At 43.1% G+C, this 134,515-nt stretch overlaps 5 protein-coding genes across 9 annotated transcripts; 2 read left to right on the top strand and 3 right to left on the bottom strand.

The window, feature by feature from the left end:
• Positions 1–42,388: 42,388 nt before the first annotated feature.
• Positions 42,389–79,271, top strand: LOC121619255 (hippocalcin-like protein 1). Its single transcript, XM_041954817.1, has 5 exons — positions 42,389–42,750; positions 71,126–71,294; positions 74,553–74,834; positions 78,053–78,158; positions 78,694–79,271. The coding sequence occupies exons 2-5, from the start codon at positions 71,199–71,201 to the stop codon at positions 78,789–78,791; spliced, it is 582 nt and encodes a 193-aa protein (XP_041810751.1). The 5' UTR covers positions 42,389–42,750; positions 71,126–71,198; the 3' UTR covers positions 78,792–79,271.
• Positions 79,272–84,415: 5,144 nt separating this feature from the next.
• Positions 84,416–90,755, bottom strand: LOC121619346 (gap junction beta-3 protein-like). The gene is made up of 2 exons (XM_041954989.1): positions 90,103–90,755; positions 84,416–85,343 (listed from the first exon to the last, which is right to left on the bottom strand). Exons 1-2 carry the CDS (start codon positions 90,753–90,755, stop codon positions 85,253–85,255), a joined length of 744 nt encoding a protein of 247 aa, XP_041810923.1. The 3' UTR covers positions 84,416–85,252.
• Positions 90,756–92,878: 2,123 nt separating this feature from the next.
• LOC121619519 (gap junction beta-4 protein-like) lies at positions 92,879–93,860 on the bottom strand. The gene is made up of 2 exons (XM_041955277.1): positions 93,304–93,860; positions 92,879–93,173 (listed from the first exon to the last, which is right to left on the bottom strand). Exons 1-2 carry the CDS (start codon positions 93,837–93,839, stop codon positions 92,879–92,881), a joined length of 831 nt encoding a protein of 276 aa, XP_041811211.1. The 5' UTR covers positions 93,840–93,860.
• Positions 93,861–95,997: 2,137 nt separating this feature from the next.
• Positions 95,998–109,392, top strand: zgc:91944 (uncharacterized protein LOC436941 homolog). Of its 5 annotated transcripts, none has more exons than XM_041955050.1 (11): positions 95,998–96,215; positions 97,206–97,317; positions 98,643–99,072; positions 99,384–99,469; positions 100,967–101,077; positions 102,330–102,542; positions 103,474–103,630; positions 105,328–105,410; positions 105,875–105,970; positions 106,263–106,378; positions 107,444–109,392. In XM_041955050.1, exons 2-11 carry the CDS (start codon positions 97,236–97,238, stop codon positions 107,588–107,590), a joined length of 1,521 nt encoding a protein of 506 aa, XP_041810984.1. In that variant the 5' UTR covers positions 95,998–96,215; positions 97,206–97,235; the 3' UTR covers positions 107,591–109,392. The 5 variants fall into 5 exon arrangements, with proteins under 5 accessions (XP_041810984.1, XP_041810982.1, XP_041810986.1 ...); XM_041955048.1 differs by having other exon boundaries at positions 106,260–106,378; XM_041955052.1 differs by lacking the exon at positions 102,330–102,542.
• A 3,243-nt stretch (positions 109,393–112,635) lies between these two features.
• Positions 112,636–115,130, bottom strand: LOC121620060 (serine/threonine-protein kinase pim-2-like). Its single transcript, XM_041955998.1, has 7 exons — positions 114,965–115,130; positions 114,747–114,844; positions 114,334–114,381; positions 114,010–114,231; positions 113,183–113,360; positions 112,884–113,057; positions 112,636–112,784 (listed from the first exon to the last, which is right to left on the bottom strand). The coding sequence occupies exons 1-7, from the start codon at positions 115,128–115,130 to the stop codon at positions 112,636–112,638; spliced, it is 1,035 nt and encodes a 344-aa protein (XP_041811932.1).
• Between the last annotated feature and the right edge of the window lie 19,385 nt (positions 115,131–134,515).

The raw sequence follows: 134,515 nt of genomic DNA, 5'->3' as shown, positions 1-134,515 counted from the left end.
TCTGAGAGAAATGTGAAACCATTTTACCGTCCTGGTGACAGAACTTATTTCAGGAATTTCAATCAAAATCTCACTGAGACAACACCTGGTCCAAGAGGATAAAAAGCAACTATAAACCCTGTTTTCTGCATACTTTCTGTCCCATTTTTAAGACTCACAGCTAACCACTGGGTACCAAACAACACCTATCTCCAAATATAATACTTACGTGCAGTAACCTCTGGCTGGAAATGTGTATTGACCTTTTCACATTCAGCTCTGTCAGGCTGGAAGTGCTTTTGATATGATTGCCGCTGCCGTGCCCTCGGCTCCGTACAGTAACCTCAGAAGATCTACAGCATGTTATCTAAAATACGTTTGGTCAGTGCGGCAGTGTCTCTGAGCTGTGAGTGTAGTATGTTGTTGAACAGCGGGACGAGCACGAACCTGCAGCACAGCTGACAGGAGTCGCTTCTCACTATTAATACAGCTAATACTGAGTCCGAGTGTTATCAGTGAATGGGGACGAAAAGCCGACCAGCACGACAATCTCCTTAAAACGCTCATTCTTTCATGCTTATGTCTTAGGTGCTTCAAAGTTTCTCCTGGAGGGATTCATCCCCCAATGCTGGTATCCATAGCAACAGATTAAGGCTATCCCTTGAGGGAGATGAAAGGAGAGAAAGTTTGAGTGTGTGTGTGTGTGTGTGTGTGTAAGGTAGGTAAGTAATCCATGGATTGGCCTTTACAAAATTGTTTTTGTCGGCAACAAAGTTCGACTGTGTTTCCATGGCGACCTTATCCAGGATGATGATGGGGGGAAAGGAAGAAAAAAAGGGAATTGATGGATGAATGTGTGTATGGAAGGAAAACAGAAAAAAAACAGGGAGAAAGTAAGAAAAGAAGAGAGGATGTAAAAGCCAGAAAACAGCTCTTGGATTTGGATAAGACGGCAGACAGGAAGTAAAAAGTGGAAATTAAGAAGAAGCGTACATTTACTGTATGGTGCATGTGCATTTCCTAAAATTACATATTCAGATTCAGGCAGAGCATGCACGTGAACACAAAGTGATATGGCATTTGCAGGACTGCCTGCACACACCTGAGGCAATTGAAACATACAACACAGGGCTTCCAGCAGGAGTGTCACATGAAGTGTGTGCGCACACACACGCGTATCCAGCAGGAAACACTTCAGTGAAAGCGTGGTGAGGCATGGTGCTAAGCACTGACAGATCTTCAGAGATAAAGGGGATAGAAGTGTGGGCAAAAAAGAGCGGCTGAGGGGATGAAGGGAGGGAGGGAGAGATAGCAAGCGGGAGGCTTGCAGAGACGTTTTACCTCACAGGGCTTCATGTCATGGATGGAGCTTTTCCTCACGCAACATATGAGCAGAGCTTAGCCAAGCCTGCCTCAACCACACCCAGCTCCGCTAAATCAGCTCTGTGAACTGGACTAGATAAAACGTGTCAGATGTCCATTTTAATCTTTCATGAAAGTCCAATTTCTCAACAAAAATTAAGAGCACAAATACTACAAATGATGAAAAAAATAAAGATTAATTGATACGACCTTCATGTCTGTGCGTTAACTTTGAAACTAGCTCTGGTAGCTTATTAGCTTAGTTTAGCATCGGACTGGAAGCAAGGGCGCACAGCTAGTCTGGCTCTGTTCAAAGATTAAAATATCACCTATCAGCACCTCCAGAGCTCGCTTATTAACATGCTGTGTTTGTTTCTTTCAAGAAGGAGTTCCAGCACACAACTCCCCATAAAACTTGTTGTTTTCACATTTTGGTGTACGAATTATACAAACAAGATGTAAGGCATGATTACCTGAGCTTTAGAGGTGCTGTCAGACATGTTTTGTTACCTATAGATGGAGCTAGGCTAGCTGTTTCTATGTGTTTCCAGGCTTTACGCTAGGCTAAGCTAACCAGCTGCTGGTAGTAGCATCATATTTGAGAGTGGTGGGTGTTGCTGGTAGTGGATTAGCTTAGCCCGGCATGCAGACTGGGCCAGGCCAAGAAATATTTCCAGTATGTAACACACCATAAACCTCAAAGTTCGATGATGATTTGTGAAATTTGAACTTTGGAGTGAGCGAAGCTAGCTGTTTCCCTCTTTTTCCCGTCCTTATGCTAGCTAAGCTAACTGACTCCCTGCTCTACCCTCATAGTTAACACACACAAACATTAGCGTGAATGTTGTTCTAACTCTCAGTAATAATTAAAAAAAAATGTATTTCCCAAAATGTGAAACTATTTCTTTAAGCTACAAATGGGCTGCATGCCAAAGAGGACAGCATAACGTTTACTGTGCATTAATTACAAGACTAATTAATAAAGCAGATGTCATGGAAACAAATCATGTCAGGCATATTGATTTAATGTTAGTTATCGTTCCTCTTTCATGCACATGGAGCAAATGAAATGTGACCACCCGGGGGTGAAAAAAAATAATTTGTATTTGTTCTATAATTATCGCATGAATTATGCATGTCAGACTTTAAAAAGAATCTGTCTTCTAATTAGTGTGTGCACACAGAGTACAGCTGAGCCACAGAGGTGTTCCCAACAGCAGGAAAACAAGTCCACTGACAGAAAAGAGCAGCGAGCTGCATGTACGGTGTCAGAACTGTAATTTCTTCAGTTACATTTTGTCTTTCATTTTGCACATTTCACACACGGGTGAGTCTGACAAAAGTAGACGTAAAAAACACGCTGTTCACTTGCTCAGATGCCACTTTCGCTATTACCATGCTGACTCTGACAGTGCACGACTTTATATGGCTGTCAGATTGCACGCGATGTCGTGTCAGGAAACTCTGACACAAGTTTGATGGAGAAAAAGTGACAGAGAATTTATAAAATGTGTGTTTATATACCTGTATATATTTCAGGTATACATCATATACTTCCAGGTGTTTCTACCTGGTGCTTCAAAGACAAGCATTTAACATTCCTTACCTGTGCAGGTTTTGCCCCATGTTTTCTTTTAGCCACATTCATTGAAAATATGAGCAGCTGGAAGAAGTTGATTCGGTGAAGATGAGCTGTATGTCCAGAACCACTTTGCAGGCTGCAGGGTGTGATGATGTGACCCCAGATGCAGTATTATTGTCTTTCTTGTCAGGTTTTTCCATCAGAGCCTGCACTGAGACTCAGAGTAACAGTAACAGCTGGGGTACGAGGCCGAAGGGGGATCCAGGCAGACAGGAAATGTGACAGTTTATCTTCAAACACTTGTCCACCAAAGCAGCAGCCAAAGCCATGACTAACAGTAGAATATTTATTGAAGTTTAGGGAAGAAATGGCTCTGACTGTGCTCAATGCAAGGTACCAAAGTGCATCACACTTTCAGCTGTATGTTTCAAATTTCAGTAAATCAGTGCCAAGTGCAGAGCTACCCCACTGCTTTTTTCATGCGAAGGTGACAAAGCCTCTGATGCAGCATCCAGCAGCTACAGCAATTAGACAGACAGACACAGGGTCGCTAATTGAAGCTGAAAGCAGCTCACGACAGTCAGCAGGTTAGTTGACCGGAAGCAAAACTTTCTTTGGAGGCTCACTTTGCATATTTATTTCTTCATTCATATATTTCTTTATTTGCTTAATCTTTTATTCACACTGTTATATCTGTTTCTAGTGTTACTTAAAATAAGCTTCATCCATCAAAAGTCAAAAGGCGGACTCTGCCATGCGAGTGGTTGTTGAACTTGAATATCATGTTCTGTGTGGCCTGAAAATTGAAACCTGTATCCGAGCGTAACAGACGAATGGAGCAGCGTGGCATCTTGCGTATCACAGTTGGGGACCAGCAATCTAACGTGCAACATCAGCTATCAGAAAGCCAGGTTTCTGAAATATTTAACATAGTAAAGAATTAATGCAATTAATGCATTATTGTCTTACAATGGCTACACCAGACTCAGTCTTAAAGCTGGAGTGAACACACGGTTCTGTTCTCTAAGAAACTAGATGAGCTAAGACGCTAGCTGGCCCTAACCTTGTCATGCTAACTAGAAGGGAACTAACTATGACTCGAAAGTTTACCAATCAGGATTGTTTCTTCGTCGTTCTTGGACTGTTGTGGACTAAATTCAACCAGCATTTGAACATAGAACACATTTATTGTTGTTAATTATCATTTATATTAGTGCATGTAAGAAGTTATTGTCTGATATCTTCACCAACCTTAATGGTTTTGAAATCAACTGGCACTTTAACACATAGGCCCAGGTTTTGTTATTATATCTGTTAGTTCATAAAAGAAATATGCCTTTGAAGCTGACGGTCAATAGCCTTGATGGTGTTATATGCCTTGATGTTGCTATAATGCAACACTACCAGCTGCTGGTCAATAAATATTAAATATTAAAATTTAAATGTAAATATTTAATGTCCTTCTTTATTTATGGTGGCACATTAAATGACATTTTTTTGAAAAATAAAGATGTATATTTATTCATTTATTCAAGCACTTAATGATATAACTATTTATGGTTTTATATCTTTAGCTTCAGCTCTGAAGATCCTCCATATTATAGAGGTGGACTGGAAAAGATTAACTTCAAGACAACTTTGATGCTTGCAGGATCTCGAGGATTTATATTTTGATGTTGACAAGCAAAAACTTCGCACCAATAGCACACTGATGTTTAAGTTTCACTCCAACATTTGAACCGGTCAGAGAGAGAGAGAGAGAGAGCAGGTCCTTCCAGTTGCCGTAGCAACACCACAGATTAATCTGGTTAAATAGGATGAACCTTGAGTGCCTCAGGTAAGGGGAATGCTTGTTAACTGCACCCATACAGAATTAGTCAATTAAACTACAAAACCAGAATCTAACAATTTGATCTCAGAAGCTGTCACAATGCAGAAGGCCCTCAGTGTTGATAATCCTTTGGAGAAATGAGTAGGATAAGACAGTATGGAGTCAATCAACACCTCCCTTAACCGTGAAAAAAAAAGAGAAATATACCATCTGGTGTTCTCAGCTGAAACGTTGGCATATAATTCAGGCTAATTAGGCTTAAGTGCTTTTTACTCTCTGCTGTGGGTTTTACAGAGCAGTGAATTTCTTTGCTCATTCGATGTCTTGTCAATAAAACCTCGAGTTTAGTATCTAATGGTGCAGGAAGAGGTTGGCTGCCCTCAGATGATCTAAAGCACTCTGAATTTGCAAAAGGCTTCATCACTGCTCTGGTATATGGCTTCTATAATCACAGATCGCAGAGATAATGTTTTGTACTAATGGCCCTAATGTGCACAGATTAGCTAGAGTCATCTGTGTGTGTGTGTGTGTGTGTGCATGTGTTTGTGTGTGTGTGTGACTTCTACGTCCATTTGTGTGATTTTATGAGCATGTGTACTATGTGCGTGTGTGTGTGTGTGTGAGAGAGAGTGTGTGGCCTGACAATTAGGGAGGAGACTGACAGAATGGATTTCCTGTTTGAGCAGTAAGAAGACACAGTCATTCAGCACTGTGTGACACATGTACACACTCAAACACACACATTTGGTTTTCTGTCCTTGCGAGGACCCACACTTTCAGGGAAATCCAGCTCCAAGTGTATAAAATAAACGTGCCATTTTTACATTACTGTTGCTCGCTTGAGGGGACCAACAGGGGGGCAAGCAACTGCACCAGGGTGGCCACGACTACTCCTGGCCCCCCCTTGGAGGCGCTCCTGGTCATAGCTGATGACGCTTGGCTATGACTCATAGGCTAGCCACAGCCTTGACGACGACATGCGGATTGATTGACACACATACAGATGAATCAGCGTCAGAGTTGAATTCAGAGACTCAAGACACCCAGTCTGAAACCTGGACAACCCTGCTCGAACTGGTGCACCTGATCACCATAAGGCGGGTGCAGTGACTTCCTGGAATATTGTCTTCACCACGAGGTTACCAGGCAACAAATGGAAAGAACTGTGTCCAGCATGCAACTCACAGTGAAACCGAAATTGTCTTGTCTCTAAATGTTGGTTTGTTTATGAAGTTAAAGGTATAAAATGTTACATTTCTGCATTCGAATCTCGAAAAACAACTAGACCTATGTTGTGTCAAAACCCAGAGAAATTCTATTCAAGGGGTGCATTTCATTTGCTCACCTGTCAGTGGTGACATGAGACAATGTGTTATTTAGTGAGCTTGAAGTTGCTGGTTAGCATATTTTTGAGCTTTGTTGTGAGCAAAGTAAAAGTGCCCACATGTCTGAACTGAACTGACTGTACTGAATCATCGCTGTCACTGCTACATCAGTAGCTTTCAGCCCTGGAGCTCCTCACCGGTGACTGAGAGCACTGCTGTCAGCTCAGCTGTGTTACACAGTATGCTATTTTCAGGTTGAGCATTAATAAAAGACTGCAAAAGTAAAGTGGCAGTGTTCGCTTGGTAATGTGCGCAGTTTAGAAAAAAAAGTGAACAAATCTTTGAATTTGGATGAAACAATTCAAAACAGCCAGTGCTCTGTAACCCCCTCCCCTCGTTTCCAGTCTGCTATGCTAAGATAGTCATCTTATATTTAGAGAACAGGCTCGTGACTGAGAGTGGTATTAATCTTCTCATCTAACTCTCTGCAAGAAAGCAAATCAGCGTATTTGCCAAAATGTTGAACTATTCCTTTAAACTTTAGTACACAAGCTGAAGCCCAGACTCAAAAGACAACAAATACTGGGTTTAACTTGAGACCTCATCCCTATCCTAGAAATAGACGAGATCAAGTGAGGACCGACACATGCATTCTGAGTTTAAGATGGAAATAGACTAGATCTAGATACTGTAAATCTGCAGAAAAGAGTGGAGGTTTAGAGATTTGAAGATGCAGTCAAAGATAAAAAAAAAAGAGAGGTGAGGAGAGAAAGGGAGCAGAGACGGTGGATTATCAAAGCTAGCGGTGGGGGTGTGTTTCCTCTGTCCTGTAGAACTGGGAGGTGTTTATCCCAACCAGCAGATGAAGCAGCCAGCTGTCACTCCAGCAACAACCAGCACAGCCCACCAGCTACGCACGTTCATTCATTTCCACTCACACACATAGTGTACACAGAACCCCCCCACCCCCCGAGGGGCGACCGTTCTCACCCGCCGCAGTACAGGGATCCAATCATGACTGATGGCCTGTCACACACATGACAACACACACAGCAAACAAGCAGATGCACTGCTGGGCTGTAAGCGCACACACGCAAACACGGCCATTCGCTACCTTATTGAGGTCAGCGGGGTCTCGGCACAATGCGCGTTTGTCGAGCTGGAAATGGCCTTCCGCTGTGAACTGGCTCTCAGGTTTCATTCTGCCGCTTCCAACAAACACTCCATTGTTGTCCACAGGAGTCAATAACACTCTGTGCTGCATCCTTTTTCTCACTTGTCTGGTTGTAGAAAGATCGTCGTACTGTACATAAAGGCCGGAGTCTCAGGCTTTTCTATTTTCTGTTCTCAACACTGTGACTTCAGAAAGCCTACAAGTGCATATGATGTAATGTGTTTTAGTTTGCAGCTTATTTAGATTACAAAATACATCTGCAGAAGATTTCTTGTCAGTGTCTTGGATTAGTTTGCCTATAATATCTGTTCATCATGGCAACTAAAGCATTAATAACTGCAAGCAGCAAGTCCAAGAGCTGGATGCAATACGATGGTCAAACACTTTAAAACTCGATGCTGACTGTAAGAAGGTGATATGATTTGTGGACAACATTTAGGCAAGAAGAAGGGATTTAGGGATTTATTAATTGAGTTATAAAACCTGAGAAATGTCTTCGCTAGTAAAGCCTTAAGTTATGTTTGATCGTTTCCTAGGAAACATTTAGCACCATCCAATCAAAAGCAAGAAAGCGGAAAGCTAACGTAGCATCAGAAGCAAGTTATGAAACTTCCAGTTTTAGGAGATAGAATTTTATATTCAATTTAACAGCCAGTCCTTCGTAAAGCGAGGATTTGTATCTATATATTCATACATGGAGAAATATCAAGTATTAGTATTGATTCACTTTAGAAAGAGAAGGAAATATCCAGCTACGCTAACCTAACCAATGTTATGTGGTCACTTTGTCATGGTTACACGTGACAGTTACAGTACTAGGCTTGAACTTCATGGCGGTCACATCCCCCGCTGGATGTCTCCTTTGCAACATCCATTCAGCTGTCAGAGTCATGCAACAGTAAATGACAAAGAACAACATGATGACTCCAGTCTTTAATGTGTGTGTGTGTGTGTGTGTGTGTGCAAAAATCACATTTCAGATAAAACTGTCCTTTTATTAATGTGTCTAACCTTCATAGCTCTTCAGCAGGAAATGTGAGCAGGGATGAGAAAAATTGATTTTTACTTTGTAATTTGGGGTCAGAGTGTAGCTCCTCTAGCCTCCTCCTAACCACGGCTGGAACACATGAAGTCAAACAGCACGCGGCAGTGATGCACGGCAGTGCCCTCCGCACCTCTTGCTGCATGGGCGTTTAGTATTGAACGCCCCCTGTGACATTATGTAGCCAGCCCTGCTGCTCATTCTACCTGGGTAGTTCAACACACACTGTAGCACATCTTGATAATCACTAGCACGCGCTCAGGGCCCATCGATGGGGTGTTCAATATGTGGCGAGTGCAGTGCACAGGCTTGTAGAATCACAGTTCTATCTCGAGGCTGGGGTGGAGATAAGAGGAGAGGAGGAGGGGAGGCTTGGTGTTCTGTTAGTGAGAGGAGGTGATGAAGCATTGTTAACTGAACTTTGACTCACATTAGAAAACTGGTGACGGTGAACAGCAGACTGCAGCAGGTTTCATTTCAAATTTGCACAAACCTTGAGTTTCTTGATATTGAGGTCAATTCTGCAGAGAAGTGTTGTGATTGATTGATTTGGTGTTCAACAGCACAGTAAGACTGTGGACTGTGTTTCCTGTATCATCACTGATTTCATATAAATCTCTGTTTGTGCCTGTCTGTCAGTCTGTGCAGTACAGGAATTGTAAACCTATGTTTAGATCACCAAATACAAAAGCTGCATACTGTGGTAGTAATCACATATGTACTATGCTGCAAGTATAGTTGTGTTGCATGTACTAGTCACTACTAGTAGCCCAGATATTTCACTGTATCATATCTTGTCTTGCATCAGAATAGTTAAACACTTGTTTCATTTTTTTGCAATTTATCTAAAAAGAGCAGCTTGTAGCTTGAGTTTCTTACCAAAATTCATACTTAAGGTATATACTTTTTTAGGTGCAGCATGCCATATTAGCAGAAATTCAGGTCAAAAACTTTGCAACAAGCATTTTGAGTTTATTTTTTTTTCACATCCTGGCGGATTACATCACAGAAGGATCAGTTTACCCTCAGCAGACAGTAGTAGCAGGTGGTAATGAATGTGGGCGGTTGTTCTCCTCATTCTAGCCTGATCCTGTTGTCGTGGATGCCTCGCAGTCTTAAAATCATAAGAATGTGATCTGTCATGTGCACATGAATATATATTCCAAACTTTAGTGTCAAAAGATTCCACTGTCATGTCTGATGCACGCTTAAGAAGCCACAGCTTGCAGCTATCTTGCTTAACTGAGCACAGAGGCTGTGTGGAGAAAGAGGGAAGCAGCTAGCCTGGCTCTGTCCAAAGATAAAACGACCCGTTAGCATCTCTGAAGCTCGCTGAGCTAAGATAACTGGCTCCCTGCAGTACTGGCATATTTAGCTTCAAGACAGCATGTGCATCTCCCAAAGTGTCAAGCTTCTTCTTTCAACTTTCCATTATGTGACGGCCCAGTTTCTCCGGATATTCACACATAACACCAGGCCACACACAGTCTCAAAGCAGAGGATTATTGATGCAACACTGCAAAACAGAAATTGCTGCCAACTGGTCACTGAGGTCATTATGTGTTTCGGACTTGTTTCAAGCTCTGACTCTCATTTCTTGAAAAGTCATAAAATTAGTCAAACTGCTTTTGCAAAGTGGAGCGTGGGCGATAAAGCATTTCCACCCCTGGCAGCGGATGTTAGTGACTTGGATAACCTCTTATTTTCAGTGGCGGTTACTTTTGCATTTACCATCCGAGCTCTGGTTCAGACAGAAAAATAGTGCAGCAGCTTCTGTTCTCCACCTCACTGCCAAAAACCTGTGTGAACATGCACATTACAATGTTTTACAAGGGCACGAATGCTTCCAAGTGTGCTGAGCGAACTCAAAAAAGGAAAATAACTGAACTGACCCTACGCTGACCCCCTCACTGCTAATGCTATGCCTGAAAAAAACTTCCATTCCAGCACAGATGCAGTTCACAGTGATAACTGCGGCATATTTACCACTCAAAATATGTACTTATTTTTGAATGGGCTCTTGATTGCAGAAAGATATAAGTAGGTACAATTCCTGGCCAGCAATAATCTATTTTTGTCAGATGATATACATGTAACAACTGTCACTGGCAGATTTTATCAGCTCTAGCTAAGTAGCTATAACTTAACCACAGCTAAGTAGCTATAACTTAACCACAGCTAAGTAGCTATAACTTAACCACACAAAAGGATGTCGTAAACACATGATATGCTCCTTACCCCCGGATATAATGGTTAGCTAACCTTTGCAGCTGAAGTTACAAAAGGTAGAGCGTTTATATAATTCCTTTGAATTTCACTCTTATGTTTTTGGTTTTGGAAAGGCTAAATAAAAAAAAAAACCCTCCCTGTACACCACTTCAACAAGTGGAGAAATAAAAAACTTGACAGACTGCCTGAGGCAACTGTTTTGGAGATGCAATCAGTCCACAAAGCACAGCAACAGATTTATATACAGTAATAACATCTGCAGATTTATGTTAATGTCCTCCTGTAAGCATGGTTTCTATTTCAGTGTGAGTGAAAAGGTTTACACGCTTGCACAATCTCTACAGTATAGCTGCAATAATTGCTCATAAATTCTACCCACCTAATCATGTGTGTGTGTGTGAATTATGGCTCCATTAACAGTGTGTAATGTTTGTGTATAATGATAATAAAAGGCTGAAGAGAGAGCGAAGGAGAGACCAAAACAGATTTTATGGCCTGTGATGATGATTGTGTAGACCAGATTAAACAGGGGTTAGTTGATAAAGGCGTGAGTGGGCTTTAGCACCTGAACGCTGGGATATTTGTGAAAACATACCAGACATGTTAATCAAACCTACCTGGCAACAGCCCAGGATCATTTGGCCCCTTCTGCTCCCAGCTGCACCCACTCGCAAAGGATTACACAAACCTTGGTGGAAACCTCACTCGTCCCACTGCCTGTGGGAACGATTCTCTCAATGGCCCTTCAAACTGAGAGAAGTGCTGCACTCGACTGCATACCACAGCTTATTTTGCTGGAGCTGTATTGTCAGGTATTGAAGAGAAATGTCGGTGTCAGTTGTATCTGTACGCAGTAAGCGGAATGTCACCCTACTTATCAGTACTTAAAATCTGCATTTGTTACACACTCTTCAAAATACTCCTGTTGGCAGTAGACTATGTTTTATAGGCAGTTTAGCCTTTGAGAACACCCCGGCTCTTCACCGTGAGCCATGTGCACGCTAAATACTGCAATATTGTGTTCAGGTTGGTTGGGATGGTTAAAGGCCTAGCATATTAAAACAGTCTAGTGACTTGTTACGCCCCCGTTGAGGAGTGTCAGAGTACAACACAAGAGATTTATTATCCCACACAGCTGTTCATTTACAATTGTTGAAGACTGACTTCAGGGTGAACCGAACAAAACCAACCCAAATGTTCTACCTAAACCCTGAACAAAAGAAAGAAAACAAAGATTCACAAATGGCAGTTCAGCGCTAAAAACTGTAGTCTAAAGGTGAAAGGTAGCCGGAGCTAACTGTAGACTGGCACAAACATACCATATCTTGCTCACTGGTCATTCATTCATTCTTTTTGCTCTAATAACAAGGATCTCTATTTTGTCTTGATTTATCTGTAAGAAGTTCTGAGTCATCCACAAGCTGATGTCTGAGATACATGCAATTAAACTGTTGATAGAACTGTAGACATTGGAGTTTACAGACATATATAGCTGCGTATCATCTGCATAATTATGGAAAGTGATGATAAGAATTTTAATAATATTACCAAGTGGTAACACATAGCGACTGAAGAGAACTGGGCCCAAGACAGAGCCCTGTGGGACACGTCAGGTCTATTTTATTAGAGGAGAGATCTTCCACATAGAACCAGTTAGATAAGACCTGAACCATTATAGAACTGCGTCAGAGAGACCAACCCAGTGCTCAAGTCAGCAGCACTGAGACCTAACAGGACCAGACTAGACCTGTATCTGTACTGTCCTGGGCCCTAAAACCAGACTGGAATCTTTCAAACACACTGTTGTCGCAGAGGAACCCATTCAGCCGTTTAAAAACATTTTATCTAAAAGGCAGGTTGGTAGTTAGAGATGACAGAATCTAAATCGTCGTTTTTAATTGCGGCAGTTTTAAAAGCTGGAGGAAAGGTTCCTGTGAACAGTGAGTGATTCATTATTGCTAAAAGCTCCTCTGCGTAACAGTTAAAAACCCGTTTTTAAAAAAGTAGTGGGAATGGGATCAAGAGCACAGGTAGAGGGTTTTAACTCACAGACTTTCTTGATCATTTCCATGTTCACTGCTGTAAAGCAGCTCATGGCGTATTTGTATTTTAAGGTAACATTGTGTGGTTTGTTGTCCATCCATTTCTGAGTAATGGTTTTCAGATGCTCTGATGATGATTATCTCTATAACAGGCAGAAAATGCAGTGCAGAGGCAGGATTCATGAGACTATCAGTTGAAAAAAGAATTCTTGGGTTGTTACAGTTTTTATTCACAAGTTCAGAGAAATAAGATCGTCAGTCATTTCTGACTGCTGTAATGTATTCTGCCAGGAGTTCTTTTACATATTTTTATATCCCAGTGGACCTGAAGTTTTGTCCCTCTCCATCTCCACTCTGGGTCCTCCTCGTGAAGCGATAGTGTTTCTTTTATGCTGCCACCATTTCCTCATTCCTCTCCATTATCTCAGCAGCTTCAGCATATGACAAACATTTTTCTGCTCTGGTCTTATTCATGTTTACTTCCTCTCTGTTTTTCTGGACACTTTGCTGACTCATGATGACATCCCTCACAGTGCAGGCGCCGTTCTTGCTCTTCATCTTATTCACACTCCCCGTAACGATTGTCTTTCCCACGTCTCCCACATATTCTGCGTCCTCTGCAAACTGCAGCAATGTGTTCATACTCCTGGCAACAGAAACATCTGAGAGCAGCTCTCTCATACAGCCTCATCCTGTAGCACACGAAGTCAAGATACACGCTCTCTGGCAACTCCCTTCAAAAGTCAAACACATTGAAGTGGTGTCCTCCGTCTCTCCTCAGAATCTTCTTACTTCACAAACACCTAAGATGTCCTGAAATGACTCTGTCTTCACGGACAGAGGCACACCACATACCACTGTGCTCCGAGTGGAAAATACTCCACACTTACAGTCTTGACTGATCAAACATCTCCAGGTTTCCCTCCAACAAACTTCCTGACCTCGAGCAGATACTTAAAAATCATGTCCATCTGTATCACTGCTAACATCCCCACCAGAAAAACTGACCGGATTCATTCCAACTAAACTAAACTCCTTCCTCCTCTTTTTATTTTCAAATCCTCTTGTTTATTCATTTCCAAATTTGCTGACCGCCTCCTGCTCCGACGCCATTTCCACCATCTTTTCCTTTGCTGATGTTCAATTCGTATTGTTCTTTTTGTGTCTGGTGGACCACCGGCAAGTTAAACAGGCCCAGCCCACGGATCAGCCAATCTGCAGCGGCCACGTCCTTGGAGTTCAGCCAATCCGCATTGAACCCTGATGACAGAAACAAGCTTCTGGACACTGAATGTATCAGTATACCGTCACAACACAAGAAAGAGAGGATGTGGGCTACACCTTCACCAAACGTGCACCGATGACTCACGGCTCACCGTTGGTTTCAGTTCATGAGGACAACACAAACTAAGACAAAATAATTATGGGGTGAAGGTTGTATTCATTGTCCATTGTGGTTCTAATGTAAGGCATCTTCCACTATGTCACAACCAGGCAGGTGTTCCCTTCCTCCTTCCTTCTTGCAGGCTTATATTAGAGCCACCTCAGCCACAAAGGCAACCAATCAATAGGACAATGACAACCATGTGACTATGACAATACTGTGGTCCTAATATCCTAAAATGTATGCTGTATCACTAATATTAGCAGAATAAAAGGTTTAATTTGCAGCTCGGTGCATGCAGACAGTGAAGAAAGTGACAAAATGCTAATCGGATTTGCTCGCAGCATGAATAAAGTTCAAATCAAACTTCAGGCCAGCTGGAGCATCTGCAATCAGCACTGAGTTAATGTATGTGGCTGTGCGAATGTAAGCACAGCGTTGTCTGCATACATGCTAAAAAGCTGCTGCTAAATGAATGATGACCGCATGCCTTCATCACCATCCTCCCGGCAGCACGGCCCTTCCCCAGTGCAACGGAGCTTCTATATTTAGATCAAGGACCCAGAATACAGTAGCCAAGTAATCACCCCCATCCTGTGTGAGTGATGAACTGCTCCCAGCCTCCCTCCCGGGCTCCACGGGGGCCTGAGGAGCCTCTGCCAAACATCACTGTGGTCTGTATCAGCTGACATGTTTGTGAGACGGACCATCACTTCCGTGTCTGCAATCAGACGCACACACACACACACACACACACACACGCTCACGGGTCCACTGAGCCGTGAATGTGATAATCTGAAACCTGCACGAAGGTGAGCATGTAAACACACACTCTCTCACATATGCATATTCATCCACACACACTCCCTTTAATATTCCCTGTGATTGAGTTCACATGCTTCTGCCACATATAGTCTGTATAATTAAGTGGAAAATCAAGCTTGATGTTATAACAGCCTATGCTGAGAATAAGCATTAATTCAAAAACATTCACTTTGATGAGTAAATGACAAGGACAATAAAGCCAAATGAAGCCGATATCTCAGCGCAAGGCTCTGGGAAAAGAGCTGCAGTGGTGTCAAACAGTAAGGGAATGTAGAAAATACTGTACAGCCCTCTCCCCCTTTAAGATGACTCAAGGTCTCAATCTACCCAAACTTGGTTCCCATGGCAACAGTCCCCTCCTCTTTCCCTCCATCTCCAATCTATTTTAATTAAAGCGTGAGAGATGCCAAAGGCCAGTCAGCCAGTCTAGCTGTTGCTTCCCTGACTGTCCTCTCATGTTTGCTTTGATTCTCACGGGCATTTCCCATCCATCACTCCATCCCCACCTCCCGTCTGGAGTAGGTACAGCGTTTCCCTCTGTTTGCTTTTTCTCTGACTACCTCTAAATCATTCATTTTTCAGCGGTAGCCGCCTGTACTGTACACAGAACACTTCAGGCTTATGTTTTGGCAGCATCTTGCAGATAACAAGCTGGTCGCTCATTGCACAATCACCATTACGCTGAATGATGGAAATGAAGCTGGATAAGAAAAGTTGCTTTTTCCCAACTTGTACCTCCTTCTACACTTACTTTAATTCAGTGCTCAAACTTAATGTTGAATAATTTGCTCTTCTCCCATTGACGAAGCAATAAAAAAAGACAGCTCCTTCCTTCCTTCCAGCTTACATTTTGGTGTCTTGGGAAGAAAAAACTGCCAAGCTGCTAACTGGCAATGATTATTAGGCCTATGTATTTTTAAACCAATTACTTAATCATTGAGTCTATAAAATAAAATGTCAGAAAAATAATGAAAAAAAATCTCCATGACAATTTCAAAGAGCCCAAAAAGGGGACATCTTCTAGAACACATATTCTCATTTGATTATATGTTGTGTTTCTTAATAAATTAAATATTGGTTTGTGCAGCTTAGCATAGTATCTTGGATTTCTGTCAATTCAACTAATCAAGTGTTCATTTAATCTATTTAGACATATGTTTGGCTGTAGATTTTCCCCTTAACAATTTACATAGTGTGGGCTCTTAAGCAATCCTGGTATTTTCCTTCTTTACTTCCCTCAGCAGTGTTCACTTGACTCTTCAAGTCAGTCTTATTCGCCATATAATAATAAAAACAAAGCGTCATTGAAAGAAAGAAAGAGCTTAACCTAAACCCTGAGCATGAACATGAGATGATTACGATGAGCATGAACATGAGATGATTACGATGGCTGCATGTTCCAAACAAGCTGTGTTTTGCTTTCTAACAATGTTCCTTCCCTCCCCCACATCCCTCGAGGTAAAATCAGAGGAATTAGATATCAGACCGCTCATGTGTCACATCACATTCCTCATGCAAGCGAATTCAAGCTAATTAATGTGCAGAGAGAACAAATCGGAAACATTTGACCTCCTCTAGCTTAAAAATAAGTCCCACAATCCTTTGGGTTATCAGAACTGCGCAATGGGATGTCCCGATTTCCAGCGCATAAATGTGTGCGTGCTTGTGATAATTACTGCAGTGCAGAGGCTAATTGGGCCAGTGCATATTAATTCATTAAAATGTCTCCCTGCTGGTATCCACTTCGAATCTGGGCCTCATCTGCTAGAAGGGTAGGTGTCCTCGCAGGTTCCTGAGAGAAATACAGAGGAAATATTCTCAGGTTATATCCAGAGGAAGCAAGATGTCTGTCAGAGCCAAGCATAGATATTTAAAGCTGCCTTTTACTGCACAACTTACTCTTTTTTATTGCCAGTGTGCTGGAAATAGAAATACTTGTATCCTGTTTTCAAAATCATCTCATCTTTATTATAGCAGTTATTCTAGTTCGAATTTTTTTTTTTTAATTTGATAATCGACGTCCAGATGATTAAAGGTTCCTAAGCTTTGTCGTGATGGTTGTATGTGTGCGTACATGTGCGGAAGACACAACTAAAGGCTATTAGGGCTCATAGGGGCTATTGCAGGGGCCTGGATAGCGAATGGTTACCATAGCAAACTGCTTAGTATTGACTTCTGGCAAAGACTGAGATCCTCTGGTTTTTGTCTGATCCCAACCCTGTGTGTGTGTGTGTGTGTGTGCGTGTGTGTGTGTGTGTGCGTGTGTGTGTATTTTTCAGCTGTTCATCTGAGACAGCCTTTTATTACATGTTAAATGAACCAAATGAGCAGATAGCAATCAGCTAAAGGGCAAAATGAGCTTCTGCACAGCACCATTGAATATAATAGAGGCAGGCTATGACCTCAAGCCATGGTGCTTATGTGTGTGTGTGTATATGTTTGTGTGTGTGTGTGTGTTCAGCCAACCTTAGGCCATATTATGCATATGCACCAAGAGATAGATACAGAGAAACATCAACGTATCATCCATACATCCATAGACTGCACCAACTATCAAAGCAGAACATTATGAGTCACAATACGTCTTGTCCATTTTTTCTTCGTGAAAATCTTTGTTATTCACTTGAAGAATACATAACCTGTGGGTGAAAAGGCTATTTGCTAGAATGGAGAGAGAGGGTGGAAAAAAAATCAAATTATGGCTAATCAATGGCCTCATATCAAAAGGAGTTGAAAAGACGCAGAGCAAATAAAGATAAATGGGAAAATAGCAAAAGCAAAAGGGTGAGGGAGAGACATATGATGGAGTCGAGACAGCAAAGCGGGGGGGAAACGTCTGGCCGAGTGGTTTATGACAGTGCGAGGACGGGATGATGATGAGGGGAAGAGACAAACCAAGTTGGAGAGAGGGAGGAGGGAGAGGAAGGAGCACTGGGTGCCTCAGCAGGGGCAGGAGAGGGAGAGGAGCTGATGAGCTAAAAAAACAAAACACCGCCTCACCCTATTATTACAGCATCTGTGGAGAGGAACAGAGAAGAGACGAACACACTCAAACTGCTTTTATTCTTGTAATCCAGGAACATTGCAAGATGCTGAATTGCTTGTGTTTGTGGTTGAGCCACTGTACATCCACTTTTTTCCCTTTTTTTCACTTTATGTTGCTCTAATCAATGTTTAGACTTAGTGTCAAACCCACAGAGAATAATTACAAACTTCACATTTACCCTCAGCTCTATGGAGCATTTTAGTGTCTTTCAGCTAACTTTGATTAACACAACCTGCTCAGCACCAAACAGCAGACGGACATAGTTAAGAACTATGTAGTAAACATAGCGAAGCGTTTAGCAGCTAAAAGCCACATATTTCATTCAGGAGCAGTGAAGAGGCAAACAGACCTAAAACGACGGTGAACATTGAACTTAAACACTCGAGTGCAGGTTGTCCATTGGCGGTTCGATCCCCATCGCCTCCTGCCCACATACCCAACTGAACCCTAAAATGGTCCAGATGCACCCTGTGTGGTTGCTCGCTACCATCAGTGTGTTTGGATAAAAATGTGATATAAATTTCCTAGTATAAAGACAGATGACACGCAGCACAGGCAGGAATCAAACCACTGTGGTGAAAGAAGATAATTATATAAAAAGAATATACTAACTTTGAAAAATCTATAAAACCAAAAATATGTGTTCAAACAACAATTTATTTTGAACTAGTTTTTTTATTGCCATCTTAAAAGACTTAAAAGTCTGTAAATAAGAAACAAACAACAGAGTAATGTAGCCGTTAATAATTCAGTAGTAGGAGAGAGATGTGACACAGATTTCTGGCATTATCATACTGCCATCGAGCCTGAGGGCAGCCAACTCAACAAACTGGATGGATGTTTTTTGGTCTGATGTGGATTTGATTTCTTTGTTCAGGTAGAAAAAAGTTCTCAAAAAGTGAAAATCTGACTGTAGCTCAACAATAACTGACTTTTAGAGCACAGTTAGTGTCTCCAGGCATGATGGAAGTATAACTCTGGGTGTCAGTGGGATAAAAAATAAAAAAAAGAGGGAAACTTTACTTCCACTTCATGTAGGATATTGCACATTGGGAGCCTGCACAATAAAATAACAAGTGTCCCAAAACATGGCCTTGGGGTTCCCTACAGGAGAAGACGTGACGATCAGACTGAGTTGTTGTGAGGAAGCAACAAGCTGGTATGTGTGGAAACTTTGGGACTGCCGCTGTAATTTCAAATAAATTTCTTTGGATCCACACAGATGAGGGTGCTACGCCTCAGGCTGCAGAGGAGCCAGCGTGCACCTCCCACATCTCAACAACGGGCCGTGTGGCACGTAGCTTTCTGTCAGGAGGTGGGTTTAAAACAGGAAAGAAACAATGCAAATTTCTCCAAACGAAACCAATGCACCTTTGCTCTTATTTTCTACTTGATGTGAAAAAAAATCTGAACTGTCCCTTTAATTTTGACCCACGGTGTGAATTCAGCATCAGACGAGACAAATGTACAAACATGACAACAGCTATAATGCAGGGGTGAGGAAAACAATGTGTACATAAAAGATGATCAGATTAGCTGCAGGTCAAGCAGACGAGCACTCTGCTCAGACACTTCCCTCAGCGTGAAGTCGGCAGAGGAATCAGTAATGAGATAACTCTCTCCAGCATCCAACAGCCCTCATGCTCACGATAACATATATTCTGGGCAGCGTCGGCTAATGGCACTCCTCATTACCCTCCGAAAAACTCGCTGGAAGAGACTGAAACTTTGAGGAGAGGTATCCAGAATTTAAGGGAACGCCACAGTAATTAATTGATGTTGCAGTGAGCGCTGCCAAGAATATTCTCATCTTTAATGGTGCCACTCGGGAACGCACTCAGGCAAAGTGTGCATTACTGCCTATCTATAATTGATGTGTCACGTTCACTGCGCTGGGACGACTGTGTAAAGGGATATGCCACACACTCCGGGTTGCAACGAAGGCATGCAGTAGCACGGGCACGCAGACACACACACACACACACAAAACACCCATAAGGGGCACATGTTCTATTAGACACACAACTATTTCTTGTTTTCAATAAATGTGGTGGAAATCCACAAACATACGTATTAAAAGTATTTTCAGATTTCATTAAAAACATGTTTGGATGTTGTTACATGTATCTATGAACTTGGTGGATTTGCATTTCCACACTGCCGGTCATGTGTCTTCTGAACTCACTAGATTTTGGTCCCTGTGGCCACACAAAACACATTTTTGACCACAACTCGAGAATTCATATCCTAACATTTCACACAAATGTCTCGTACCATGAAATGATGAAGTGATGACGGCGTATATCCAAAAGGTCGAAGGTCAGCTTCACTGTAGCATCATGATGTTCTGCAGAAACACTTTTCTGGTCATTATTCAGGAACAGAAGGCAGATTGTGGCCATATTTCACATTTGGTCAGATACTGAATTGGTGACTAAGATCTTGGGTGTCCACCTTCAAACGGTGCTGATTGTTTAGATCTTCTGTGCTGCAGAGTTGTGTGTGATGCAGCCATGTGTGTAGCTTCTTTGCAACAGCATCCGTATTTGAGTCATTGTAGTCCAGCACAGGCCTTTTGGTTCTGCTGATACTGAGCTTCAGGTGGTTGTTGTTGCATCATGTGATGAAGCTCTCCATCAGTCCTATGTGCTCCTCTGGAGAAACAGTATCTAACAGGCAAGTGATAAGTCTCTTGTCGTCCATCGCTTGCAAGTTAGATATACAGTATAATGCTGATTGACAGCCTAGCATCATCCACTGGCAAACTAGCTTAGGAAGCATTCATAAAACATATAATGATGCAGAAGAGTTTTCACTTAGCAGCTGCCAGACTCAAGTTGAGGTTGACCTGCGAAGTGAGCCACATTCAGGCTTGTGAGTCTGCAGTCACCAGCTTGCAGAGGTGTTCTGAGCACTTCAGCTGGTAGAAAATGTCAGACCCTGTTCTGTTTTTTGATTTTCTAACAAAAGAAATGCAAAAAGTAAGCAACAGTATTGTACAACAGGGAATAACTGTTAGGAACTGGGTAAAGACCTGGACACCAAAAGCAGGATGTCAGGTGGACATGATTAAAGAAGGATTTATTGTAATAAGAAGTATATAGCTGACAGGGGAGACGATCCGTGCAGATATGGGAATGAGCGAGCAGGCAGTGGAGGTGGAGGTGAGTCAGCAGGAGGACAGGTGGAGGACTGGAACTGTGATATCCTGGCAGGCAGACCAACGAGGGAGATGATCCTGAGACACGAGGAAAAACACAAGGAGAGATAATTCTGAACTGAGCAACAAACTAAGCAGTAGGTGGATCCAATGGCCCTGACCTGTTACCAAACTGGTGAGTCCAGCGATGTGGCGAAGGCTGGTGAGGAGAGCCAGGTATTCGTCTTGTGATTGACGGTGAGTGGATTGGCTGCAGCTGTGACAGCTGATTGGCAACAGAGATCAGGTGGGAGGGCTAACCAAAGGGGAGGAGGCAGAGGCATCCTAACAATAACGTTCCACAGCTGAGAGGTTGTTTTGTATTGAATATGGATGCAAAACTACAGGATTATATGAAATGATACCCTCGAAACTATGCTTATGTGATTGGCTGAAGGAGAAGAAGCCATCTGATTGGCTACAGATCATTCGCTTTCAAATAATTTGTGAATGGAGCCTTATCAGGGGAGCCTCAACAAACCTACACACAAATGCAGTAAAGCTGACATGACAGGCAGTATGTAAATGCAGGTTCAACAGTCTGTATAGAAATGCAACAGCATCCACATATATGTTCATGTGGAGAGAGTCATTTATATATAAATCACAAAATACATTACTGCTAGACTGATCCAACTCATATCTAATGACCATATTCAGCAATGACTCACCTTTTACTACAGATTCTTGCTTTCAAAAGTCACTTTCAGGCGCAGACTGCTGGGCTGAACTGAAAGGAACGACATAAAAGAAGAATGGTTGAAATGTGAAAGGTGCCAGACTGCATTTGAACTTGAAGATATTGAGTTCAAAGACTGTGTTTGTCCAATTTGTCTATTGTGTACTCCTCTCTCATCACATTTCCCTCAGCCGGTCTGTGACATTTCCCAACTGTAATTCTGTTTGCCTTCATAAAAAAACTAGGATTTGATTGTTTTGGAGTAGTTTTGCCCTGAATGCCCGTTCACAGGGTTGGATAAGAGGTTTTCCATTGGATGATTTAATGTCCAGTTCACACACATATGTATAGAGCTTCATTCATTTCATTTAAAAGCAAAAGCCAAATTCAACTGGAGCCTCTGTTTAAATCTAAAGTAAATCCAGTTACCTTTGGCGCCTCCATCTATCCAGCTTGTGAATTTCAAATAAAATATGGATCACAGAACGTAGAACTCTAGAACTTGATTTTTGTACTTTCACACACATTTCCATAATGTGCTGCTCATTTTGAAGACAGAAAAGAGTGTTTTTTTTTTTTTTTAAATGGGTCAATCACACATCTGGAGACTGATACTCAAGGTTCAGCTCCTGATGACGTATGACCGATTCGGCCCTTGTCGTCGTTGTTCCAACATTTGCCTTTTCTAAAAATAAAGGTACAAGACCATGCACGCACAGTCACCCAAAATTTCTAGGAACCGCTAATCCAGCAGGATCCCAGAGAGTGTGAGTAATGCCATTACTACTCTCTGGGCCGGCGGCCGCAACTCATGAATATTTCGGCAGGGGCTTATGGGTGAGGCCAAATGTTGCTAAGGCAACAGACAACCGCATCCACCCAACAACACGCATGCACTTTCTAAATGAGGGAAACTCATCAAGGGATGCATGTTTGTCTTGTGCACACACACACACACACACACACATACACAACAACAACACTAAGTAATCCCTTCATCCACACACACTCATAAATGCACACACATGCTAGCATCACTTAGGCCTCTGATGTGTGATCAACTGTCCGCAGCGCAGCTAATGAGTTGCTATTGTAAGAAGCATCTGAGCGACCCGCCCCTGACTCTGTGCGACACAGCTACAGGCAGATTATGCTAATGGACGCACTTAAAACAAGACATCGGTGAATTACTTTAGTGTGCATTATAGGAAGCATTTATCAAAGGGAGAAATGTATTGCTCTTTGCCTGCATTGCCTTCGTCTTTTATCATCTTTACAGTACCCGGAGCCAACGTTGCTTGATGTGTTTGTTGCTGATATGGGCATTGCTTTATTGAGATGGTAAAAGCATGAAATTAAGATAGAGAAAGGCAGGAAAACAACAGCAAAGAGATATTGCGTCATGACACAGGCTTATCTGTTTGTGTGCAGGAGAGTGTGTGTGTTTGTAGTTCACGATCCTGAAGTCCTCTCAAGGGTAGAAAGAGAACATTGGTTTGGGTAAAGGGATGGGATTAGAATTACTTCTGTCTTATTTTAGAGTTAGGGTTAAGGTTCAGTGTATAGGCTATATAGGGGGGTTGTAATAATGTGGTCAGTATGCGGTTGTGTTTACGAGTGTGTATACATTCCCAAATTCACTTTGCGAGAACTGATCTGTTCTGCCTATATTCTGTTTCTTCCAGCCTAAACTCAAGGGTTTATTACTCACTCAAGGTTGAATTAAACACTGATACAAAAAAAAACTGAAGCCCTCCATTCATTTTAATGAAAAATGAGGCGAGCTGTATTTTTTGGTGCTGTACTGGATTACACAGGGCTTTCATCATGCTTTTTTCTTATTTCCATTACAGTTAGGCTGGCCAGTAAATGACTTGCGGGAGCTCAATTTCAGCCCAGAAGCAGCACCAGAGTAATCAACCTTGCCCGAAGTCAAAATCAATTTTTGGCAGAAGCATAGCTCTGCCACTAGCATCAAAAAATAAACCTTTCTCTATTAAGCGCAACGAGCAAATAGTAAGTCTCTTTGTGTTGTGTCTGCAGGAGAGATGGGGATGGCTCTGAGGCCTGCAGAAAATTGTAAACAAACACTGAAATATCACAAAACAGTTTCCATGCCTGACTGGGGGAGAAGGTGGTGCATCGAGCAAAGCAAAATGTGACAAAGTCCAGTAGAAACTGAATAAATCATGACTTATATGAGTGCATGTGACATCTCCATCATGGTTCCCACATTGTTCTCCAAGGTCTTTTAACTATGTCATCTTATCACACCATCTTCTTCTGCAGTGATTTAAAGGTACAACGTGTAAGAATTGGCGACTCCAAACAAACAGAGGGCAGCCTGTCACCAGAGTAGCTGCTAACTGCTGCTCATTACACTCTTTGGCTGTAGCCATTAGCTGCTGTTAGCCAGTTAGCTCAGGTAGCTGTTCAGCTAGCGGCCCTATTCGCAGACTGGAGTCTGCCTCGGCTGAGAGTGCAGAGGGATTATTGTAGTCTCCACCGCGGGCGGTCGAACCAGGCTCAGTAACCTCCCAGAGAAAACATCCAGACTGGGACTGAACTAAGCCTTCAAGACCAACAGATGCCAGTTTGAAATGTGCATTCATTCGTATTATTATTATAGATTTTCTGGAAAATTAGTCAAAATCTGCCCTGTTTGATGTTTTATATACTAGATTTTGGAAGATCAGTTTTTAATATTTTTCTTTTTGAGGCTCAAGATATCTAAATAGTGAGTTTTATCCATCAAGTCCTCCAGATTAGAAAGCAGTATCTATCATTGCCTTTTAAAGGACCCATCTAAGATCCGACACCTGTATTGACAGGATAGTGTCATTTATCAGTGCCTATCAAAACATCATCATTTTGTGATTGGACATATATGGCTAAAGTTTTGTTATGTTTAGAAGAGATTCGGTCGGGGCTCTGAAGAGCTCATTATTTGGGTTTAAATAACTACTTTGCAATCATGATTAAAAATAAATGTTGACTCTCGGTAGCAAAGAGGAAGCAAACAGCAGGCTCCCGTGTCAAAATCCAGCACTTCCATCATCGGTTTCTATAACAACTGCAACGCTAGCTCCTCTTCTGCTCCTGAAACAAAAGAGTCATAATCCACATGACTGCTGATGTGGTCCTCTGTCGTGGGAGGACAGTTAGTTTTGAGGTTTGAATCATGCGGCGCACAGCATTGGACAAATTGACCATTATCCTCTCTGTGTGAAGGAGGGTCTCTCAAATATACAAAAGAGGGCATGGTGTGATTTCCATGCATAATAATGTGTTAGGATCGTCCACCTCAGGACTTTAATAATATCGATACAGCGCTGCCAATAACTTATTTGCACTCGTGCTGACAGCACTTACACCAGCCTTCAAGTGTATGTGGGTGTTTCAAGTATGAACCTAATGTTCTGCAGAAAAGTAATGCATCAGCTCCAGAGACAAGCCTGAACCGTAACATCAGAATTGTTGATAATTACCATCAGGTATCCAGTTTATCAACATCCATTTATCTTGTGTCACTTCCCGTTGGTTTCCATGGCGCACCGATGTCCCGGAGCAGGCTGCAAAATGGCCGCTGCAGTGCTGCATGCTAATGGCCTGAGAATCCAATATTTCAGGATCCATAGCGGAGGCCTCCAGAGGTTGCGGCTCGTTAACTTGGATTGTGAAAATAAAACCAGGTGTGTGTGTGTGTGTGTGTATACGTGTGTGTGGAATGACTGAATATGAGGACTGCAGGAGGCAAGCACACAAATTCATCAATCAGCACTACAGGTCCAAGGACTGATAGATCAGCAGATTCTCCTGTATTTTTAATGACGTAAACATTAGGAAAACTGCGAATCAGTCGATGATCACTTGTCAGAGAGGTCGTCTTTTTTTACTTCTGTCATATATCACTTCTTTTACATATATCACTTTGTTTATAGCCCACAACTTGGGTTTTATTGTCGTACTTCTTCCGATCTGTTCTATTGGTTATGATAATAATGCACGCTCCAAAGAAATCACTGACGTCTTAGAGTGGTAAAAATAATTCAAACAGGGGCGATCAGACAGGTGTGACCTGACAAATGAGGTTTAGATCATCCGGTAAAACTGTTTGAACTGTTTCGAGTGAGACACAGAGGTGTCTGCCGTTGCTTTGTTTAGCACATTGTCATAACAAATGGAACAGATGGTCCAAGCTGTAATAAACAACAGTTTTCCCTGAATTGATTTCATGTCCTGAAAAACAGACCACAAACTGGGTCTCTAAAGAAAAGCACCCCTTCTAAAAGTCACAGTTTTGTGCACAGTGAGGAGAAGTGTGGAAATGCTGCAACACATCAAATAACTGGATGGACTTTGTCAAGTTTGGGGAAACTGGCTTTGTGTAGATGACATCTCTTTTATGTTGCCAGCATCTTGTCTACACATCAACAGTCATGGAACAATGTTATCATTCATCTGGAGTCATGAGTCTACCTAACTGGCAAATTGAAATCCAATATTCACTCTCCTTTTAGCTCTGTTTTGGTCTCTACCAACTCCAGAGGGTCATATCTGGCTCATTAGCTGCTAGATGCTCCATTAAGTTCACCAGCTACTTGTTAACAGTGTCTGTCTGCTGTTTGGGGCTAAGGAGGGAGTGTTCAGTGGGTTCATCAGTGAATCACGCCAGCCGAGTGCCGGGCTGGCCAGCTAAAAGCTGAGCTGAGGGTTGTTGTAAACCTCATTAAGAACAAGTGAGCTGCAGGTAATTCTTTACAGGTTTGTTACAAGGATTTCACACTGTCACATTGTTTTCATTTGATATATTGTTAACATAACAATATTGATTATAGCTGCTTTGATCATCATTCCGTAGCCTCAGCAAAGTGTTTTAGTTTGCACGAGCCTGTTGTGTTCTAAGGAAAGATCCATCCTGGTGAATGTAATTCAGAAAGAAATGAAGTGTCTTCCAATCTTGCAAAGCAAGCAAGAAATAAGTGGTTCTCGAAAAAAAAAAAAAAGGACACAGTGCAGGAGTCAATAACTTTTTGCCTCCTTATACCTCCATGCTCACTTGCCAATAAATCATAACGATGAAAATATTTATTGAAATTCTGGGGCAGTCTGCCTCCATTTCCTCCAACATGTAGGAGAGGCCATAGCCTAGTAACAGCTGAAAACACTAGACTTAGTGTAGAAATAGAGCTGAGATGAGGCAGCTACGTCGGAGCAGATAATGCCCATTATCTGGCGGTCATAGTGGGGACCAAAACCACGCCATTGTGAATTTCTGACAATGAGGCTGCAGCATGATAATAACATAAAGCGTACATTAAAACATAATGAACAGCTCTGTTGTTTCCCCCCATTAACTTTTATGATGGATACAGTTAAACTCAGAGTGAGTAGGAGAGTCTGTCTGTCAGCAGGAAACACTTTTACATCATTTATTGTCATTCCCATTCAGTCATATGTGAGTCTGATAATTCCTGAGCGTCAGGTTTCATATGAGTTACATCATTTCAATTTCCCATGAACCATTTCACCTCATAAATGGTTTCCAGTGTTCACCATAATTATACTCTGGGTTATTAAATAATGAATTCACAATCAGAATATCAATAAATACAGATGCAAATGATGAATAAATAATACCAACACATTCTGCCAGTAGAAATGGCTCCTGTGTGAGCAGGACTCGCAGCAGACAGAGGACGCAGTAGAAGCACAGAGTGCAGGCTGCTGTTCATGTGCAGGTGTTTGTTAAACACACATTCATCAAAAGTCTCTACGGCTGACGGCTGATCCAGCTCTGATCAGCTGCCGCCATCACTTCACATGGTTCCTATGAGTCTCTCTCTGCATCCTCAGCAGAGGGACTGAGAGGGAGAAGTGAGGAAAATGTGGACGCAATTTACAAGACTGAAGATGTGCTCATTGTCTAAGAATGCGCTCAAAATCTGCATAGTCGTCATCAGTTGAGCTTTCGATATTGGTCCTATTTCTGGCTATTAAAGCAGGCCTGCAGCTGCTGGACAAAGAATGTCAATATAATGATTTTGAAGTCACAAGTTTTTCCATTAAGTCTCCTAATTTCTGCAGAGGATAAACTACCGCCAGAGGCTTTCACCTGAGAGTCATGAAGAATCAACTCCATGCTTCTAATTGCATTTTATATCATTTTGCACATGTGGGTTATATTGGGCATAAGAGATATTTGTATAAATCTGTGTAGTTTTGAATGTGTATGGCCATGTCAGTGTATAGCCTTGGCAGCTTTTTGTGAACTGTTTAGAGGCAAATGGAGGCCAGTTAATTTTCAAGCATGTAGGGGCAGCAAGAGCTCCTTTCTTCTGCCAAGGAAAATGCCCAACAGATGCTGTTTCCACAGATATGTCCAAAAATTGTGTTATCCTCTTCTAAAAAAATTAAAAAATACACATTGCACTATTGTTTTAATTTTCTTAAAACGTGAGAAGAATTCAAATTTCAGTTCAGCTGTGACACTGTGTTTGGAATAGTTTCCAACATAAAGAGGGGGGGGATTATTGGAAAGCTTGTTGTCTGTTTGGTCTGTGCTATGATTTGGAGATTCGGGGGTTAAAAAACCGAGACATGACTTGCTCTGTAGGCTTTATGCTCTCGTTCCTCATCTCCAGCTCCGGATGAGTCATTCCCCCTGCACTCAACTCATCAATATTACAAAAACCCTCCCTCTTCATGCCAGCGGGCCGGGCAGCATTACTAATTTAACTTTTATTTTTCTGTTTTCGCCTTCCGCTCACCTCCGCCTGCTGAGCCGAGCAGGTTGGACGGAGCATCGTGATGAGCTGCGAGCTGTAGGAGAGCTAAACCTTGCTGTCGAGCCATTGATTTAGTGCGCCGATCACACTGCCTGTTGGAAAAAAGCGAGTTCAGATGTGAGACGGCCATGTGGGGTATTTTCTAGCAGGGAGGAGCTGAGCATGATCGCTGCTAATGTGTGCTTTGAGCTAGTTTGCAGAATTACAGCTGAATTTTTGTAGATTTCGGGCATTTTTCAACACTTGCCCACAGGCCTGTGTTGTTAATTAGCATTCTCATCAATGAGGGATTTATCACTCCAACAACCACAAAGGTCACTCTCGGCCTCACCTCATTGGTCTCCTCTGGTTTTGACTGTTACAGTGTTATTGGACATTGATCGTGCATTGTGCATCCTTGAATTGCTGAGAGGTCAAGCAGCAGGCTGGGCTTGTTTTTCAAGGCTGCTCTTTGAGAAAACAAACATTATCCACACTAAGAGACCAGAGGGACAATATTCACATGTATTACTTCGACTTGTTTGTTTTAATTGCATAGTTTGCAGGATTTTTTGCATTGAATAGCCAGCAAATGCAAAACTTCTGAAGTTCTTGATTTATCTGCTTTGTCTGATGTAAAGCATAACAGTGGAACACAATTCATTAAATTGCACAACAATTATAATATTTGTAATTTATCCATAGCTGGTTGAGGAACTGCATCTATATAAAAGCAGGACAGATATACTTTTTAAGTTATTTATATATTTCATCCTGCAAAATTGTACATAAGTGCAGTACTTGAGTACATGTAGTTCATTATTTTCCACCACTGGAGATTGCAAACAAGATTCGAAAGGGTAAAGGAGGGTTCAACAAGCTGAATATCCAGCAGTATCACCAGACAGACACGCATACATTCATGTATCCATGTCTGAAGACACTAAGACCCAGCCAGGCTAAACCCTACACGTGCTTTACGTGGTGAAGCAGCTCTGTTTCTGCATTTCCTCAATTTTATTTAGTCCTCCACATTAAAAATTCATAACTAGAGCAACTGGAAAGTTAAAAGCTGAGCCAAGTGTTGTCATCTACAATATGGGGAGAGAGCTTTCAAAGCCAGAATGCCAGAGACATTCACAGTGAAAAGCCTCGTTATAACAGGAAACTTTCATCGGGACGGGGGCGAGGGGCGACGCGCTCGCAAATGAACCCTCTTGCAATCCTGTTTGCAGCTTTATGCACAGTCACTCGCCTTCATCTGAAAGATGACACTCTTCATCTCGGCACCAAAGCCTCTGCTTCTCTGCTTCTTTCGCGGGAAGAAAAACACAGAAGTTTCACCTTGGTGTAAAAGACCTTGGACCATCTGCCAATTTCATGATTAGGTTATGATGCACAGACTGTTGTGGGGATGGAAAGCACTCTTGTATAGAACGGCTGCTTTCCATGAGAATGTTTCTCCCTGAGCAGGGAAAGCTTGAAGAATGCAGAATATGCACGGTTTTATTGAGCACAGGGCACATTTACTTGTATTCAACAGCCACAATCACTTTTTCAATTGAGAGAATCTTGCCTGTAATTACTTGAGGTCAAATATCTCAAAAATGGTTTATTAGAAGTGGAGCTATCTCATCTCTCTGTGTTTTTAAGCACAAATTCCATATCTGTGTAGCTGAGGAGCTGATTAGGGACAGTAATTCATCATCATCAGTTCAGTCACAGCTCCCTGCCCTCTCCTACACATTCATCAAGTCCTCCTGTGTTGATCTTACAGGTGAGAACATCCTCTCCTCACAGCCAAAGAAGATTAAGTGGAAGCATTACAGTGTGCAGTCAAAGCATTAGCGAGAGTTGCTAGGTGCATTAAAACCAGCCGTCTCAGTCTGGCTGGACGTGAGTGTTTCAAGCCTGTGAAACTGAGCCCAGAAGAATCATGCATCACTGAAATAGGAACTGCTGTGGCCATTTTCCATTCTGACTCATTCCGCCGGGCATTATGTATTCACTGCTCCTCTTGATTGCCTGTAACATTTCGACTGGGATCTGTTTTTAAAGCACTATTGTGTTTCACGCAGTCACGACTCACTTCGGGAAGTGCTCGCACACTGTATTTAAAACAAACTGTGTGAAATAGCTTCCAGGGATGATTTTCATTGGGATAACAAAGAGAAAGTGCCCCTTCCTTTGTCAGAACTGGCTCTGATATAATCCCTGTGAACACAGGTGATCTCAGTGGCTGCAGGATTAACTGTCACACAGTGGACAGGTGCTGAGGGAAACCTGGTTTCCCCCTCTCAGCTCATCTGATCAGTCAATTTTCAAGATCATTCTTTCTTGAGAATACCAAACTGACATACCTTAATACTTACACATTAAAAGACAGAATTCAACACTACTTAAGCTTCACATATGCATACTATTGTATATGCTTGGAATGCAGTATTTACTTGTACTAGAACTCCATATATAGTCAATACATTTTGCATAAGGATATATTAACATACATTTTTAAGTATATTGTGCAATATATTGAATAATGTAACTGGGAATTATTGCAGAATGTTAGTCCTTAGTGCTGCTGATCAGACCATGAAGAGTACGTTTTTGTCTTTACCTATTATCTATCTATATATCCGTATTTTGTAGTAGCTGCAGAATATGCACTAAGTAGTTGACAATATCAAGGGTATTATGAGCCCTTCAGGAGCTTTCAGTCATATCACATTATCTTCATTAGCAGATAATATTTGCTCATTGTGTTTATCTGCACCTTGTTGTAACGCCTTGTTCACAACTGTCACATCTGCTGTGTGTGTCCTCGATGTGTGGAAGCTGGTCCTGGATGCTATTGACTGTATGCTGCCTCACCCAATGGCCTGAAATCACCTTTGAGGACATTTTTAATTACTTTGTAGTGTTCATGGCTCCGATCTACAAAAATCCTGCAGCATATCAGTGCCTCCACAGTGGTAAGTCCTACACCAGGAAAATGGAAATGGAATGGTTTCTGAAAGGTGCCGGGTCAATCAAGCACTTCAAGCCACACAGCATGGGTCCTGGTCAGTAACCTCGAAACAGCTGGCTGACCCTGCGTCACTGGCCGGGGGTGCCATCACACAGCTTTACATCCAGCCTGTTGCTACTGAATTGAGCAGTTTTTAACATGTCATATCAACAAAACCGATGCAGTGGGAAAAATGGAAAAACTGAAATCTCATCTAATCTCATGCTGGGGAAGCTTAACCAAACGTTAATAATGTTTCTAATCAGTGCACATAATTACTGCATAATAATAAGTATTGAAGTAAGTGGAAGCTGCCAATTATACATGGTTGGGAACTGTTTATCGCTGTTCATCAAATAAAGGGAAGTGGATGAGTTGTTCCAGTATTAATATACGGAAGCACACAAAAACCACTTGCACTGGGTGGAGACTGCAGTTAATAGATGAGGGACCAGAGAGATGAAATGTATAAATAGCTGTCACTGCAGGCCACAACTGTTCAAACCGAAGCACCTGTTATCCTACTGAAACCCTAAATCATTCATAAAATGTCTTATCACACCAGCTTGTTGCCAGGTGTGCACATAAATATATGCCACCAATTACGTTCCCTCGGTTGCCTAAATCGTATAGCCTCAAAGTCTCTTTTAGTTCATCTGGAGCAGTCTGGCGCCAGAGGACACCAATTTGGTTTTCATGTGTGGTCATTTTTTCCAGATTTTAAAAGGCAGCATGTTTGTTCAAAGACTACCATGAGATGATGTGCTTATTTACTCTAAAAATCTGAATCAACTGTGGCCTGATAGTACCGCCTGTTATTTCTAAGAATAGCAGTATGCTGAAGTCACGTAGTCTCGCCTCACTATTAAACCTTACAATCCAAACACAAGCAGTCTGAGGCCTCAGTCAGTTATTCCTGCGAAACAAAGGGACTAAACCAGCGACATGGCGACAGTCACAGCAGTACCGTGGACAGCACTTCACAAGACTACCACAGCATGCAGCTCAGGGGACCTTTTATTCTACTCTCTCACATATCTGTTATTTAATACTGGCAAAAGATTTTTTCAAGTGCTTAAAAGCTGGAAGACGGTGGTGGCCTACTTCCTAGACTTTGGTGGCTCGGGCCAGGCCAAATAAAGCTGCAGCCGGCGTTTCCCAGCTGGATAAAATGAGCTTGTGATGGGCTTCTTCGGTGCTCGGCGAACACGTTTTTCAACGTGGGAGAAGAGTCATCCTGTTCTGAGGTAGCTGCTGGTAAAACGGCGACCCAGGGCCTGATGGTGGTGGTGGTGATGGTGGAGGAGAAAAGGTGGTGGCTGCACTGTCCTTGCTGCGGTTGCTAGCTTGGTGGTAACATCAACGCTAGTTCCAACGTTGGTTACCAACCTCATTAAGTGAGAACCACTTTCCCATGTATGTTGCTAAAAGCTGATCCGAGCCATTTTTCAAGCTATCATTAGCTTAATATGCTAGCTACAGAGGAAATAATCTGCCTGGGAAAACAGTCAAAAATTGAAGGTTGCCAGCTAGAAAGAGGCAGAGGATTTTTGTTTTTGTCTCCGTCTGTCTGAAATTAAAGAAACAGGTTTTTCATATAATATTATGATGTAATTTTCATGATAAAATTGCCACGAAAGAATGGGAAGATGAAGCTAGCAACAGTGAGTAGCTTAGCAGACGGTTTCCTGAGCACTTTAAGGACTCCTCATCCGTTATTGGCTGATTGGCTGAAAAGGTGAGTTGATTTATTGTCATGAAGTCGTTTTTGTTCAATAATTTTGAAACTACGTAGCCGTGCTGTCAGTCTGGACACCCTCCTTTGCACATTTCCGCCGACAACCAGACTGCCCCATGCAGACTTATCTCTGCAGCAGCTTCAGACAGCAAGCCAGCGCCGGGCCAGATTTATACCTCTAAATTAACACTGCAGCCATAACAAGTTGTCCTTTGACAGAAACCGTGTATTGCATCATTAGCTGAATATGAATATGATTAGGAGATCATTCGTGACCTAGATGAGAAAATCTTTCAACGATGTATGTGCGAATGAGTCTGACATAGTGGTGTTCTGTCACACATTTGTTCCAGTGAAGCGCTTTTAGCCAGTGTGTGATGCGTGTGTCAGGGTTGAGGTTCAGGTCAGTCGGCAGGGTGAGCACACATACACATGCAGCAAGTATGGCTGTTTGTGAATAACCATGTCTCTCTCTGTCTCTGTCTTGAAAGCATATCTGCTCTTTATTGAGCGCTCCATTCTCAGAGGCGGAGCGCCCCTGCAGAGCTCGTATCTGCATGCGCCGGACATGCAGGTGAGGTTCAAAGCGATGCTGCTGCCATTGTATTTCTTGAAAAGACAAATATCCAGTTACATGTCCAGCTCATTCATGGATTTTCCACATGTCATGGAGCTTGGGTCAAATGAAGCAGCGGAAAATGCTCTGACAGGATCCATTCAAGATTTTTACTATCGCCATCTCTTAGTGCCAATTAATTTAGTGGAATAATTTGTACTATAAAGAAACTAGATTAGTGTAACTTCATTTCCGATTGTTGTGTTTTTCAGTATCAATAGCTGGCCGGAATAAGCATGAACCCAAGCTGTTTCCTAGCAACACAACTGCAGTGAAACGGTCTATAAACTGGATGCAGGTCCTTGAATGCACCATAGCGTGGTGTTTGCTTGGCTTATTGCTGAGTGCAGCAGCGCACTGGGACGTGAAAAACAGACCCCGGGCACCTCAGCGTGGTAATAAAAGTTTTCTCTGATAGTGATGCCTACAGGGCAGAGCAGGTGAAGAAGCTATACAAAACAAATATCTGATTTTGATTATATGCAGAGCAAACCTGCAACTTGAGGTGCTGTTGCGGTGTGTGGATAGAGGAGGGAGTTGTAGAAAGCTGAATTTACAACATTGGTTCAGTTCTCTCCTCCAAAAAAACTGATTTAGCTCTTGAATCGGCACAGTGAGATGTATGCAACTCATAAAAAAATTAAAGGGCCAAGATATTTGGATTGGCAAAGTTTAAAGAATAAACATGTACTTGCTTGCTAGTGGTTGTTTGGATTGTTTTTGTTGTGTTGCCTGTGCTTTAGCTTTTGGCCTTTAACAGGTCTCAGCATCTACTGTATCTAAAGTATGTTGTTCCACTGCCGGTCAGTTATCTCCTGTCCTTGAACTAACTGCTTTTCTCATCAGGTAATTGCAAGATTAAGCTTTAGATTATCATTATTTAATCATTATTTACTGTCTTTATCCAGAAATGTGTTATGTTTTGATTTTGAATATTGTAAAACAACAAAAAAACAATAATACAAAAATCTGCTTGAAAAACACATTTAAAAAATCTAATCTGCAACACAAACTGAACGAAGTCCTGCTGTTTACGTGCTTTACGTTCTAATAAGGACTGTGCTGCACACTAAGGATCTTATTTGACATTTCAGAAGATTTTCTGAGCTGTGCTCCTCGCCACAGGGCTGTAAACTACAGTGATCTGTGTCTCCTTGCAGCAGGAATGACTTTGTTTGTGATTAAAGTTTTATTGCTTTTACTACATTTTTTAAACGTACACACTGTTCAGTGTGGCAAGACTCCTTTGCAAATCACACCATGCAGCGTGCCCTGTGCCCACTGCCTTCACCACACCACACCATAATAACAAAAAGAATATCTGTAGCAATAGAGAAAAAAGATGAACAGTTTGTTTGAGTTTGATAATTAGGCCTGCTATGACATGTTTGTGAGGTTGTTCATCTTGTTCATGTCAAGTTAAATAAGAAAGACTTCTCAAACAGTGTCAATTTCCATTAGAAATGACATAATTGACCAAATGACTCTTGACAGCCCTCATAAACATGCATTCAGACTCCGTCATGTTCTTCACAGGTGTTGTGGTTATGACAGTTACTATTGTCGTGTTACGATCTGTTCTGTTATCCTGTGCTCACTCTCTCTCCCTCTCCCTCTGCCCACAGGTGCATGAGCAGGGGCGGGGCCGATCTTCCTCAGGAGCGAAGCTGACTACCACACCTGACAGTAATCAGCCCAATCAGCGCTGGATAATTAAGCCCAGTCCAAGCACTCCTCCAGTGCCAGATTATTCCTGCATGTTGCACGTATTGTCTCCTCCTAAGGAAGAGTCCCACGTACCAGCTCTTTGTACGTTTCGCATATTAGTTATTCGAGTATTTTTCTGTATTGATTTTTTGTTGTTACTTTGTTTAGTATATTATTCCCCTTCGGGCGTTTTGTGTTTTGTAACTCGATACTTGATACTTTGATCATTGACCCGTTTTTGGCATCCTTAGTTGTACTTCGTTTTTGAATAAACCTTGTTGCTTTTCCACTCTGCATCAGGGTCCTAGTTCTCATTGCCTGAGCCGCAACAACTACCAAATTTTAGGTTTTGTTTCATTCTAGTTGTTCAGGCTGAGACCTGAAGTCAATTGCGTGGATTAGCTAATTGACATCAGTCGTTTTGTTCATGATTCACTGTCACAGGGTCATTAACAGTTGAGTGGCAATCACGTGACCAACAACATCCAATCACTTTCATGCAGGTGTGCAGTGTGGCCATTATAACCTGACACTTATCACGCTGACTCTCACTGCTGCTATTATGCTCCTGCTTCACCATCCCAACCTCCTTACATGCTGTATTCTTGGTCTCATCTATTTAACTATGATCTAAGGTTTGTGTATGTGTTCTTAACCCCTTGACGCCTGAATTTATTGAGAATTATATTAAAAAATTAATTCTTTGTGTTTTTGTTTCAAATTGATCCCAAATTAAGAGGAGTTTGTTATTTTTTGTGTAGCACATACAATAGATATAAATTTAGGCAGGTTCACCGACTAGAATAGTGCTTGCAAAAGATTCCTAGGTGTGTGTTGAATATGCACAAACCGGCATTAGAGGAATGCATGCGCGATTCGGCTGCAATGTGGATTAAAGCGGTATGATGCAAATTCTCGACAATAGGCATGGATTTGTTCTCCCGGCAGAATCCTTGTTGCTGCTCTGATTCAAGGAGGGTTCACAAAAGAAGTCTAGTCACCTCACTGTCTAACTCCACACCTCCAGATTCATTTCATTCTCAGACTTCAATTTATCAGTCCCCGCCCCAAGACTTGTAAACAGACTGTGATGTGTAAAATCTGAGGAGTTCCCCTTTAAAACATAAAAACGTACAGGGCGGAGCTGCAGGGCTGGCACCTTGGGTGCTCTGCAGGCATGAATGGTGAATTCAGTCTCATATAATTCCTGTATTTTATTTGACATTCGAAACCTAACATCAGTCCAACAATCTAAAAAGCAGCGTCTCTGTCTTCAGTGAGTGTGTATAAAGAATAATTGTGTGGATAAGTGAGTCTGTCAAAGCCAGGTTTGTCCACAAAGTGAGTGTTGTTATGTTATTGATGAGTGAAAAGCATTTTATTTACATTCTTATTGGCTTTGTTTCTCAGACTGGGCTGTTTTTACTGAGTTGGCTTTAATTGCAGAGGATCACTGCATTCTTACCTTCCTGTGACTTCCTGTATTTAAACACCTGTGCGTCCCTCCGTGGTGAATGACATTGAGGACGGCAGAAAGCTGAAACACTCCCATAAATAAATAATGAAATAAACTGATTGTGGCTGCTATAAGAGCGCGTGCCTCTGTCTAAAGCAGGTCCCAGTGCTTTATCCTACTTCAACAAAGGTCGAACAGGTCTAATGATGCTGTCCTTTGGGGAGTCGAGCACCGCATGCAGCGAGGGAAGTCTTTCTAGAATACTGAAATGAAGGTCAGTTTTCTGGGCCGCTGTTTCCCACAGTGACCATCCCGCCTGGGGAAGAAGAGATGGAGGATGCAACGCAACACGACCGCTGCACGGTTACGCAAGACCAGAGAAAGTGCAACAACAGCATTGAACCCCGGCTCAGGGGAGGGAAAGTGCCAACAGTACACAAAACACAAAGGAGAGAGAGGGAAAAGAGAGGGATTGAGAGGAGGAGGGGGTAATTCAATCACATCAGCGTCCTCATTCACAGGACAGAGAGACAGAGAGCCAGAGTTATGAACAACTAATGAAATAAGCAAAAGCTGAGTCAGATATTTGTCCCCGTCTCGCTCTCAGTGAAACAAGAGAGGTGAGACAAGGAGAGGGATGAAGGTGTGGGCGGAGAAAACACCAGGAGCAGAGCTCGTTCGTCACAGTATCTCCTCCATTCCCTCGGGTCAAAAGGTTGTGAGTATAAACGAGAGGAAAACTCTGCCATGCAACTTCCTGTCCACCCTGATCCCTCCGAGCTGAGGAGTGCGTGCATGATCACACACACATACACTCTATCAGGACTTGAACACACAACTCTCAAAGCCTCAACCTCCCAGGCTGTGCGCTCTATCATCCTGTCTTCTATGATCACCACCCCCCCTCCCCCAGGTTTGTAGTATGGTCTCCAGCCTGGGGCCATTTATGTCCTGCAGATACAGCATCACTGATGGACACCCAGTGACCACTGACAGCTCAGATCATTGCCACCTCTTTGTACAAGATCTTCACAGTAACTACACACAGTAACTATGGTATGGTTGGGGTTAGGCCGCTGAACCACTTATGGGGTGTTATGAAAAGATGGTGGTTATGGTTAAAACTAAGTACAGTTGTTAGACTGTACTTAGTCAGAGTGGTGCCTCAAGCTACATGCTAATGTCAGCATGCTAACATGTTCACAATGACAATGCTACCATAGAGATATTGTGAAGATGCTAACATTTGTAAGTTGGCTCTAACCACAAAGTACTTCCAGCTGAGGTCGGTGTTGGGAAGACTACTGTGGAAATGTAATAGGTTACTAGTTATCCTGTTGAAATTATTTTTTTTCAATACTTCATAAAAGTAATGGAATTTATTAGATCTGATTACTTTTTGAAGTGTTTTAAAGTGGGCAAACTACATCTTGAACACACATAAATAACATGTTGGAGTGGGAGAGACTTTTGTTTTTGTTTATTTCTGACTGCAGTTACATTGACTTTCCTGGAGAGGTTTCGTCAGATTTGACATTGAGCGTTTCAATGTTAACAGCATTTTCACTGCTCAATAATGTTATAGCAAGTTTCTGACTTCATGAGGAAAATATTGGACTGAAAGGAGCCCTCGTCCAACTTACATGGCCGCTCGCCTAAAGTTGGTGGGCTGGTTGCAGGCATGGCAGACTCAGGTTGCCTAGAGCAATGTGCATTGATTTGATTGGCAGATGAGGGGCAGTGCGAATTGAAACAATGCTCAGGAGCTGAGTAGCTGTTGACAGTGAATGACGCCTGTCCAGACGTAGAAGAGCATCTTACCCTTGATGGTGTTGCGGTCAAATTTGTCCCAAAGGCTTGGCTTACCTGTGTTGCCCAGAAAAAAGGTAATCCTGCACATAAAAAAGATGCAAAGTGACAACACATGCAAGCTTTTTAAGGTGACTGTCTCGAAAAAATTTCATGGAACTCGTGGAGGTGGTTGTTTGTCTGGACCACAGCAGTGCACTGACAGACAGACGCACCACCACTGGTGCGGTTAAAAAACTGAACATACGTAAATTGCAGGTCTGTGGGAGGATATGCATCGGTTGCATTACTTCCACATCATTACTTTCCACTTTGCAACATAATGGAACCACTATTTCCTGCAGCTACACTGAACTCTGGAACTGGGTGTAAATCACTGGACATGTAATATATTCATATTTGTCAAATATGAACATAATTTCTTTGGCTCTGGCCTACTTCAGATAAACAAAGCAGAAATCCACTAGAAAGATGTCACCAAGACGCCAAACCTACGATAAGTAAGCCATTGATGTACTGAGGATCCCAACTGGTTGTATTATATCAGAGATTAAGAGCAGGATGCGCCACCCTGAATAAGCCTGTGAATCTAATACATTTCATCATTTCTTTTGGGAAATGTCTGGCGGTTTTCTCCCATACAAGCCCATAAAAAAAATATTCCAACTTAATTTTGGAAAGTCATGAAATCATTTATACTCAGCTTCATAGAGAGCTCAACATAATCTCTCACTGAGGGCTTCTTTCATCTGTCCTTCTAATAAAGTTGAATGTGTCTTTGGGTTTACTGTCCAATGAATATTCAATTTGAACTCTTTGTGATGTTCATATTTTCACTCAGCTCCTCACTATGAAGTCTTCTGCAAAGTTTGAACAGTTTTGATTATTTTCTGTCTGTAAATATGTGAACCAAAATGTGTGAACTGTGGGGCTGTCTTGTTTATGCTGACAGACTGTCAATTAAATCTCATGAAGCCACACCCACACAGTCCTGATGAAGCACATCAACTGAGTTTTTGACTGTTAAACTCCTCACAAATAATGGCTACTCTAATGTTACAGGGCTGGGCTGTTAGAAATGTCTGTTAGCAAAAGTGTCAGTGATATTTTGAATGAGGTTTTGCTTCTAAATTCTAGACTTTCCTTGTGTTTCATTTATATGTGTCACAGTGTCCTTTCACTGGGCATCAAGTATGACATCCCCATCTAAACATCTGGACAGAGACTTTGAATGCAGTCCGCTACACCTCCCCTTTGTGCATGATAAGGAACTCATGCTGTACGAGGAAACTGTGATTCCACGCCTGCCATCCTCCAGTTGCATCTCATTCTGCATTTGATTTGTCCAACCCTGCTGTGATTCCTTCCCCTCGCCTTCATTTATATGCCTGTGGATGATATCTTGGCAGCAACACTCATCTATTAATTATTCCCTTTAATCAGACACGTAACTTTCAACTTGGTATTTGCAGCAGTCTCCACCCTGTGTGCACGGCCATACCATCCAGCCCATAATCATCTCCGCGCTTTCTGAGTGGCTGGAAAATTGACTGTGATGTTGTGATAGTAGTAACCGGAATGAATGTGGAGCTTAACTGTAAGAGGGATTCATCACACAGCAGCAGTGGAGAGCAGAGGGGGCACACTGGCCACGTCAACACAATACGTGTTGCCTACGTGACTAAAAGCTAATGAGACACGCTCATCACACGCTGCAGTGGCTGATCAAGAAGCTGAGCATCCTTGAAACCTCTCTGCTTCGCCTTCCTCGCCTAAAATCCATCACGGCGTAGACTGAGTGCTCGCGTGCTCCCTTCAGGAACGTGTCATTTCTGATGTTTCAGTCAGGGTAGCGCTGGCTACGCAGGCCAGCTGTCCCTTCAATGAGCAGCCAAACTTAGTCCAGAGAGACCACCGACTGTGAGTCATCTTCAGCCTTTGGAGTTAATAAGAAACCTTCCCACAGCTCTCTCAGGTTCTGTGAGGTGTGACAAAGTACGGCTGATGTCTGGCTCAGATGGCAAACCTCTGTGTATTGTGAGTGTGTGTGTGTGTGTGAGAGAGAGAGTGCTGGTACCTGGCTGCCATCAGCGCTAACATCCACAGACTGTCCGATGTCTGACTCAGATCTGAAGCCTCTTTTTCCGATGCATGCAGATGTGTGTGTGTGTGTTTGTGTGTGTGTGTGTGTGTGTGCTTCCATTTGAAACAGAGTGGTTTACTTCCGACAGAAGTAAAGAGCTGTGAGTGTGTTTCCATCCACCTGTTTTTAAGCTGTATATGAAAAAACACCAGGAATTACAAAAAAAAGGCAAAAAAAAAGTACGTAGCTCAGCCGAGGTGGAAAAGTTGGTGAAGTGATAAAAACAAAGTGTGACAAAGTGCACGGGAGGCTTTGAATAAATCATGACGTACATGAAGCACGTGAGTTGAACTTCTGAAGCTTCAGCTCCAGTGAAGAAGCGAAAAATTGAGGGTGAATAGAATATCAGATGTGTGTGGAGCAATGAAATGTTGCTATATCTCCATCCCGTTTTCCCATTGATGTGTTGAGAGCCAGATGCCCTGTTTAAAGATGGCGCCCAGTTCATTCCCAGGAAAGCTGCTCACTGGGCACATGAGTCAGTCTGGGCTGGAAGTTGCAGTACCGAGTGTGGCCACAAAAGTCAAGTCGCAGCCCAGACTTTCCTGGAGTCTTTCCTTTCTCCATCATTAGAGGTGCGACTCGCTGCACCTCCTTCTTCTGCACTGGTTTAATGGTTTAATGGCACCTGACACCAGATGAGCACCACTCAGTAACTATCTTGCTGCTCTCAACTCTAATATTTGTGCAAAGTGCAAGGCATTGGCTGGAAGCTGCTGATTCACCCTCCATTCTGAAAATTCTACTAAAATTTTAACACATTTGGATATTGGCTAGAGACTATTTATTTAATATTAACTTTCAGCAAAATGCACACTTACATGTCTTAAACCATATTTTATTCTCAGCCCAGTCGCCAGAATAAAATGTTGGCATTGGACGTTTCTGCAAACCACAGATATGTTCAATTTGTACGTTTTTACAATAGGTGATGGTTTGCGGAAAGACACGATTCCAGCATTTATTCTACCCACTGGGTTTATTGTTCCACTTTTGTAAGAGCAGAAGATGAATAATTATTAAATTATAATAATTATTACAATAAGCACAGTTTTTTCTTTACTGGGTCAATGTAAGAACATCACAGTGATATTTGTGTTAGTTGTGTATAATGTGCGCGCTTGTTTCTGACCCCTATGCAGTCTTCTTCTCCATCATTAAGAATAAAAACGTGGCGCAGTAAACTATATTGTTAATGGTGCACTATGATTGTGTTTTGACACACACACACATCAATCGGCTTCATAGGCGGAGAGAGAAAGAAGAGAGGGAGCGCCAGAGAGGGAGGAAAGTAGGAGGAGGGCTGTGCGCATCGTCGGTGCCAATAGGCGCTGCGCTGTCTAATTAAACCCCTACCACGTAATCCCAGCGAAACCATCCCCCCGTTTAAATCCACTCCAACGGCGCTCACCCTTTAAACACACTGTCCTCCGCTGCTATCACGTCCCGAACCCGGCTCCTGGAGGAGAGGACCCGCCAGCAGCAGCACCGCCACCAGCCCCGCACCCCGCACCGCAGCACCGTCACTGCTGCCTCTCTCCTGCACGGTAACATGGTCTGCAGGGCTCGGCTGCTGTAGCCAAGGGCCACTTAGTCAGTCACTCAGCCAGTCAGTCGGTGTGTGTGTGGATGTGTGTGAGTGTGCAGCAGCAGCAGCAGCAGTAAGCAGACGGAGATCTTGGTCGGTCCGGCAGGAGCACCGGAGCATCCCTGCATCTCTACGCGGCTGTCCTGCACACCGGCCCCGCTGATCCGGAGCAGGGATACCCTCCTCCTGCCCTCCACAGACACCACCTCGGCTCCATCGGGTAAGGAACAGACTCGACATCCGTACACATCGCGGATGTGCAGCCCACTGAGTACATGCATGTTTTCTGTAAGGCTATCGCTGGTAGAATGAACTCGGCGGCTGGGAAAGCGATGCAGACGCTTTTGTTTACCCGCTGAAACGGTGCGTATTTCGGCTGTGTGATGACAATAAAGCGCCGAGTGAAGCATAGCCAGCAGGATGTGATGTGGAAACATTCCCGTGTACCCCCTGCAGTCTGACAAGATGCCCTGTTTGACAGATGTCTGGCGTTTTTTGTGCATTCCGCTCAGGCTGATCTCCCTCACGGTGCCTTAATCGAGTTAAACAGTAAAATAAAAAGACCAAAAGCCTCTTTTGTGCAGCCAATAGGATGGTAGCGGTGTCGGCCTGCCATTTTTATGAATGATCTTAACGCGGGACAAGAGGCAGGGATGGATGCGCATCGTGGTGCTCTGGATCTTACACTTCTGTGTTTTAGAGCCATGAGGTGCGTTCATCTCCCATCTCCCTGAAAGAGGCAGGCAGGAAGATATGAGATAAACAAGAGACTGAAGTGTATCCTCTTATTTGCTGCCTTGTTTCTGCCCCACTAATAATGACCAAAGCTGTAATCAGGGGCGGATCTAGAGGAATATCCATGCGGTGGCAAAAGGCGGCGTGGAGACCACAGGGGGTGGCAGAAATATGCTGATTTAATCGCAAACACATGTTAATATTTGCTTTGAAAAGACCCCAAAAGAAGATATTTTCACTCAGAAACATTACATCATTGTGGCACATGAGTACAACACTGAAAAAAATCAATCAATCAAATCAAAAAGTTGTTTTATTTCCAAATCGTAAGACATTTTTTCCAATTACGTGCCTTTTTTCATTGGACACAAGCCCATCGCTTAAAACATGACCAGAACAGATCACTATTATTATTATTATTATTATTATTATTTTAGGTTATTTTTAAATGTACTCCTTATTTTAAGTGTAATATAGTATAATATATATATAACAGATAGGGCCACCTTTAATCCCTCTCTGCAGCCTTAAAACCAGGCCAATGGCTGAATCCCATTTAATTATCTATGTATGAAATGCACTATATGAAAAAAGCCATTATTAGCACTATTAGACCAGCAGGGGGCTGCCAACTCTATGCAAAGCCTGCTGAAACAGGTATGATAAATAACATGTAAGTCTCACTTGTCAGGCAGTTGTAGAAATAATGAGTTACTCCCATTCCCAGCTGTCAGTCATAAGTCAATAGTATGTTGATACAGATTTCTATCAAATATCTTAAATGTTTAAGTATTTAATAGTTATAGAAATGCCCTGTCTTTCCTGCTGTATTTCTTTAAGATAAGATAAGATATTACTTTATTGATCCCACACAGGGTGTAGCAGACAGCAATAATAGCAAGAATAAAAGAAAATGAGATGTAGAAAAAGAACAAATAGACAGGAAATAGGGATACAAAATAAAAATGAACTACATAGATGTACATGATATACAAGGGTATAAAAATAATATAGCCTTGAATATTTGAATTGCACATGGACAATATGGATCATAAAATACAATATTTTTTACTGTTGCGCAATCAAAATATGTCACCTGTGGCAGTGTTAACAGAACTGCAAGGTGTAATTCCTCTCTCTGAGTGAGTATCAGGCTGGGGGCTTTGCGAGTGAGGCTATCTCACTGCTTGGTGATCGGTTGATAGCAGCTTAACTAGCCAATCAGTGTGGTTATAATGCAGCTTGTGGTCTGCTCGGTGAGCCCACACCCTCTTACAGCTGCTGTCTCTGCATCTCTTGTGTCGTATAAACATGTTATTTATCATTTGATCCACACTGGAGACAGAGCAGAGCTTGCCTCGCTCATTGACAGTGATGTTGTGGACTAAAATAGATAAAATAAGAGGCGGGGGCCTGGTGGTCCTTGGGGTATATAACGTGGCATCTTTAATTATCATCTGTCACTTAGGTGTTCAAGACCTCAGCTCTCCTTTTCCTTGAGATAACGAGCCCGTCTGTGCCTGATTCAGGGCCCGCTGTGCTGCACTGATACGATACATTTGCCTCTACGTTTACTCTCCTAAATGCCACCAAGCTGCTGTGCGCCTTCCGTATAATCCTCCCAGAGTTAACTGGTCCCCGTCAGACTCGGCATTCGGCACCAAGAAGTGAGATCTTGCGCAGAAAGTCAGCTGTCGCCCACTCAGGAATATTCAAAGGTGTCACACGAGTGGCAGTTATAGGGTCGAAAGGCACCGTGGTCGTTCCTCAGTTGCCATTCAGGGCGGCTAATCGTGTAAAGAGTGAAGAAGGATCTTATAATGTGGCCGTCATCGGGGCTGACCCCGGGTTAATGAGAATGTGGTGGAGCGGTCCTGACTAATTGATTCGTATTTGGGGATAAGGAAAAACCTGCTCGACTCAGTTTGAACAGGTTGTGGAACTGCTGCTGATGTTTTTGTCGCGCAGAGGCAGCGTTTAGCCTGCATTTCCTACCGCTAGTCTCGTTAATGCTCGTCAAGTTGTTACATAAGAAGATAAATGTGTGCTGGAGCACCTCTCTCTCAGTCACCGCCTGCACACACACACACACACACACACACTCATAACTTGTATATATATATATACACACCAGCAAGGGTTTTAACCCTGAGGCGCTAAGCACCTAGAAAATGATAGATGTCGTAGTCGAGGTGTGTTTCAGTGAGGCAGGTGATTTGCAGTGCAGGGGGAAAGGGAAATGGCTTCATGATCGCCTCTTAGTCTCTTCAGTGGCTCTTTCACGCTCGTCTCCACTGTGCGCAAAGTACTTCTTTCTATATTCTACGCTGCAGGCTTTCACAGGAACAGTCTAGTGCTGTCCGTATAGGTGACCTTGCTCTCATGCGATGCTGCAGGAAATTCTTGACAAGACGCCCCCGACCCCACGCATGCATGGAATACATAAGCACGCGGACTGAAAGTCACTTTGAATCAAGGTTTCTGTCCTGTGACGTGAACACGGGTCAGTGGTGGATCAGGGGAGGGAAACGCACAGGAGCAGCCTCTTGGAGTTTGTTCTTTCTTCCAGGGAGACAAGGGGTGCATCTCAATTCTCTTATATTGCATCCACATTTCCCTCACTTGCGTCTCCCCATGCATCCCCGGTGGACGGTTTTGGGGGGGGGGCTAAGACACAAGGTAACCACGCAAGGAGAGAAGAAGTGAGACGTCCTTTCCTCTGAAGCGTTTTACGCACATCAAAACCTTTGAATGCCCCTGGTGCTCGGAGGCCTCGGTGGAGCCGGAGCGGCCTATGGGCTTTGGGGTCAGGTCAACGTCCCCCTGCAGAGGCCTGCTGTTTGTACATGTTGACGGATGATGGATGTGCAAGACCAGTGGAGTTTTCTGGGAGGAGAACTGTGAGGGCTTTACTTCAAAAAAGAGAGCATAAGCATTAAGAGAGTAGCAAAGACATGAAGGCTCGGTGTAAAATGTCTCTGTGGTCTGGTGGTATAACACAGTAATGGAGAGGAAATGGTTCTGTTTATCCTTAATGAGAGTTATGTTGCATTTTGTCTTTAGTACTCTGAGCAAACACCACTTTCCCATGAACAGTCACTGTGATTGGAGTGATCATGATTGCTGTTAGGTTTCAGATACAAGACATTTTATCTAGAAAAAACATAAAAACTCTCATGTGAAAAAGCCAGAACTGTTTTGTGTTCATGTCAGACCACATTGGTCATAGTAGGAACTAACTGTAAAAGTAGGATTTTAGGGCTTTAACCAGGGTCACAATCTTTACCTCAGCATAATCAACCAGTTTTAGTTGCCTAAACTTACTGAATTTACCAACTTTGTTGTTTAGGTGTGAATAGTACAAGCAGGTGTGGAGCCTCTGCCTTCTCACTATTCGTGTAATGCACTCATGTCACTGTGTCCCATTTAATGATTATATTCAAGCAGTTTGTCCAGTGTAAATCAACAGAGCCCAGAGTAAATCTTAGTTTTATTTAATTTGAGCATTATGAGACATTGATGTTTAAAAGCCGACCTGTGGTGCTCAAGTGATTTTGTATTGCACTTCCTGAAAGTTTAAGAGACTCACAAGAGGAAAATTAAACTAAGAATGGCCAAATCGTGGTAGCAGAGACAAAGATATGCTGACTGTCAGCTCCTAGTATGAGCTAAGCTTCAACAACACTGCATGGATTATGGATTCCCATAATGCAACAGAGAAGCATCTTTCATGAGACCTCCCTGCATCCTAAAGGCCCACTTCTTTCAAACCTCTGCTTACAGTGCAATGTTTCTGTAAACATTTGAACATCAGGCCAAAAATAACCCGATAACATCACTATGACATCATTAGTGTTCTTCCTCTCTCTTTACAAAGCCCCTCCGGTGCCACAGAACACATTATACAACTGTTTTCACAGGTTGAGCAGCACTCCTCATGACTAGGAAACCGAATCCCATGTGTTTGGTGGAGTGCAGAGGGAAAAAAGAAGGCGAGGAGGTTTGCGAATTGTTACATCTTTACCATGAAACTCGTGAGAGTCAGAGAAGCTTTGTAAGCCTTCTTTCTATGTGGCTGTGTTTTCATACGTAGCGGAGTAGGACGAGGGGGATGCAGCCTGCATGGGTTGACACGAGGTCTGTGTTTGCCGTCCACTCTGCCGGCCCTATAATCTGCCCTGATCCTACTGGGAGGGGCGTCTCCCGCCCGTCAGACATGCAGTCTGATAAGGCCGAGATAGCAGCTGCTCAGCTGGAGGTGGACGGCTCAGAGCAAAACGCTGCGCGGGCCTACACCAAAGCTGCCACCAGTCGGCCCGAGTGTGACGCTCCATGTGGCTTAGAGCACAGCCAGCGATGAGCCTTACTGCATTTACCAATTTGAGAATGGAGGTTGTTAGTATGCGTTTGGATTTGTTGCCCCCATGTTATGATCAGACTGCAGTCACTGACTTTGAAATGAATACATCCAATGATGGAGCAAGTACTCAGATATTTTACATAAGTAAAAGTGGCAAAACCACCATGTATAAGTTCTCCATTACAAGACAAAGTACTTCTGTGAATTATAATACCATATTTTGCATCAGATTGTTAATAATGATGAATCAGTGCGTAAGTATTGGTCACTGGAGCTAGTTTTAACTACTTTACACAGTGGAGTTTGGTAGTTTACTGGTTCCAAATGGAAGGGCTGGGTCCCTCCAGGGGGTCACGAAATAAATCTAAGGGGTCGTGAGATGATTAATATGACAGGAAAGAAGAAAAAAAACAAAGTTCTGCTTCACAAATGTATCTTAATATTTTGGTCTTTTCTCTAATCTATTATCTGCAGTGACAAATTGGATAATTAGATCTCTTTGTGAATCAAAAAGGTATTTAAATGAAACCAGACAGAAGTCCCATCAACAACTCATGGACAAAAAAGTAGAATATTTCCCTCTAAAATAGAAGTAGAAGTATAAAGATGCACAAAATGGAAATCCTCAAATAAAGTGCAATTACTTCAAAATTGCACTTTGGTACAATTCTTGATCAAAAGTACTTACGCTCCACGACTGAACAAATCAGATATGAAGCTTAAGCAACATAACTGTTCAAATCTGTGGTTGTTGTAAGGTCTAGCGGACTCTTAATGAATCCAATCAGCACTGATGTGGAATAATTTGATGGGACTGGTAAGTGATTCCTCCTGTCTTCCAATAGAAGCGTCAAAATAAATGAAGCAGGAAGAGGAAGTGCCACAAAAGAGCAGTGGGTTAAACCAATAAAGTAGCTAATGAGAAAGGATATATATATATAAAAAAACATCTCTGGAAAGCAAGTAAGAAAATAAGTTTGGAGTGGAGAAATGACAGTAGTTCTGCTTGTTCGCCTCCTGTTCTCTCCTCTCCCTTCCTCTCCACTCGCCATTAAGAGGCTGAAAGGGCAGCCAATTACTCCCTGAGCTCGGCATGTGGTTTAGCTAATGAAGTCAGTGGGGAGAGAAGTGTGTGAGCGAGGGTGTACGCGTGTGTTCTTTAGCATGGATGGGCCAGCGGCTCTCAGCTGATAATGTGTGGTGGAGAACACACAGCCGCTGCTCACTCCAGCAATACCTCTGTAGAGATGGTATCTCAAAGCAGCCTCTTCCTCTTTGCCTCCGTCCCTCCTCTTCTGCCGTCCAGCTCTTCTCTCCCAGACCACAAGAATGTTTCTTTCCCCATTTCGCTGCTTCTTCTCTGCACCTCTCCCACTCTCTTCCTGTTAGTCTTTAATTAGCCTTCCATCTTCTTTCGGTGCATTTTTTAGTTCATCTTGTCTGACTCTGTCGTACGTACATTCAGCCTAAACTAACTAATAGCTAATTAGCCCCCGTGGACCGAGAAACTGTACAGTAGGCATAACAAAATTATTGTCTTTTCTCACGGCTCTCAACTCAGGCATCCTCTCTTGATTAAGATGCACCTTTCAAACAAGTTGTAGTTGAAGTCAGGGCACTGCACCTGTGGGGGGCTGCTGCACCAGTCTCCTCTGTTTGACAGTTTCTCAGTCTTTGTTCGATACAACTGCCTGCAGAAGAGGCATTCGCCGGTCCTGTTGCCTGGTCCATTGTCTTTGTTCTATCATGGAGATGGTGTTTTTCACGGCTCCACCACACACCCCTGCCCTCTATTGTGCTTGCAAAACCCTGAAGAGCAAGTGCAAAGTATCTGACAGTGTGCAGGAACGCCTGCAGTTTCGCTCCAACTCCGATCTTCAAATCGAAGGTTCTGTACCGCCCTTGAGATCGGACCCTCATCAGACTTGTAAAGTGCAGGGAAGCAGTGTGTGTATATATGTGAACACCCACTGGTGTAACACAATGGCTGAAACAGTGTGCAACCTCAGGATACTGTATACTGTGCAAGCAGCCCTGTTATGGGACCGTCAGAGGAGCTTGATCATAATGCTGTTTACTTCCAGTCTAGCAGCCGACTTTGAAGAGAGGACAGGACACAGTGCAAGACGTCATGGTGAGGCCTCTATTCAGACACTAAATCACTGTTCTGAATGCAGAAACTGGGACATTTTTAAAACGTCCTGTGCAGATTTGTCATCATGTTACATTACTTTCTGTGAAAATATGGTAATTCCTCACAAACAGACAGAGACAAGTGAGAAATGGTAACATGTGGGCAGCCTGGAAAGGTATCAGATCTGTGACTGGAATGCAGAATTGAAAGCGTGTTGTAATCTGCTCTGATATGTTGAATTATAGTCATCAGAGACAGGGTAGAGGCCTGGAGGAGAGGAACAGTCCTGGTCCCCACAGCACTCGGAGTAAACTCCTAAAAGGCATGTTTACGTATATCTATGAGTCTGGGACTGCAGAAGGTACCCAGACTATGGAAGGTAGGTGGCTCTTACCTCCAATGTAATGTTGTTCAAAACAAGATGTTAGCCATGACACAAGGCCGACTGGACCTCCTCCAGTTTGCCTGTAAGACGAGGAGGAGTTTTCAAGTTGCAAACCGGTTAAATCTGGTTTTGATGCATTTGGGAGAGAACAAAAAACATGCAAGATCACTCTTCATTGATGAACTGTATTCAGCCCCACAACCTTATATTCCTTTTGAATTTACTATTATTGGCTGCTGTCTGTAGGCTAAATTGCCCCTCCGGGACATTAAAGCTCTACTCTACTCTACGCCTGAGCAGAATGTGAGGAATTTTACGGCAGAATAACCACCAGCTGTGCCTCCACCTCATCCGCATGAATATAAACAAAGTAGTGGATGTCATGCCTGTATTTTTTATTTTTTTTATGTGAGAATAGAGCGGTATTGCGACAAAGGAGCAATACCGCTCCGTGACAGCATCAATTAAGCTCAGCGTTTTTCCCCCGGCCAGCCTCTCGCAGGGCTCTCAGGGCAATAACAGAGGACCAATCAGAAATAGAAAAATCGATCTGGCGCCGGCTGGCTTGGATGCATTTACAAGCAGCCGTAATGACTGCAGACTCATTTCTTCAGCGGCTGGTGCAATCACATAGCAACCTTTTTTTTTTTTCTGTGGAGCTGTGAGCAAAAGAGCAGCATTATTCTGAAGAGTCTGTTCAATTAAATGCTCCGTCTGCCTCTCAGAGCACAGCGTGATACTCTCATAATGTGAGCTGCTGTGCTCGTGGCTTTCTCTTTGATGTTTATTTGTGGAGATACTTTGTACCTTTATTTTCGGCACGAATTTGATCAGATCTCCAAAAAATGTTTGGAGAGTGCTGCTTTTATTGCTGCTGCTGCTTAGCTGTTGTGCCGGATTAGTGGTCATCAGGAGGCGCTAATGTCGGGAGGTTTAAGTGATTCATGTGGGCTGGAGAGTTTTGAAGCAAAGTCATGGGACATGCCTCTGTGACTTCCTAATTAGCATGAATGACTGTTAACATGCTCGTGCTGGTGGAGCTGGTACTCAAATCTTTCACTCTGCTAAGTGGCAATAGCACAATGGAAAGATGCTCAGTTAAAGCATTAAAGTGGTTCTAAAGGTGGGTTCTTGTAAACAAGTGAAGGTGTGCATCTGTTCCCTGTGGTCAGACATGTTGAATGAATTTCCTTCCTCATGAAACATCTGCAAAGTTATTTTTTTAACCTGCATTGTTTGCATCCACGTTTGGCATCTTCCTTGCGTTTGCTGGCGCATTGCTAAGTTTCTATTACTGACACCAGCTGTCAATTAGTGGAAACATGAAGGTGCATCACGTCACCGCGTGCCCTAGCGTGCGCAATCTCACGCACAGTCACGACATCCAAACATAATTCTTAAAGACATGCAAACAGGGCGGGATTAGCGGGTTGGCTGTCAGCTGTGAACAGAACAGCCTCTGTCCTTTACATACAGCAGATCTGGAGATCTGCAGTACAACACAATACAGAGGTCTTAAATGAAAGCAGCGACAGCGACTGCAGCGAAGCTCGCACGGCTGTCACTGATCCGACTGCCGTGCTGCTGTGCAAGCTGTTTCTCTCCACCTCGGAGATGTGAGATGTATCTGTGCTCTCGCTAACATATTAAAAGAGAGAGGAGAAAAAAAACAAAAAAATGGAGAATAAGATTGGAGAACAGGAAAGGAGAGAGAGGGAGATAACAGGAGAAAGTGAAGGAGGTGGAAGGTGAGAGAGGGAGAGCTACAGCTGAAAACAGAGATGTGTTAATGCATATGTTTGTTTTTTTTTAAAAGCAGCTATCATCAATATTTTATACAGTGTATGAAATGACGGTGTGAATGTGACATAATGTGCATAATTGGTTGCTTTTAGCGACCAACCTACAGAGTAATCAGTAAATCTGCAGCTCCTCTCAGCTTTGCAGGGCCTCATAGTGAGTTTAAGCTCATTGTTTAGCTGCCCAGCAAACAACTCACTGTCACTGCTCTCATAATGTCGTTGCTGGCTAGAAAGTCAGTTTCTCACATGGGAATATTTTCTGCTTTTATTAGCCGCGACATGGAATTGAATATTACCGGGTTTTGGACTGTAACATGAACAAGCAGCATGTGGACGTCACCTCTGGCTTGGGAAATCATGATGAGCAGTTCTTACTATTTTCTTACATGGAAAACATACAATATGTAATAAGAATACATCTTAAAATTTCTAAAAGTGTAAAAATTCCCCCTTTTTACCATTAATTCGACTTACAAAATACTTTATTGAGAACGTAGGATGCAGATAAATAGATAATAAAAACAGTCTTGGCTAAATAACCTTCACCGGGGATAACTGCTGAAAAACAAACATTTAAAGTCTTGTTAAGATTAAGTTAAGTGAGTTTTAATTAATTATTTCTATTCAGTTAAATTGCTGTATTTATTTTTTCTTGTGGAATCCAGGATGTAACCCCTTTGTAATGGCTAACATTTTGATGAGTTACTGTAATTTAATGCCATATTTTTTTTTACACTACCTGGAATTTGGAACAGACTAATTATGCAGAGCTAAAATAAGGAGCAGCGTTGATTTTCGTCCTGACAGATGTCCTTATCACCCAGTTGTAGTAAAGAGTCACACTTCCAGCAGTTGTAACGCACGCACAGCTTTGTGGTAAAAATGAGAACCCGAGGAAGCCGCTAACCAGCGAGGATGTGATTCTTTGCTCGGCAGCAGCGGGCTGAAGTGTGAGCTTCACACCGAGCCTGCGGGAGACGAAAGAGGGAGGACATAAGAGAGTCTGCGAGCAAGACGAGGAGTTGTCTGTACGTGTGATCTTTCCATCTGACCCCGGGGTGAGCCCTGCGCACCAGTACTGTACGAGTCCCTGCACTGCATTGTGGGATATCTCCATCACGCAGCTGGCGGGCCGCTGTTGGTGCGACATGATCGCTTGTGAAGGGGAAATTCTCGCTGAGCTGGCTGTTTGCGGGGTTGTGCTGGTATTTTTAGATGCTTTCTCTCTTTTTTTTTTTCATCACCTGCGCAGGAAGTATGAAAGTGAGACAGCCATGATGTGGTGAGGCGGTATGGCATAGTTTTCCAGTCACCCCTCGTATCTCCCCTCAGTGATGCGTTGCATTTAGGTTGTTTCCCGAGCTTTCTCCCCCCGCCTCCCTGCACATCACATGCTGCATGCCTCTGCCTTATTTGGGAATGGAGGAGCCTTTTGGGTCACATACGTATGTCCTTGTGTTTCCCAGTTCCACAGTTAAAATACCATCAAGGCGTCTGATTTCCCTTTCTTTCATGATTTTCCAGAGTGGGTTGAATATTTTAGAGCATCCCTTTGAACTGGAAACCTGCTGCATTATGCAGAGACGTGTCATCAAATACGTTTGATCAAATCTTCTCGGCATAAAGAGAAGTCGCATGAAATAAGCGTGGCTGAGTGAGAGTTAGATTATGGTTGTGAGAACGCAAAGTAGAGGCTAAATCCTCTTTATGTAAGTGTGTTAGAAAGCAATGTCCTTTGCCTTATATTAAAGTGATGACTTTTAGGCAAGAGCCGTCGCCCCTCCCCCCCGACTCCTCCTGTTTTTCTAACCACACACCAGTTCTGCTGGAGGGATGCACATCAGAGCCCCAATCAACGTAATCGCCGAGTGTAACGCACCAAGGGGATTTGTGGATGTTCTCAGGACAACTTTGCATTATGTAAAGATAACAGGATTTATTAGAGCCAGAGCGAAAGAGCAGCACAAGACACGCTGTGAAGAGTTAATACTGTATCTGCATGCGTGGAGATGTAGCAATACGGCTAACGTGCACCCACAGCTCACCTATCTGTAAACACAAATGCCGCCAAGATCGTTATTTTTATAGATTAATTCAATACATTCGTTGTATGAGTCACACGTTTCCAAGGATGCGTGATCACCATGTGTTGGCATGCGAGGTGGAACGTCAGCAGCCAAGGAGCGAGTGGGGGGAGGGGATGGGCCTGTGCGGGTGTTTATCACTGGGTGATTAGAAACCGGCGTACAGCACATCGGATGTCTGCAGGAGAAATGCGATGAGTGGAAAAAAAAAAGGAGTGCGATACGGAGAAGGAGGGTAGAGAGGAGAAGACAACAAGTGAAAGCCAGAGGGGTCGTAACCTTGCCGTCCACGTGTGCCGACAAGCAGCTGGAAAAGACTGATGCTGCTGCCTCTCCCATCTGCCTTTCACACCCCCGACTCTCCTGAGCGCCACATGATCGGAGCTCCCTCGTTTGTTTTTCTCACCCTGACATGACTTTCTTCCCACCTATGTCACCTTTTTTTTTTTTTTTTGATGTTTTTTGCCCTTGTGTTCTGCATGGATCTTCCTCACTGCTCACACCCTCTTGAGTTGGCCTTGAAAAAAACTCCTCAGTTCAATAAACCAAAAGCTTTGTCCCTGCACGTAATAACATTTACTCCAAAATTGCCAAATCCACTTACATTTACTAAGTTTCTGGGAGCAATCTGAAGGGATGAATGATGACTGACGAGATAGGATTTGGTCTGTGTGATGAAATATCCGACCTACGTCACTGCCGTATCAGCTTAGAGGAGGCACTGGTCCTGGACTGGCTCCACAAGCGATTTGTTACCTACTTTCAAACTACTGATTTACTAAATTGGGGTGCACCATTATTATATAACAAATGTCTCAGCATTTAAGACTTTAGTTTGCCACAGCTGGCGACATTTGTAGTGCAGCTCCGTCTAAAACAATCATCCCATGAAGTCACTGTAGCTTCACAAGTTATACCATAACTCACAGTGTCACAGTTTCAGTGGCCAAATGATTTATTTAAAATTAAATGGACCTTTGTTGTAAATGTAGCCATAACTTTATTTTGTTTATATATACATCCATGATAATTATGTGTGACTCAGATTTAGTCATTCATGCAGTTTAGAATGCTAACTTGTCATTATTAGCTTAGCATTGTGTAATTTGAGGTACATTATGTTATTTTTTTGTCAAATATTCCCACATTACATCACACACTACATTATGAAATCGCATTTTCATAATTTTAAAGTGTCAGGCCAAACGTGTTAGCCACGTCCCATGTAACTAATGGCAGTTTGTTGTTTCAGTCAGCTACAAAGGCAAAACCTGACAGTTACCGGGTGTAAATAATAGTATCTAGGCAGGAAGTAGTTTGTGTGGTGCAGTCAGCTTTAATTCAGTAATTCCTCTGTTATATACTAGTGTTTGCTTTTGATCATACAGATTATAAAGTTCCTCTCCTGGTATTGATTAAACCCCCCAAAACTCATCACCCTTCATCAAATTACACATATAAAACTTTGTTTCGTGAAAAAAATCACGTCATGCCTAAAAATGGCTCAGATGTAACTCCAAATCTCTGCCTTCATTTGGTATCTGTGGCTCTATTAGTATGCAAATATTCACGTCTCTGTCTCCACCCACCTCTGCGTCGCTCACCTGAGACTCGAGCGCACCTGCTCACCTGCGACCTGCTCATCAAACACACAGACCTCTGCTCGTTTTCTGTTTTGCTAGCTGCTAGTGTGCTACACAGTGGCAAGTGGTAATATGGGAGTCATTCAGCCATTCATGTTCGAGAGGAAGCAGAGCGATCTGTACGGGGTCGCCTACGAGTCGATGGGTTAGAATAGTAATTTTTCTTATCACTCTCTACGACGTTAGAAACGTTTTTTGAGAATGTCGTTGGTCCACTGCAGTTCCAAAGCAGAAATGCTCATGTCTTGTAGAATGTAAAAAAACATGCCATGGACATATTAACAAGGTGAAAAGCTTCATTTTGATTGCAGTGGGTCAAGCTATGGGACATGCCACAACTTGCCAAATCCTAGTGATGCCCTGTGCTCCATCTATCTGTCTTTTTTTCTTTTTTTATCACTGATTTCTCATCACAATCCTTGACCTGAATAAGTGAGTAATTGCCTCGAGCATCAAGGAGAGGAAGTTGATGCTGGGAGAATGATTACCATCATCATCCCGGGAAGCGCGTGTCCCTGCGGTGTGTATTCTTGTGACTGCAGACGAGTGCGTGTGATTTCCGCACGCAGCTCAGGAGTGTGTCTTTTGGGCTCTTGGCGCTGCGCCGGTGCGGCGTGCTGCTCTGGGACATGAGCAAAAATATACTCTGCTGCCTCGAAAGCCCTTCACCCTGGAGGCCTCTCTCAGTGAGGGATGTCCCCTTTTTTAGAGCCCTCGGAGAGTTTAAAAAACCTCACAGTAACCCTTTAAGCTCCCGGTGCATGTGGGACAATCCACCTCGCAGGCAACGTGATACTGTTAGCAGGTTGAAAGGAGAGAGGTTTGATTCAGTGTCCTATTTAACTTGCCCTTACAATATCATTTACACTGGAGCTACAACTCAACCGCAAGCTGTTCGAACTGTCCCAGCCGCTCAACGGATGCTAGAGGAATAATCTTTCTCCTGATGCATGCAGGTTAGTTCTTACATGACAACTTTTTGAATGACTTTGTTGTAGTCAATAGATATGTACGCTAGCACCTCATTGAACCTGAGCTCTTATATGTCAGGTGTGCAAAGGTTAGAGACTGACTGCTCTCAGCCTCCGTCGCCGCTCCCGTGTCTTGTCCGTTCAGCCAGGCAACTAATCCACGACAGCACTCATGAATCCCAGCACAACGCGAGGCGTCTGAACCCACTTTTGGGTAGTTTAGTAACAAGGAGAAAGGCCAGAAGGCCGGCTTCAAACGGTCCTGCTGCCAGTTCGCATTGGCAGGAGCAGGACGGAAAGATCTAGATCAGCGATACCAGGGGAGCTCAGGCAGCAGCAAGCTAGGCCCAAGGCATTTAGCAAAGATCAAGGGCTGTTAAAAAACGACAAAGTGACATTGGAGACAGTTTGGAGGAGAAGGGAGATGGATGGAGGAAGGGGGGAAAGAAAAAGGAGAGGCTAAACGAGAGGATCGGGAAGATGGGTGTTGTTTGTCAGCAGATCGATTGCAGCTAAGGATAGAACTGTATCAGGATTCTCCTTCACCTCAGCAGCAGAATAGCTACACTTGTGACCCCTGAGGGGAATCTGTGGATGCTATGCATTTGTTTAAGGCTCAGTTTGACAGACAAAGTGTCAATTATATCCTCGATGGGAATCCAGGAACCATTGTAGGGCTGATATGGAGATTTGCTGTATTCACTTCCTAACTTGGTTTCAAATTGTAAGTATTTATATATATTATTTAATATTCATGTCTAAATGAGCAACAATCAAAGTTGAAGCTTGTGGGTTTTATTTCTTAAGACTTTCTCTGTGTATGTGTGCTTTAATCAGATTTGATTCACAGTGAACTGTGAACACAAGACAGCTGTAAGCAGATTCAGATGTTGCTAAAATCTGACATCACCTATTTCCAATGAGTCCCGCCCAGTTAAAACCAGCATGGAAAGCAAAAACAATACAAGCAAACAAAGAAATCCACACAAATATAGACATTTTCATGTGAAATGACCAAAACTGTTGTAACGTTGATACAGATACAACATGAGCCACACTCACAGTGTGAGGCAAGTCTGGAAAAGGTTTTCAGAGCCTTTAAATTCTTCATTTGTGCAACTCTCAGCAGCTTTTAGTATTGTTGCTCGCTACACTGGTGACCGAAAACATCATTGCAAGCTTCGCAGTGTCCACAGAGGCCTAGTTTCATATTGAACTGAACTCAACTGAAGGGTCATAGCTTGGGTTGATTTAAGAACTGGTGCGTCCTGACTTGGACATGTTTAGTCAACCCCTTTCTCGCTCCTATCTTGTCACAATTGGACGCCTGGTCAGGAAGCTACAGTATCTCTTTTTAAGGCACTGGTTACCTGTTTAAACGTAATTTTTCAGTGTGCAGGGTATTCCAAAAGAACAGGCCATTCTCACTCCTGACGTGTCAAATGACGTAGTATAAAGAGCGCCAAAGAAGAAGGTTGGTGTGATCGGAGGGGTCAAGCACATTACTTTCATCCAGGGTTCATGTTCCATGTGAAGCCAAAAGTGAACGCTGATTTCTTCTAAGTAATTTATGTAACTAACCTACATATTTTAAGTCAAACCATGATCTTTTCCAAAACGTAACCAAGTAGTTTCATTGCCTGAACCTAACCAAACGATTAAGCACTTCACGATCTTGTTTAAGGCCTCAGAATCAATAAAAGGCCTTCTTCTATGTATGGATCTATACATTAGTGTAAGGTGTGATAGTGCATTAATATCTGTCATGATTTTCTGACAATCGGTTGGATTATCTTGGAGGATAGAAAAGCTCAGATGTCTCCAATTGTGTCTTAAAAATGTCAGTGTGCTCTTGGAGAACTGGGACATGGCTTCTGAACTGCGACTTGCTCAGCTGCTGAGGCCAAGCTGTCTCCAGGAGGATGACGAGCTAACTTGTGGCTGCGTCTCCCCCGTGGGAGCCGGGCTGCTGCAGATATAATAAGCTGTCTGGGTGGAGGGCCACAGCCTGTCAGCGGTCGAGCCTGCTGTCTTTGGTCTGCTCAGTGTGCAGCAGACGCTATGGATTTTCATATATTGTTATGCTCAGGCCCTGTGCTAGAATTACACACAAGCTAAAGGTCATAGCACCGCATGGAGCAGATACTGAGACGAAAACAGGCTGAGGGAGGAAGAGAAGAGCATCATTAATTATCCATCAGTGCCTCTCTTGTTTTGTTTCATACTTTTTTGATCTGTTCTCCTCCTTTCTTTTTCTTTTCACTCTCTCAGTCCTCCACCTTCACTAAATGCAACCTGCATCCTCTATTAGACTCGCGTGTTGTGCAAGCAACAAATGTTACAGCCCGACTCCCTTTGATGCACCAACTGTGCAGACGTCTCCTCGAACCTGCCCCTTCCCACACAAACACATGGTGCGCTACGGCCGGCTCCAGCTCCCTCCTCTGCTGCGTACACACGGACAGATGCAGCGCTGGCCTGAGCCGTATGCTGCCGAGCACAAGTCCTTCTCGAAGCAACACTTTTGAGTGGCACTGGAGCAAATGCTTGATTTACTGCCTCCATCAAATGTGTTGCAGCTTTAAAACCTGCGGCGTCTTTGCCATTAACTGAAATCAACAAAAAAAAAAAAGGCTGTAAGAGCTGCCTACACTTTTCTCTTTGCGAATACCCGCCTCGCTCTATTACCGTGCACTTTGTTCATTTGAATGCGTGGAATTGCTGTTGTAAAGGGAGGAAAGTGCATCTAAAGGATTGCAGTGACTGGGTTTTGTGTCCGACCGCCAAGTGGGCGCGGAAATGTGTTGAAGATGTGTAGTTACAGCACAGGTCTGAATGCATGTTGCTTTTGTCTTTGACTCAGCACAACAAATTTCACTCACGTCTGAGCTCACGTTGTGTGCACTCGCTATTATTATATGCAGATGTTTAGAATAATTCAGTAATAATGTAATACTGTCTCATACATGTAGGGAAAGGGAACAGTGGAGCAGCTGGAAGCCTGAACTGGTGAATAAATGTGTGCCGTTACCGTGCTGTGAAGATGAGCTTCTCGGTGTAAATATTTCATAAGGTATGGCTGGGAGTAGGCTTTCCACAAGTCCCGCTTCTTGAAAAATATCATAGAAATACAATGTAAATGAACATCTTCTCTTTCCTTGTGGTATCAGCTGGTTTATATCTCTTCCCTGCAAGGAATTTGTAAAGAATATGTGTGCATGCATTCTCATACGCTGGCGTATTTGTGCAAGTGCATGTTTGATTTTCTTTTCTTTCTGATTAAAAATTGAACAGCCAGAGAGGATTTTGTGGTCGAGGACAGCATCAGAAAAAGGACGCTCGGAAGCAGGTTGTATTCTTTGGATGACTGAAACGCAGCGATGCAGAGACGGAGAGATTCACAAGAAAGACACGTGGCTTTTTATTGAACAGGAACTGGAATGAGGTTGTCAGTGTCAAGTGCCAAGAAGGCTTTTATCACAAACCTCCTGATTCTCCATGGACTTGTAGGAATAAGTTCACCTGCATTATTAAATAATCACAGATTTCATAGCAGAATTGATCTTTATCTGCTTGCTTTGAACCCAAGCAATGGACACATGAAGGCCCTCAGGTTGTTTTCAGTCACATAAACGCCATTGTTACTTCTGGATGGAGGACTTTATTTCTTGTCTTTGTGACCCAGATGGAAATAGCCTTGCCCTCCTATGGAAGTGTTTTAAATGAGGTTAGCCTCCCCCCAGATGGAGGTCTGAGTTCCTGAAAAGGGGTCAGCCACTGTTGTCCTGAGGGGCCATGAGGAAGTGTTTGTTAAACCTCAGAAAATCTGGTGCGTTGTTGTTGTAAAATGTCATTCTATTAGTAATTTATATGACATTAAAAAAGCCCCTTTTACTTTTGGTTTTGGAAAGCTGACTCTTTCCCAGTATCAGCAGACATATAAGGGGAATTTACTTAGCTACGTGTGCTTGGATCAAGTGGGTATCCAATATTCAACATGTTCAGGAGTTGAGAATGCATATTTAGGCGAAAAGGAAGGAGTGAATCCTTTTGCAGTTCTCTGAATTTAATCTTATTTCTCTGATTTATGGTAATCTCAGGAGCATGATCTTTCCCATTAGTAGTTATGCCACCATGGGTTCCATCCCTGACTTATCCTAGCTCTCCTTTCTATCTGTCTGTCTGTTTTTCTGTCTGTCCCCTACCCTCTCGCCGAAGTGAATACCACATAAGCCTTTTAAGCCTTTGCCTTCTGCACTTACGTGACCTTAAGTGTTACTTCATCACATTCTCCTGTATCCTCCTCGCTCTCAGTCCTTGTCTCGCCAACAGTGGACGTACGTCTTAGACGTTCGTCATTCTAAATGAAAGAAGGGAGATGATAGAGTGCTACAGAGTGTGTGCATACATGTGTGAATACCCGTGTATGTGTGTGCTCCCGCTTTGACAGAGAGTTATTAGCAGGATTTGGACATGCTCTGAAAACTCGGAGTGCAGCGGGAGAGAGAGCTCCACACTGAGGGCCAGTCCTCATTCTTATTTTTAACCACTCCATTAATGTCTTTTCCTTCAATAACTCTCTGTGTCTTCATCAGTCCTTCCTCTCTTCTCCCTCATCTCCCTCAGCCTCTCAGTGGCTTTTTTTTTCCCTCATTGTCTCCAAAGATGGAAGTACATGGATTTTAGACTTACTGAGTTGATTCTTATTGATGTAGCAGCGGCAGTAAGGACAATAAGAGCAAGTAGGGAATGGAAGGTTGATGGTGAGGTATATGATCAGATCAACCAAATATCAAATATATGTCAGATTAAGCATGATCAGGGGTTAACTGATGTTGAAAATGCTGACCACTCTTGTTGTGGTATGTGAGGCCACGTAGGGTCAGATCAGGAAAAGATAAACCAGAGGTGGTAATGTTTGAGGGGCTATTAGGACTAAATCATCTATAGATGTAGACATAGATTGTCGCAAAGGAGAACATTCCTTAGTGGGACACTGCCCAGAGCATGATCTGGTCTTTGAGATAGGAAAGATTTGGGTGGAGTAAGACAAAACGTCATGCTATATATTGTGTTGTCTGTATGTTAAGGGCAGAGTCTTCTGATCTGACCCTGAAGCTCTCTCGGATGGCCGGCATCTGACCTGATACTGCTTGTTAATAAAGGTCTCTTCAACTCAAGCTTGTATCAGCGAAGTTCTTCCAACATCATCATCACACCACTGCTCGGCAGGACCTGGCAGATAAACTTCAATGGGAAAAGTAGTCTTTAAATCATCACATTCTACTTCATTGTCTACATCTTGAAGAACAGTTTACAAGTAGTACAAGTGAACTTTAGGCCAGTTTCTGAAAGAAGTTTAATTGTTATTTGTATTAACAATGCTACATTTGTGTGAAACTCTGCACTTCCCCATAGTTTTACAGAGCATTTTAGCATCTTTCAGTTCATTGTTTTTACGGGCCACAACCTCTCTCTTTTGGTTCCTTCTCACCACACACATCAGAATTGCAGGCAGAAAAAGCTCTGCTACACTTACTCTACGTAACCTTGCCTGGACAAAACATCACGAACATACCGGAGCATAGCATTTAGCAGCTAAAGAGCTAAGTGTTTCCCTCAGGAGTTGGTGGAAACCAAATCAGAGTTTGAGTCATAAGGTGACCAGAACAGAAGCTCTGTTTCTCCTGGATGTGAAAATAAGCAAATGTTCGCTGCCGAGTTCACCACCAATAATACTGTTTGTCAGTGCAGGTTTAAAGACAATGCTTTAGCCTCTTATTAATACCTTGTATGTTTAAAGACTTTTCCTTGTTGGTACCTTCAAGGATTCTGCCAAAACCATTTGCATTCACAAGCCAATTTGACCTTCAGAGGATGTGCCATAAAAAGTGCTATTGCAGGCTGGATGTAATGAAGGCATGGATCAGAGTTTTAAGAGCTTTAACAGTTTTAAAAGGGGTGGGATTGGCAAAGATGAGCTGCGTTTTTCAAGTAGAAAGCAGCACTTTCAGTAATGAGAGTTGCTTGGTGTCCAAATGAGAGGCTACAGATGTGGCAGATGTGAGGTGAGGGAGACCGAGTGGAGCTGCCAGTGGTCAGTCAGAAGTTGTGTTTGACTTTTAATTAGAGATTTGTCACCATTCAATTTTGGAAAGTTGGTTTTATAGCTGAAACGATTAGTTGATTAATTGATGAGGTGATTGGTGATAATTGGCAACAGGTTCCAGTTACTCATATGTGAATATCTGCTGGTTTGTCCTCTCTGAGACTGAAGTGGATACCTTTAGGTTTGGACTGTTGATCAGACAAAACAAGACATTTGAAGATGTCACCTCAGCCTCTAGGAGCTTTTACCACCCAAATGATTAATTAGTTAGATAATGTTATGTAATGTTAGTTGCAGTATTCGTTGGCTTGAGTATATGATTTAAATCTGGTGATGTAGTTGGTCAGGATGGAGTGAGATGCAGTGAAGATGAATTCAACGGAGATGTAGAGCAGGGCATCATCAGCGTGGCAGTTGAAGTGGAGACTATGACAACAGGTCATTTTACTGAAGGGGAGCATGTGTTTGATGAACAATAGAGGATCGATTATAGAGCCCTAAGAAATGAGCTCTTCAGACAGCACTGAAGTTGCCAATGTCAGAGCTTTCTGCTTGTCCCTGAATGCTGCAGCATGCTTTTCAAAACCATTACTTCTCGGAACTTGAGCACCATATTATCATATTGTAACTTGCCGCTGACACTGTATTCCCCACATCTTCAACATGGGTATCAACAGTCATCGTCGTAAGTGACAGGAAAGAGGAAAAAAATGAGACTGCAGAGCTTCACCATGAACAATCTAAGAGAGAGAAGGCAGACAATGCAGGGCTATCACGTCTCTGTTGGGCAGAAATTATGGGGAACTGCGATGGAGATACAAACATGTAGGGCAGGAGTTGGAGAAAAAGACAGAAAAGAAATATGGATAAAAGGTAATAGGCTGCTCTGCGTCTCAGGTGGCCTCTCAGATTGCTGCACTTTGAAAAGAGGCAACGGGAGGCTGAAAACACTCGAGTGAAGAAAAAAAAATCAATGGCTGTCAGATTTCTTGATCTGACGCTTCTTTCACATGGCACCAGCTCTGTCTGCTTTTTTCGAGTGCTACATACCACTCAGACAACCCCTCCCTTCATTGCCCACCGTCCCTTCACTCATGCCTTCTTTTCTCTCTCGCTCTCCATCCCTCTTCCTCCCTAATGACTGAGCTGCTGGCAGGCGATATGAAGGCGGCATTTTCTCATCTTATAAGCACATTAAACAGTCAAGAAAAAGACTAAAATGTTAAATTGGACTTTGGACTTATCTCCTCTCTAACTCACTCTGACTTCTCCTTTTTCCAGTTTCTGGATCTGAAACTGTTCTCCATCACTTTCTTTCTCATTCAGTTTATTGCAGCTAAAGCTGAGGTGATGTATATAACAGGCCTTTTATTAAAAACCTGACATCGGTCAGCCAGTGTCATCAGTGTTTTCTACCTCTGTGATGATGACAGTACCTCTCTGACCACGGCTAGTCAGTATGCTTGTAATATTTTTAATGCCCAGGGAAATCATTCTACCCTGGTGTGGGAGGATTTTACTCAACAGTCTGTAAAACCTGCAGTGAAACCTGCTTCAATCCTCCTTAAGGAGCAGCTAAACCAACTCAAAGAATTAAATTACTTTTAATGTTCACTGATGTGCTATGAGGTGCTTCTGAGGGGTTTCTGGGCAATAAAGCGGCCTTATAAAAAATCCACTTATAATGTTGGCACAAAATATGAGCTACTGGCAGCTTAAATGAAAAATAAATCCAGAATCAGCCTTCAAAGGTTTTCACCGTGTCGATTCTTAGCCCCAGTTTGTGCCTCTCACATTACAGTCCAAGTCACAGACCTAAGGATCTGTTTTCTTAAAGATAAACCCATGTGGTCTTTCATCGCGCAATTTTAGGAGTGCCAGATATTAATCACAACAGTTACACACCGGCTCCTTCGGTTTGGTTTCCCAAAAGACCAATGATTCACATGTAACAGTAAATGTAAGGATACTCATTCAGTGTTGATATAAGTTTTATTCATCACTTCCCGTGAATAATTAACTTTCCCGCTTTAGAGATAAATGCAGGGTGAAATAAGAACACTGACAGCTAAACCAGTCTAAAGTTCTGAGAGCTATAGCAGGCGAATTCTGTGACTAACGTTAAACACGTCAGACAGCATAGTCTCTAAACACCTCCCTGCACCCCTGCATCAAGCTAGCACTATGGGACCAGACTGTTTAAGTAACGCACAGAGACAAAACTGGCAACACCTCTCCATCAGACCCCAGAACACAGCAAACGAGCTAACTCGTCAAGGTAATGGGGAATTACTGTGACTAGTAAATATAATGTAATTACTAAATTTCAGATTGCAATCTCTTGCACTGAGTTGACGGTGCTGCATGTAAAGCTGCATGTGGTAAGTGTTGAATGACCTTCTGGGTTTTTGATTTATCTTTTAGAACAATGGTTTCTGACAGTATCATGACTCCAATGAGGGGATGATCCATGAGGCGTACGAGCTGGGACTATAGCGGGTGGTGTCGGAGATATTCCTCACGTAAGGGTCCAGACCTCGTCAGTTCCAAACGACCGTCCACCACAATAACACCATTTGCCTCCGGAAGCACCTCTCGTCCTTGGGCCTGATCCTCTCTCACCTTAGCTGCCTGATTCTGTCTTCTGTGTTACATCATTCGCCTGCGAGTCTTTGTCTCCCTCCTTCTTTCTTTTCCTCTTTTCTCCTCTGTGCAACGATCATCAGCCCAGAGGTTGGTGACCGGCTTAGTAGCTCTGGAACAGATGTTCAAGGGGCAGAGTCAGTGTATATGCGTGTTCACGGTGTGTGTGTGTGTGCGGACTTACGATGAGGTTGGACGACAACAACTAACAAGCGCTGGGCACTTAGACTGGAGCGATGGATTAGTGATTTATGGAGGGATGAACGATAGAGGGATAGTACGAAGGGATTGGAAGTAGGGTTTGGCTTTTGGGGGCCACGGGGGGATTAAAACAACTGTGGCTGGTGAGGACAGAAACATTTTTGCTCTTCTTCTCAGACCAGCGGGATGCATGCAGTGAGCTTTCACAGGTCACAGCTGGGCTGAAGAAAGGGGAGAAAAAGACTAGAAGGAGGGGAGGGGGAGAGTGCAGTGAAAAGGTCAGCGTGGTAGAATAGGATTTGTTGTGCAGCTCGCCCGTCAATTTGCACCCACTTTCTGTCATTTGGTCTCCAACGGCTGTGTGGACCCTGTAGAGGGCTGTCAGCTGACCTCCTCTTGCAGCCATGATGGGGGCCCATAAAAAAAACTTAAACTTAAAAACTTAAAAACCGATGGCTAGAGCTGGCTCGACTCCTTATGTTACCAAAAGGACCTGCTGGGCCTTCGTCTTCACGTGGTTAACATTGTGAAACGGTCACAGTTTGCTTAGGTTCAGGCACCAAAACTACTTCGTTAGGTTGAGGATTAAATATATTACTGTTATGTACGTTACGTAACTGACGTCCGTTACATAAGTTCAAAACAATTCAATGTTGACTTTTAGTTTTACACAGGACATGAACAGTGGCCTCCAGGATGAAAGTCATGTGTTTGTTTGACCCAACAACTTCTCTGTATGCCGACTTTCTTGGTCACGTGCCTAACAATACAATGGAAATATGGGTCAAATAACTTGCATCGACAACCTATACATAATTTTTTCCAGGTGAGGACAGGCTGATGTAAATAACCTGGATTTGTCGTAAACTCGTAAAAGAAAAACCTATGGGTATTCCGATGCACACATAACAACCTAAGGTCAGTTGAGGACCAGCTTTCACATTACTTGGCTGAAAGACCAGCACATCAGACTCTCACAGCAGGACACGTCGTACTTGTTCCATGTCATATGTTATATGACATTTAAAATCTCTTTCTTTAAAGGGGCATGCACCACTTTTACATATAAAGGTCAGTTTCCTCTTCATGGTTGGAGCTATGCAGCCTGTGAACACAGCTGTGTGGTCTTCTGTGGCTCTGAAGAAGCTTTGCTAAGTCTTAGAGCCCTGATGATGGCATCAACCTTATGGAAGTACAATGCTTAATGACTGGATTATCACTGGCAGACAGTGTTTCACTCGGGTCAAACGACCGTCAGGCTTGGATTAGAGTATATCAACAGTTCAATTGTTGGGAGTTGGCGAGCATTACTGGTAAGCTTTACTTTTTAATAGAAAAAGGCTTGTCATATTTTTTTACAACAAAGTTTCAACCAGTCACAAATTGAACCTTCCTCCACCTCTGAGATAACATCAGTCCTATTAGATAAAGATGGTTACTTTACCCTATGAAAGAGCAAAGCTTTATAAGTAATAAACATGAATAAAATCAGCTCCATGGTGATGTTAGCTGTAATTATAATAGATGTTGTGATGTTGTTACAAAGCTTTTATTGGCTGCATGAGGTCCTAGTGAAGAGGATATAAACTATAATTCAATTTAACAGTGTGCTCAGTCAGATCACTCTGAGTTCACCAGTGTTTTGTCCTTCAGAAATGTAACAAATCCAAATCTTTTGTTGTGGTCTCAAGCCAAATAAAAGTAGGGACATCATTTAAAATGGCCCTAGATGTGTCATTAGTCTTATCTCCACGGTATGCTTTGTTTGCGGCTGAAATACTTTTCCTTTTATTCACTTACTTGACTCCCTTTAGCTGCGAGCCAATTAAGCTGAGGGTTTGCTTTGTATGTGTAACATGTCATCAGGAAGCATTAGTTGCTTTAATTAGAGACTCTTTATCTCTCCAATTAAATCTCATCCTCTGCTCCATCCATGCTTTTTTTTTTTTCATGCACCACCAACAACCCTCCCAAACCCGCTACACGCAGACACACACACACACACACACACGCACACACAGAGGTACAGACAGTTTGTTTTGTGGCTGTGCTTTCCAAATGACAATTGGACAGCGTGTGTGGCTATTATTAATCTCTACAGGTACTAAAAAGTACGTGCGTCAGTGTGTGTGTGTTTTCCAAACATTCGTCTGAGGCGCAGCAGTGCAGTCAGTCTGCAACACACAAACTGCTGGTTTATAGCGAGACCTACTGATTTCACGTATAGCTTTCAGCTCTGCAGATGCCACTCAGCTACCCCCTGAGGAGAAATTAATTTGTCTTTAGGTTGTGTGCAGGGCTAAAGACTTACTGAGCTGTGTGGGATGGCTTAGTAGAGAAACCTGACATGCATTTGAAACGTGAACACTTGAACCAATTCTGGCTCATTAAAAGACGTAACGTAAATATGTCCAATTTTCACATGCAGACACTAGAGAGAAATAAAAATTTCTCAGGCAAGTCATACTTGTCAAACATGATCACAGAACAACTTCAGCAAATGAAGAAGACATGTGTACTAATTAAATATGACAGAAATACAGTGCTGGGAACTGACATTTTCTTGTGTTTTGGGAAAAAGAAGAGAGGTTTTAGCTGTTTTTAACGACAGTTGGAGCATACCTAGCATACCTAGACATTTTTCTGCCACATGGCAGATATATTGCCATGTTATTGAAGAAATTATTTTCAAATGCATTTTTTACATAACACAACGGAGAAACGTACTTTTAATTTCAGTGGGAACAGTGTTGTTGGTCTCCCTTTTTATCCAGCGCATCAAAGTCTGGAGTCAGTTCTCTTGCTGTATCATCGTCTTTAAACAACGCCACAGTCTCTTGGCATATCAGGCATACAGCAGCTGATCGGTGTTCGGTAAAAAAATATTTAGATGTCCACTCCTTATTAAAAAGGAGCCATTATATTGTTTGTTTGTCCTCAGAGTGTGTCACGTCCCCTAACAGAGAGGAGGAGATCATAATTGATGAACAGTTCTCCCCTCAGCAGCCTGGGAATCGGCTGCAAGCATTACTGTCAGTGCACAAGCCTTTAGTCCGACTCCTTCAGGATGAGGGACTGAATATGAGTCTGATTTTATTAACGGAGTAAAGAAGCGATTAGACATGTGGGTTTTGTTTCTGTGCATGTGAAGCTCTGGCCAGGCTGCGATCAAGACCTGCAACACCCACGCGGTCCACCTCATATGCGTCACGCACGCTGTTTGACTTTCTCAAGTTCATGCAAACACAAACAGGCCTGTGCTCGGCCTCACTTTCTCACACACACATGCGCACAGAGTTGTTGGTGTAATTACCCAGCACGGCTGAGGAGAGACTGGAGGTCAGCGAGGTCGGCCAAGGCTCGCTGGTGTTCGAGCCCCAGTGATACTGCAGTTTAAATCAGCATTCACACACAAACACACACACACACACACAAACACGGAAGCAGCTGCTTTGATGGCGGAGCACAGGCTAATTGGCTGTCTAGTACGAGGTAGCAAACTTAACGAGCAGAAGTTTGTTGCTCTTTTTCACGCAAGGTTCTTACAGTGTACAAGAGTCAGACTGGTCTCATTTCTACTAGTGATTAATAGAAAATTTATAGCAAATGATTTATATGTGTGCACTATAAAATGAGTGTCCCCTAAAATAACATGTGTTACTCCCTAATTCACCCCTGAAAACACAACTTACTCAATTATGTGAAGGTCTGAAAGTTTTCAATGAATGGTAGTTTAAGGGATTTGTATTCCAAACAGCATTCAAATATTTACACCTCAAATTTGGGGTTAATTTATGGGTAAATTAAAAAACTGGGTCAGTTTTCTGCATGTGCTCCAATTACTCAATAATTTTTACACTTCACTTGTGTCACAGATAAACATCTCAGTGGTTTTATCATAAAAGTAAAATTTGTCATTGTCCTGCAGTTGTCACCTGTGGACACAGTTCATATATACAATATTGCAAAATAGTATATATTTTATTTATATTTTATTCTATATTTCTAAAGCAGTTCAGTGCCATTTTAAAGTAAAATTCAGGGAGAGCCTCAAATATTTTTAATTTAAAGGGAATTTAGATGCTTTAACAAGCCCTTGATTGTGACATGGGCTCTAAGTGCAGAACACAGACAATGAGGGTTTGAATAATAAAAGGATTTATTGTCACAAAGAATCGATAAAGATCACAGGGAGATGTTTCGTGTACACTGAGAAAGGAGCGGGCAGGTGGATGAGGTGAGTCAGCAGGTTCTTTGGGTGGCGGACCGGAGCTGGGCTGACTTGGCAGGTTTGAGACATGAGGAGATGATTCTGAAAAAGCAGGCAAGGCAAAACTCAGGAGCATAAAGCAAAGCACTGGGAGAGCTCAGAGACATGTTACCAGGCTGCTGGGTACAATGGTCTGGCAAAGACTGGGTGAGGAGATCCAGGTTTTCATCCTGTGGTTGATAAGTGTAGATTGCCTGCAGCTGTGGTGGCTGATTGGCGCAGGGAGCAGGTGTGGGTGAGCCTTGCAGGGAATCGCCCAGTCGAGACACACACACACACACACACACACACAAGGACAGACTAACAAGATGCAAAGGAATTTATACGTTCATTAAAATACCCCTATTACATCATTTTAACTGGAAAAACTAAAATTGACCAAAAAACATGAAATCCATCCCTGAATTTTCCCTTTAAGTTATAGATTAAGAGATGATTTTCATGATATTAAATTTTAAGGCATTTTAAACCGTGCATATAATCCATTAGAAATTCGTTAATCCATTACAATTAATTATCTCACGAGAAACTACTTTAATTACATCATTATTTTAAGCTTAAAATATTAAGGGATTTGGTTTCATAGTAACTGTTTCATCACATAGTTGCATCACTGAAATGGTGTTTTGTCAGGAAGGTCGAGCTGAGATGAAGATTAGGAGATCTGGACACACACGCACACACACACACACACACACACACACACACACACACTCACCACAGCTGATTTGACACACAAACACACAGCTGGCCAGATAAACCCAGAAATGTGATCAGTGGGCTAGCGCTTGACGTCACAGGGGTGCGTTCGGGATTATTTAATGTTTTGCAAATGTGATGCAGCAGTTTAAAGGCTTGTGGCGTTGCATAACATCCCGTGTCAGGGGAATTGGGATACAACACTGTGACAAGGCTTGCTTTGATTGCATTTAAAAATTCAGAGAGTCATTGTGTGAGCGGACAGTCCTGTTGTCAGATTGTCAGCGTCTTGTAGGGAACCGGCTTATGTTATTTTTTCCATTCTTTGCTTGCACATAAAACAACCTTTTTTGAACTATCTTCACCTGTCCGCTGTAGCTAACAGTCACCTGAATCTAGTCTTGCTTGAGGAATCCTACTTTCCAATGACTCGTATTTTTTATCTGTCGCTGAGTGACTCCAGTGACGTGCTGCTTTTTGCTGGCCAACTGTATTTCACTTCGTCATCCTCCCGTCTGCTTAATTGCTGACCTCCTTTGTCTTTATCTCTGACTGACAGGTGTGAAAAGCGGCCTGGCTAGTGCTATAGTCACTGTTGTTGTCAAGGAAACCAAGTGTCCTGTCCCGTTGCCATGGGGAAACAGAACAGCAAGCTGCGGCCAGAGATGCTGCAGGACCTCCGGGAGAATACTGAGTTCTCTGACCACGAGCTGCAGGAGTGGTACAAGGTATGTAGACACACAGTCTGGACATTGGGGGGGGGCACCAAGTCTTAGTGATGGTGCTGCTGTACTTCAGGAGGCTGAAGTCACTAGTTATATTTTCGCACATACTATTTGAATTTTTCCATTTTATGCTACTTCATATTTTTCTACCACTACAAATCAGAGGGAAATTTTTGCTATTTATTTAGCAGTGATAGTTAATATGGTACTTTTCAGATTAAAAATGTACATGAACCGAACTGGGAAAATGAAGGCTGACTGGTGATCCAGTCAGACTGGCACCATTTCCATTAGTGCAGTTCCATTTCCATTAGTCTACTCCCCACTCCAGCCTGACACCAACCCCTGCTTATTGGGGCGAAGCAATATTCAAACTATGTCAGTACTCTATATAAATTTATTACAATGTCACTTTACCTCTTCAGTGAACATGCTTCTTTCTTCATCCTCTTGTGTTGATTGTTTCTTCACAGAAATTTAGAGGGGGGTCCACTTTTCAAGCTGACAACACAACACTGACATAGACTCACCTATAAAGTTGATGTGGTGAACTAGTTTGGAAGTCCAGTATTTACTCTCCTTTTAGCTCTGTTTCGACCTCCATCAATATCTGAGGAAAACTCCATCGGCTCTATAGATGTTAAACTGGCGCTGGGCAGGTTGTATGCAGTGAGTTTAATAGAGCTTGCATCAGGAAAAGGTGTTATGAGAGCATTTCAAGTGAATCAAAACATTAGAGCTGGGGGCTGTAAAACCAAAACAATGAGCAAAAATAGGCTGGTAGCAAAGGCTACTGTAGGAGACTAAATTTTCCTTTAATTCTCACCTTCTGATATAATATTAAAGTATAGTTCATTTAAAAAACTTCCCGATTGGTTTAAAGAGATCATTCACTTGACTTGATAATGTGTCTGTGTTACACACCTGTCAACACAAGTCAAGACTTAGTAACAACTGAAAATTATATCTGTAATGAAGTAGATGAAAGTTATTATTATTACAAGCTGTATTAAGTCACATGGTACATATAGATTTGAAACAATCCTGATTCTACATCCAGTGCTTCTACACAAAAAGAATTTATTTTACTCTTTACAGCAGGCTTGGGCAAACTACGGCCCGAGGGCCAAATGCGGCCCGTTACAAATTTTAATCCGGCCCGCTGAACTTGAAGAAATTATATTAATAAACCTTGTTAATGTTTTATTTCCCCTGCAATTCTGGCTTTTTCCCAATAGATGGCGCACTCTAGAGACATTGAGCTTTGTTGAGGTGCGGCGTATTACTCCACGTTTGCGCATTACTCTTCGATCCTCAGCCCTTCTGTAAAGATGAGCGCCGCTAAGAAAAGAAAAGTGGACAGAGAATGTCCACTTTTTAATAAGGAGTGGACATCTAAATATTTTTTTACCGAACACCGATCAGCTGCTGTATGCCTGATATGCCAAGAGACTGTGGCGTTGTTTAAAGACGATGATACAGCAAGAGAACTGACTCCAGACTTTGATGCGCTGGATAAAAAGGGAGACCAACAACACTGTTCCCACTGAAATTAAAAGTACGTTTCTCCGTTGTGTTATGTAAAAAATGCATTTGAAAATAATTTCTTCAATAAGCCTGACATGTTACATGTCCTGTCTGTTAAGGGATGCACATATGTGGTGCTCAGGTGCACGTACGTTCTCAAAACCAAGTGCGCAAATGCAACGCGATCAAATATAACGCGCTCCACATACTGGCGCGTTGTCACTGTTCCCGTCCTCGCGCTGCTCGTTGTTGAGTTTTGGCATTAGGGATGATTGAATAGAAGGAGAGGACAAGTAGACCTGCATCTCCTACCGTTTTTTTAATAAAGACAGTCAGGAGGAGAGTGATGATGATGATATCCTGAAGGATAACACAACTTTCGGTGCTTTAAAATAATAATAAAAAAACATTTTATTCATTTAATTTTCAGTGTTTTAAGAGTCATTTCAATAAAAAGCTCATTTCTGTGGGACTTCAAAGACAGATATTTAGTTGTAATGCTTTTGTTCATTTTCAATTGAAATTAAAGCACATGTTTTCTACATATCTCATGATACTTTATTTTCTCTTATGAGGTGGATTACCAAAACACTCCATCCATCTGCTCCTGGTCTGGCCCCCCCAGTCAAATTTTAGAACCCTTTGTGGCCCACAAGTGAAAAAGTTTGCCCACCCCTGCTTTACAGTCATGTTTCCACTGTAGCCTTGAACGCAACAGCGTTTGTTTACGTCCAAGGCCGAGTACCACCGGCTCCCACTCCTTTAAAACTTAATGAAGTGCACATTGACCTGACCGCATGACTTATCTCATCTTGTGTGCATGGATGTGTTTGTGTAATGGCTACGTGGCTTTATGCATGGATTAAACCTATGCAACAGCTGTGTGAGCTGCTCTGAATTAGAGCTGTACATGTTAAACTGTCACCTCCCTGACCTGCGACTTAAGCCCCACTGACCCCAGGCCCCTTCACGCTGACAGTGGTCATGATAGTGTTCGCTCTCAGCAGATTACCAGCTCCAGGATGCTGGAGATGTCACATAAACTGCGTGGTTTACTCAACAGGATGCTGAGGTGCCTGAGGTCTGAGAATTTATCGAGCTGGTCTGTGTTGGGGATTTATTGGCAATAAACCCAATCCTCGCTAAAAGTTGTGATGCTCTCACACTGAAAATGGCGCTGGCAACGAAAAGAAGTTTTATTAGGAGCAGAACCATGTTGACTTTCCACCTTCACTTATGAGGATATTTGCTAAGATGATCAAAAAGTAATTCCAGCCTTGGAAGCAGGGCAATGACTTTGTCACCTCACTGCCTCTAGCTTAAAGGCCTTTGTAAAAAAAAAAAAAAAAAAAGAAAAAAGAAAAAAGGGCTTCATTTCTGCTGAACAAAGACTGAGACTGACATGACTTTTACTTGCCTTTTCTTCTCAGGCACAATGCCGCTTTATCAAATATGACTCCTTGAAAAGAAGCTCTTCAAGGCTGAGCTCCTTATCAAAAAGTACTTCCTCGATCTGTTAAGAAGGAAACATTACATGGATGAAGCATTTACTGGTCAAAGGTTTATGACATACATTTGATTTGTCATTGTTCCAACTGACTTTACAGAGGTTTTATTTGGTTCTGCTCATGTAAATACATGTAATATGTGATGTAATACATATCATAGATGTTTATTAGGTTGTCCTGGAGACTGAAAGAGAGAATTACAGGACTTGGATCTTCTTGTCCTCAGGGTTTCTTGAAGGATTGCCCCAGTGGAACCCTAAATGTGGAGGAATTCAAGAAAATCTACGCCAACTTCTTCCCCTACGGTGATGCCTCCAAGTTCGCTGAGCACGTCTTCCGAACTTTTGACACCAACGGCGATGGAACGATAGACTTCCGGGAGTTCATCATCGCCTTGAGCGTGACATCACGGGGCAAGCTGGAACAAAAGCTGAAGTGGGCCTTCAGCATGTACGACCTGGACGGAAACGGGTACATCAGCCGCGAGGAGATGCTGGAGATTGTACAGGTGAGCAAGGGACACTGGGTAATGAAGTTTGGCTGGGGGCAAAGGATGAGGATGTGGGGTATTTGTCATTTGTCAGGTTTGTTTGTTGTAGCTATTCATCCTCTGGCCTTAGGTTCTAAGAGTAAAGTGGCCACATGTGTGACTTCTAAAGAGCAGAGCAATATGGTATAAATAAAGAACCCTGTAGCAGTCGTCTCACACAGAAAAAGCAGTGGAAACCTTTTTCTAATCAGCCTTTACAAGACATTTTCAAATGGCTACTTTACAATTAAGTATTGCACTTCTAGAAAGTTGGCGAGAAAAATGGTCAAAATCTCTGCTGCAGAAGCTGAGATCTCCTGACTTGGAGTCCCTGGTATTGGGTCAAACTCCGGCAGTAGATCCTACATTTCCCATAATGCCAATCTAAAAGACCTTTGTATGTGCACAGATCTTTTTAAAAGCACACTTGCTGTTTGTAATGCAGACCGTCTGTTAAAACGGCTGAGAGTCTACGGACATGCTCACACCTCTGTGAGGCTGTACTGAGACACAGCTGTCCTAACTTCAAAATAACAGTGCTAACATGCTAATGTTTAGTTTGTTGGCTTGCTAACATTTGTATGAAAAGTACACCCGAGGCCGATGGGAATGTCATTGGCTGTGCATGTATTTGGTTTTAAACCAAATTACTGGACAAATTAAGTAAATTGTCAGGAGGCTCAGTTTGGACCAAGGTGGTTCACCGACCAACCGCACAGCTAGCATGTGTCAGAATTGTCAAAATCAAAGCAGCAGAGGAAGCAATATCCTAACTTTTAGTTCCTGTAGGTGTGTTAAGCACAAACAAAACTAGATCCCTGCATTTCCCAAAATAATGTCAAAAAATCTCTCAGTCGCCAAATTTAACTTTGCTTTTAATAAATACATATGGTGTGGCTGATAACATGATATGCTTTGCACATTTGGACCCACCAGAAGGTTGAATATGTTGTTTTTTCTTGCTGCAGCATCACTGCACCGTCAAATTTTCCTCAAGCCCAGTCCTGCACATTTTCTTTGACCGAACAATCATGTGGAGTTTTGCATGGACAGGAATAGACATAAGGAGTGCTGATCATACTGTAAATGCTGACTTTAATTATGTAAGTTAATGCATTTGTAAGTATGTGCAAGGAGGCTCAAGCACTGATTTGCAAAGATTAGCAGGCTCACTTAATGTGCTGACTGCAGTATTGACGGTTCTACATTAGTGCTGTTTGTAATCCTGTCACTCTTGAACAGAAGAAATAGAGAAACTCACATGTTGAGATATGAGGATTTTACTGTATGTTTTTGTGTGTGTGTGTGTGTGTGTGTTTGCGATGCGTACGCACTACTAGGTTCTCACGGATTACTGAGTTAAATTTAACCAGAGTTTATCCCTGAGTGTGCAGAATACTGGGATTATCCTCAGGCTCACTGAGGTTACGCACCTTTGGATGAGAGAGGAGGGGCCCATTGTGTCACTGAGGGAGAGATTGTCAAAATCGAGGGAGTCACGTTTGTCTTACATCACATGATTGAACAGCAGACGATATGTTCACCCTACACACCCTGATACACATGTCCACCAAAAATGTCACAACATTTTTCCCGATTTTTCCTGTAGACTGAAAATTGAAGATGGGGATGAAATGTTTGACATAATTAGAATAATGTATGAAATCATTAATTGATCTGTAAAAAAATATGGAAAAAGAACATTTACCCCAACAGATTAATACAGTTTAATACATATATGATGGCGTCAGAAAACTCTCTGGAAACACTGTTGTCCCTCTGTTAGATAACTAAAACATTTTCTTTGACCAAAAGATACAAGTGTTAGCTGAGGAGATTGGCACCGCTCATGTTTTATTTTACCTTGCAAAGGTAAGTTAGCTAATTAACCTTTGCAAGGTTGACTGTTGTGTTACGTGAACTCCCAGAAATGCATTACTTAAACACACACACAGTGTATGTGCTGTGCAGAGACAGTGTTGGGGTGTTTTTATGAGAGCTAATGTTAGCTAGCTAACGTCTCCATTCCTTTGGGAAGTCCATTTAACCAGCCTTCATTTGTTTAACTGAAGCTTCGGTACCACTCCAAACAAAACAGGGTCGTTGGAATTGCTTCCAATTTTGTGATAAAAATGAACCAGGACAGTTAATTGTTTCTCCCTTGAAACTGTATTTTTGAAATTACTGTTACAATTCTATTATTTAGATGTTATTTGATCTATTTTCAATTGGTGTATTTATTGTCTTTTATGTTGTTTTTACAAGCAGCTTTTTAATTTGACGTATGTAGGATTCATACTTTCAGTTGTAAAATCACCTGTGGTCCTCCATCGTTTATCTCCCAACTATCCCTTTAAATGATATATGAAATAATAGATTTCAGATAATATTAAAGTGTTCTGTTTGCATGTCTTTTTGATCGACTGATGCATTTTGAAACAAGTTCATTTCTTCGTGTCACATATCATCAAAGTCAAATGACAGAAATAAAATAAAAAAGTGAGAAGCAGCCTCGTTGCCCTTTTAGTATAACACGTCTATATTTTCCAGCATACACCCAACTATTCAACCTGGAAATATATGGACTCTCATTTTATAATAGAGATAAAATGTTTGATCTGATATGTCTTTCCAGAAAGCACAGAGGGCTTATTTTATGCAAGCTGCGTTCTGATCTACAGTCAGTTTTACACCCTACGCTCCCAATGGAGGAGATTTAATGGGCGCATAAGATGATTGTAGATCTGTGTCTGAGGCCAGCTGATACTCAGAGCTTCTCTGTGCTCACTTGCGGGGGTTAATTTAATGCCATCGGGGGACGGGAGATGCTCGTATCAGTCAACAGATAAAGATGTATCAGATCAATAAAGTAAGCTCTGCTCGTAAGCCCCCCCACATGCTGCTGGCACATGGGATCTGTGTCACTGTGGTATGATGGCGGTTCAGCCAAACAAGCCCTGTGTGGGTATTTGAGGAAAAGCTGTCCAGAGAGCAGCTCTAAGCATCATGTCAGTGAATCATGTGGACTTTAGAAAGCACGTTTATCAGCATCTTAAGAGCCACAGAAGCTTCATTTTTCACTTCAGTTGTGTTTGAGTTGTCTCCTGCTGTCTCCTTAATGGGTCCCTGCTGGCCTCGCTTCACTTCCTGTTCCTCTGCCCCCACCCCTCCTAACCCCGCCTCTCTCCTTCTTTCAGGCCATCTACAAGATGGTGTCGTCTGTGATGAAGATGCCAGAGGATGAGTCCACGCCGGAGAAGAGGACAGATAAGATCTTCAGACAAATGGACCTCAATAATGATGGTGAGAGGAGGAAATGGCGACATGGAGGGATGAATATGCTGCAGAGAGGGCGAGCGAGTGAGGAATGAAGGATGGACGTGACAGCTTATTGAAGATAATCTTTGAAATGTGCTAATTTTACTGGAAACTAGAGGTTTTAGACAGAATTTAGGACCAGAATATTTTTTATTTCCATGCCATGGCAAACATTTGGCCCATCCCTCGTGGGATTAAAAGATGTTACTAGATAAAACACTGTTTTGCATGGTTTCTAGTAAACAGGACAACAGAAAGCTGAAAATTGAGCTAATTTTCTTTTTCACTGACACATCGACCAGCTTTTACCAAACTTTGGGTCGTGACCCATGGAGCCATGATATATGATATGTCAATTCCTTTTCCTAATTAAAATAAAGGGGCGACAGGTAACTATTTCTGTCTGGTCTGTTAAGCTCTCAGATGCTGTGTGCCTGAGTGTCAGTAATGAGAGAGTCATATTCCTTCAAAATAATGGCTTTTTTTATCCTCATTGTCTCTTTCTCCCTCCACCCTGCAGGCAAATTGTCCCTGGAGGAGTTTATCAAAGGTGCCAAAAGCGACCCCTCCATCGTCCGGCTACTCCAGTGCGACCCCAGCTCGGCCTCCCAGTTCTGAGCCCCCCCCCCACCACCCTGCTACGAAACCTTTCTTCCTCACCCTCTCTGTTGCTATTGAAACAGTCACTCAAATCAATGCATGATGGTTCTCGTCTCTCATATCATCTTTTTCTGTTGTGGTTGTGTGCAAAGATGGAGAAGGAATTTAGAGGAGGCTAAGAGGAGTCATCTCTGTCATTTCACCTTCATTTTTATATTTGGGAAACATGAAGGGACACGCATACATCTAATGGTCGGTCGACAGTGGCGTCCGCTAACGTTCCCGAGTATCTCTCTCTCTCTGGAATCGGGTTTCCAGGGAGCTGGTGACAAAGTGTGGATGTTTTTCGCAGGGTGGGGATGGCTCAGCTTGTCCTCCAACACACATGTATATCCTGTATATACTGTACGTCTATGTATATCATGAGATGAAGTACATTTGTCTTCATGTATGGTGCACACTTTCTGGCTTTGAAAGGCAGTATTATGTAGCGAAGCTTCCTGGTCTGATCTGAACGAGTCGTCGGGGTGGAGGTGGGCGGGGGCGGGGCGTTATTGGGATTTTACCGCTATATGATCTTTCGCTGAGAAAAAGAAGGCCTGAGATCCCATTAGGTTTTTATCAATAACTACTGGCGTTTTGTTGATTTTGAAATTTTAAACGTGTTTTTTTTTTTCATTTGTACATATTATTTTCCTCCTTCATGTTGTTTTATTTATTCATTTGTATTCTTATTATCGTGCTTTTACTTTGATATGATGTTAAAGATGACCATATTCCAGTTTACAGTGACAGAGAGAGAGAGAGAGAGAGAGAAAATGTGATTCAAGGTTGATCTCTTTGGGATTCGTGGATTTGTTGGAGTGGACGATTGTGAAGCTGCAGTGAAATAAGGGGATCCCATAATGCATCTGATCAATGACACCAGTAGCACATATCCTTCGAGTCGCCATGTGTTTATAAAGTATGGCTGAGCATTTGGTCTGAATGCGAGTGTGTGCATGTGAATATGCACTGTGTGCTTGGGGCTAACTTTTACAGTATTATCATGTTGTGTTGTTTCTTAATTTGTAAGTATTTTAAACTTCTTTAACAATGAGCAGTTAACTTAAGATAGTCGTAACCTGTCACAATACTGCATGATCCTACGAACCAGAAGACGACAAACTCCACGAAACCAGTCGACGCACAGCGGTATCTTTTTGTAGGCCTGCAGCCTCCTCAGCACTGTACCGGGCAGAAATGATTAAATATTTGTCTTGCTTTGGGACAAACCCTCCCCCCTCGCTCTCTTTTCCTCTGACAGACAGAGAACTCACTAAGGGCTCGTTCATCACTCTCTAGCTGAATGCTTTTATAACCTCCTGGATTAGTCTGCTCTCAGAGCAGTTAGATGAAGGGACACGTTTCAGGAGGTAGGAGCAAGTACAGATGCTTGCTCTGATTGGAGTTTTCAGGGTTTCCAGACAAACGGTATGTAGAAATCTGACAGAGATCAGTGGCTGTGTTTACATCAGCACTGATAGAAATCCTTGATAGTCTGGGATCAGTCTATCCAATTTAAACGAAATATAAGACTTTAAACTGTATGTTGACTTTTGAAACATAGCCTCGACTTAATAAAGCATCCTTCAGAATAAAAGCCTCCTGAAATGCACATGTAAACAGAGCCACTGGTTGCAGCAATACCAGCACGACTCCCATGTACTAACGATTTAAGGCCCCCATTGTCAGAACACTATTGCCATCTTCTGTTTTGGAGGTTAAACACAGCATGAATCCTGTTAGTGAAGAAGCTAAGTGTTGGGCAGACGGGAAAGAAGAAGTAAAGCTGCACAGTGCAGATACTCATACTCATTTTATAACTGAAGTCACAGCTGAGTTGAACCTGTTAACTGAAGACCATCCAAAAGCATTGAAGGACAGTTGTTATTAATAAATATATTAGTTATATTGGCATGTCTTTACTTTTACAGGCTGATATCGTATAAGTATTTTCAGTATTTAGAAGCGGTGGAATGTAACTAAGTAAGTTTACTCAATTACTGGTCTTTAGTATATTATTGAGGTATTTTACAACAGTATTTTTATTTTATGTTACTTTATATTTCTAATGCATTACATTTCAGCAGGAAATATCCTCATTTTTACAGCATCACATGTATCTGACAGCTGTAGTTACTAGTTGCTTTTCAGATCAAGTTAAAAAATATACTGCATTGTTCTAAACTGCCCAAAATCATATAAAACAGTTAGCTCCAACCTTACCAACTGCAACTTTAAGTCCTGCCTGCGTGTCAATGCATCAATAATAACGATCCCATAATATAATGATATACACACTGGCATGAGTCCTTCAGCAACTTTACTTTTGGTACTTTAAGTAGATTTTGTAGATTGTCCTGATGATCCCTGATCAGGAGCAGCCGAAAGAAAAAAGTAGATTTTGTTGCCAATACTTCTGGATTTTCTGTAAGTTAACACTTTGAATGCAGGACTTTTACCCAAAATGGAGTATTTTCATAGTGTGGTAAGTACTTTTTCTGAATTCTTCCATCACTGGTTCTGGTACTTAGCTCAGGTGGTATTCAAAATCCTTCAATTTGACCATGTCCATGCCTTACCCTAACCCCTCCTCCATGAAATAGACAAGTAGTGAGTATTTATTCCTTATTCTTGTGATGTTAGGAAACCCTTTTGAATACCACATGGAAAGGCATTGAAATCCAGACTAAGGCAATTCTTTCAGGTGGGGGAGCAGCTCCATAAAGCAGCTGTGGACATGCTCCACTCTACCCTAAACCCTTACACAGGTCCATCACACATGGATGATTTCTCCAGCTCCAGCTAGTCTGAGAAGAAGCTCTGTCAGAGCAGACTTACCTGACAAACACCTGATGTTCAAAAATAGCCAATATCATCCCAAAATGTGTGTTGCCCAACACTGAATTATTGTATGTATCGTATTATTGCAATGGTGGCAAAGTGAACTACCAATGAGAGTCTGAGAGCTGTGTTGGTGCAGCTGCAGCCACATGACATCAGGACTGACCTGAGGTTAGCTTGTACCAAACATTTGCACAGGAGCTGAAAACAGCCACACCTGTGCTTTGGGGATCCTATAGTGTCACTGCCTCCTGCTGGTAGGATAAGGAACAACAGTTGCTACCCCAGGTCTACTACAGTTTAACCCTTTTCTATTCTCACTGCCTCTGATGAACTGGTACCTTGTGTTCGATAAATACGACCCCCTTCTTTCTTACTTCCTCCCTGACCTCCCTTTCTTTCCCTCCTGTTTTTCTGTTGCATGAAAACCTCACGTGAGGATGTCATGTTTGTTCTGTTGGACCTGAAAGCGAAATATACCTATGTGTTTCAAAGCTGCACGCGTGGACTGTTTCTTTATTTCTGGTTATTTGGGAATTTGGGAATGGGCAAAGCATTTCACCGCGGAGGAGGTGAGCGTCCGAACTGACAGCTGAACGTTACCATCATACTTTTAAGTGTTGCAGACTGTAGTTGGTACATTGCAGGTCCTTATTTACATACAACTGGCAGAACGTTGGTGAATGTGTTTGTGCTAACCTGTCAGCATGTCTACATGTGTGTGAGCGGAACCAGTCATACCTGTCAGGCCACTAGCTGCTGACATTACCACATATTACATTGTCTTTGGTACGGAGTTCGGATACAAACCACACAAAATAGCTGCCTAACTGTGAATAAAAACTTTATTTACTTAAGCAATAAATACAAAAACTAGCAGTACTGGTTTCTCTTGACCTATCTTCAGAATAACATGCACACACTTGACTGTCAACTGCTTCGACAGGAAACACACACCAGAGGTTCAACCCTTTACTAATCTCTACGCCACCTGCCTCCACTGAAAGCTATTTCTAAACTCAAACATTAAAAGGATAATTTGGCATTTTAGGAAATACACTTTCTTATCGAGAGCCAGATGAGAAGGTTGGCACCATTCTTACGTCCGGGCGCTAAATATGATGCGAGGGCCAGGAGATGGTTAGCTTAGCCTAGCATAAGGTCCGAAAGCAGGGGGACACAGCGAGCCCAACGGCAAACATTAAATAAACAACGAAAAATAAAAACTTTAAAAATGTTAATGACAAATTGTGGTTTTGCGCAAAGTTTCCTGCTGTAGCCGATTCTTGGTGACTTCCTGGACCGTGACAGCACACGACTCCATGTTTAACCACAACACTTTTTTACAGTCTGGCTTGTGTTTGAATTTATCAAATAAGAAAAGTATTGTTAATCACGGTTTCCCCCTTCAGTCTTCATGCTAACTTTAGCTAGCCACAACCGTACTGAACAAGCATAGACAAGTGACACCTCATCTTCTCATCCAACCCTCAGCGACACAGCGCGTTGCCCCGAGGGTCAAACTATTCTTGACTCGACTCAATCCTCGCACGAGCAATAATGTCCTCACTCGAGGATTTCCCTCGTCTGCCTGTCCTGATATGAATAATTTGACGTGACCCGGATCCTGAACCCTGAGCTCAGGTCCCCTGCACTGCTCAATAAAACATCGACAGCTCTGAAGTTCACAGTTTTGAAGTACAGACAGCAAAACAGGGTGCGATTATGTGAGTATGATGTGAGTATTGTAGCTAGAACTACAGCAAGTACATTCACAACACTTAAGAAACTCTGACACGTCAAATATGGCTAAATCCAGAAGCTGGACCTTTCCAGCGCACCCCTCTCCAGCAGTTGGTGTTGCTCCGGTGCCCTTTGCTGGCTGCCAACCCTCGTTTCTTGCCTTCGTCTGTCTGACCTTTCTCTGTGCGGCTGGCGAAGAGGCTGCCTCTCCGAGGGAGGAAGACTCCGATGCTGAGGGGGAAGACGCTGCGGAGCGGGAGGCGGTCGGCGCTGCTGTCTTGGAGGTTCAGTGTTCCGTCTTGGAGGTTGGCGGGAGCTTTCTGGAGGCTCGGTGTAGCGTGGTGGAGGTTCAGGGTAGCATGGCGGAGGCTCAGTGTAGCTTCTAGGAGGTTTGGTGAGTTGGGAGGGAGCAGCTTGCTCAATCGGCCTCACCACATTGATCTACACAACACAGAGAAATTATTTTCTGACTTAAAATACCGCTCTACTGAAAACAGTCTTCTGCACCATCCAGAGGATAAATGTTTAAAGCAAAACTATGTACAGAATTTACAAATTCTCACCGCTCTGCCATAGTCCCTGGTTCTCTTCCTGTTAGGGCAGCAAGGCAGACCCAGGAATGAAACGCAGACAGCAGAGCACCGGGCACAAAACACCATCTGGATGACACAAGTCACGATCAGAGGCACCCAAAGGATCAGAGTGGTACTCTGGGGAGGGATGGAGGAGCGGAGTTAGTGGCCGCCACCAGCTGGACCATAACGAACACGATCTGAGGCAAGGGCAGCTTCACAGAATCAGGGCTGCAGTGTGGATGATGTGACACAGAACCTCAGATCTGTCAGGTGGCTGCGGAGCACTGCAAAAACACAGCAGCAGTGGATCTGGGAATTTCAGCATTGTGAGCAAAAGATGCAGAGCAGAATGTATCAAAGTAAAAGCGCGCAGCGGGATTACAAAAAAAAAAAAAAAAGAGCTGCCTTTTGTTGCCGCACTACAAAGAGAATGAGCGTTTATGTTCCTAAGTTTGGAGCTTTCTTTGGAATTCATGACGAAATGTACAGGAAGCATAAAAAAAAGAGGTCTTGCATAACCATCATTACTGCCTCCAAGCAGCTATGAATATCTGAGCCAGAAGTCCAAAACACTCTTCCAGGTGATGTAATGCACCCTCAGGCCGCCATATTGGAGGTCCATAGCTAGCAGGCAACTCCGAGTGAACAGCAGATATTATATTGTCATTCATTATCTGTTTATACAGCAGCCCTGAGTGTCCACAGGAGGACTCGTTAAATGCTGCTAGGCTGTGTGGGTATGAAAATAAAAAGCGCTATTTGACTGGCTAAACAACCTCCAGCTCCAGGTGATTTTTCACAGTGAGTGGCAGATCATACTGTAAACAGGGCGACAGCATTTCACATCCTATTCAATAGTAAGACGAGTGCTCTGTGTCACAAAGCGAATGAACCGATGTAAACACAATTGCTGTTGTGGATCTGTCTAATGCTGTGTTTGTGCTATTAATGGGTGAAATGCGACACCGAGCTATAATTCAAAGCCTACGCTGGATGCATCTACAGCGGGACTGCCATTAACTCCTTGTGTCAAGTACAAATCCGGCTTAAGACAAAGGTCACTTAACCGACAAATTGCAGACTCCGAGCCGTGCTAAAATGCCAAAGTCATGCTGATGTGTGGCGAGGCAGCGCGGGTCTGACAGTCCGTCTGTGGCACACTGCAACAGGACGGCGCCTGAAGAGGACCGACAGGGTCAGGTCAGCATTTCTGCCACCAGCCCAGTGGCTGCAGAGTGTGACTGACTGAGTGACAGAAAAGGCAGACACTCAGCCTCACACCCCCTCCCTCTCACGCAGCCTGTGCACACACACACACACATGCACAAAAGAGGCACGGCCACTGTGACGTGCAGCCGCCCTGTAATGTTTACGCCAGCGACAATAGTCAGCTGATCAAAGAACCAGCTGCTGTAGGAAAAAAAAAAATCACAGTTCCTGCCTTCATCTCAACATCTGCCATACACACTAATACACTCACATAGATGCGCGTTGGGTCAAAAGGACACTCGTTGGTGATGCTGGAGTAGCCAATGGCATCGGGGAAGCGGCAGTGAGTCAGGAGGCTCCGCCCGCCGTGAATGATGGCCCTCACCACAGACACGAACAGTCCGATGGCTGAAGCTGCCGCCATGAGAGCCGCGGCCAGACCCACGGCGAAAAGTGACCACGTCTGCGGGAGGAACAGAGGGAAAGATTAAAAAAAAAAAAAACATCAGGAATCACAAACTCGATGTCTGATGAGATGAAGCTGCAACAGTAAAAAGATAAAAGGACAATAATGAAAAAACAATATGAGCAGAAACAGAGTAAATGCAGCAGATTTAAGGCGGCGTTTACAACGTGATCTACGGAAAGGTCTGAAAAAATAACCCAGTAGGGACAAACAGGCTTGAGGCTGGACGCCAGCCAGGCGACATGTTTAAATGTTGAGAGATAGTCTAACTCCTTGTTGGTTTTGGTCCACTAATGGGATTTGTTGATAAGTAAAATGTAGAACACACCCAGCCTTATCCCAAATCTCAGTAAGAAGCATGAGTAACTAAAGCTATCAGCTATGATCAATAAGAACCCATCCTTTAAGGTGATACGAGAAGGTAGACTAGAATAGAAAACTGCAATCTGTCTGGGAGTTACAGCCAGCATATGTGATAAAAAGGGCCGTGTTAGCATGAGAAAAGGGAGCGCTGAGATTACATGTGATTCACGCTATGAGACGTCTGGATGACTGCAAAAGATAACAAGCCGGACTAGAAGTGAAACTGCAGCTCGTCAGCGCTGCCTTGCCCAGTTCACGGCTAACAAAGGGAACGGGGAGTGGTTTATCACGGCAGGTTCGCCCGGGCTTACTCACTCTATCCAGCCTGACAGCTGACTGAATAAACACAGGCGAAGCCGCGCCGCACGACGAGTGAGAGAGGAGGCAATTCCAGCTCTGCAGGGCGGCATTCAGACACCTGAGGCAACGTGCAGGAGCTCAGATGGGGTTTTTTAAATGGCTCCTTGACGAGAAAGACAGAGGCAGAAGCCGAGAATAAAGGGCGAGAAAGCTGGGGAATATCAAAGAGAGAGCAGGCGTACATGCACTGCTGGCAGACAGATCAAAATTAGCAGAAAGCGCCTTTAAAATACTGATCTGGCAAAGTGGGAGGGATCAATGAGAAGAGCAGAAGAGAGAAAACATCAGGGGAAAGGAGTGACAGCAGCACTGTCAGAACATACATTTCTGTCTGGTTTTAGCACTTTAACAGAACTGTTTCAGAAGAGTTTATAGGAAAGACACGGTGATACTCACCAGGCCTCTGCTTTTCTTGTTTTTAGACAGGACAATAGCCAGAATGCCGACGACAATTCCCTGCAAGGACGAGACAGAGGAGGGTCGAAGAATATTCACGTTTGCAACTGCTACGTCCACGATTATACCGGGAAAAGGATGAGAGGTGACCGCAAAGTGGAAAATGACACAATTTCCCATCATGCATTTCTCATCGGGTCTCAGGGTAGCAACAGGGAGAGAAAGTCAGCAACACAGCTGTGCTATCACAACAAGCATTTCAAGTATGTGTTTAAGTACCTTTGTGTGTTTTGAAAGTTGTTTTTGCGAGGCCTAAAGAAAAAAACATCACAGAGTGGCCCTTTAACTATTTCCATTCCATTTCTTTTGTTTTTCTCAGCACTAAAACCAGACATTTTAATGGCACTGGCCCACAAAAATGTTCTCATACTGATTTAAGAGGGTTTCTACAGCACTTTATGGTCAATTCTAGGCAGTTTTTTCTAAAGAATCCTCCAACATGACATTACCAATTCTGAGATGAGAGCACTGGAATGAAAACGATTTTCTTTACGGTTTGTTTGTCTGTCAGGTGTTTTTTTCAAAATCTAATTCAAACAATGTGAAGCTGTAAAATCCCCTGATACTGTAGGATCAGTATGATCATTATGTGTCTGCGGACTCACCACAAGGCCGGACGTGAGAGCAACTACATTCGAGATGGCGTACTCCAGGGCCCGGGCCTGCTTGTGGAGGTTAATGTGTCGGAGCACCACGCCGTGCACCAGCGCCCCCAACAGGAAGTTAACATGGCCAAGAAGGACCATGCTCAGACCCATCTTCATCAGGGTCTTGGGCTCCTCCAGGCTGGCACAACACACCCCTGAGGAGGGGAGCGAGGACGAGAAGCAAGTTAATGCTCCGAGAGCAAAATATAAAGAATCGCAGTCCCAAACGGAGAGTTGCAGCCATTTTATATAATGTTACATCCCCCATGTTGTTCACGCTGTATTGATCAGAGACACAAGAGGTCAGATCCACAGCAGAGATGTCACTTGTATTAATGATTAGCTGCTAAACACATAAGTACAGTGCAGGCTGGTCAGACCAGAGCTGTCCAGAACAAGTGGAGTTCACGACAGAACAACAAAAATCAAACTACATTTTACATTAACTGAAACAAAGTCAAAGCTGGAGTGAAGAGAATAAAATGTGCTAAAATTGACCAAAATATGAAAGCAACATATTTTCAAGCATGAGTGTGACATTTTAAATTAAACCTAAAATCTCAGTCTTTTACAAAACACACCATATGAAAGGCAACAAATGAAAGATAAACTTCAAGTAGAATCCCCCCCTGTGAAAATGAGATGGCACAACCCAGGTACATAATAACTATGAGCACCTTGTGAGATTTAATTGAATAAAGTGCTCAGCTGGATTGGCCTCTTTTAAAATGGAGCTTGTCGGTTTAGTTTCACCTCTCTGTTTGTGTGTGGATGGAGTTTTAACCTGCTCCCACCTCCACCACACAAGATCACAGCTGAATATTTGGGGAATTCTCAGTGGCACATTCCTGCATTCACTGAGACTGATACTTTCTACATGTCACACAGCATTCACACACTCTTCTTGATACTTTAACCACATGTGCCAGAGGATGTGGACACTAATTGATCAATAGTAGAGAAATTATTAGAGTTCATCACCTCCATTCTGCTGTGCCACACCACCTCCACACCCAAACAATCACGCCGACAGGTGCAAACAAACACACGTTTGCAGAATACATTCACTTCCACGAGCTTCTCGGGCATGTTCCTCACCTGTACCAGCCATCTCTCTCAGGTCACCATTCGTTTAAAGTGACGGTGAGTCTGGAGCGGTGACCTTATCAGCGTGCCTCCTCTTCTCTCCAAACCGAGCCGCGCACTCCGGTCGGGCGGCAGCCAGTGACACCTCTCCTCACATTTTTCAAAATAAAATCTTATCTTGTCTGAGGATGTATCACTGAACGCGTGATGAGCACGCTCGATATATCAGTAGTGGTGGTTTTTGAGCAAATAGTGCAATTGTTCATGCGAAAAAACACCATAGTTAAGATTATGTTTTAGCAATGATCTGTGTCTTATTAATCAATGCTTATCAATGCTTAAAATACTTTTTCATCCCCCAAAATACTCCTCACGCATTCTTCCAACAGTCTATTTCTTCTAGGGGAGGACTTGTCATGCTTTTATTTTGAAACCAAAGTTGCTAATTACTCGTTATCTGTTGAACTTAGGCAACCTTGATGAGGAAGAGCACAGGTGCATCTATTAGCACCTTCCTGTCTCTAGTGGTAGAGAGAAACCTATGTACATGCCTCATAGATCATGTCGGATACACTTTGCTATGTTCATAAAGTGTTTTTCTTACATAAAAATGTTGTTTCTGGATAATGTGGTAAGTTCACGACGTTAGCCTATGATGCTAGTTCCGGTGTCAACACCTGGATCTGAAGCCTGGATAAACACGACAGACGGCGGTGCTGCTTTTTACGTCTGATGACGCGATGATACTATTTTAATGTTCACCGCAGTACAGGTGTAAACATGTAATGTCAGTATCAAATAGCAGCCTAAAAATGTAGTTAAAAAGTATGGCAGGCCATGTTTTCTTTATGTCAGGTACAGGTAATATACAACGCATGAAGTTACTGAAGAGTACCACAGAAGAAGAAAAAGTTCAGCAGTAAACATTGCATAATTACAGAGTAAGTGAACTCAGGGAAGGCATCGCCTCCTTCACTCGATAACGTAGTGTGCCTTTAGTGCCACCAGGTGGACAAACGGCGCCATTAAAGTCAGAGGGAGCAGAAAATACACTGACTGTGGTTTTATCAAAGTTTTTATTTTCAGTACTTTGACAATCTCTTTTAGAGAATACAAAAAAACCCCACAAATAATGTCAGTTTTGTTGATTGTCGTGATGAGAGTGGTCATGAATATGAGCTGTTCTTCAGTTCTTCATTTAATAACGATCAATTATCTCATTAACTCATTCAGCTTTATTTTGTGGCTGAAAATGTTTATGACACCGGTGGAAAAATGATATCATTATATCATTATAGAGTATAGGACTGTTTGTGTCAAGATACATAATATTAGATAGAAAATTCTACATAAAACCACCTTTTCAATTAAAATACCCAGAATGGGAATAAGAATTATCCTACAGTACACCAACCAGTGGCACAAGAAGAAATATTGACCGCATATACTGAGTCTCCAGCTACGATTTAAGAGGTGATTTGCCGTCATTACAGTCCATGTCACGACGGACTCTTCTGAACGAGGTGTGGATGCTGCCTCGATGTTTGAGATTCACCACCCGGGAAGCAATCAGATAGAAAATCTCACAGATGTTGAGCACCACACACACGACGGACGCCACCACCATGATGTAGGTGAAAACGGTCTTCTCGGTGGGCCGGGATATGTAGCAGTCCACCAAATTAGGGCAGGGCTTGACATCACATTGGACCTTCCTGGGCAGCTTGAAGCTGTCGTAGATGTAGTGGAGCAAGTAGAGAAAAGTGACCTCAAAGGCGGTCTTGACGAAGAGGCTCATCAGGTAAGTCCACCACAGGCCGCCATGCTTTTGTCCCGGGTTGTCGTACAGTCGCGTGTCCTCGCCGTGCTTGGCTCGGTACTTGCGCTCACGTTCTTCCCTGTAGGCCACATGCAGCACCACCATGAAGGAAGGGCAAGTGACGAAGATCAGCTGGAGAGCCCAGAGGCGAATGTGGGAGATGGGGAAGTTGTAATTGTAGCAGATGTTGGTGCAACCGGGCTGGCGGGTGTTGCAGTCGAAGTGTGCCTGGTCATCGCTCCAGACGCGCTCGGCGGCCACCACGAAGATCAACACCCGGAAGACGAAGACCACTGCCAGCCAGATACGTCCGAAGGCGGTGGAGTACTTGTTGACTCCATTGAGAAGACCCTGCAGAAACTTCCAGTCCATGGGTTCAGCTTTGATTGGCTTCTTGTGACCTTAGAAGTTCAGAAGTCTGTCTTTAAACGTTGCAGGGGGAAACTTGGGAGCTTGACACAACAACAAAGAGAAAAAGACTTAGCTATGCAATTGAAATAAACAGTTTTAAGGAGAGAAATTATAATAAAAAATACATAAAATTAGCTTTGATTTCGCAAAATATTCTGTAATTTGTTCCAAATATTTCACAGTGTATTGTAGATTGGTGTTCTGATCAAACCATTTCTTTGACAGCTATGAAACCGCAGCCTCCTCTGCCGCATCACACCGTTAAAAGCATTTTACAAAGTTTAATGCTTAGAAGAAGGTGCCTTTAATAATTGATCAAACAGCTGTTCAACACATAAAACTCTCCACAGTGCGCAGGAACACTTGGCTCCAGCCTACAACACCTATAGGAAGCTTTAAGTTGCAGCTGGAAGGTAGAGCTCTGTTAAATGTGTCCTCATCCTGCCTCTGCATATAGTAACCCACACTGACATAAGCTCTTAAATTTTATGTTTATATGTTATGTTAAATATGCAATTTCAACACCATGACTAAAATTTTACTTACCTGAACAAAGAACAGGTCTTCCACTCAGTCCATTCGGTCCCTTGTCCGGGAAATAGACTGTAGGAATGTGTTCAGCAGGCTGTGGACAACCTCTCTCCTGCAGCGGGTCTCTGCTATTAACTGGGTACAAGAATCAACTCTTGGCCATAATCTAGAGGTGTGGCCACATTTGGCATCCGTCCAGAATTTACCTTTAAATCTCCAACTACTCCTTGTCAGCATCAGTTTATGTTCAAACTGACTCAGCTAAGCCAAGAGCTCCAAGAACAATGCCCGTTAAACTCACTTTTACTCTGGCGGTTTTATTGTGACGGGTAGCCCTCACTGAAAGTGGTGAATACAGCAAAAACAAAGTCCAAGAAAACAACAAAAGACGCATCAGTGGTTTGATGGAAGAACGATATCGGCTGCAGAGAGTGACTGTGCAAATTATTCAAGGTGATACGGCACGTTGAATAACAAGTGGGCATTAGTGGACGTCATTTAGGTGGGACTGTCTACTCTGTTCACCACGTTTCTTGGCAGGTGACTTGGCATTAGATCCATTAAGCAACTGTAAATGTGGTGATATGCCTGTTTGAAACCTTTGATTAATCAGGATTAAACAGGGCCACCACCTAACATTTGTTTGCACAAGCGCTCTGGAACCATTGGTACACCTGATATGGAGAGCCAGTGTGTAAAATCAGATAAAACGAGGGTTTTCGTGTTCGTTCTCTCAGATAGGAATGTGCTACAGTCACTGCCTTAACTTAACACTCAGTTTTATGATGCTCTCCTTTACAAATCTGCTCTCAGTCTTCTGAAAGAATGCAGGATGTAGTTAACTGCCAACGGGTTGGTCTGAAACTTAGTGTAGGAGTGGTGATTTTATCAACTTTTGTCAATAATGTTACTGCTATCAGAAACATGTGCAGATTATTTTGTACCCAAGACGTTTGTTTGCACTGAGTACTTTTGACCATGTTGGAATCCACAATCTAGATCTCTATTGGTCAGATTTACTCTGCTGCACACATTAGAGTCTGGCCTGCGCATTGTAGGGTCATCAAAGATACCGGAAATAGCCGAAAACACATTTGACAAAGCTCTCGTTTGAAATAAATGACCTGAATATGCAAGTGATCAATTTAATATGGGATTACTGAAAAATATCCTACACCCTACATTTCATGTCCTCATACAGTATGTATGTAGTAGTAAGTATTTGCCTCAGTGCCAGTTTGTGTTAAAGAACTCACACACTGCAGCTCTCACATCTCAGAATGAGTACAGAATCTTTATTTTGTGGCCACACAGATAGCAAAATAAACTCACATAACAAATAATCATATAAATAGTCACAGTGCTCAGTGTTTAACAGGTGTTTAAAGCACAAGCCTTGATAAAGAATGCATACATGTTCGGCTCAACAGTAGAGACAATAGACATGAGCCTTGTAAACAACGTTGTCTGTTAAACTGCTGATTTGTGCAGATAAATTTGGATCTGGCCAACAGCACAAACACTACAGATGGACGAACACGGTAAGGTGTGTCTCAGGAGACTACGATGCTGTACGCTGGGGCTGAACTCTCTACGCAAGCTCCTCCGTTGCCTTCGTCGACCATCTTGGACTTCTTCAGGACAGTCTCGTTGTACGCCGAGTTCTCCTTCCCAGCCAGAGGAGTTCTGGTCATCATGAAGGAGTTTTCTCTCACTTTGTGGCGTCCTTCTCTGCAACACTCCCAGAACCTCTTCCCGCACAAGTATAAGATCTCGCAAAGAGTGAGGAAGATGCACACAAAGCTGGTCACCACCATGAAGACGGTGAATATTTTCTTCTCTGTGGGCCTGAGGAATAGATGGTCACAGATGGGACAAATCATGTGAGATTCAGGTTTTCAAGCAGAGGTCAGAGGTTTAGTTCAGCCATTGAGATTCCATGATCTTTAATAATTTAGAGCCTTGAAGGCACCCTTACCTGGCAATGTAGCAGTCCACCACATTGGGACATGGCTCCTGCCTGCATTTCACCAGCGGTGGGAAGAACGTGGCCTCGTAGATGTAGAAGAGCAGGAAAACAAACACAGCATCCACCATTATTTTAAAGAGCAGGCTAAAGAAGTAGGTCCACCAAAGACCCCCTCGCTTCTTCCCTGTGTTATCATACAGAGGGACGCAGTCTTCCCCGTGCTTCAGTCGATGTTTGCGCTCACGTTCTTTTCTGTAGGACACATGGAGCGTCACAAGAAGGGACGGGCAGGTCACGAAGATCAACTGGAGGGCCCAGAGGCGGGTGTAGGAGATGGGGAAGTAGTGGTCGTAGCAGACATTGTGACAACCGGGCTGCCGGGTGTTGCAGTCAAAGTCCTTTTGCTCGTCACCCCAGACCTTCTCACAGGCCACCAGGAAGACTAAGAGTCTGAAGATGAAAACGATGGCGAGCCAGATGCGACCGAACGCCGTGGAGTACTTGTTCACGCCGCTAAGGAGGCCCTCAAGGAAGGCCCAGTTCATGGTGTTGCTTCAGATGTTAAGTTGGACCACCTAGAAGAAAGAGAGGCCCCAAATACGCCCAAAAAATGCGGCAGGGACTCTGCCGAATGCTCGGACACAAGCTGATCTGAGAACGTCAGGCACGAAGGCTCTTTAATATAGTACTTATTACTACTGCCTCGTTGGCACAGGTCGAAGGGGAGGGCAGAATACTGAACAAAGCAAACACACACTCATTCTTCTGCTACAGTCACTTGTGGAACTGGTGATTGCAAACACTTTGATTAACAGGCAGGAGGGAGACAGAGAGAGGCCGATGCTGTTCAGGCTACGTTAAGTTAAGAACGAGACATTTCATTATTTAAATAATCGATATATCCTCCATCTGTACACAAGACAGTAAAAAACAACTACCTTTATGAGATCATCAATAAAGCTGAGCAGCACCATGTATTAGACACTACTTCGGTTTTCTTTCCAGAGGAGTAAGTATTCAAAAGTTCAGTGTTACAACACCTTCAGCCTCCATTTGTCACCCTCACAGTGCTGCCTTTTTATTTCTCATCTATCTCATTTTTGAGGAGGTGATCTGTGGCCCGCCCCATCATCTGAAAACAGAATATACTGCATCAGCCAGAACGGAGTATTCCTTCGGGTTTGGACCAGAGACTGTACTGTATGTGGTTCAGACATTGTCTGTGGCTGTCTGCGTGAACTGGACAAACAAATCTTGCTATATTAGATTACTCAGCAGCTGATGTTCACTCTCGCCGGCAAACAGGCTGTCTGCGAGGTACAATAACGGCAGGATGCAACAGAGGCACCCATGTCTACAGCCTCGGAGAGTCAGAGGCCCAAGGGAACCTCCAGGGCCTCGAGGGACAAATACAGGAAACATCGCCAAACTTTGGGGATCAAGAAAACATCTGACGGTACACTTCTCACACAGTGGAGCACTATCACATCACAAAACTGCAAATACAGGTGAGCTGTGCAGGTTGAACCCACCTGTAGACTTCAGAGGCTTGAATAGACAATAATTACTCTTGCATAAATGTAAATACAGGATTTTATTGTTGCACTTGGCTGTGGTGGGGCTAATCTATATTCATGATCATTTTCATGATAGACGAATCTGCTGATGATTTTCTGTTTTAATCACCTGATTGTTTGGTTTGGAAAAAAAATTGAAAAAAATAGTGAGGATGCTGTCACAATTACCCAGAGCCCAAAGTGACACCTTCACAATCCTTGTTTTGGCCAACCAGCATTCCAAACCCCAAAATTATTCAAAAGAAATTCAAAGGAAAAGCAGCAAATCCTCACATCTGAGAAGCTGGAACCATGAAGTGTTTAAGCGTGAAAGATGATTATGAAATAGTTACAAATTAATTTTCTGTCAATCATTTCAGCCCTGCTTGCGCATTTTCATGTGTTTTGTGTGCAAAAATCTTTAATTTGTAAACTCATGAGGAACTAAAGCTGCCAAATAATTGTAGCAGAGTAAAAAGTGCAATGTTTCCCTCTGTTGTTGTATTGGAGTAGAAGTATAAAGCCGCCTGAGATTAAAAAACTCAAGTAAAGTACAAGTACCTTAAATCTGAACTTAAGTAAAGTATTCAAGTAAATGTTAGTTTCATGATCAAATCCTTTACAAGACATGTCCACTGCATTATATTGAGAATCAGATAGTTGTGAGCACCATGTGATCAGGTGAAACCCTGAGCAGTGTGTTTGAGTTGGTATTTGTTCATACCAGAACCTTTTTTCGATTAGTATTATCACTATTGTCATTATCATCATTGTTGTTGTTGTTCAATGCCTTTTCATCAAACTTCTTCAATAAATGCTTCCAAATGAGAAAGGCCTTTAACTGCATACAAATGTCCTTCTGTGTGGGTGGTGCTGAGTCAAGACAGACAGATTTACTGACATATTTTTCCAAAATAAAAGAATAAAATAAAATTGAATATAGAGTAGCCTTCCGCTTAGTGCCTTGTTAACTAAACCGATAGGAATTGTTGGTGCTTTGAATGAATTTTGCTAAAACGTAACCTTTACGCATTGTGGTGTTTAAATTTATCTATGGTGTTTTTAGCGGGTCCGTTATAACCGGAAATCATAATTATAATTCTTGCTAGCTTGACAGTGATATCGGGTGAGGGGTCATAAATTGAGACAGACTCCCCACATTTGCATACACTATTTCCCCACTGCATAGCTGAAAGACAATATGACCCCGCTCCGTTCACCCTCTGCTCGTTAATACACCGTCTGCTCCGGACCGAGGAGTTACTTTCTTTATTGGGGTTGGGTGGACCGCCACTTTCTCTACAGTTTTCACTATCTTCCCTCTCCGTCCAGCCGGCTGCTGCTATCTCTCCACAGCGACGGGAGGTAAGAGAGAGGTGCTCCGCGGTGGGACAATCCGGCGCTAGCTATCAGCTAACTTAGCTAGCTAGCGAGCTAACTCGTTAGCAACTGGCTGTGTCCCAGCCCATTGACCTAACACACCAAATGCTTGTTTGCAGCCGTTTATAACCATGAAGGTTTCTTACATAACAACCCATCTGAAACACTGTCAATGTAATATCCAAGGTGCAAGTTTTAGATAAGTTGTTAGCCAAGACAAAACAGACTCTAGTGTCTAGTTGGCCAGACTCAATAGCAATGTTTCCGGTGTCCTTCAAAATAAAAGCTAATTAATTTGTGCACATGGATAATTTTTCAGAAACAGAAAGTAACATAAGTTAAAATGGTGTAATCAGTAGCATCTTGTGATAAAGTTGCATTGAAATTGTGGTGAAATGTGTCTCTCTAAATGTATTACATATAGCTTTTGATAATTTTGGTTAGGCTTGCACCAGAGTAAAATAATGAGTTAAAGATACACGGTTATAAATACATTAAAGGATCATTTTCCTTAGAATTTTTAGACTAGTTTATCAATATCATTTAGGTGTTGTGTGGTGGCCTAATCTGCTAGGCCACCTACTGTTGTCGAAAGGCTTTTTTAAAGTTTGATTTCAAGCCAGGGACTCTTGGCTGCAGGTAAATACTAATCCATGAGTTTGGGTTGTAAGCACTTTTCTATCTGCGCTTTTGTTATTATTATTATTATTATTATTATAGAAACCATACATCATTCTAAATGCTACATTTTGAAGGTGGAATTGCAGTGCTTCCGCTTTCTGTTTGACTGCGCTGTCTAACTTAACACAACAAGGTAGCGAGCAGCTATCGCTGGCAGGCTGCTGGTGCTCAGGGGAACCAACCGGAGTTGACGGTGTTAGCCTAGCCTCATCTGCTATTGTAGGTTTGCCAGCATGCTAATAAGGGCAGCTTAACCGCAACACACTGCAGCAAGCCTCCTCTCTGACTCTGTAGAGGTCCAGCCGAGCTGAACTCCGCTGAGCCATGCGACAGTGGTGTGTCCCCGCCGCGACCCCTCGCACCGAACCACTCCCGGGGCGCCTGTCTGTGTCACCCCCTCCGTCAGGTAAGATAACCTCAGTGTCGGGACACGGTTTAACTTACTTTTGAAGCCAAAGGCAGCTTGCTGCTTACTTCTGAATGTTGTAGTTTTGCACAGAAAGTACCCAGAATACCAGTGAGGCACATACAGCAGACTTGAAGCAATGTGGCGTCAGCTCTGATGGGTGCCACTCTGTCCTGTAAACACACAAAATGTGAAAAGCAATTTTTTGCCAAAGAAAAAGAAAGAAATGTGGCAAGTTAACTTTGCCCTGCTTACCAACAAAGGCACAAATGCGACAAGGTCGGACTTGATTCATGTTGGAAGTCGTCGGGTCTTTGTGGTAAATTCGGCAAACATCCCATTTAACTAGATCAACTTTTTAGAGGCAGTCGGCTGTGCTTGTTGCAGCTCACCGCTGTGTGTTTTAGTTCACGGATCAAAATCATACAGATGCCGAGTTGAAGAGAGGGCTCCACAGATTCAAGTTATGCTGACACTGATGTCAGATGATGTTTTCAAGTAACCAAGGTCATGTCAGATCGCCAGAAATGAGTTCAGTGTGATCTGCACACTGTAATCTGGACGATTAATGATCAATGTTAGGGCAAGGCTTATGACCCTGCACAGGACAGGCCGCTATAGCAAGTGTAAAGATGGATGGATAGATGGATATGACTAGGCTGAGTGGACCTGATATTAGGTTATGTATGCCAGGGTGATCTTACTTTAATTCCACCCTGGACAAATGGAGCAAGGTTAGCACCAAGTGTCTGTGCCAAGTGTTTGAAAGGGTGCCAAAAGTTTGAATGACCCAAGGGTTCTTCAGAGGAGAATGCAGTCTGTTTTTTTTTCTCCTAAGATCAGTTTTATAAACCAGCCTTGTATTTACTCAAAGTTATTTAGCATTAGCATAACCAAAATCAGGTAGTCAGATTTGCATTTAAAGTGTAGTCAAGATAAGTGAACCCCATCAATGGAAGTGTACTGTTTGATTTCAGCTTTGCATGTCTTTTTTTAATTTGGGGTTTCATCTATTAATAATCCTTTCATCGTTTATCAGTTTGTCTGGAGGTTCTGGAAGAGTTGGCGACATATTATCTAAATTTAAGGTCTATCAAAGGGGCCGAGTAGAGATAAATATAGCATTATATGTCTTGGTAACACTTTGTGAGGTGTTGGGGTGCTGTTTATCTGGTGAGAAATCAACCGAAGCATGCAGACCTTTGGTGTATTAATAGGGCTACAGTTGGTTCAGATTCGCTTACAAAGTTGGTCTTGTATTTCATTCCAAATGGCAGTTTCAAATTCACTTTGACAAAGGGCACACCCCGACATTATGTATGCAGATGCCAGGATGGAGTGCTGCGAGGTGGAGCCACGCTACACCATCGAACAGATCGACCTCCTGCAGCGCCTGCGTCTGTCCGGCATGACCAAACCTCAGATCATCCACGCTTTGGAGTCCCTAGAGAGGCTCGACCCGGACCACCGCCCGCCACACTGTGACTCGCAACCCGCCCCATCAAACAACACCCCCGCCACGGCCGCTCCAGCCCCGTCCTCATCTTCATCCTCTTCCTCCTCCTCGCTCTCCCTAGCCTCTGCCACCACGCAGACCTCCGGCCTGGACGGCGCCGCTCTATCCCCCAGCAACAGCTACGAGGCCTCGCCCCCGCCCCTCTACCCTCCCAGTGTGGCAGTTCAGCGGTCGTTCAGCTACGACATGATGGGGGAGGAGGAGTGGGACCTGGAGGAGAAGGTTGAGGAGTACATGAGGTGAGCATGGAAAAGGGAGGATGGTGGAGCTTAGTGTTATCAGAGAGCTGGGCGAGGACGAGTCGGAAAGCAAGACCAAAAGAATGGTAGAGACAAAGAGAGACTATTATAACATCAGATAATGACAGCTAGCGTCCCCAGAGGTGCAGGCTTATTCTCCAGAATTTTAGTGGAGTTAATTCAGGTCAGGTGTTTAGGGATGGCTGAAAAAAGAGAAGCACCAGTGAATAAGGTTACTCAGAGCAAAGGCTGGTGTTTTAACCACCGTGTAATAGTACTAATGCCAAGACGGGTTTTTGTTGCTTTTGCAGGAGAGACAGCAACCTGGTGAAGGAGGAGATCAAAACTTTCCTCAACAATCGCAGGATCTCTCAGGCAATCGTAGGCCAAGTTACAGGTACTGCACTGCGCTGGCTGTGATGTTTTTACAAAGTCATTACAGCTTATTAAACAGCTGCAAGGATATGTGTCAAATGTAAGTGGTTGGGAGTCATAAATCTTCATTGATTTGAGTTTGATTTAGTCAAGCAAGATACAGAACTGTTTTTAGTTCACTAAACTGCGACATGAAACATAACTGGCTGCTAATCTAGCTGGTCGTGATGAAGGTCACCGTCTGTAAAAAGCAGAGAAAGTGTGGGGGTTCGCAACTGTGTTTGAAAATGATAAGTGCAATAATTTGAAAATGTGTTACAGTCGTCCACACATAAAATAATGACATGAAAGTGTAATTTACTGAACGCCAACACTGGCTGAGTGTCTGGATGCTTCTGTAGGAATAGGAGTTAAAGCAGTAGAGAATCCACAGCAGCACCAGTACCAGTTAAACCCATCGTTAGCCACAGTGCTGAACAGGAGCAGGCCTTCTGCGCGGAGTTATTTTCTTCATCTGATCAGAGCTGGCTGAAGTTTAGTGAGGTGGTGCAGTTGTGGTTGGTAGCTCGGCTTGTCCGTTCGTGCTGCAGTTCAGTGCTCCACCTCGCTAAAGTTAGCCTCTGTTCCCAAACTACTTCACCTCTGTGTTGCATTCAAAATGCTCCCAAAGGATAATCAGTTTTTGTCATTTGTAAATCGATTGCCAACAATTTTGATAAGTGATAGAAGTCTAAGTGATCTTTAATCCAGATGTCTTGTCATCTAAACGTTCGCTGCTTCCAGCCTCTCGAATGAGAGGAACTGCAGCTTTTCTCTGTGTTTTTTTTTTTTATATAATTTTAAATTGGAAATCTCAGTGTTTTGAGAAAACAAGGTATTTAAAATCATCGTTCCCATCATTCCCATTTTGGATCCTGAAAAACTATGATGGGAATCATTTCACTATTTTCCAGACACGTTGTAGCCTGAAAAAGTTATGGATTAAGCAAAAGAGTGACAAATAAACCAGATTTATAAAAATCATTAGCTGCAGCCTGAGTTATAACACATGACTATATGTCACGATACAACATATGATGCTCGTTTAGAACAACAATCCTTTGATTTGGTGAATGAAATACAAAACAGGTCACAGGGTTTTTGGGTAATTAAATGTAATAACAGATGAAGAGCAAAGCAATAGCTAATAAGTAGGTCGGCATTGATAATGCAGCCTACTTCTCAGGGCTTGTAGCCTCCACAGCCAAGGCTCCACTTCTAAGCTATGAATGCTGAACTTCACAGGTAGCAGCATGTTCACACCAGTAAACTTTTTTCTTCCCCCTCCCTGCAAATGTATTGCACCAAATCACATGTCCATAATTAAAGTATTGATGTTGGAATGGCTTCATTAGCTTAACAGGAGTATTTCAGAGCTGGCACACAGCCCATCTCAATTGCACAGATGCTGTTGGTGCACCGTGAAATAAATCAATGTCTTTAAAGTGTTAAGATAACATGGCTTGCCTCCGGCACACAGGCATCAGCCAGAGTTACATCTCCCAGTGGTTGCTGCAGCAAGGCCTGGAAATGAGCGACTCCAAACGCAGAGCTTTCTACCGCTGGTACCTGCTGGAGAGGAATAACCCAGGTGAGACGCGGGACAGGTTGAGGGTTGTAGCGGTGAGACAGGAAATACAAGGGCTGTGTTTCAGATGCAGGTCAGAATATGACTGTTACACAGCAGAGGAGCGGGATTATAGATCATAGCAATGATGGATGTGAAGTACAGCAAGACTAATTATGAGACAGTGCAGATCAGCCCCTCAGGCCTCAATGTCAGGTTAATGAAAATAGATTATAGATTAGATAATGTAGGAAGGAAAGCATGTATGAAAAAGATTTCTTGTCTTTCTTGAATGTGACCCACTGCTTGCTAACCCCCTTCATCTGTCCTCCTCTTTTCCCCATCCTCCTGCATGGTAAACCCACACACCCCTAATCCCTCACGCTAACTCCATCCTGGTCCTCGAGGGCTGTGAGGTCAAGGAAGGACACGAGACAAATCTATAGTTTCAGAGGGAAGACAAATGATAAAGGTAGTCCTGTCACAAGAGATGCTAATCAATAATATTAAGGCTTCTGGTTTGGAAATGAAACTTTAGTGGGTGAATGCGGTTCGTCTGTACGGGCTAGAGTAACAGCTTGGGATGGTGCTGACCTCTCCATGTCCTAGGATACAGGGATAAGGATGCTTAAAAAATGCGGCATGGTTTAATACAACATGAAACGAGTAACCGCTGAAGATGCTGAGAGCTTTCAGGTCTGTGTCAGACAGCATGCGTTCACAATAAATCACTTCACAAAGTCACATTATCACATTATCGGTTCTGTGAAACAAACAAAGCCGCCGGTGGACCATCTGCTGACCCTGCTGCCTCCCTTCATCTTAAAGCTTTATTTCTTTTCCCGCCCACCCAAGCTTTGCCTTAGCTCCTCTGTAGTTCTCAGCCCGGATGCTGGAGGTACTCTGGTGCTGGTTTTCATTCCTACATGGCTAACAAACAGATTATTAACAGTGATACTAACAAGAACTAATTTCCTCAGTGGCCACAATGCTTTGCTTCTGATATAGGCTCCTATTGACCTGCCCATCATGAATCTTAAAAGTACCAGTGTTAACACTCAAACTGACTTTCAATTGGCAGATACACTGGAGTGCATTATGAAGGAAACAGTTGTTTTTAAATTCAGTTTGGCTAAAAACTGCCAGGCAGGTCTACAGGAGTGTGTCACTGAACCCAGGTAACTCTCAGTTTCCAGTTACGTTAGCCACAAACTGGTGTCTATAATCTGAACCCTGGCTGTGGCCTGCCTGACCATTGGTTTTGTCCCGACTGAAGGGCTGAGGTGGAGTGAAAGCCAGCACAGCGTGAGTCCCATGCCCAGGGCCAGGGGAGGGGACAGAGACGGGACGGTAGCAGGGGCAAGCGGCAGCCTCCCCAACCCCAACACCAACCTCAACCCCAACCCAGTGTGGAGCAGGCAGAGAGAGCTGCTGATGCACTTGCTGCCGTGGTACACTGCCGCTGCTGCAGCCGCCCAGGCCCAGCCAGGTAATCGCGTCCTCCCTGGCCCCCCCCCGGCCTCAGCGGCTTGCCACGGGAGACGCCTGCACGTCGGCTGACCTGCATGCCATTTACCCTGTTGCCACTTTGTCATCTTGGGATGTATTTCTACAGTCTCAAATGGCAGAGATAAACTAGAGGATTGCGCCTCTAATGCTCAAAATACAGCAGCTCCGTGCTATCAGCAGGCTGTCAAGCCAGCTATGTGTAAATTCAGATGTAGCTCAGTTTGAATATAGTGAGCTAAAACTGAGTAGAAACAGGATGCACCGTACTGCAGGTCTTGAAGGTTCTCGAACGTTCTCTTGAAGCTGTTAAATTTTCTTTATGTGGAGTTTCAGTCAGCACCATCAGACCTGTAGTAAACACTGTCACTGCTGCCAGCTGCAGCAGCTGGGAAGCTCGTTGTCTCCTCATGGTTGAAAGTTAATTCAACCTAAACCTCATCTTAAGTGAATCGCTTCTCATTGGTTAATCCATCCATCCATTTTCTGCCACTTATTGGGGTCCAGGTTGCATCAAGGTTATCAATTATATCATCAGGATCTATTCTTATATATTGCGAGGAAGTGCTGAATAAATGTAATATCACTGTAGGCCATATAATCTTTACTGGCTTTCCATCATACCTTCATCCTTCACATGGTATGACAGGTATTACATTGTGTTCTATGTAGTATTAAAGAGGAAATTGAACGTGGACAAACCCTGCACAAGTTACAATGCAGATATATCCTAAAATTTGCACCTCCCAGGCTGGTGTAAGTCAGTCCTTATTAACTGTTACCATGGCGATGTTCGAAGAGCCAGAGGAACATTTCCTGTGACAGACTACACAGCCGGAACATGAAACACGATCATTGCCTTTGTTTCCATAAACTCTCAACAGTTGAATGGTTGCATGTGTCCTCTTCTTCAGGGGCCACCTTGTCAATGCGGTCTTTGGTAAAGGAGGAACCCGATTGGAGGACAGGGATCATGGCTGGCGACAGGGCAGGGTTGGTGGGCGGGCCTCTGCGGCTGCGTAGAGGAAGCAGGTTCACCTGGAGGAAGGAGTGCCAATCAATCATGGAGAGGTGAGCAAGTTTTAGTGCTACGTAAAAAGCAGAGGTGGAAAAAAAATCCTCACTGAAAGCCACTGAATCTAAAATGAACTAGTGCTACAAGTGAAGCTTATTTTCTTGATTCACTGATTTAATCTTTTGGTCTGTAAAATGTCAGAAAATGGTACTAAATCACAATTTTTCACTGTCACAATTTCCATTTCCAAAAGGCCAATGTGAAAAGCCAAAGACATTCAGCTTACAATCACATAAGATGATGAAAAGCAGCAAATCCTCACAATGTGAAGTTTGAAAGTAGAGCATGTTTGGCCTTTTTGCTATTATCAATATAGTTGCAGATTAATTTTCTATTGATAACTGATTGGGTCACACTTTCTTTGAAGGGGTGTGCATAAGACTGACATAACCATGACATGAGACCTATTTTGGACATGAAGGAGTCTTTCTGAATGTTTACGAATGCTGTCATTAAGTCTCAAAATGATGATTTTTAATTGGGGTTGGGGTTTATTGGCTTAACGGCACAGTCAGAAACATGCATGAGAATTCCTACATGTTCGTGATTTCCCATGCCCATCCCTAGAAGGGTCTTTAATATATGCTATGTCCCCTATGTGACAGTGTCATATCAGCCTTCTGCACACCCCCTCATATAAAGTGTTAGTGTTAAACTAGCTTGAACTAGCTAGAACTATAAAAAAGCTAATGATGCAAAGCAGCTGAGATCTGTAGAAAACCTGTGTGTTTGATGGCTTGAAATGTGTCGGGACACGTCAGCAGTCAGGGATTGATATTCACATTCGATAGGAATGCAGTATTGCTTGAGGTAATTGTTCATATGAACAAGTGTCCTTTAGTGCCTCACTGTTGTGACTTCCTTCTGTTAGTGCAGAGCAGCGCCACTCGCTTCATTATGCTGTTTTTTCCCAGTTTATTATGTGTCTGCTTCTCTGCAACATATTTGTTTGAGACTGTCTTCTCAGTAACTCAGAAGGATGCAGAGAAAGAGGAGCAGGCATTCCTCCACAGTCCGACCCGCAATTGATTTCTCTATTACATGCTTGCTGTAAGTGTGGTGTGCAGTGTGGGCACTCACAGTAATAAGACCACACAGGCCCTCAGACAACACTCACCAGCAGTGCCCGGATTACGCAGCTCTACTGCAGTGCTGATCCTTATGAGCTAGTTTAAACCCAAGGACGATACAGCAGAGGTGACGGTGTGTGTGTGTGTGTGTGTGTGTGTGTGTGTGTGTGTGTGTGTGTGTGTGTGTGTGTGTGTGTGTGAGAGAGAGAGCGTGGACAGGATAGGGCAGCTCAGAGGGTAAGGGAAATTTGTAGAGGAAAGAAAAAAAAAAGGTTGCTTTGAACTTAACCTGGATATTTAAATTTCAGTAGTTAACCTGAAAACCTTCATATTGAACAGGCCCAGGCAGAGATTTCAGCATGCAGTGTTTCAACTGCAGAAATGAATCCGCTTGATGAATCCATTAATGTATCTTTACAGCGAGGACAGCTCCTGACGCTCCTCCACTGTGCAAATTTTCTCTGTCCTATCCCCTGGTTCAACACAGAGACGGAGTTGATGGGGTGTAAAATGTGGGCGGAACTAGCACTGCTCAGATCGGTGCCTTCCTCAAATAAACATGTAGCCTGTGATGCAGAGTGACTGAACTGCTTCCACTGGTGTGGCTCTTTACTCTCTGACAGCTTCTTCATGGAGAACCAGTACCCAGATGAGGCCAAGCGAGAGGAGATTGCCAACGCCTGTAACTCTGTCATTCAGAAACCAGGTACTGAGACACTATTCTAACCAAGCCTGTTTAAAATGGCTTTAAAAATCCTTCCAATAGGATCTGCTTTGTGTGCCCATCTAACAGTTCTTTTATAGCTTAACAAACTGCAAAAATTCAAACTTTTTTTTAGATTCATACATGGATAAATCAAAAGGGAGGATTCACTGCTATCAGTTTGTTGGACTTTTAGGAGTTGCATTTGCTGGAAACGCCACAACTGAATTATCTGCTCTCTTTTTGTGAGAGGTTTATTTCACCTTTAAAAGCTGCACCTGTTTTGTGTAAAATAAATCTCTCATCCTAAATTATGCACAAGACGTGTCTGTAAAACGAAAGTTACTGTCATTAACTTCATGACAAATGTGGTCCTACAGGATAGCGGAGCATCTCCACTGTCTCCGCCGTGGTTTGCCATATTCTCAGGCTCTATAAACGAGATATGTTGTGTGTTCATCACGCAGGCTGCAAGCTGTCTGAGTTTGAGCGTGTGACCGCACTGAAGGTGTACAACTGGTTTGCCAACCGTCGGAAGGAGATGAAGAGAAGAGCGAATATCGGTGAGGATGTGAGAGCTTTCATGTTGTTGCCGTCCACGTATCTGCAGAGCATCACCGTTTCATGAGCTTGTTTTCAGCTTTGTGACGCCCCATGGCCTTTTAAATAGTGTATGTAGAACACTTAACCCTTCAGTCGCCAAAAAGTGGAGATTCATGGTTTTCTGTGGACAGTGCGATCTGCAGAATCACAGGAGGAGACTTTTGACCGTGCTCGTGAAAAATGTACATTTCATTTCGCATTTCCTCTGTTTCCATCTCTTACCTCTGCTTCCCTGTCTGACACAACCAGAAGCTGCCATTTTGGAAAGCCATGGAATTGAGGTGCCAAGTCCAAGCTGCCACTCCAATGGTGAGGAGGGAGAGATGCAAGAGTTTGCCGATCAGGTGAACCATCGATTCTCAGAGCAGGTAAGTCGACTTGGTGCCACTCAACCAGCTGCTTAAGAACAAACAAAACGCAGGCAACTTGTAGTCCAAAAACAAACTGCCTCCTTCAAACTGGGCGGTGTCCACCGTTTAAATTGAATAAAATTCAGCCGTATTGCTGTAAAATAGCTGTTGGACTAATGTCTCACAGATCTTTCTCTATGACTCATCACTGCATGAAAAGCAGTGGTGTGACAGTGACGGCTCAGCTCAATTTCTCTGTGCAAGTAAGCTGTGCCGGACAATACCAGAGCCCTGACGCCTCTTATGCAGCTGTTAGCAGCCGTAGCACATAGCAGTATACAGCATGTCTCTGTTGACAGTCAGCTAAAAAACTTGTCTGCAAGTGCTGTCACAGGCCTCCTGGCATGTGGTGTGTTAGCCAAGTCAGACGTTGGTGATCAGAAGAGCCAGTTTTGTACAAATTGAGAAATCACAGGGAGTTTCTGGGGCAGCAGCAGAAACAAGGGCCGTCTCTCGGCTGCTCGCAGCAGGAGACGAGGACATCAACACACTGTGAGGCCAGCAGCCTCGCTAGCCTTAAAGGAACATTCCAGCAGATTTCAACCTTAAATGTGATCATTGTGACTCTGTGGGTCTTAACTTTACGCTCACTGCCTCTGAAGCAAGGACTCAGTGCAAAGCCACCTGTGTTGTACACCTCCTGCAGCTTTTTAAATACCTTTTTTCACACGAAGCTACATTGTTTCTGTTGTCTCTCAGCTACCATAGTAAGGTCCGATCATAGTGGGTCCAGGACAATATCTAACATGTATAATGTGCTGCTAAATGTATATTGATGTAGCTTCTCAAATGTTTCCTTAGAGGACGGTACTTCAGCGAAAGTCAGCGTCACATGTAAACAAACTGGTCTGTGCAGGTGATTGTGCAGCATAATGAGGTCAGCCTGGATGTAGATTCCTGTTTGTTGTTTTGCACGAGTTGTCTCTAAAAGGAGGTGGAGGATGGAACGTTTGTTATGTTCACATCAAATGGATGGGGAGTGTAAATCCAGATGTTTTGCTGATGCATCATACTTTTCCACAGGAAGAGACTTCTTCCCTCAGGATTGTTGACCAGCAAGACCCCTCCTCATTGGCTACCACAGAGGTCGCAGCCCTGCCGAGCCCCACCCCTCAGGTCCTGGATCAGAAAGAGGAGGATTCAAAAAGGGAGACTGTGGATGAAGAGTGACCAAAGCTGGTGGAGTGTGGATCATTGTGTTTCAGTTTTAATCAGATGAAATAGGAAAAGAATAAGTGTCTCCTCCTCCACCCGCGTAGGGCCTTTTGGGCCTATGGCACCCAAAACTCAAAGGGAGAAGAGTGCTGCAGCTCGCTGAGGTGCCTCTGATGGTAAGGAGGCCACTGTATTTATCAACAGTAATCCTGCTTATATTAACGGCAATATACAGTATATATATATACATATATATCAATATATAGTGCATTCCAAGATGGTATTAAAAAGCCTAAAATCCTTAGAGGGAGAATCATGTAAAGGATACCTCGCCCATTTTAAGCTACGCCTTTTCTTTGCTACATGCCTTCTTTTAGCCTTTTCAAAGAGTGGTTGTTTGATGGACTGTGGTCACATGAACGTGCTGAGCCTGCAGGTCAGGTGTGTTTGGGTGCGGGGGATAAAGTACGCCATCAAGGATCTAGTTTATGGTGATGCGAAAGCCCTCTGCTTGCTTGAATGTCTTTGACTCCATCGGGTTCGCAAGACTCTAACCTCAATCAGTCGACCGATTCAGTCAGTCGATCAGTCAACGAGCGCTGTTGCTATCAAATCCGTAAAGCCCTGAGGGACAACTGGAATCTCAGGTAATCCCAAAAAATGTTGGATAAAGACAGTGAAGAGTTGTCTTAACATGTGCTCTGTTTTCCTCATCAAGATTTTCTTCATCTTAACTGTGTTTAACCAAAACAGGATGTGTTATTTATACCTTTTTATATTAGCAAAACAAGCCTAGGACAGTTTGTCACAGTATCTCTCTGTCATCTGTCTTCTTTGTTATACTGAATGCTGCTCTTTGGTCATTTTTGTAGTTTATCCTCATTTCAAAGTCTGTCTCAATCCTCAACTCAGCCAGTGAAGCTAGACTAGTTACACAAGTCTACTCAGATATTTTTTTTTCTTTACGTTTGAAAGAACGCTAAAATCAATGTGATCAAAAATCAGAATGTGTCGTTCTACATGCTACAAGCACCTTCTGTCCTGTTGGAATAAGCTAAAGCTTAAGTTCGTGTGAGTTTGTATGATTGCAAAGCTGCACTTCAAAGTGGATCTCACTCTAATTGAAAGATGGGAGTAGCAGACTGTACCTGCATTAGACATGTACATAACCCAGAGAATATACACGTCAATGGGTGCTTTCCTTCAGACTACATTAGCACTATATAGAAACTGTTATTTGTCAAACTTGAAATATGAATAGCTGACTTAAACTCTGCATTACTTAGTCCCCTATATTTACTGGCCCAAGGCCTCGGGAGTTGTTCCCTAACTGTTCATGAAATGGACAAAGACGCTTGTTCTCAAATGGCCCCGACAGGGCGCCACCATGTTACCTCCTAATGCCAAAGCTATGCCAAGGTAGAGATGAGCCACAGAGTGAACTGTGCTCACAGGAACAGGACATGAAACAGTCACCACACTATAGATATACAATACATAGATGTTTATTTGCTCAGTACAACACTAGCCAACTCTAGCTTACCTCAGAATAACTCTGTGTCATGAATGTGTCGCAGGCTAACTGTCAGAACGCTGACGGCGGCCGTTACTGTGACTGTTTATGATACGGGCAGTGTTATGTAGCATTTATGACGGTGGGGTTTGCCCTGTATTGTTGACCTGTACTCACCTCAGACAGTTCTCTCGTCCGGCTTTGGACAGGAACCCCAAAGCTGCACGCTTTTTCTGATAATTATGCTCCTCTCTATCTGCTTTTATCTGACAACGACAAAACAATAATAAAATTGTAAACAATGGCCGTGATATGTCTGGATTTATTTTGAGCGGGATGTGGGAACAGCTGCTGTCGAGATGATTAAACTTGACATGAAACAAGTCGAGTCACACTTGAAAGTGTTAAGTGCCTCACCGCGACATTACATGCCAATTACAACTGAATTATTGAATCAATAAATGATGGGTAATGTGTTGATGATCAGCACTATTCATTTAATGTTAGTCCCGATGACTTGTTAAAATGTGTTGCATAATTTCAGTGTTTCCTGACGTATGCAGTGCTGATCTCAGTAATGGTGCGTTATGTGATTGTATCTGGCAGAGCAGAAGCCCAGGGTCACTGAAGATGATGTCTGATAACAGAGAGGTACTAACTACAAGGCAGGGCAGAGCCTTAGCAGCTAATATTATATGCCATTAAAACTCCCCGTCCTCCATATACTGTCTGAATTACTGTCAAAAATAGAAACAACTCGTACAAGATTTCGTTTGAGTTACATTGGACATAAATCACAGTATCAGCTTATAGAAAACATTGGAATTGATGCTTTTTCCTTTCATTTTCTATTGTTAATAATATGCAAGATCAAAGTTGAGCTTGAAATTCTCAAATTATTACATTTTAAAGATGAACATCCAATAAATTTGGACACACTGCCACAGATTTCTCCATTTTTAGTTGCAGTAGCTCACTTGAACATAAGGTGGCAGCATTGTCATTCATGTCAATGCTGCCATATACAAGCGATGCAGCCTAAAATCTGTTTAGTCATCATGGAGGCCGCGGCCTCTGCTTGTTCCAGTAAGGACCATGTCAGATACGTGTTTGCACATTGCTGCGATGCTCAGGCCAGCGGTCCAGGCTGAATGTTGAACAGATGCTGAGCTGAAGAAGCTCAAGGTATGTGTGAAATTCATGACAACATACCGAGACAAATTACGAGAAATTGTCACTGCAGAACAGAGCCCCTTCCTTATCTGTCAACTGCACCGTTGCTTCCAAGAAGTGACACACTTCCCGTTTTGTCAGTATTGGACAGATTTACAAACTTTTTAGCTCAAAGGTCTCCTGGGGTCTCCTGGCGGATGCAACATCCTGTTTACAGCTATTGTCTCTTCACTTCAAAATAAAAGTCTAAAGTTTATGGTTGCTCCACCCTGACATTTAGGAAATGTTAATTGCTGGACAAACGTTTAGCAGTTATTTTAAAAGACTATTAATATGAGAAAAAAAAAACATTTTCCAAAAGACTTAAAACATAAAACAATGCCAAAGTATTTTATTCAGAATTTATCATTATTAATATTACATTTTTTATAGTTTTCTTAGCCTGCTCACTTGCTTGGACAGTTGCACCTGTCATTTTAAGATTGTGAGAAGCCAAAACATAAAAATAATATAATTATTTGAATTAACTAAAAAAATTATGAAAATAAATAGATTTTATAGAATGGAGTGACAGATTATTAATAAATAAATTAATAAATTATTAATGACACCTGTTATCATTGAAGCGATTGTAAGGAGGTATTTTCTCCTGATACTCCACAGGGTGGAAAAGTCTCTGAAACAACCTAATGACGACATTCATTGGTATATTGATGCCATATTTAACACTGTCATGAGCTCCATGTGATTTTTGTCGATGAACTTGGGTTTTCTGGTAAAGGTCCAGTCACACAAGCATTAAAAACAGGTTTTTGAAGGAAAATCTGTTCATTCCAATAGAATAGATGCAATCAGTGGATTTGTAGGTAAACTAAATCCACACTGATTAACTTTGGTGAACGTTGGTGCTGTGGACTAACTAGCAGAGAACAGAGAGGAGGGGAGTCTAAACGCGAACACATTTTCACCATTTTAGCCTCACTACACTGGCTGCCAATACCTTTTAGGATAAATTTTAAAATTCTTTTATGGCCTCGCCCCGCCCTACCTCTCTGAGCTGCTGCAGCCTTATTCACCCCCCCCTCTCTCAGGTCAGGTGATCAACTGCTCCTGAGTGTACCAAAAACTAGGCGCAAGCTCAGAGGTGACCGTGCCTTTACTTTAACAGCTCATAAACTTTGGAACGATCTGCCTCTCCATATCAGACAGGCCTCCAGCTGCGTTTCCATTACAGTTGTTCGCAAAATAAAAGCGATATTTCTGAAATTTCGGCAAAGTTCGAATGCGACTTGCAGGTGTTTCCATTGAACAGTGTTTTGGGACCAGCCGAAATTCACGTAAGTTGTCGGACATCCCGCGAGATGTGTGTGCGTGCTGTGCGTCGGTAAAACGTAATTATTACCAACGTTGTAATATAATGATAATAACTGTAAAATGAACTGTTGTGATTAATTACCTCTCTTTTCTTTTTGCCAGATATGCTTCCCTTGCAGCCGGATCTTTAGTTGATAGTATAATGTACAAATTATCATGTGAAATATAAGTGTATAATAACTTTAAATTTAAAAACTAGTAAACATTTTAAAAGTGTCATGGATAATCTTAGAGCTTTGAACAGTTTTATGATAAAATAATATGTTTCTAGTTTTACACTGGTTGTACCACCTGACATTGAAAGCGTACCAGCCTATATGAGTTAAACATAGTTATTTTTATCAGTATTTGACAGAGATTTATGAACCTTTTAGCTTAGTCCCCAAGGGTCTCTTAGGGTCTCCTGGCTATTAATAAATAAATTAATTAATTATTAATGACACCTGTCATTATATGTTTGAACATACGCAGGAGTCTGTTACATCTTTGTGGCAGTTGTTACAAAAATGCTCCTCTGCTTGATTTCATATAACGACAATATTAAGTAATATGAAGCCGATTGTTTGTTACATGCTCTGCCACTTCCCTTTAGCTCCTCTGAGGGTATATTTGCAGTTACTGTACCTATTCTGCTGATAATCTCATATGTTTCACATTTTTGCTTGAGTTTGATGCTTTTCATTTAAATGGAAAAAAAATCTCAAGCACTTCCTCCTGCTTACAGCATTTGCACCAAGTATCTGACCTACATGTATGTTGTGTGAGTAAGCGGCCCACATATGACTGAGGAGGTGTATTTATATGAGCACATATGTATACATTGATCTGACACAGCCAAACCTAAAATTCACACCAGAAGCAGCAAATCAAAGGAAGATTAATTTATTTGTACAGTACACTATTAAATCCAGTGTCGTTCTTTTGAATCCAGGGGCGGGGGGTCCAATAGGATCCGAAGGAGCGAAAAGCTGCACTACTAATACTGTGCACCACCGCACTGTCAGGCCGAGGGGCAAGGAGCCTCTCTCAGGGTCTTATTAATGGAGGAGGTCTCAGAAGAGTTGAGGGCTGCGTCCATTTGTAGCTCCTCCAGAGTGGCTCGCTCTGAAGGGTTTCTGGCCAGACACCGAATCAGCAAAAGCTTCACATCTGAAAATTAAGAGAGACATCAGGAGACCACGTCCACCAAGAAACCTGAATAATAGATTTGTGTGCATACGTGTATGTATGCGTGTGTATGTATCTTACCTGTGGACAGCTCAGTGTTGACTTGAATGCAGCCGCTGGAGTAGTCCCAGGTGGTAAAAGGCCGGTGTCCCCTCAGCAACGAATAGAAGAGTGCGCCCAGCTGGTAAACCGTGGTGGGACGGGCCTCGTATGCCTGGTGATCAAACCACTCTGGAGGGAAGTATGCACGGGTACCTAGTGCACACATCAACAGAGGGGTGAAAGGAGACGGGCAGAGAGATGGAGAGAAAAGAAAGACAAAGGATTAAACATGACATTCATTCTTTCAGAGATGAGGAGCAGAGAGCCAGACATCATACCACAGAGAGAGGTGAAAGCAGCCTCCGTCGAGAAGCTGCCGCAGCCAAAGTCGATGATTCGCACTCTCAGTACATCGGACTCGAACTGAACCAGGACGTTGCGTAACTTGATGTCCCGGTGAAAGACGCCCTTGGAGTGCATGTCGATGGCCGCGTCCACCAGCTGTCTCAGGATCATCTGAAACCAGGAGAGAAAGACTTGAAGCGATTGTAAGGAAGTATTTTCTCCTGATCCTCCACAGGGTGGAAAAGTCTCTGAAACAACCTAATGACGATGACATGACAGTGTTAAATATGGCATCAATATACCAATGAATGAGCTTCATGTGATTTTTATTGATGAACTCGGGTTTTCTGGGGTCCAGGGGTCCAGTCACACCGGCATTAAAACCAGGATTTTGAAGGAAAATCTGTTCATTCCAATAGAATAGATGCAATCAGTGGATTTGTCAGTGGTGGTAAACTAAATCCACACTGATCAACTTTGGTGAATGTTGGTGCTGTGGACTAAACAGCAGAGAACAGAGAGGTGAGGAGTCTAAATGGGAGGATGCTGTCGTAGCTTGTTAGCTGTGCTGAACCACTTTTATTTCACCTCCACTATCAGGGTATGAATTAAAACTACTACATAAGTTATTTATATCATTTAATAATATAACTTCTAGCACCACCTGTTTTGCAAGCAGTGGTGTATGAACACTTTGTTGTGTGACCAGGCATTTTTACAGTGCAGTGAAATCTGAACACACCAATAAAAACTGTGATAAATACAGTTTTTCAGCTGTGGTTGAACAAAACGAAACACAGAAACATCCCAGCTGTCGTACCTTTGCCTCTTGTTCATCCAGGGATCCTCTGCGGGATTTCAGGTATCTGTGCAGGTCGATGGAGGGCTCTGGTTTCTCCATTACCAGGATCAGCTCCTGGTCCTGAAGGTACCAGTCCAACAGGGACACAGCAGCAGATTCTCCAGCGGATCCTGGTAGACCTGCAGCTTTCAGCATGAGGGCAACCTCGAGGACGATGTCAAACACCTTACCATTGCACTTCTGAAGAAAATCGATGCATATACACCAAGTGGTTATGACCTCAAGTTCCAGCAGCTTCATTTTGAGGAGACAGGTGAGCAGCATGTGTAGAGGCTAACTCACCACTCTCTCACACTTCACTGCCTCTCCGCGAATGTGCTTGATGGCCACCTGCATGGCAGAAACACACATCTCTTGATTGGTAGTGTTGACATATGTATTAATAAATTTGCTCTCAATAGTTGCAGCCAATAAGATGAGCTGAGAATGGCATGTGATGTAAAGATGTTCTTGTGATGAGCATGCGCAATAAAGGAAGAGACTGATGCCCCACTGTGTTTTTATTCCTCCGTTCTTTTTTCGGTCTAGCACTGGATACACACGCCAGGATCGTGTGCAAAACAATCTCTGCTAACAGGTAGGCTACTTCCTGAGCATCAGAGTGTTATAATGTGTCTGTGTGTGTGTGTGTGTGTGGTGTGGGGGGGGGGGGGGGTGTGGGGGTGTGTGTGTGTGTGTGTGTGTGTAAAACTTACTGGTAAACTGTCTGACTTTCGGTGGCCAGTGAAGACCGAGCCGAAGCCTCCTGTGGCCAACGAAGTGGTGTGCTGACAGTACTTGTCCTCAAAATCAGCTAAAACCACAGACACATTATAATGTAAGTAATCCTGTTTTACTCCTGAGATAAACATGAAAATAACAAGCCGTCTAAATCAAGTCACTCAAAAAGTCGTTTAGTTTTCTATTAGCTTACCTCTGCTAATGTTTTCTAAGGAGGACATCTCATACAGTCTCTCCTCCTCCACGGAGCAGCAGCCAAAGTCCTGACTGATGTCCCCTCCACTACACCTCCTCCTCTTGGGAGGCAGCTCACCATCAGCGGAGCGAAAGTGGGTGGCCCTCCTCTTTCTGTCACTCATACTTACAGCCCCAAACCAACTATATGTGTTGCATTTATGAAATCAATGAACGACTGCAGAGAAAACGAAATGACATTTCTGCATGAAAACCAAAAATGCCGTCCACTCTCTGCGTGCCGTCAGCCTTTTACTGGCGCGAGCAGTCAGCTGTCAACCTGAATAATAAAAGGAGTATTTCAGCTCCTAAACTTTGGAACGATCTGCCTCTCCATAGCAGACAGGCCTCCAGCTGCGTTTCCATTACAGTTGTTCGCAAAATAAAAGCGATATTTCTGAAATTTCGGCAAAGTTCGAATGCGACTTGCAGGTGTTTCCATTGAACAGTGTTTTGCGAACCAGCCGAACTTCTCGTAAGTTCTTGGACGTCCCGCAAATGCTGAAGATGAAATAAAGAAATGATCTGTTGACTTAGAGTGATCACTGATTGTAATAGCCTATTATTTATCACTTTGTTATTACGCGAGGCTCGCTCTGACAGCGTCAGCTCGCGCCGGCGGAGCAGCAGCAGAATACAGGACTGTGAATTACTGAAGTGTCCTTTGAACATATTTTCTATCAGCAATTATGTTTAAATATTAAAGTTAATGGCGTGCACGCGTGTCTCCCACATAGCTGAGGTGCACACACTCATCACAAGTTCATCTCATGATGAAATGGTTGGTTAATGAAAACGGAATGATTAGATTTTGCAAAGTGCGCACAGGACGAGATCACAGCTGTCAGATTGTCTTTAACAGATCAGCCAGCATGACAGCTGGAACAGCTGGAGTGTTTTTGTCTGCTACTTATTGAGATCCAGAAAACATACAAAATACAATACAAAATTGACAAGACGTTATATCTGACTGCATGCGTCCGGCCCGAAACGCGGAGTCCGCTGACCTCGGAGACGTGTAAATGCGAAAAAAGTGTTTCCATTACACTCTTGCGGTACACCTAAATATCGACACGGCTGAAAAACCACCTGAGAGCGTAAAAATGTTTTTGCGATATTTGAGAGGATTTTCGAAATTTAGGTGTTTCCATTACCGTTTTTTAATTATATTTAGGATTTGCGAATTTCTAGGGGCAATGGAAACGCAGCTGTCTGTTTTTAAATCCCATCTGAAAACCCATCTTTTCTCCTTGGCTTTTGACACCTTGAGATGTTGAATGTATTTATTATTTTATTCCATTTTTATTCATTGTTTTATTGTTATTTATTTTATTGTTTTACTGGTACAACTGTTTGATGTCTTTTAATCTATTCTTGTATTTTATTCTTTCATTTTGTTTTTTTACTTATTTTTTTACATTTACAGCACTTTGGTCCACTTTGGTTGTTTTTTAAAGTGCTTTACAAATAAAATTGGATTGAATGGATTGGATTTTTCCAGACAGAAACGAGATTATCGAGTTCGGCTACACTCAGCATTGAATCAAAACGCACAAAAGCATTATCTAGTTAAATTTGTGAAGTGTTTTGCTAATCAGCATGGAAATCCCCACGTTCAGCTGTTACAGACATGCCAACTTCATGTTATGCTCACTGGTGAGGCTTTACAAAGGTCTGAAAATGTTAACCTCAACACAGAATCTGCACTCTTTTCTTTTTTTTCTGTATTTATATCTTTGTTTTGACAACTGAGAAAATCTGATGTCACCTTTAGTAAAAACTAGTGTGAGAGAAAAATCTTAAAATCTGACACTGGTGTAAATGATGTAAATCGTGCTGAACAGGAAGAAGTGTTGTTATCCAGTAAAACTGGACAAAATAATGTTGTCAGTGAAGTAAATACAACATCAAAATAATCAGTAAACACCTCATCTATCAAAAAAGAAAATGTTCAAGCTACAGAGGGAGAAATGGAGAGTGTGTGTTCCCAGTACCTTGTTTGAGTGCCAGGACCTATTTAATTCCACGCAGTGTATTTATGCTCACCTTAGTACAGCTCAGCCCATAGATCTTCAAGTTTTTCTCTGAATTGTTTCTTCTTGCACAAATGCTGCCTATATATATATATATATATATATATATATATACACACCCACTCAGTGTCTCTGTCAGTTATGATTTCCTCTCCTGGTAGAGCGAGTCAGCCTTCTTGTGGTTTGACAGTGGTTTCACATTATACATGTTACACTCTCTATTGTGGTTATCAATCATCAAAAAAAAGGATGCCACCGCAGTGGGTCACATGGTGAATTCGTGCACTTCTGCAATGTGTGGGTCCATGTGCTTCCTGCTGCATCACTGATGTCAGCCCTGGAGGAAGAACTGGCCTTCCATCCGGCCCTCTCCACACTCCTTCAACCTTGGTTACTACTGGTCCAAACACCTTGATCATTTGGGGATCTTTCTCTTGTTCCTCTATGAACATATTTACATTGCAGTCAGTGAGTCAGTCTTGTCATGTCCTCTGCGCTTTGTCACTGCCAGTTGTTTAGGTTTCATCAGCGCCTCTGCTGTGATGAAGGAGAAGTGGTCGAAGCTGTCATTCAAGCCATAGTCCCAGGAACAAAACTGAAGAGTTATCTTGAAAGCAGAGTTGATTTGACATTGTAAGCTCTCAGACAGATATTACGGACTCATTATATTGTGAAAGATGCTACAGAGCTGTATCACTCCCTTACACATGCAGTTCAGGAGCCAGGAGAAACACCAATCCAGTTTCTGGTGCGAGCCATGGACCTAAGACAACAAATCCTCTTTGCTTCAGAAAGAGTTGAGTCAGGACTAAAGTACAGCTCAGAGCTGATCCAAAATCAGTTTCTCCAAACAGTTCTCACAGGTCTCCATGACGACTCCATCCGAGCAGATGTAAAGCCATACTTACAAGATCCAAAAATAAAGGATGAAGTTCTTCTGGAGAAATTGACAGCTGCATACAGCTTGGAAATGGAAAGAAAGAGCAAATTGTCAACCACATCAAAAGCGAGGACTGTAAAAGTTGCAGCTGTAAGTGAGGAAAATGAGGAAACTGAAAAGGAGAGCTCTGTGCACAAACCAAACAAGAACAAAAGTGAAACACATAAACGTGACACACTAATGGAGAAAGTGGACCAAGGTAACAAAGCCATCTGTGAGGCCATCCTAAACCTGACCACACAAATAGCAAATCTCAGTCAAATCTCCACACCCCAAAGTATGAAAACAAGTGTACAACACAACAAGAAACATCCGCCACAAACCAGACCAGCAAACATCAGACGATGTCAGCAGTGCCAGGTGTCCAACCCTGAAGGAAAGTGTAATCACTTCTTCAAATGTGGTAGTGCAGAACACTGGGCAGCAGGTTGCCGTGCCAAAAACATCTCAGCCACCACAAATAAAATTGAGACACTTCTGCATACTAAAGAGAAGATGGACAAAGATGACCAGTTCAAGCTAGAAGCGCCTCTCACTGGTAAGCAACAACAAACTGCTAAGCTGGTAGGGAAGAGATGCCTTGTCTGAGCTTCCTTGGGTGGTGTTGACACCGTAGTGCTGTGGGACACTGGCTCACAGGTGTCAATTGTTGGAGCTGACTGGAAAAAGAAACACCTGCCAGATGTTGAGGAGAGACCAGTGGAGGAGCTACTTGAAGAAGGAGCGTTAGACCTCTCACCTGCAAACGGTACAGCTATTCCCTACGAAGGATGGATGGGAATTGAATTTACTTTGTCCAAAAATGCTGTGTCAGGAATGAGTGACAAACAAGTGCTGGTCCCGATCCTGGTGGCCAGTGAAGAATTTGAACGCCCTGTCATAGGTTTTAATGTAATTGAGGAACTGGCACTGGCAAATGACTCACCTGGAGACAGCCTTCCTCCTGGTCACATGGTACAAAGACTCTGCTCAGCACTGGAAGTGGGAAGCAAAACTGCAAGAGCGGTCTTGTCTGTTTTAAAGAAACAAAAGCTTGAAGGTGGCTCCCACATAGCCAGACTATGCAAACACACTGTCACCATACCCAAAAATAAAATCATGGAGGTGGAATGTGGACAGGTGAATAAGAGTCAATTGAGCGGATCACACGTGGTACTGGAACCAAATCAGGAGACGCCATGGCCCACAGGACTCACTGTCAGAGAACAGCTGATCCAGCTTCCACAAGAGGACAAAGGTAAAATAAAAGTGACTGTTGAAAACCAAACTGACAATGATATTGTGCTGTGTGGCTCTATAACACTAGGCTGGTTGCATAGTGTGGATGCAGTCTACCCACTGGAGACAAAACCTGTGGATGCACAGGGGCCTAAGCCAGCCCATAGCAGTGTCACACTCCCTGTTGAGCAACTCAGCCCTGCACCACAGAGTGAACCCTGGGATCCACCAGTGGACCTCAGTCATCTGTCAGAAGACCAGCGCCAGCAGGTACAACAGATGCTGAGAGAGGAGTGTGATGTCTTTGCAAAAGATGACTGGGACACCAGATGCATCAAAGATTTGGAGATGGACATTCAGCTTAAAGATAACCCTGTACAGAAAACATCCAATGCAATCCCACGACATCTGTACCAGGAAGTAAAAACGCACCTACAGGATCTGCTAAACAGAGGCTGGATCCAGAAATCCTGCTCTTCATACTCCTCACCTGTGGTGTGCGTCAGGAAGAAAAATGGAAGTCTTTGCTTATGTATAGACTACAGGCTGCTAAATGGGAAAACACTACCAGATCGTAACCCAATCCCGTGGATACAAGAAATCCTGGAAAACCTGGGAGGCAACTCCTGGTTCACAGTCCTCGACCAGGGGAAGGCCTACCACCAGGGCTTTGTGAGTGAGAGAAGCAGACCCTGTACCGCATTCATTACGCCTGGGGACTTTATGAATGGGCCAGAGTCCCCTTTGGATTCACATATACTCACTCACTCATATGGAAGGTTGCCTGGGGGATCTCAGAGATGAAGTTTGTGTCCCATATTTGGATGATGTGCTGGTATTCAGCCACAACTTTGAACAGCACATTCAAAATGTCAGACAGGTGTTACAGCGTCAAAGACAGTGTGGAATCAAGTTAAGACCCAAGAAGTGTGACCTTTTCAAACGTGAGGTTTGTTATGTGGGTTGTATGATCTCTGAGGAGGGATACAGAATGAACCCAAAAGAAGTGGAAGCTGTACAAGCTCTGAGACACGAGGTGCCGACCACTGTGCGAGAGGTTAGAAAGCTGATGGGCTTCCTCAGTTACTACAGACCTTACATACCAGACTTCTCCAGGACAGCTAAGTCTCTTTACGAGTTGTTAGCAAAGCCAAAGTCTGAGCAGAGAAACAACTCGAAGAGGAAGGGGGTTGGTCGTCAATCCGTTCAACTACCACCATCCCACCCTCTCCAGTGGTCAGCAACTCATCAAGACATTCTCAACAAGCTGATAGATCAGCTGACAAACCCACCTGTCATGGCATATCCAGATCTGGAGAAGCCCTTTGTACTCCATGTCGACGCTTCAGAGGAAGGCTTAGGTGCAGTCTTGTACCAGCGGCAAGGTGGATCACTTCGAGTCATAGCATACGGATCCAGGACATTGACAGCAGCCGAAAAGAACTACAAATTGCATTCTGGCAAGTTAGAGTTTCTGGCGCTAAAATGGGCCATAACGGAGTGCTTTCGTGACTACTTGTTCTACACACCTCATTTCACTGTACACAGTGACAATAATCCACTAACATATGTCACAAAATCAGCGAGACTAAATGCCACTGGACATTGCTGGGTGGCAGAGTTGGCAGATTACAGGTTCACCCTCAAGTACAGGCCTGGATCGGCAAATTGAGACGCAGATTTCCTGTCACGGAGACCAAAACCCATCGAGGAAATCCTGCATGAGTGCACAGAGGAGTGTAATCAGGATGTTGTTGAATCCATCGGGAAAGCTCTCAAAAGAGAAAAAACAGGAGAAGTTAATTGGATCTCTGCTGTCACCTGTAATCCAGATGCACTTCCAGAAGAGGAGAAAATCACTCAGCCAATTAAACGTCTTGCAGCGGAGGACATCAGAGCGGCACAAAATACAGATCCAATCATAAACCGAGTCTTGGTCCTGAAAAGAGCACATGTCCATTTAAAACATAAACACAAACTAGCAGAGACTGAAGCCGTCAGACGTCTCATTAGAGAGTGGTCTCGTCTACAGGTTGATGGAGATGCAATTCTCAGGAGAGAGACAGTGTCCAGATCACACTTAGTTGTCCCTGAATCCCTGAAACCCATTATTTACAAACACTTGCACGAGGAGATGGGACACGTAGGTGCAGATCGAATGGTCGCTCTGGCCAGAGAATGCTTTTTCTGGCCTAAGATGAGGCAGGAGGTGGAGCATTATGTCACTCAAGTATGTTGCTGTATTAAAAGGAAAAAACCAAACAGAGTTACCAGGACACCTATCCAGAGCATTGAGACTTCTGCCCCGTTTGACATGATCTCAACTGACTACGTTCACCTGGAGAAAAGCAAGGGAGGTGAAGAATACATCCTCGTAGTCCTAGATCATTTCACTAAATATTCACAGGCATATGCAACAAAGGATAAATCTGGAAAGACAGCAGCCAGAAAACTCTACACCATGACCAAGGAAAAGAGTTTGAAAATCAGCTCTGTCACAAGCTCCAAGGTTATTGCGGCATTCGCCATTCCCGCACATCTCCACATCACCCCCAAGCCAATCCAGCAGAACGCTTCAACAGAACTCTGCTTGGGATGTTGCGCACGCTGGAGGAGACTCAAAAGTCGAGCTGGAAGGAACATCTAAATAAAGTGGTCCACGCCTACAACTCAACTGTGCAGGAGTCGACTGATTTCTCCCCATTCTTCCTTCTCTTTGGTTGTGAACCAACCCTGCCCATCGACTTGATTTTCCCAAAAAGGGAGGATAAACTGTCACACAGAGAAGAGGATAAACTGTCACACATGGGATATGCAGAAAAATGGAGAGACGCTATGCGAGAAGCGTATGATATTGCAATGGAAAACATGAGAAAGTGTGCAAGGAGAGGACAGAGGAACTACAATCAGCATGCATGGAGCTCCACTCTTGAGCCAGGTGATCATGCTCTTGTGAGGAACTTAACACCAAGAGGTGGCCCTGGGAAAATACGCAGTTATTGGGAAGACACAGTCTATGTCATCACTGGAAGGAAAGGTCCCGATAGCCCAGTGTATGTGGTTGAACTATTACAAGGAATAGCAAGAAAACGAGTGTTAGACCGTAACCTGCTCTTGCCATGCCCCTACCTGGTTGAAAAGTTAGAGGTCAGTGACCCCAACCCAACAAAAAAAGGCAAAGGAAACAAAGTGAAGCGTGCAGTAACAAGGCATCAAAAAGCCAAACATGATACTTACCTGACCGACTCAGACAGTTCCAGCGTAGAAGAGTATCAACTGTGGACACCAACGAGACATGTTAATCCTCCCCTTAATGCAGAGGCAGAGGAATTTCATCCAAGGATAGAGAGACAGAGAAACGAGGCGGGAGGCACTCTTGCCTGAGAACCCAGAAGCAGAACAAGTGCAGGAGAGAGACGGCACTGGGGAAGGGGTTGATGTTCTTGCAGCTGAACCCGAGACTGAGGGGGGGGAAGCTGAATCTCCAAAAGTAAGAGAGTGATCCTGAAACATCGAGGGGAAGACCAGCCAGAGCCAGACAGCCAAGGCGTATCTACACATATGACCAGCTTGGCCAGCCGACCCTGTAGCTGCTGGAAACCTGTGCTGTTGCCATGAAAAGTCCCTTCGGAGCCAGCCGTGACCCCTCTTCCAGATCATCAGTCATGAAGCGAAGTATAGAAAAAGATTTGGGGTTACGTAAGCAACTGAATAAGTTAAGGAAGCAGGCTAGTTCATATGTTGGCCTTTGTCTGTTAAAAGTTATCGTTCATGGTGATAATGTAGCACTATTTGATAAAAATAATCACAGAAATTGTTATCTGAGTTCATGATTAAAGTTAAGACAACAGTGTAGTGCATATGGTAATGAGGTAATGAGAGAGCATGTACATTTGTTGTGATGGAATGCATGGCACTGAAGTATGTAGTAACATAATATCAGGTGTATACGGTAATTTCCTTGTCCCCTTGTGAAGATTGGGGGGCCCACCAATGCTTCTGTGGACTGTTCACCCTTCAATGCTGATGGACTATGGACATTTAGTCTTGCATTACAGCAATGAGAGTGTTTGACAAAGAGGAACCAGAGACACTGAAAAGAGATAACACAAGCTAATCCTGTACCCTGTGATGTGTGTTGAGATACTTACCTGTATGCTCACTTTACACCAAGTGTTTCATGGTTGATATATGTTGTGTTCATATTATTATGAAGTAGGTGGGAAAATGTTAGGCAACATTTTTTTTAGTGGGGGAGGATGTTGCGGCCTGGAAATAATCAGAGCATATATGTATGGGAAGCAGACTAAATAAGGCAGTTATAATAGTACACATTTTCATTTTATTCTCTGCTTGTCATCATTATTTCCATGTATTATTTTGCCTTCATTCTGTCAGGCCGGGACTCAGATCAGGACTTAGACGCAGAGATTTAAACACACAGATCTTTATTGAACTCAACTCAAAATCCACCTCGATGAGTGTCAAACAAATAGGCTATAGAATTATACTAGGCAAAAGGCTATAACTATAAATATCTAGTATGAAAAATAACAAAGAACAGAAAACGCTCACTATGAGGATTAAAGTAGAAAACACTATGACTATAAAAATAAAGAACAAAAGACGCTCCAGAAGGAGGAAAACTCTACGGGCTATGAATACAGAAAACCTACAAAAGCTAGATAAAGAAACCTATAAACTCAAAATTCACTCCTAAATTACGGAGGAACTAGAAACTTAGTAACAAAGTAAAACCAACAGAAAGTCATTCAACAATGAGGAAAACAATTCGGCTATGAACTAAACTATGGAAATAAACCAGAAACTATATTATCAAACTTACAAACCAAAAACACTCACGAAGAGGAAACTAGAGCTTACGGACAAAAACTGCGGCTGTGGCAAGGACAATGGGGAAGACAGGCTCGGGTGAATCGCCGACGGACAAAGACACACTGGCACAAGACAAGGGAGACGCAGACTATTTAACACGTGGAGGGTAATCAGGAACAGGTGGAGACAGGTGATCGGGGCAGACACACAGGACACTTGAGGAAGGGCAAGTGCTCTGAAACGAGTTAGACCTTCAAAATAAAACAGGAAATGACAAGACAACAACCCCATGACAAGACAAACCTCACCGCGGTGTGACACATTCATTTTTCATTCACACAGAGATAGAGAGACAGCAACAGTACGTCATTAGTCTGCGCAGTGTGTGTGTGCAAAAAAAAGAAGAAGATGTAACAGGAATGTGTGGTTGCCATGTGAAACCCGGCTGCTCCGACGAACTAATTAAAAAAATAATAAGCATCACCGGGAAGAATAAAGTTGCCAAACAGAAGACCGAGTCCTGTCGTTCTGAGGGTGCAACACTATTATACCATGTGTAGTGAGTACAGTTATTGGGTGTCCTCTCACAATGTGTGCTGTTTTGTTTAAAATCTTTGCTACACCTGCCGCATGCCTGGTGCATGGTGGGTGTCTGTTTTCTGTGGAGTCTAATGCAACACTGACGTAAGTCAACACCTGTCTCTCACCCCCCTTTTTCTGAAAAAGCACCCCACTCACTGAATTTGGTTTTTCAGAAACATCCAGGAAAAATGGGAGCGTGTAGTCTGAAACTGCCAGAGCCACCGCATTTGAGAGGAGCTGTTTGAGGGTGATGAAACTATGTTCTGCCATAATTTTTATTTTTATTTTTTAATTTTATTCACTTTATTGATCCCAAACTGGGAAATTATTCTCTGCATTTCACCCATCACTGTAAACACACACATGCAACATGCAGTGAACACACAGGAGCAGTGGGCTGCCACATCAGGCTCCCGGGGAGCATATGGGGGGGTTAAGTGCCTTGCTCAAGGGCACATCAGCCGGCTAATGAAGGGGGGGAGGGGATACTCCACCACACCCAAATTTCTCTGCCAGTCCGGTGGGGGGAATCGAACCGGCGACAAGCCGCTTCTCCAACCTCTAGGCCAGGGGTGCCCCCAAGATAAGATCCCAATCTAAGGGAGCTTTGAGGTTGCGCATGCCTTTTGCATTTACCATGGCGCGCAATGGAGCTGTTAGTTCAACATAGTCAGGTACAAAATGTAGCTGTAGCCTGTAAGGCCCAGAAAAGAAAGCATCTGTTTGACATTGACTGGCTTAGGGTGATGTAATATGGAGTCTTTGTGAGCGGGTGAAACGACTGTGCCTGTGTCAGATACAATGCAGCACTGCAACTTTTCCAGGGACACTTTGTCCGTGTCCGTGGCAGCGAGACAGTAAGCTGCAGTAGGCAAAGCAATCAACAAATCATCCACATATTGTACCAACACTGAGTCTTGGGGGAGCTGCATTTCAGAGAGAAGCTCTTTCAACACCTGATTAAAAATGCCTGGTGATAACACAAAGCCCTGTGGCCCCTTAAATGTGAAGGAGAAAATCTGTCTGAGGGCAGGATCAAGTGGGAGACAGAAAAAAGCGTCTAAGCCAAGTCTATACATGTGAACCACTTGTGCGAGGGGGTGACAGCTGAAAGTGCGATATATGGGTTTGGAACTGGAAGTGTGGGAGTAGCAATGATGGCATTTATGCGACGCAGATCATGTGCCATACGGAATTTGCCAGTGTTTTGTTTCTCTACAGGTAAAATTGGTGTATTCCAATCATGTTTGTTTCCACTAAGACACCTGCGGCCAGGAGACCTGCAATGGTGTCTGTTATTCCCTCTTCTGCAACTGGTTTGTGTGCATACTGTGCTTGCAGATGGGTTTAGACACTGGAACAAGATCAAAAGAAATGGGGGTGACAGTAGAGCAAAACCCCACGTCTGTTGGTCCTAACGACCACAAAGAATCTGAGAGGGCATTTAGCACGTTTCTAGCATCAGGGTGATCAGTTTTTTCTCTGCCAAGAAACCTTTCAATTAGCTGGTGTTCTAGTAACACCGAGTCATGGGCCTCCTGTGTGATTTTGTAGCTTTTTCAGATGGAGAACAGGCAACACTAGGAAGCTGAGTAGACATCCAATCAGAGGCTTTTAACAGCCTTTTTGTCATGGGGCCAAGTTCCATAGCTTGATGGTTAGAATGTGCAGCAAGAGTGATGTGAGGTGACGCTTCAGTGGACATTTCATAGCATTGACTTAAATCATCCTCTAGCACTACAGCCACACCCTCAGGCCCAGCCAACAAACTGGTGGATCAAAGAACAATGTGACATGGAGGGGATCAGGAGGGGGAGTGTAGGGATGTAACGTGTAGCCATGGCTTCCAGTCAGTGTATAGTGAATGCACCCCACCTCCTTCCTGTGTTTCTGGCTGCACCAACCCCCAATAGACATCAGCCCACTGCCCCTCAGCACCTGGAGAGTTGTCTGGAGCCAAACCATCCATGAGTGAGAATGAATACCGTTGACAGAACAAATAAACGACTGTCCATTAGGAAAAGTCACAATCAGCCCGTCTGGCTCACACAATAAGGAAGCACCACTCTTCACTAGCAGGTCCCTGCCCATTAAGTTCACAGGACAACATGGAGATGACACATATCTGTGCTTAAACACTTGGCGCACAGCGGAGAGGTCAAAGATGACTTGGCTGTCCTGAGAAACCAGTTAGTTCAACAGTGTCTTTGGTCAAACAGGAGCTTTAATGTAGAATATTTAGCTCAAGAGTCCACCAGAAAAGGCAAATTCTCTTCCAACACAGTCAATGACAGGTATGGATACGCCAACACCCTGTCTGTGGTTCCCGGGCCCCCTCATTCTTCATCATAATCATGACCATCAGTCCAAGGTGTCAGGATAGGATCATTGTTGCGGGGACCTAGTGCAGGGTATTGAGCGCTAGGGGCAGCAGCTGCATTAGGTGCTTCATGAGTGGGAGGTTGGTGTTGTGCAGGCTGTGCTGTATATGCTTGGGGAGGTGCATAAACGTTGTGAGGTGGATATACAGGAAGTGTCCGCGTTGGCTACAAGCAAAGCAGATTGTAGATTGCCCTTGAGGCATCCCTCTTCCTCGCCCTCTTGGCCTAAACCCTCCCAGCCCGCCCCCAGTGCCACGTGTCCCTGACGCCGAGGCTGCGTATACACGGGCTGCATGGGCGGATACGCCGGTGCAGGAGAAGCTTGATACACTGCTGGGCTCTGCTATGGGATAACTGGCTGCTGGACTAGTTGAGCATACTGCTTCAGAGGTGTTTTCTTTGGAGTGGTTAGTTTGTCCAATAGTAATTTGAGCAGCTGCTCAGAGTTATTAGCAACCTCTGCATCACAAGTTATTTGTTGTTCATCACTCTGCCGTACATAATGAGTCAGGTGTTTTTCCCATTTCTCAGTGCTACAGCCTTGTGGGTCGGGATTTGCTCCCATTTGACACTGTACTGATTTAGGCATGCCATCCAATATTGCTTTTCTGAACAGTATGAGTTGCAGTTTATCATTACTGGGGTGTGTTCCCACCGTTTCAGTCCAAATGGTTTTACATCGCAGTAAAAACTCTGGCATACTCTCCTTGTCCTGTCTACAGAATGTCAAAGAGTGTAATGCTCCTTCTGACACAGGATGTATGTCACACATTGTTTGTCCAATTTGTGTGGCATATTGGAGAAATGGTGCACTGTCGCACACCGCAGTTGTTCTGGCTGAATCTTCAAATGTTTGTTGCTCATGAGCAGGGAGTTGGCAGCCAATTAATGCTCTCCAATCTCCCATTGCCAATTTCCAGCCATTAGTTAGTTGACAAAATTTATTCATCCAGGTATGGCCCCCCTCTCAGTGTTAGCAGGCATTTTCTCTGATATGCAGTTCCTGTCAGTGAATGAGAATGGTTGATATACAACAGTGCCATTACTTTTAGTTGGAATAGGCATATTGAATTTTCCTCCTTTTGAACCTAAACTGACCTGATGAAAGTCTTCCTGCTCTCTAGCGCGTGCACGTGTGCGTAGTGCTGGTGGGGGTGTGAGAGGGAATGCAGCTGCGTTTGTGTCTTCCTCTATCTGTGTCTCAGGGTCATGCCTACACCCACGACTGGCTCTCATATCACAACAGTCACCAGGAAGAGGGGGACACTCTTTCAACATTCCTGTAATCTCAGCTGCATAAGCCGTCTTTCCCTCTAACTCTGTCTCCTCACACTCTCCCCCCTCAGGTACAAAATGCCTGATGTAACATTAAGTAGCAGCGCCTGAATTGTACAAGAAGTTTCTCTTATATAACGAGGAGGGGCAGTTACTGTTTGCGTCGCAGGCAGAGTGTGTAACATGGCTATGTCAGGGTTCTGATGGCCAGAAACTTTCTTGCCCGGAAAACAGAGGCTGGATGTCCACCAGAAGATATATTGTCTATGCACAACCTCCTTGACTCAGACATGTTTCCCTCTCTGAAGGCAACCATCCAAGTTGCCCTAACAGTGCCTGTAAGCAGCTGCTCGTGTGAAAGGTCCTTTAGTGCACTGCGTCGGCTGCATTCCTGGCTGCGTCAAACAATGGGTCAGAAAAGACTTCACAGTCTTGCAGTCATGTCAACTGAAAAAGACGAGCTTCAGCATCTGAGTCACAACAGAGTGATAGACCGATTTGCCACCCTTAAAAGCAGATGGCATTCTTTGATGCTTCCATCCACCAAGTAACTCGCAAGTGTAGCCATCTTTTCATCAGTGATGTAAACACACTGTTACTGTGCAAACCTCTGTTTGTTGTTGTACTGTATTAAACACAGACTGAAATCATAATAATGAATAATTTCTCAGTCTTTGTTGGCTGTTTGTGAAGTTTTGTACTTGTGCACTACATTCACTCACATCCTGCGCATCTCTTATGGGGTAAGCCCCCCTTGTTCTTAAAACTTAGTGACGCCCCTGCTGATGGTGCATTCTTCTTGCGGGCTCGCGGATGGTACAACTTGGTACAAAACAAGAAACGGTTCATTTTTCGTTTTTATAAACGAATGGCTGCGACGTACACGGAGAAATAGCTTGTTTAATGATTGTTTGTTCGTTTATCCTGCAAAAAAAAGTAGGTGAGACCGACTCTCCATCCGTTTCCTGGATCCAGTGGGACGCTACAATATATAACCTCAGGAAAAAGTGGGGGGTATGAAATCATCTGGTTGTAAAAGTGGGGGTGTCGCAACCCCCCATCCCCCACGGGTGCAACGCCCGTGATTTGCACAGACACCTGAAAACTGAACATCCAAAAGTAAAAGTGGCAGAGGTGAGAAGAGAGCCAGATGACTCAGATAATAGTGACAATGAAGTCTCTGAAAATGCCACCAGTCTATTGAACAGTTTATTTGTTTGTATGTTTTTGCTGTTCTGTATTATTAACGTTCTTGTGTGGAAATCTTTGCACGAAAAGCTGTTTTGCACAGAAATTCATTGTAGCCTGCTTTGTTTTTTAATGTTTATACGTGTTCAAGTCATGGTTTACATATGTGCTGTCAGGGAACGTCACCCTGGTCTCTACAGACAGGACCCTGGTTTTGTTCCTGGCCACTAAGCTGACCTCCTGGTCTGTTTGCATTTCCTCATGTACACGTGATGGATGGAATAATATGTATTATCAGCAAGTCACAGCAAGCAGCATAGCAGCATTTAATGGCCTCATATAAAAACCTCCACATTGTGATATATGAGATGAGATGAGATGGGATGTTCCAGCTTCTGTGTTTTCTTCTGTTTTGTGTTGAACATGTTATTGTACAAGCAGCAGTGGTCAGATTTCTGGTCGTTACCGGGGTTGAAGTTGTATTGATGTTCACATTAAGACACCGTGCTGCCATTTGTATGCATGTCAGTGTTGATCAGTCATTAAACACGTGATCTGAGGAACATTTGTGTTCATTCAAATACTCCCCTTTTCAGGGTTTTTACACATACGAGTCATAACTTGCAGCTATGGGTTATTTATCTTGTGCATGTAATATTTTACTTGCGCTCACAGCATCTATATCTGTCTATCACTGGATAAATGTACAAATAAGATCATAACAACTTGACAACTTCTGCACGCAAGCTTTGAAATAATCAGCTGTCAGGAACTCCTCCAGCATGTGATGCGTTCAAACACAGCTTGGCGCTTGCAGGCCACATCATCTTGGGTCACAGCACAATTAAAAAGCTCAAACTCAAACCAATCATTAAATCAGCTGTGTGTCGAAATGTTCAGTAACAGTGTCAGACAAATATATTCCTCTGTATGTTTGAACATATGTACTCGTGTTATAAATGATATAAATGACTCAAGTACATACAGATTGTGATTTCTAAACTTCATATTAGCCTCAATGGATTTCTCCAAACATTTGTGTTGACATGAAAGTGTTTTGACGATCTGTTGCAGTGAATGAAGCCCTCAGTACCGTCCAGTCTGCAGAGCTTCCAGTCTTCACAATGAGGTCTTCTTTAATACCCGATCTGTGCTGGATCCTCTGACCTGTTAGATGTGTCTGAGCTGCTTTAATGCAGAACATGAAACAAAGATTGTGACACCAGCTGAGTTCATGTTACATGTAGATGATTTCATTAAGTTCAAAATGGAAAATGTGCAACCGACAGAGAAGCAGAGCATGTTGCTGCTGTTTCCTGCATGAAGACACAGACTCTTCCTCAGTTGATTATTCATTTGTTCACAACTTTGTCAAACTATTTAACTGTATAACACTGTTCCTGCACCACCTCAAATACATGTTTAGCACTTCTGTCCTGCAATTCCTTGTTACTTAGCAGCAGAAATGGACACAGACACTGATTTGTCGAGTGTGTAGCTATTTAACAAACCCATTTGGAGGTGTTGGAGTTAACTGATTGCAGAAATTTAGTCAAACATGGAGTGACCATAGAAATGAAGCAGTTTCTCCACATACAGGAAGATGTGTAGAAACAACCTTTTAAAAAACTTTGGTGCCCCCTAGAGGCAGAGTTTTCAGCATGTCAAATAGACCATGACAACACAATTTTAAAAATGTGTCACTGCAAAATGGAACAAAGGATCAAAGTTCATTTAGCGACATTTGCAGAGCACAGGCGAGACTTTTCATGCGTGACATTTGTTGAAGATTGGGTTGCCCCTTATTCAAAATGGCAAAAAGTCTTGTTGTCAAAGATCCAAATCATCCACAGAGTCCAGGGTGGAAAAGAATTTTACTTATAAATTGTGCTGTTCAGAAGTTATAACATGAAAGTTGTTGTTATAGTGCCACCATGAGGTCAGTAGATTGTTGCTGGATTCAGTGTAATTAGACAGCTGAGAGCTTTAGGAGCTTCCTCAGACGACCACATGCTGATCACAGCCTGTTTTCCTAACTTTTAGCAATGCATATACATACTGCATGCAGCATAAGCATTTCCAGAGAAAATATTTCCTCAGATGTGCTCAGAAAATCATTATGTACTCTCATTTTTATGCTGTTCAACTTGTTAACTGATTTTCAGTGGAGCAGTGTGCACGGAACAAAGCGCCTGGCAGAATGCAGAGAGGTGAAATTAACTTGTCTCGGGAAATTGGGATTTAGAAAAAAAAACATTTGTGCTTTATTGCCCTTGGACACATTGACTGATGTAATGTGATGGCAACACGATCAAATTTGCCCCAGATCCCTCAGAAAGCTGCTCTGTGCTGAACGTTTGGCCTTGGGGCTAAAATCTGGAGATACTCCAAATGTTTTTAATCCACTTATGAGCATATCAGTGTGTGTTTTTGTCTGTGTATGTGTGTATATATGTATGCTTGAAGGATTAATCATGCCCTTTTTACAGGCTGTATCCCTGTGGAATACAAAATTAAGGACTGAGCCATTTGTTCTTGAGCTGCTGTTCCCGCTTTAAACCACACGAGGGAGACATTGTCCACTGCTGATCTTCGAGCAATGGGCTTTTGTGGAGCTGCTGCTACTGTGTAGTCTCTTAAACATCCTTAACTTGTGCTCCTAATTTTAAACTCAACCGAAACATGAACCCGAATGGTTTGTTATGTTCACAAATGTCTTCAACAGAGAAAACTCAAGTTTGGAGGTTTTTGACAGAGGGCTCAATTTGTTTTCACCTACTCAAGCTGGTTGACAGGATAAGACAATATGATGAGTGTCGGAGTATTTGCCAGTCAAATAAGCGCAGCTCTCTGTGTTTGGCTTGTTGTCTGTCTCTCCGTGATGAGTCACGTTGCAGTAAAACCCCGACCATCTGGTCCGTAGAACAGCCTAAAGCAAACTTGGTATCGACAGGCCGACTGCATGGGAATGTGCATTTGTTTGCTTAATTTGTGTGGCTCAAACTCACTTTTCAGTTGAATTGTTGTTGTGTGGGGATATCAGTGATAGCATGATAAAAGGAAGAAGCGCATGCACACTGTGGCCCCAGCTGCTTTTATTGCAATCTTCTGATCTGAACTGGATCATCACCAGGCCAGAAATATTTGAAGTCAAATCCAAGCACCAAATACTGTGATGCTGAAACAGAGCATAGACAAAGACAAAGCTAGTGCTGAAATGATTAGTTCCTTATTTAATTAGGCGATCAACAGGAGATTCATCAACAAGAATTTAAATAACGGTTTCATCGTTTAAGTCGTTTATCAAGCAGGAGTCATTCTTTGCTTGGTTATGGCTTCTCAATTGTGAGGATTTGTTGCTTTGTTCTGGTTTGGCCCTCTGTGATTAAATATCTCTGGGTTGTGGACTGTTGGTCCATAAAACAAGGACTCTGAAAATGCAATATTGGGCTCTGGGAACCTGGGATGGGTATTTTTCACCCTTTATAAAACGAGCAATTAATCAACTAATCAAAAAAGTAATCTCCAGATGAATCGATAATGAGCTTCATTGTAAATTGCAGCCCGAGGCGAGGCGTAAACAGAACCAATATGAAAGGTGTGGATCCAAGAAACATGGTGATTTGATTTAAATTGGAATCAAGTTGAATAATTTCTGCAGAAGTTGCACAGAAAGCCTCCATGTGTTCATTCTATATTTTCACCTTTATGTCACGAAAAGTGCAACAGCTGGGTGCGAAGTTAAAGGTCCAGTGTTTAGGATTTAGAGGGATCTAATGACAGTTTTTTCATTAGTGTATAATAACCTGAAAATAAGAATGGATGTGTTTTCATTATCTTAGAATAAGCTCTTTATATCTACAGAGGGAGCGGGACATGATAGAGACTGCCACCACAGTCGTGTCTGTGTGTACAGAGCTGGATCTGGGAGATGACTAGCCTAGCTTAGCATTAAGTCTGGAACCAGGGATGAGCCGGGCACTGTCCGAAGTCAAATAAACCTACCACTAACTCGAAAGCTTATTAATTAACATGCTCTATCTCTGTACACAAACACAAAAGAAACAACGACAATTTGGGTTTTTAGAGGGAGTCACGTGGCAGGAAACCCAGACTAGTAACTTCCTGGTGTCTTGTCCTCACAGAAGGTGTAACACACACACACACACACACACACACACACACACACACACACACACACACAACGGTGTGTTTTGGCCGCGTCAGGCTTTGAGACCAACGTGGCTCTTCTATCATTCATCCCCTCTGAAGTGTTTTTCATCCTCTTTTTCCCTGTGGAAAACAGAATTCATGACCCGTCACCTTTTTTGCTGACTGCACAGGCCGTCCGCTGCCTCGGTAAATGATTTCCCAGCTATTTTAGTTGCCTCACAAAACACTTGATGACACAAGTGGCATGAAAAGTATGCAATTCAATTTGTCAGTGGTTATTACTTTGTGGCACGGACAGTTACAGTTATATTTTGATTATGGGCATTTTCTGTCGAGTCGGCTGTCAGCTGAGCCGTTTTTTAAAGCAGAGAAAAAGTGTTTATTTCTTCCCCTTTGGAGATCTATTAAATGTCCCCTCTTGTCTGATTAAATTTCATCTCATTGCCGGCTCACCTTTCGGCGAGGTGTTGTTTTGTGCGGCGAGAGAAAGGAGGCGAGAAACGAAGTGGGGAGAAGGTGCTACACAGACGAAGATAAAGAGAGGAAGGGAAAGGTTACCTTCAGACTGGCAGCGGTGCAGAATTTGTGTGAATGTGAGAGAAAATTCCATCTATTGCAGCGCTCTGATTTTTCTTACAGCATGTGTGCGCACAGCGCGCTTGTCTTTTAAAGAAGGCCCCGGCACCAGCCTGATAGGTTGTTTGCCCTTGAAAGAATGACACAAGAGTAGATGAGTAGGAACCTTTTTACCACATCCTATTTCACGGGACAAATACAAGGAAAAAAAACACGCACATTCACACACACAATGACACGCCGTGCCCTGAATCTGTCAGGGCCTCGGCCCCCCTTCCTCCAGCCAGATAAGAATTTCCACAAAGGAT

This window comes from Chelmon rostratus, chromosome 16 (genome assembly GCF_017976325.1).
Source record: "Chelmon rostratus isolate fCheRos1 chromosome 16, fCheRos1.pri, whole genome shotgun sequence".
Taxonomy (NCBI): Eukaryota; Metazoa; Chordata; class Actinopteri; order Chaetodontiformes; family Chaetodontidae; genus Chelmon; species Chelmon rostratus.
The sequence above is the reverse complement of the archived record's forward strand: the minus strand, read 5'-3'. Positions and strand labels throughout refer to the sequence as shown.

Excerpts from the sequence above, each read along its gene's own strand:
- LOC121619519 (XM_041955277.1), bottom strand. The coding sequence starts at position 93,839 with ATGAACTGGGCCTTCCTTGAGGGCCTCCTTAGCGGCGTGAACAAGTAC. Across the intron at positions 93,174-93,303 it reads GTGGACTGCTACATTGCCAG|GCCCACAGAGAAGAAAATAT; the intron begins GTAAGGGTGCCT and ends TCTATTCCTCAG.
- LOC121620060 (XM_041955998.1), bottom strand. The coding sequence starts at position 115,130 with ATGAGTGACAGAAAGAGGAGGGCCACCCACTTTCGCTCCGCTGATGGT. Across the intron at positions 114,232-114,333 it reads CAGTGAAGTGTGAGAGAGTG|AAGTGCAATGGTAAGGTGTT; the intron begins GTGAGTTAGCCT and ends GATTTTCTTCAG. Across the intron at positions 112,785-112,883 it reads CAACACTGAGCTGTCCACAG|ATGTGAAGCTTTTGCTGATT; the intron begins GTAAGATACATA and ends CTTAATTTTCAG.
- LOC121619255 (XM_041954817.1), top strand. The coding sequence starts at position 71,199 with ATGGGGAAACAGAACAGCAAGCTGCGGCCAGAGATGCTGCAGGACCTC. Across the intron at positions 74,835-78,052 it reads AGATGCTGGAGATTGTACAG|GCCATCTACAAGATGGTGTC; the intron begins GTGAGCAAGGGA and ends TCCTTCTTTCAG. Across the intron at positions 78,159-78,693 it reads AATGGACCTCAATAATGATG|GCAAATTGTCCCTGGAGGAG; the intron begins GTGAGAGGAGGA and ends TCCACCCTGCAG.
- zgc:91944 (XM_041955048.1), top strand. The coding sequence starts at position 97,236 with ATGCGACAGTGGTGTGTCCCCGCCGCGACCCCTCGCACCGAACCACTC. Across the intron at positions 99,470-100,966 it reads AATCGTAGGCCAAGTTACAG|GCATCAGCCAGAGTTACATC; the intron begins GTACTGCACTGC and ends TCCGGCACACAG. Across the intron at positions 106,379-107,443 it reads ACCATCGATTCTCAGAGCAG|GAAGAGACTTCTTCCCTCAG; the intron begins GTAAGTCGACTT and ends ACTTTTCCACAG.
- LOC121619346 (XM_041954989.1), bottom strand. The coding sequence starts at position 90,755 with ATGGACTGGAAGTTTCTGCAGGGTCTTCTCAATGGAGTCAACAAGTAC. Across the intron at positions 85,344-90,102 it reads GTGGTGAATCTCAAACATCG|TTACAGGGCGGCTGCACGTC; the intron begins AGGCAGCATCCA and ends CTGGCGTAAACA.